This window comes from Mesoplodon mirus, assembly GCF_964341445.2.
Source record: "Mesoplodon mirus genome assembly, chromosome: 15".
Taxonomy (NCBI): domain Eukaryota; kingdom Metazoa; phylum Chordata; class Mammalia; order Artiodactyla; family Ziphiidae; genus Mesoplodon; species Mesoplodon mirus.
In genome coordinates, this window is record NC_138991.1 from 40,418,514 (window position 1) to 40,562,692 (window position 144,179).

General features: G+C 43.6%; 1 protein-coding gene across 1 annotated transcript; it reads left to right on the forward strand.

Annotated features, from left to right (window-relative positions):
* Nucleotides 1-135,138: 135,138 nt before the first annotated feature.
* On the forward strand, nucleotides 135,139-135,948 carry LOC309816521 (vacuolar protein-sorting-associated protein 25; the record flags this gene model as incomplete). The annotated part of the gene is made up of 1 exon (XM_082644119.1): nucleotides 135,139-135,948. One exon carries the CDS (start codon nucleotides 135,139-135,141, stop codon nucleotides 135,667-135,669), a length of 531 nt encoding a protein of 176 aa, XP_082500245.1. The 3' UTR covers nucleotides 135,670-135,948.
* Between the last annotated feature and the right edge of the window lie 8,231 nt (nucleotides 135,949-144,179).

Here is a 144,179-nt window from a genome sequence, read left to right on the forward strand (position 1 = left end):
AAGTTGTATTTCAACTTCATGGAGAAAGGGCAAATCATATGAAAGCGAGCTCTAATAAAAGTTATTCCAGAAAGCCATTTTCAGGAGCTCTCTTAAAGTGCAACTCAATCTCTTTCTTGTTTTACTTCTGCAAATAAAAATTAGCAAGGGACGTTACTGTGGTGTGGTGGGAAGGACATTCCATTCGGAGACCTGAGTTCTGGTCTTCACTGTGCCTTGACACACAATTGTGACCGAAGTTTACCTAACTCAACCCTTCTGCTTCAGTGTCCCCATCTATAAAAACAAAGGGGTAGAGTATGTGGTCTTAAGGCATCTTTCAACATGACGTTCTGCAATTTCAAGATGCCAGGTACAAGGTTAAAAATGATAACCCCTTGGAGAATAGGCTGGTTCTATGGAACAAGAAATATACACGAGGAGCCTGGAGCATCTAATTCCATCAGAAAGCAAAGAAGTGCTAAAAACCAACAAACAAACACAAAACCTATATAATAATGGGGTATGTCAAAGGGACACAGGGTCTAATGAAAAGAGTTCCCAAAGGCCAAAGCTAAAACAATTTGAGCAAGAAAATAAATATTGGATTATAAACCAAGTACAAAATAAATATCTATGGGTCCATACTGATATAAATAAATGATTGAATTTTTAAAATGGGGGTGAAGGGTCATGCAGAAGAATTCCAAATAATGTATGTAGCAGCTCCATACTCAGGGAGGTGGAGCATCACTCCACACTTTATGTGTGGGCTTGATAGTGACTTCCTTCCAAAGAGGACAGTGGAAAGTGAGGGGCAGGGGGTGAGAGTAACTTTCCAGTAGAGAGATTTGACAAACACTTCCTCAGCTAGTGATCAAGGTTCATATCAGCTGTGGTAATTCATGTTGATAGTATATACTCTTGATATGATGTGATGAGAATCACACTTCATCTCTGGGGTCTTTCAAAAAACACATTACACTAGTCAAATCATGAGAAAAATATCAGACAAATCTCAACTGAGGAACATTTGGGAAAAAACTGACCAGTATTCTGCAGAACTTTCAAGGTCATCAAAAACAAGGAAGGTCTGAGACAGTGTCACATCCAAGAAGAGGCTAAGGAGACGTGATGTTTAAATGTAATGTGGTGTCCTGGATGCGAACCTGGGACAGAAAAAGGACATTAGGTGTAAACTAAGGTAATGTGAATAAAGTATGAACTTTAATAATAATATATATTGGTTCCTTAATTGTAACAAATGTACCATACTACAGTAAGAGTTAATAAGAAAGGAAACTGGTTGTGAGAGTATTTGCAAAGTCTCTGTACTATCTTGGCAATTTTTGTTAAATCTAAACTGTTCTAAAATAGATTTTGTTTTTTTAAAAAATTATAGCCTTGAGGGCTGGGAAGCCTTGCAAAAATGATTCAGTCCGGCCAACTGACTGGTGTGTATAGGGAGACAGAACTGACAGAGGATTTCCAATAAAGATGAAAAAAATAGGGTTTAATTAATCAGAAATCTTTTCCTGTGAGCTTTCCAGTAGGTGGAGCAGTCATGGCACGTGTGCAGAAAAGGTTAACCCAGGAGGCCTAGGTTGTCCAAACCCTACATGTTCTAGGTCTTCAAGACTGGCCCTTGACCAGCTCCTGGGAGATGAGCTCTGAGCCATTGGAATATCCAGCCTGATAAGAGTGTCTTTGCATATGCCAAGGGCCTGGGGCCATCTTGGATTGTTGATACTAACCGTGCAATGTATGGTAAATGCTTGCTTCTGCTTACCTGGGGCCCTGGGCCATATTGACTGAGTTTGACGTCTTGCGGGGAAGGGGACTGGAGACTGAATAGCTAAGGTTAGTCATGTGGGTGCTTCATGCCTACATGACCCCCAATAAAACCCCTCAACACCAGGTCTCAAGGGAAGTTTGCTGGTTGGCAATACTTCATACGTGTTGTCACACGTTGTTGCTGGGACCATGAAGGGCTATTCCCTGTGATTCCCCTGGGAGAGGACACTGGAAGCTCATGCTTGGTTTCTCCTGGACTCTGTCCTATGTCCCATATTCCTTTGCTGATTTTAATTTGCATCCTTTCACTGTATAAACTGTAATCAAAGTACAACAGTTTTTCTGAGTTCTATGAGTCCTTCTAGAGCATCGTCAAACCTGAGAGTGGTCTTGGGGACCCCTGACACCACATGGCATACAGACTGGGGTCTCCAACCTTCGACATCCTGGCATATCTAACAAGGGACTAGGCCATATCCATTGGGGGCACCCTTAACTTGGCGATTGTTTGAGAACATAAATTACCTGATCAATTATCCAATTATCCATTTCCCTCCATTAGTCCTCAATCAATACTTCGGAACTTAGAAAAGCACATACTCAATTTCCTCTTCACTCCAGCTCCTGAAAGCCTTCATAATTTGGAGGTGTTTTTGCCCAGTTTTTTTTTTTTTTTTTTTTTTTTTTTTTTGCGGTACGCGGGCCTTTCACTGTTGTGGCCTCTCCCGTTGCGGAGCACAGGCTCTGGACGCGCAGGCTCAGCGGCCATGGCTCACGGGCTCAGCTGCTCCACGGCATGTGGGATCTTCCCGGACCGGGGCACGAACCCGTGTCCCCTGCATTGGCAGGCAGACTCTCAACCACTGCGCCACCAGGGAAGCCCTCGCCCAGTTTTAAAAGACACACACAAAAGAATTCAATCACTTTTCTGCCCGATAATAAATCTCTACTCTCCCTGAGGACAGGAATGCTGCTTGCCCTCATGGCAACACTCCCTGCTCACCACTCACAGCTCTTCCCTGAAGCTGAGACAGCGCTTGGATCAGCAGGGTGCTCTGGGCTTGCCGAGGTCTGGCTCCAGTCTGGGAAGCGGGAGGGGTGGAGAGAGGATTGAAACTCTGAGGACAGAAAACAGCTGCAGAGACTGAGAAAAAAGCCGGGCTGGGAGGACCTGCGGCAGTTGAGACATTCATTGGTGGGCAGGGTCAGTGGTAGATGTTTTGGTCAGTGCCTCGCACGCTTCTGTAACGGGGAAGCTGCTGAGTCGGGCTCAGTTCCAGCTCATAGAGCCCCTAAGTGGCTGGGAAGTGTGGTGTCCTACAAGGAAGCAAAGTTGGGGTGTTGGGAGGAGTGTCTGGGCTGCATCCCCTTCCTCTGGCCAGGGCAACTTCTCCACCCCAGCCCTGGGCCCTTCTCCACCAGCTGGAGGACTTAGCAGATACACATGTTGGCCTGGTGTGGTCCCTGCAGCCAGCTTCAGGGAGAGGCAGCCCCCAGCTCCCAATAGCCAACTGGAGTCTTGTTGGGCTGCACCTCACAGACCTACAAGGCCTGTACCCACCTAGCTTTAAGACAGGAGAAAGAGCCCGGAGTCTGCGACAGAGACATCCACGGTTTAATGGATGGAGAAGTTTACACATCTAGAGCAAGGTCCTGGAGCAACGCTCCACCGTGTGTGCCAGACCACCAGCAGGACATGGTGGCAGCCTTCGCTCCTGGAGGGAAGGAGAGATTGCTAGTTACAGGGGGGAATTGAGGTCAGGTTGGCTCATGGGTTACCAGGGAAAACAGCAGAGGGACACGCCCCTCACTGCTCCTTTGATAAGAGCAATCACTAGCTGGGGCCCGGGGCAAGTATGTAGGAAGGTCAGTCATGGGAGTTGTTGCAGGTGAAGCAGGCACTGGTGAGCAGGGGATGGACAGACAGCAAGAGGACAGCCACCGTGAGTGGCCTGACCATACAAGTCTCTACTTGAAAGGACCTGAGCCTGAAGGCCTGGACATGTCTTGGAGATAAAAACCGGGTGCCAACAGCCATGGTGGCCACTGGTCCATGGGGAGACAGAGAGGGTTTTTTCTATACACAGTACCTCTGAGGCCTTGTTCCTGTAAATTTGGGGGTCACAAGTTGGCTTTCTCTTTGATTTGATCCAGTGGTCCAGAGGTGATTGATGGGCGGAAGTTGATCGGTGAGAAGGGCTCTAGGGCCCAGGACCTTCGGGAAGGAAGACCTTTAGGGCAAGCCCATCAGGTGGTCTTGCTGGAAACTGACTGTCACGGAAACCATGGAGATTTCTGGTTTTTTCTCAGGCCCAAGCCTATAGAAGCTGGGGCTAGTTGAGGATGTCCAATTCCCGTTTCTGCCTTGGGAATGAAGAGGAATGTTTCTAGCTGGGTTTAAACGCATTAATTTCCAAATTGAGTTTGGCTCTCTTGCTATTTAAAAACCCTGTTTGGTAAACACTTCACCGAGCAATGGCTCTGAAAGAGAAAGATTACTTTCCCATTAGCCCGGCTTCGTAGAATGCATTTGATTCAAACGACTGACTGTCAAAGGGGATTTAAGTGGAATGTGGGTTTCAAAGTCCAGGTGAGAACCAGTCTGCAGGGACTTGGGGCTCCCCCACCACTAGGGAAATGAGGGTGCGGTGGGCACCAGCTCCTCTCAGCAGACCTCCTAGGACCCTTCCCACCCTCGAGGCCTGTTGGGTAGCAGAGCAAGCAGGGAATTGACGATGCTAGGAAGCTACGCACAGGCTGCCCACTCCTGCCTTGGGACCAGAACAAGCAGGAAAGACAAACAGGAGGGCAGCAGCCTTTACACACTGACCGCGGCAGGTTGGGACCAGGAGAGGCCGATCCACCAGAGGGTCCTAGCTGTGCTCAGATCCCAGGCCTTGGAGTCCGCTGTGGGGTGTTGTGCCCTTAGCCCATGGGGCCAGCTTGTCCCCCTGCCTCATGTCTAGGACCATTTAAGAATTTTCTGGAGACTTCCCTGGTGGTCCAGTGGCTAAGACCCCACACTCCCAATTCAGGGGGCCTGGGTTCGATCCCTGGTCAGGGAACTAGATCCCACATGCTGCAACTAAGAGCCCGCATGCCGCAACTAAAAGTTCCTGCATGCCACAACGAAGATCCTGCCTGTTGCAACTAAGATCCGACGCAGCCAAATAAATAAATAAATATTTTTAAAAAATCTTCTGGATGACTCAGCTCTGCAACTGCCCCACTGCTGCAACTTCTGAAGAAGTACCCCCGACTGCGCCCTCCCGGGCTCTTGGCCAAATTTGCTGCAGTTAAACTTGGATGGGACCTGAGCTTTCATGTAGAATGGGAGGGGGGTTTCGTTTTGTTCGTGGTGGGGGGATGATGGAAGGTGACAAGAAAAGAGTAGCTAGACACTCTAGTGACAAGTTTTAATATTCCATCTTTTGAAAAACTGAGATTTTTTTACACTGACATAGAGCAAATAGAACGGTGATGTGTTTCATAATTTATGTGGATGATACATCATGGGCTTTTGACAGTTCTAGCATATTTACAATGATTACAGGTTTTTCTGTCTGGGAGAAGCCTCCTTTCTCGCCCGCACCCGAGTGTTGCTGGCTTCTGACCATGAGACGCACCCACGTCTAGCACGTCCCTGGGCTTCAAGGTTGTCCATTTACCCCATCTTCTTCTTGCCCCGCCCTGCTTTGCTCCCAGTACTCTGCTCACCTCTTTTTGGGAACTGTGACCTTGACTGGCAGAAGGGCCCTTCTCTCCCTTCCTTCCCCTTTGATCTTTATTGAGCTTTGGGTTCTGTGCAAATAGGATTTCTGTCCTCAAGGCTCATAGCCTCGCAGAGCTGATGTGATACAAACCCAACATATGGAAACACAAGGAAAAGGAACCAAACCAAACTGGGGGGAGAACGGGTCAGGGAAACCTTTCTTGAAGACATGGCCTCTAACCTGTGTCCTGAATTGAGCTGGGTGAGGGACTGTGTAAGGGTCGGGTGGCAAGGGGAAAGAGAGAGAAAAGGAGGGTATGGTGGACATTGGCCATTGTTCAAGGCCACCCAGCATCTCAACCCCTCTTTCTGAATCTGGGAAGCTCCCCATCTTGCGATTCTTGGTTAGTGGCAAGACCACCACTGTGGAAGCCAAAAATTCAGATAATCTCATTCTTAGCCTCCCTTTCAGCTCATATAGGCATGAGACCCAGGCACTACCTCTCTGCGCACTTGTACCATCTTTGACCTGGGAGCTAGTGATGCAAAGTAGCAGGTCTGTGCAAGGTCCATTCTGCAAGGCAGATAGATGCTTCGTTGTCCAGAGCCAGTAGTGTCACCATTTAATCAGCATTGTCCAGTGTTGTCAGGAACTCGGGCCCATCAGAGGTAGCAGTGATGATTTCACAATGGTTGTTCTGTACCTTGACTTTAGACCTCCTCCTGGCCTTGGAAGCTCCGGGTCTGGTTCCCTAATACTGGACAGCATGTGAGTTCTCCATCATCTTTTATTTTTAATTAGACTTTTTATTTTGGAATAATTATAGATTCACATGCAGTTGTAAAAAAATAATACAGAGAAGCGCAGAGGATTTTTAGGGCAGTGAAAATACTCTGCATGATACCATAATGTTGGATGTATGTCATTATACATTTGTCCAAATCCATAAAATGTGCAACACCAAAAGTGAACTATGGTGTAAGCTGTGGACTTTGGATGGAGATGTATTAATGTAGGCTTATCAATTGTATCAAATGTACTACTCTGGTGGAGGAAGCTGAAAATGGGGGAGGTTATGTATGTGTGAGGCCAAGGGGTATACGGGAAATCTCTCTACTCGCCTATCAATTTTGCTGGGAACCTAAAACTGCTCTAAAAAATAAAGTCTTTAAAAATGTTGTCTCTCCCTCACAAAAAAACAATTAACAATCAGTCTGAACTGAAGATCCCACTTAAGTATATATATATGCACATAAACACACACACACACACACACACACACAATCATCCCTTGAACCCTCATCTGCCTGATGAGCATGGTCCAATGTAGTGTGCTATAGACCTTTGCTACTCCAAGTGTGATCCATCACCTAGAAGCTTGTTAGAAATGCAGAATCTCAGGCCCTTTTCTAGATTTACAGCATCAGAATCTGCATTTTAACCAGATTTCAGGTTTCCTCACATTGAGGACTGTGAAACACTGGTAGAGCTGACAAAAGGCCCAGTTACCAACTTTAGGAGCTCCTGAGTTGACCAAGCAGTACATGGGGAACAGTCTTAACTGGGCCCTGGGCTTGTGACCCACCCACCATTTAAATGTTTCACAAGTGCTCAGTTTGCATGTTTCTTCAGTCCAAATCCTCAAGTAATTAGGAAAGCCTCCCCAGAGCTGCCAGATTGAATGGTTCTCTTTTGAGAAAGATTCAATATTTGCCCATTCAGATTAGCCCAGCTCTCGCCTTCCACTGAGACATCTGTCCAAAGGTAATGCCATCATTACTTTTCTCACTCTAGTTTCAAAATTGACTATAAACAGATCCCTTTTCCCTGGACATCTGAACAGGAGAATTTATCCTTCCTTACCTGAGAAAGTTTTAATTATTTGCATCTGGGATTCCAAGTCTGTCTCAGTAATACAATTAATTTTAATCAGGAGTCTAAGTTTGTCATTCAATCCAATTATTCTCAATTAAGCGATTGTGTATTTCACTTCATTATCCATTGATTGTGATTACTTATTATCAAGTAAACTCAATATATTTATGATGATTTTATTAATCAGACAATGCCTGCTGTTCAAAAAATCCATGGTTTTATTCAGGGGCCCATAATCCGGGCACCGTGAAATTCTGTGAAATCACTGTGAACCCATGATATTTATCAAACTCCTGCAAAGCTAGGCTAGCACTGTACTGGGAAAGTTGGAACAAAGGAAAGTGCAGAAGACAAACACTGCTCTCAAGGCCCTTATGAGGGATGGATGGTGTGTGTGTGTGTGACTGGGGATGATGGTGCAGACAAAAAATTCTGGATGGTGGAGGAGGACTGACTGGTCCAGAAGGTTTTGTGGTAGAAGCCGGGCTGGAGTCTTTGGAAGGTAGAGAGCTCAGAGCCCGTCAGATAAGGCCTCATAACGACTGACATTAGGAACACTTGGGACGCTTGCTAGACAAATGCACCCCAGGGCCCTGCCCCAGACCTACTGAGTCAGGATCTCTTGGGCATGCATCCAACAATCTGATTTTTAATAAGCTGATTAATTCAATAAGGTGACTCATATGCACAGAAAGTATGAGGTCCACTGGCATAGCAGTTAAGAGAAAGGTGTCTGACTCCAATGCCTGATATTACTTCCCACTTTCCACCCTAGCTTTATGACCTTAGAGAAATGACCTGTCTTTCTGAGTCTCAGTTTTCTCATCTTTAAAGTGGGGGGGAAAATGCCTGTTTCATAAGGTGGTTGTAAGAACTGAATCAGATAGTTTAGCAGGGTTCCTGAGCACAGCAGGCCTTCAGAAAAGGTAGCTTAAAGAATACAAAGGAAGGAATAATGCAGAGAAGAACATTCCACATGGGACATGGCGTGAAGTCAGATTAGGAAGCAGAGGAAGTCTCAGAGGGCCAGGACCTGGCCAGGGTGATGGAAGTAGGGTGATCAACTGTCCAGTTTGCCCAGGCCTGGAGGGTTTCCTGGAATGTGGGACTTTCCTGGGCAAACGGGAACAATTACTCACCTTAGTATGGGAGCAGAAAGTGCTCCCACACCAGGAAGGAAAGTGTGAAGGTGGAGGGTGGCTGGAGCCAGGTCGTACAGGGCTGCTCTGCCAGCCCAGCGATCCCACACCTGTTATGTGTGAGACTTGACTTCACGTTTTATCTGCAAACGCAAGCCTGTTCTACTGCAAGCTGATGAGAAGACACTGTTATTTACTTGGAGTGTCTAGCTGTTTCTCAGCCCTGTTCCAGGTGGGGCTTAACTCAAGCTGACATCACATTATCTACTCAACCCAGAGCACTGGGGAAAGGGCAGAAAATGACCATTTCTAATTGTAGTGGTCACTGTTGGTGCCTATCCAACCATCATTCCCAACTCCTCGTCTTACCTGCTTCCCACCATCAAATCTCCTTTGTAGCTAAGGCAGCCACATGCTCCAGATCTGGTCAATGTAACACAACATGAGATTTATCAGCAGGCTTCCAGGTAGGAGCTCTTCTCTCTGATAACAGGAAAGAGACATGTGAGCAAAGCTCTTTCTCTAACCTCTTTAGCTTCTCCCTTTGGATATAGTTATGCAACGATGTGATGCCTGGAGCAGTGGCAGCTATCTTGCAACCAGAGGACGCAGTCTAAAGAATGATAGAGATGATGACCCAATACTCTGACATTGTGAAACCATACAACCAAGACTTCTTATGAGGTAAACAACTTCACTATATAGCTTAAGTCTCTGTTAGTCTTGTATTCTGTTACTTGTGGCTCATGGCATTCCTAACTGATTCATTAACTCACGCATATGGGGCCTGCCCTGCCACAGACTGTTCTAGTCTGCTGTGGTCTGTCTGATCATTCTAAAATGAAGCCTACTATGCCACTGCTCCCATGCCAGCTCAAGCCACTATTATCTTATAGTGGGATATAATGTTGCTATAGATACTCCCGCCCCCAGTTTTTCCTCTAATCCTGTAACCCTTTCCCAGTAACACAGCTAGGCCTCCATTGCCTCAAGGGAAGATTGTCACAGGGATCAGAATTTGGTACAAAACTCTGTGATAGGAGAAGAAAGTGCAGACAACAGTTCGACTCTCACCTCCTTCATTCTGGTGTCTATGCTTCTGTTAATGTAGCCTCAGGTCAATTTTTGCCTTCTTTTATCCTTTTATGGAGCCTTATTCCATATGAAGGAATACATGGAGAACATGAAGGAGATGGAGGAGGAAGAGGAAGAGAAGGCCATGCTATAAAAAGAGGAGATACCAAGGGGGAAGGCATGTCACAAATGCATCCTTTAAAGTGGGCATGAAGCAGGGTTTCTGCACTGTTTCTAGGATCCTGACACATAGCCCTCCACAGATGATACTGTGAATGTTTTCTTCATCTGAGCCCAGATTTCCTAACACATACGGACAGGCTTCCTAATGCCAGCTCATGGCCATGAATTGGGTAACAGGAATTTAACAGCAAGCAGATAGCCCAGACTGAGACTTGATTTCTAGTGACAGACTGAGCATCACTGGAGAGAACCTTTAGAGAGGAAAACAAATTCAGAAAAAAGCTGTTCATCTGTCTTCCAATGAGGTTCCCAGGGATTGGCCAAGCCATCTCATTGCAGGCAGCCTGCCGAGGTCCCTCTCTGCTACTTTCATGCATCTGTACCCTTTTCCCCCTTCCTCAAGCCAATCCACCATCATCCCGCAGTGAGACCTTGGTTTGCAGAAGGTATGCCCTGTTATCCTGTGACCACCTCAGGATGCTAGACAAGAGGTCCCAGAATGAAATAATGCCATGTGCAGGAACATGGATGGACCTAGAGACTATCATACTAAGTGAAGTAAGTCAGAAAGAGAAAGACAAATACCATACGATATCACTTATATGGCAATCTAAAATAGGATGCAAATGAACTTATCCATGAAACAGAAATGACTCACAGACATAGAGGACAGAATTGTGGTTGCCGAGGGGGAGAGGGGGTGGGGGAGGGATGGATGGGTGTTCGGGATTAACAGATGCAAACTATTATATAGAGAATGGATAAAAAACAAGGTCCTACTGTAGAGCACAGGGAACTATACTCAATATCCTGTGATAAAGCATAATGGAAAAGAATATGAAAAAGAATGTATATATGTATAACTGAGTCACTTTACAGCAGAAATTAACACAACATTGTAAATCAACTGTACTCCAATAAAGTAAATTTTTTAAAAAAAGGGCCCCACTGCCCCAGCAGAAGAGAACAAATGAGTTCAGATCTTGGCTTAGGACATACAGGTTTAGAAGAATTACATGAACCTGTTTTCCTCTAGGACGGAAGGAAGCAAAAGAATGAGGGAAGAGAGGGGACTTCCCTGGTGGTGCAGTGGATAAGACTCCATGCTCCCAATGCAGAGGGCCTGGGTTCGATCCCTGGTCAGGGAACTAAATCCCACATACATGCTGCAACTAAGAGTTCGCATGCCACAACTAAGGAGCCCGCCTGCCCCAACTAAGGAGCCCACGTGCTGCAACTAAGGAGCCTGCCTACTGCAACTAAGACCCGGTGCAACCAAATAAATAAATAAATATTAAAAAAAAAGAATGAGTGGAAGAGAGGGGGGCATGACAAAGGGGAAGGTGGGTCCAGAATGAGGAGACAGCATTCAGATGCAGCACCTCACCTGTGGGCAGTTGGCATAACTCTTCTTCCAGCTGGTAAACCATCTCTCTCTGTCCGGTGAGCCTGGAGGCAGGGGCTGAGCCCACAGACATTTAGAAGGATGGTAGGGGATGCATGGATAGGAAAGCAGTTCATCTCAACACAAGATCTTCTCCCTGTTTGGCACAATTAAAACACATCACTCTCTCTTGCCTGCTAGTTCCCTGATTCTAGCTACCTACACACATCCACTGGTTTCATCTCTTTTTTTTCTTTCTTTTTTTTTTACATTTGTATTTATTTATTTTACATAACATACAAATACAACTATCATTAGCTAAGGTCTCAGAGAAAAATACACTTAAGGCAAGATTATTTATTAATAACAATGAGTACAAATTCAGATTTCAAAAATCCTTCTTGATAATTTCTTTTTCTGGAGAAGGAAAATGTTAGATCTGATAAGATCATCAGTAATTTTTTAAACATCTTTATTGGAGTATAATTGCTTTACAATGGTGTGTTAGTTTCTGCTTTATAACAAAGTGAATCAGCTATACATATACATATGTCCCCATATCCCCTCCCTCTTGCGTCTCCCTCCCTCCCACCCTATCCCACCCCTCTAGGTGGTCACAAAGCACCAAACTGATCTCCCTGTGCTATGTGGCTGCTTCCCACTAGCTATCTATTTTACGTTTGGTAGTGTATATATGTCCATGCCACTCTCTCACTTCATCCAGGCTTACCCTTCCCCATCCCTGTGTCCTAATGGTTTCATCTCTTGTTCATCCGTTCACTAGGCTACCACGCGAGTGATCTTTGAAAAGCATGATTCTGATTATATCAAGACCATGCTAAATCTCTTCAGTTGTCTTTACTTCCTGGAGGCCACAGTCCCAACTCCTGGACAGGGCAGAGGAAGGTTTGGCTGCTGCATACTTCTGTAGCCCATGCTCTCAACACTCTCCTGCTTTTCAGCCAGACTCAATGAGAGTTACTTTGACCCTGGCCTCTGGACATTTGCACATGCTTCTCTTGATGCTTGGAGCCAATTATCTATCACTGCATAGCAAACAGCCCAGAGCTAAGTGGCTTACAATAGCAGTCCTTCACTTCGCTTAAGAACCTGTGACTTGGGCAGAGCTCACCTCTGCTCTGTGTGGTGTCCGCTGGCTGGGGAATAATTTTCAAGGTGGCGCACTCACATGGCTGGCTGTCAGTGGGCGCTCAGCCCGGGCCAATGACTGAGGCCTCAGTTCTTCACCAGCTGCTCAGCTTTCCTCACGGCTTGGTGGCTGGGTTCTGAAAGTGATAGTCCCAAGAGCACCAGAACGAAGCTGAATTGTGTTTCATGACCTAGCCTCAGAAGTCACATAGTATCGCTTTAACTATAGTTACAAGCCTACCAGATTCAAGAGTAGGGGACAGAGACCCCCAGCCCCAGAAGAGAGGAGTGCCAAAGCTGCATTGCAAGAAATGCGTGGACCAGTGGGGAGAGGGAAGAGGGGAGGGGCAAGATAGGGTAGAGGATTAACAGGTACAGACTACTATGTATAAAATAAATAAGCTACAAGGATATTCTGTACAACACAGGGAATATAGTCAATATTTTATAATAACTATAAATGGAGTATAACCTTTAAAAATTGTGAATCATGATGTTGTACACCTGAAAGTTACAGAATATTGTCCATCAAATATATCTCAGTTTAAAAAAATAACCTAAAAAAAAAAAAAGAAATGCTTGGGATGGGAGATAATGTCACCATCTTCGGAAAATAAAATCTCCTATCCGCTCACTCTATTCTGTTACTTACACTTGCCCTTAGACTTCAGTTTAAACATCTGTTTCTCAAGAAGCCCTTTGATTACCTAAGCTGGGTTGGGTCACCTTTTTACCTGCTATCTCAACACCCTGTACTTCCCCTGTAGAGATACTCATCACACACTTGGAATGATTGTTTCCCACTAGACTGTCCGTACGTGCTGGCTCCATTCTCTCTCCATCCTGGCTCCATTCTCTCTCCATCCCCTCGTTGTTTGAAGAAGGAAACGCATTAGTCAGAAATCTGTACATGCCAAGCCTTGTGTATTATTGAATGCGCTATTTCTAATTCTTGGAACAACGCTGCAAGGTATTAATTATTTCCTTTATTTTATACATGAGCAGAGATTCAGAAAGTTTAAGAATAACTGTCCAAGGATAAACAGCTAGTAAATTGGCAGAGCGAGAGTTCAAATCCAGGTTATCTAGTTGTGAAGGCCTGTGACGTTTCCACTATATCTTCTTGCCTCTCTTGAGGTTTATTGTACATCTTTGGAGAGATTACTAACTGAGGTTGAATATTTTCCCTTTTTTTTTTAAACGTTTAATTTTTAAAAAAAATTTATTTATTTTTGGCTGTATTGGGTCTTCGTTGCTGTGTGCGAGCTTCCTCTAGTTGCGGTGAGCAGGGGCTGCTCGTCAGTGCGGTGCACGGGCTTCTCATTGCGGTGGCTTCTCTAGTTGCAGAGCATGGGCTCCAGGTGCGCGGGTTGCAGTAGTTGTGGCGCGCAGGCTCAGCAGCTGTGGCTCACGGGCTTAGTTGCTCCGTGGCAGGTAGGATCTTCCCAGACCAGTGCTTGAACCCCTGGCCCCTGCATTGGCAGGCAGATTCTTAACCACTGCACCACCAGGGAAGTCCATCCCATATGGTTTTAGACAATTATATTTCCTTTTATATGAATTCTTGGCTTATGTTTCTTTTTAATCCACATAGCTTTTTCCGATTGATCGGTAAGAGTTCCATATAGAGTAAATAATTTTCACTGTTGTATTTACCTTTTGATTTTACTCCGTTTTAGACATGTGAAATTTTATATTTTCATGTGGTCTAACCCAGATCTCCCCTTTTATGCTTTCTTTCATAACTTCTCAAGTATTTTTTTCTTTTCTCATGATAAAAGTGATACATACTTATCATAGAAGATTCAAAAAATGCAGAAAAGTATAATGATGAAAATACAATCACCCATACACTTTTCACTCACCCAGAGACCACTCTCAAAATGGTGTATTTCCTTCCTTCCTTTTTTGAAAAACAATATCGTATATAAAAGAGTATGTATGAAAGGTATGCATAGTTTAAAGAATCTTTACAAAACCAGCACCCATGCATTATAAACAATGCTGCTAGCTTTCTTATAGACATTGCCTGATGCAAGCGTATAAAAGTATCCCTTAGGTGTATATATGCTTCACCCAGGTTAAGAACTAGAACATTAACAACACCTTAGAAGCCCCAGCTATGAATATCTGCTCTTCCAGAGAAATAAAGTTAGTTTCTATTTTATGTTAAAATTTTTTTATTATTATTCCCTTCTCTAATAACACCTCTCGTCCCTACCCCTTTTTTCTAGAGGCAACCATGAGTCTACATTTGTGTTAATCATTCCCTTGGTTTTCTTTATAGTTTAGCCATTTAGCTATTAAACAATATATTGCTTAAGCTTTAGCTATATTTGAATTTTATCTCTGACATTTGCTTCTTTGACATTTTATTTATTTATTTATTTATTTTTTTTTTTTTTTCTTTTTGCGGTATGCGGGCCCCTCACTGTTGTGGCCTCCCCCGTTGCGGAGCACAGGCTCCGGATGCGCAGGCCCAGCGGCCATGGCTCACGGGCCCAGCCGCTCCGCGGCATATGGGATCCTCCCAGACCGGGGCACGAACCCGTATCCCCTGCATCGGCAGGCGGACTCTCAACCACTTGCGCCACCAGGGAGGCCCTGACATTTTATTTTTGAGATTGGCTTGTGTACTCTAAGAAAGAGAGGGCAGTTCACTCATTTCAGTGTTGTAGAGCATTGCAGTGCATGACTACTCCATTGTTTATCCTCTTTTTTTTTGGCCATGCTTCATGGCATGTGGGATCTAAGTTCCTCAAACAGGGATCGAACCCACCCCCCCTGCAGTGGAAGCATGGAGTCTTAACCCCTGGACCGCCAGGGAAGCCCCATGGTTTATCCATTTTATGGCTGATGGGCGTTTGGGTTGCTTCAAAACCTTGGCTGTTACGAAGAGTGCTGCTATGAACTCTTACACACGTCTCCTGACGCACACGTATGGAAGTGCCTTTAAGGTGTGTCTATCTAGGAGTGGCACTGCTGGGTCAGCCAGAGTACGTGCACACTCAGCCTCCGAACTAATGCCCAGCTCTTCTCCAAAGTGGTTGTAGCGATTTACACTCCCGCCTAAAGTAAATAATTCACCACCACTGTTCACCATTACCAGAACTTGGTATTGTTCTAGTTAAACTTCTTTTTGGCAGTCTCGTTGGTAAGAAATGTGTTAATCTTGTCAATACGTTAAAATTGTTCACACTTTCTGTGTATTACTGATGTTTTATCAATGACTGACAGAACTGTGTTAAAATATTCCCCTAGGGTAGATATGTCAATTTCTCCTTTTAGAGCTTTTTATTTCCTGAAGTATTTTGAGGTGATTAGGAACATGCAAGTTTAAAATTAAAGTTACCATATCTCTTTGGTGAACTGATCCATTTGTCATGATGTAATAACACTTTCATTTCTATTAATGTATTTTGCTTTAAATCTTGTTTTAAATATTAGTATGGCTACTTTAGCTTTCCTTTGGTTAGCATTTGTCTGATATTATCTTTTCATTTAAACTTTTTGGATCTTCCTCTGTGTCTTTATGTTTTAAGTGTGCTTCTTGTAATCAGAATTGTCATAGCCAACCTCCACTCTCCAATTCACACCCTGGCTATTCCCCTCCCCCATCATCAGTGAGAGAAGACACCTTTATTTCCGCATCCCTCACACCTGACATGCAGTCAGGGCTCGAAGGTGTTTGACGAATGAGTGAGTGAATGTACAATGCCTATTACACACTATAGAAAAACTGCAAGACGGAAAAGTGTTCCCTTTCTGACAAAGGTGTTCTGTGGTAACCAAAGTTATTTTTTTACCAAAGCAGATTGATGTGCAGGATTTTCTTCAAAATATATTGCTATTTATCATACCTCCAGCTTCAAAGAGATGAAACAGGACATCTGCTTTTCTGTGATGGCACCGAATGGCAGATGGGCTCTGGCCCTTATGGGGGCAGTGGTACCCACCCCCACCTCTCCTCCTCTGGCAGCCAGTGTCTGTTCTTAAAAGGGCTCCAACTCTTTTGTCTGCTTGCATTTGAGCTTAGGGAATTTGGTGCATTTGTTGGGCACATTTGAGGCGAAGAGAGCGCACCAGGGCTACTGCAGAGAGTGGCTGCTTGGCGGCGTTTACTTACACCAGCCTCACCAGTCAGCCTGGAGAGCCAGGGAGACCTGGGGATGGCTCAGGCCTCCAGACCCTGACATCCACTCTAGCATCAGCCTTTACCTTTCGCTGTGCCCCGGGGAAAATCACTGACCTTCTCTGGGCCTCTGGCTCATGAGAAGGTGGGACTCGGAACTTTGTACCTTCTGGTTCTGAAAGGCCACGCTTTCTAGGCACTTGTATTTTCAGAGTGAGGCTGGGCTGACAAGCGTAGAGAAAGTATTGCTAGTGCCAGCCTGGCCTCTGCTGATAGTTTCCTACAGCAGAAGTGACGAAGCCTTCTGCAGAGAGGCCTGGCCACCAGCCCACTAGGGCTTCCTCCGTAATCCTGAGTCATCGGCGGCACTGGCCCTGGCTCTTCCTTTCTCCTCTGCCCCCGTGGGAAGGTGGAGGACTCCCGCGACAGCTGGAGTTTTCACAAGAGTTACTTCTTCCAAAGGCCACGGGCTCGGCATCCTCCTGAGGTCCAGTTCAGCTACTGAATGTCATAGACAGAAAGGAAATAGGCCCCCTCTTCTTGGTTTCTCGAATGCTAGAGCACTTTTTATCTTCAATTTTAAAATTAAGCTACCGGAAAAACTCTTGAGGGCCAGCCAAGACAAAATGCTCTTACTTGGCCCCAATTTCCTGTTAAATGCCTTAAGCAGTTTGGCTGCTGAGATCAGAGTATTCCTTGAGCCAAAGACCATCTGGACTTTCTCTTCTTAGGGCGGCACAGCCAGCCGGGGCCGGGTGTCACGCGTGCTCAGTGCAGTCAGGAGGTCCCGCTGTGCTGTTGGACGGACAGCTTGAGTTTCCCTGAAGCACGGAGGTGAGTGGAGGGGAGCTCAAGGAGGGGAGTGGAGGGGAGCTCAAGGAGGGGAGGTAATTGCAAAACCAGCTCAACAGTCGAGCCTCAAATTCCTCTTTCTTTGCTCAGTTGCTAAAAAGTTATAACGAATCCTTGGAGCGAAGTGGATAGGGTAGGTATAGGCTGGGAAGGTTGGGGGCTCTTTCTTCAGTGGCCTTCTGAGGTTTTATTCCCTCCCCACTGAGATGCTGGGTGGATGGGAAGAGGCCAGCAGGAGGTGCAAGTGGGGTGTTTGTTCTCCAGAGGGGGCTGATTGGGTTGCCAACGGCTGCATAGGAGTTTTGCATGGAGAAGCATAGTATCAAACCCCCAAGGACCCCTGAAATCACAACAGAATTGGTGTAAATGAAGATGCCCTCCTCCTGGCTTCCAGCACCCCACACTCTCTTGTTTCCCTTCTCCCTCTGGGGCAGCTCCTCCTCGGACCTGGCTGACAGCTTCTCCTGCAGGAACGGAGCCATCAGTGCTCACACTGGGTGCTCCTGTCCTCCTGTTCTCATCTCTCTCCCCAGTGATTACATCCTTTCCCTGGGCTAAGTACTGTTGACTCCCAAATAGACATTTCTGGGCTGGACCCAGAGCTCTGGGCTTTCCACTTGACATCACCTGGGACAGGCCTCTTAATCTAATATGTGTGGAGATCTCAGCATTCACCCAAACGCACTACCTCTGTCCCCTGCTTATGCTTCTCCGTGGATGGCAATATTTACCTCCCCAGGTGCTCACACCAGAACTCAGTTTCCTTTCTCTTGCTCACCCTGACCATCCATCAGAAATGGAAGCCATTCCTTCTCTGCAAACTCACTACCATCTTCCTCTCTTCCCTGCTCCCTCTGTCCATCTCCCAGCTGGTCTCCCTGGACCTCCTCGTGACTATCTATTCCTGCACAGAAGCCAGGGTGATTTCAAAGTCTACATTAGACCATATGCGGTCCCCTGTTGAACCCCCCGATGGCTTTCCCATTGCAGGCCCATCTGGTGCCAATGGGTTGCCTCCATTTGGAGCAGGGATAAGATGTGGGGACAAAGTCCAGCCCTTTGGGTCCGGGTTCTTCCATGGGCTAATGAGGATACAGTCAAGTGGTCCTAGAGTCACAGCCATGACCACCATTTTAAGAAGGCAATGTTACTGCAGCTCTGGCTTTTCTTTGCCAGCATGTCTTCCTCCATGCTTCCCTAAAGGCAGACCCCACTCCTTGGGGTCTTGTGGTCCATCCCTGATTATAGCAGTAGGCTGTGAGTGAGGCTTGACCGATAAACCCTCTCAGCTACTGGCCATACTGAATTTTCTAAGAGGTGAGTACCGGACCAAGTTTCAGCCACTGGATTCTCTCTCCAGGGAGTCTGAAACTTGAACCGAGACACAAAGTGCTGGAAAGAGGTAGTAGGAGTCATTTTATGGCAGCATCCTAGAGAGAAGGTCTGTGGACTCCCGCTGCTGAGGTTCCCAGAGCTCTGCTTCCTATGTTTGCTGAGAACTTGTCACTGTGCACATCCTTTCATGGTATGTGCTGCCCTGGTATTGTTCCAAAAAAGCTCTATTTTTGCTCAGCTTAGGCAGGGTTGAGTTCTATTGCAACAGGGGCTGCAAAGATGCAAACCTACAGACTGCTCGGGATTGCACTCACACAGCACAGAAAGGCTGGGAGGGAAGAGTACCACCCCCCGGAGTACCCAGTGCTCACTCCTGGAGCACCCAGCAGAGGAGATGCTCGTCTTCCCAGGCACCCTGAATTCTCATCTGGTGCAGCTTATGAGGAGGGGCCAAAGAAAGGAGTAACCCTGTTTCTGTATCAGTTAGGACACCTTCACCCCAAAGTAACAGAGGATTGGACTAATACTGATTAAAGAACAAAGGTATTTGAAATGATCTCACACGACAAAAGTCTGGAAGGAGGCAGTTGTGGTGCCAGGTCATCATCTCAAACAGGTCAGCGTGTTGAATCTGAATCTCTGTGACTCTCATATAGATTTTCATGATGGCATGATGGTGGCTGCAGTTCTGAGCGTCACTTACCAAAGGCAGGAAATAATGGGTGGTCGCCAAGGTGCTAAAAGAAAGAATATTCTCATGAACTTCCACCTTTCTATCAGAGAGGAAGAATCTTCTCCAGAACCCCTCTGGCTTTGTAATTGCATTGGCTAGAATTGTATTTACGTGGCTACCATTAGCTACCAGGGCAGGTGCAGATATTGTATTCCAGTCTGTAGCTTGTCATTGAATTCTCTTAACCATGTCTTTTGCAGAGCAAAAATTTTAAACTTTGATGTGTTTCCAAGTTATCACTTTTTTTCTTACGTGGATCAGACTTTTGGTTATCACGTCTAAGAACTCATTCTCCAACCCCAGATCATGCAAATTCTCTCTTGTGTCTAAAAGTTTTCCATTTTATATTTAGATCTGTGAGCCATTTTGAGTTCATTTCTACATAAGGTGGGAGGTCTCCTCGGTCCCGCCTCTGTGTTACAGAGCAGAAGGCCAGATGGAGGGCAGAGACCTCTGTCAGCTGCAGACACTGGCCACACCTCTCAGAAGACGCACATGTTTTGGGAGGTGGAGGAAGCCCTCCGTCCCCAGGCTCCCCGGGGAAGACGGCACATGCCGGGAGGCTGCCCTGGTCATCGCTGGCCCCTCCTGGCCGCCAAAGCCATTTCGTTGCCCCTTCTGAGAGGGCCAAGACAGCAGCCTTACAAATCACCACGATCCGCCTTGCCCTGCCCAGGGCGGGCTCTGCGCTCAGGCCCATAAATATTTCAGGCCGTGCTGCTTAGTTATTAATGGAGTGAAATGAAAAGGAATTCTTTAGCCTTTTCCCTTCTCCACAGGTTGAAAATGAGAGCCAGTATTTGGGAGGCTGGAGGGACTGGTGTCTGGGGACTTTGGATGCTGGTGGGGGGCTGTGGGTGGACTTTCCCTGTCCTGTCCTTGTTATGAAAAAGGTGACACTGACATCCTCGTTCCTAAAAGCCCCAGAGCTACCTTCTTTCCCCTGCTCCTTTCGGACTCTGCACCCCTGGTGTTGGGGTGCGCGTGCTGTCCAGCGATGTCTGTCTTCACTCCTCTACGGAGCAGACGCTTGGCATGCACGTGGAGAATGGGGTCGCTTCCACGGCGACGCCTGCCTTCTGCGGAGTGAGCCTGGGGAGACCCTGGAGAGCCTCACTTGGGTTGGGGCAGGGGGCCCATCAGATACTCTCAGACGGCATCACTGACCCTGATAGGCCGGCTGCCCTGCAGGCATTTGGCTTCCCACCCTGTCCCCGCTTCCTATCTCAGACCTAAAGAAGAGGCCTTTTTCAGAGTGTTCCAGGGCCATGGCTTCTGCATCATTCCCACCTCCAGTGGGTTGGCAGAAGCCAGGAAGAGCTGGCTTTCTCTGAGAGAGGGAGCAGGGGGCAATGGTTTATCTTGCTGTTCCTTTTCATTTGGAACATAATACACCCTAGAAAGCTTAGACCCCAAGCTGAAGAAACCAATTACACTGCACAGCATTTTTAGTGCTCCGAGTCTCCGAGCAAAGGAAATAGGTGAGACATTGTCGTCATGGTAGCCAGTTGCAAATTGTCTCTTAAAATAGTATCCACACTTCCTAAGAAGGGGCTTAATGCTTCCAGACTGGTAGTAAAGACATGCAATCACCAGGCACGCTCTCACGGGACCCCTGCTCCCCCCAGCTCTGGGAGGACATCCTTTGGGTACTGAGAGGACCAGGAGCCCCCCCACCCCCACCCCAGCCCCCAACTCCAGGCCACCACGACTAAAGGGATTTAGGCTCAGGGATTCCTACTCTTGTCTCTTCAATTCATTAAAAAATCACTGTTGAGCACCTACTATGTGCCAGGTCCTATCCTAAGCACTGGGGTTGCGGTGGTGAACAAGACAACAGGCCACAGACCTCACAGGGCTTATGTTCTTGTGGTGATGACTGATCATCCACGGGATGCAAAGGAATAACTAAAGTGAGTAAAGATGGGAGTAGAGACTGAGTGTGTGTTGGGGGTGAGGGTGGGGAGCATCTCTTTATGGAGTGAAAAGCAAAGGCCTCTCTGAGACCTGAGAAATGAGGATGAGATAAGCTTTTGGAGACAGTGATTCCTGGGGGAGACACTTTCTCCACTCCTGGTGTGGCATCCCACTCCTGCTTTTTCTCTGCCTTTCTTCACCACACCCAGGGCCAGTAGAGGGGCTGATGGGATTAGTAAAGCTGGGAAGAATCAACCAGACATCCCTAGCTCTTCCTCATCTCCCCATCCCTTATTATCCTCTCCTTCTCCATCTGGGGAGCAAGCTGCTCTGGGGTGAAGGGCTTCTCCCCTGTTCCTCCATGCTCCCAGTCTTACCTTGGCAAGACCTGTCTGTGCGGAGAGGTTGGGTCTGAGTGGAGAGATTGTGCTAGTCCTGGGGTCTGCAGGTCATCGTGTTTTTACTTGAAGCTATATCCTCCAACCTGGCCTTTATTAGTCATAAAAGGGACATTTGATCTTCTGTTGTTATTTCTTTATCTTATTTCTCTGTTTGTTCAGGTTCAAATTGGGAAGAGGAGAGCTTTTATTGGGTCCTTTTCCAAATCCCAACTTTGGGAAGGAGGCTCAGGATGAAGAAAAGAGAATGTGCAAAAGTTCTGGGGCAGGAGGGAGCTTGGCACGTTTGGAGACCAGAAGGAGGGTGAGTGGGGCCAGACAGAGTGGTCAACTAGGAGACTGTCAAAGAAGAGTCAGAGAGATGGGGCCACATACACAGCGTCAGAGGCCTTGGGGCAGAGTTTGGGTTTTATTTCAAGCACAATGGGAAGCCAAGGGGAGGATTTTAAGCACAGGGGTGACATGATCTGATTTCTATTAAGCAAAACAATACAAAACAACACAGGAAAAAGAGACCAGTTAGGAGAATGCAACAGTTTTCTAGGTAAAATATGATGGTGGCTTGGGAAAACGTATCTGCCAAGAAGAGTAGTAGTTATATTCTGGAGGTAGAGCTGAGAGGACTTGTTGAAGTGTTAGAAGCATTTGGGAAAGGAAGATTACAGAGGAAAATTAAGCAGCCGAAGTGGGCTACTTACTCTGGCTCAGTAAGGCTGAGTGCCAAAGCTAGGATATCTAATTAAGTGGCCCTGGAGATGCACAGGACTTTGGTGGGGTGGCCACGCTCCAGCAGACAAGGGATGAATAATCAAGAGGAAACGAGCCTAATAGCTCTAGGAAGAGACCAAAGTGTGAACCTTGCTTTACAAGAAGCCACTTGTTAAATGAACACACCCTCCTAACCTTATGCCATCAATGAATTACCATCCTTCTGATCTACCAAGCTAGCCCCTCAGGATCACTATCAACACCATCCTTCTTCCAACCTTCCCTTTCTTTCCACATTCTCAGTCATTCACCACTCTACTGACCTCCCAACCCCCAATGTCTTGGCCATTTTCCTTCCCTGTGCTTAGCGTGAAGTTTCATCTCTTCCCTAGATTCTTACAACAGCTTCACTGCCCTCACTGGTTGCTCTTTTCTATTCTCCCTTCTCATCTTTCCATTCCATCTTTCAAGCTGTCAGAATGGTCTTTCTAAGATATATAGGCTGAATCACATAACTCTCCATACAGAAAATAGTAGTAGCGCTCAGCTTTGTAAAGACTAAAACAAACTCCTTAGCAGGACGTGCACTGTTCTTGATAATTCTTCCAGGTGCTTCCAGTTATTATAATTATATATATTATATATTTTATATATATTATATATTATAATTATATAATATCATAATTATCATAATGGAGCCACCTGCTCCAACACTTAGTGGCTTAAAACAATGGCATTGATCATGTCCATGGATTATGTGAGTCATGAATTCAGAAACAGCTTGGGGTCTCTCATGCTGCAGTCAGAGGTCAGCTGCAGTCAGATGATGTTGGAATCTTCTGAAAGCTTGACCAAGGCTGGAAGATCTCTTTGCAGGGTGTCTTACTCACAAGGCTGGTGAGTTGGTGCTGGCTGTTGTCTAGGGGGCTCGGCTTCTATCCATAGGGCTGCCTGAGTGTCTTCGTGGCATGGCCATGGGCTTCCCCTCGAATGAATGATCCAAGAGACCTTATAGAAGCTTCAATGCCTTTTATGATTTAGCTTTGGAGGCTGCATAGTACTACTTCTGCCAAAATCTACCGGTCAAGGCAGTTCCAAAGTCCACCCAGGTTTAAAAGAGGGAACAAAGATTTTTGTCTCTTGACAGAGGAGTGTCAATGTTGTACTGTGAGAAGAGCAAGTATAGGATGGGATACATATTGGTGCAGCCATCTTTGGAGGATGCAATCTGCCACTCATCCTGGGCTCCATTCACTTGTTCACCCCTGGGCTACATGTTTTCACAACCTTGTTTCTCTCTTATGCTCTTCCATTGATCAGACCCCTTTCCACTTCACCATCCTTCAAGGTCAGCTCAAATAACACTTCCTGGTTGAACTTTCCCTGATCTTCCCAGGCAGAATGAATCCTCCTCCTTGTATGCTCCCACTGCATCCTGCTTATACATCCACTTAGCATGTTTTCCTCTACACTGTATGTGAAATCACTTATTTAAGAGTCTGTCTCTCCCACGAGACTGTTAAGTTCATCTTTCCATCTCCAATTCCTTGCAACGGTCAAGCCCAGAGGAAGTTCTGAATAATAAAAATTGCCAGATGACATGTACGCCTGAGAGATGGCCCAGGTGAGATGGCTGTGGTGCTGAGGAAGGCAGTCAGGCCATGGGTCTGGAAGGGGTGTCAGTTTCTAGATCCATCAGGCTTGCTCCAAGTCAAGGATCTTCCATGGAGGAGATCCCATTCTGCCTACTGATGCCAAAGCTGGGGCTGGTGACCCCTGTCCCAGGATTGAAATGGGGGTGCAGAGCCTTGTCTCTGAAGCAGGATTGCCCTTGGCTGGCTCTGGAGGGCAGCAGCCAAAGGGGAAAGCGTTTGTAGTTACAGCTACACTCACCCAGCCTCTATGACAGCCTGGCACTACATATCCACCATCTCAAAGTTAACACGTCCAGAAGAACTCTTGATTCTTTGTTTCCCCCACCCAGACTCTGTCTCATTCCCTCCCTCCCCTAGTCTCCCCAGCCCCGGAAAGGTCCCCCTTTGCTCAGGCTGAAAAGCCTGCTCCTCAGATCCCTTCTTTTGTTCACTCCCCACTACCTTGGGAATAAACCCTGAATCCGACCACTTCTCATCCTCTGCCACCAGCACTGTGGGCCAAGCCGCCAACATCTCATCTAGACAACTGCAGAGGCTCCTGACTGTTCTGTCTGCTTCCACATTTGCCTTCTCCAGGTGTCCCGGGGCCCATTCTGATGTGGTATCAAAGCGTGGCACGTCCGAGCCAGAAGTCGTCTTAACAGTGGGGTCCTGAGGCTTTAAGCAGATCCTAGAACTTTAAGCGTTGCTCAAAAGGAGTCTTTGGGGACCTAGGGAAAAAAACGGGAGTGATGGGGTTGGCCACCAGCTGACTTACATGGAGTCTTTGTACAAATTATTAAAAGCAGCCCTCTTTGGGCAGGCGCATCCCTCTGGGAACATGCCTGGCATCAGACAGGGTCTTTTTGCAAAGGAAAGGGCACAGGACTTGGCAAATGAACCAAATGATTCCAAACCAACCAAATGAACCAAAAAAGCACAAATGATTTAGCAGGCTGGATTTCTGGTGCCTTTGCGCAGTCGACAACCTGCTCCTGTATGGCCTGTGGTAGGCTGGATGGCGGCCCTCCAAAAAACATCCACCTCTTAATCCCCGGAACCTGTAAATGTTACCTTCCTGGCAAAGGGGACTTGCATATGGGACTAAGTTAAGGATCTTGAGATAGAGAGATGCTCCTGGATTATCTGGGGCGGGGGGAACCTGAATGTAATCCCAGGGGTCCTCATAAGGGGAGGCAGGGAGGTCCAAGGAGGATAGGAAACAAGAGCTTTGGCTGCTTCAAGGAAGAGGTCATGAGCTGAGGGATGCAGGCGGTCACCGGAAGCAGAAGAAGCAAGGAAAGGGGTTCTCCCTCGGGCGTCCAAAGGGGTCAGCCCTGTGACACCTCGACTTTAACCCTAGGAGACTGAGTTTGGACTTCTAACCACCAGAACTATAAAATAATAAATCTGTGTTGTTGTAAGTCCCCAAGTCTGTAATTTGTTACAGAGGCAGCAGGAGATGAAGACACAGCCCCAGCGCTACCTCTTCCAAGTGAGCCTCCTGGTTCCGTCTGCGATGTGCATTGGGCTCCAGGTAAGATTGCACTTGAAGGAGGAATACGGCTGCTGAATATGTTTCAGACACCCAGCGCTGGATGGTAAAGTATTGTTTTCAGTGTTAAATTCACTGGCGTTGATAAGTGCACTGCGATTGTAAGAGAATACCTTTATTCTCAGGAAATACATACAGAAGCATTTAGTATAATGTATGGAACTTATTCTGAAATGATTCAGAAAAAAATGTGTGCATGTGTGTGTGTGTGTGTGTGTGTGTATATATATATATATATATATATATATATATACACACACACACACATATATATGAAAAGAGAGTACATGATAAAGCAAATGGGGAAATATTGATAACAGGCAAATCTCAGTAAAAGTATATATATGTGTTCTTTGTGCTCTTCTTGCAACCTGGCTACAAATTTTGAAATTATTTCCAAAGAATAAGGTTAAAAAAAAACAAAAAACAACTCCACTGTGAACCAACTCCTTTCAGGGTATGAGTAAGAACATGGAGGTGGTTAGGAGCTCACACAAGACCTCAAAAACAGTTTGTAGCTGAGCTGGGTCTAGACTCCCTGGCTCCTGATCTAAATGATGTTTTTTTGAGGCAAATACCCATGGGAAGTCATAGTACATTAAACTAGTTCATGCTGTTCTAAATGACTTCCTGGGCCTATTCTCCTGACCCTGGAATCTTGGTTACTTGAAAGCATTTTGATTCCGTAGGTGGATGCAGAGAATGATCTGGAAACTTGCCAGTTATTCTGTGAGTAGTCTTGTCCTGCAGGCATCCCGTTATGACATTATTTGCCACTATCCTGAGAGTGGAAAGATATACAATTAGCTGGATGTCCTTCTACTAAGTCCTGGGGAAGGCTCTGTTTATTCATTCATTCAATCAGTCAGCAAATATTATTGAATATACACTATGTGCTCAACTTATTATAAGAGCTGGTCACACAGATAACACAGCGTGAACAAGAGAGATGGATCTTGGATGGAGTTTCCCTTCTAGGGGAAAGAGAGAGAGAAACAACAAACAAAAGAAACATTTGTTTAGTGTTAAGTGACAAGAAGACAATAAAATAGGGAGTTAGAGTAGAATAGCAGTTCCCAACTCTTTTTTTTTTTAAAGTTTTTATTTTATCTTTTTGGCTGCACCACGCCACATGTGGGATCTTAGTTCACTGACCAGGGATTGAACCTGTGCCCCCTGTAGTGGAAACGTGGAGTCTTAACCACTGGACCGCCAGAGAAGTCCCCCAACTCTTTTGGTTGTACGTATCTATCAAAATTTTTTGAACACTTGCCATAAACACACATTAGACACATATGTAGTGGTTTATGAATAACACTCATGTGCCACTGTACTAATGCATTATAAAATATACACAAAATAAAAATGTTATAAAAATAGAGTAGGGCTTCCCTGGTGGCGCAGTGGTTAAGAATCCACCTGCCAATGCAGGGGACACAGGTTCAAGCCCTGGTCCGGGAAGATCCCACATGCCGTGGAGCAACTAACCCCATGTGCCACAACTACTGAGCCCGCATTCCACAACTACTGAAGCCTGCATGCCTAGAGCCCGTGCTCTGCAACAAGAGAAGCCACTGCAATGAGAAGCCCACACACCACAACGAAGAGTAGCCCCCACTCACCACAACTAGAGAAAGCCCGCACACAGCAACGAAGACCCAATGCAGCCAAAAATAAATAAATAAATAAAATAGATACAACATTAAAGACATAAAAAATGTTTAAAAATAAAAAAATAAAAATGGAGTAAAAAGTAATAGAAATGGAAGTCTATCACTTTCTTCTTGTACCTCATTGTATCATCTTTGACACCCCAGCATGTGTGTCCTGTTCTAGGGATCACTGAGAGAGAAGAAAAGGGAAGGGGCTTGCTCTAGACAGAATGGTCGAGGAAGCCCTGAGAAGGTACTACCTGCCCTAATACCTGACCAATGAGAAGAAGCTGCCAAGAGACCTGTGGGAGAATCTTCTACGTACAGGAGCCACCAGCTACCAGGCCCAGAGGAGGGAGCAGGCTTGGTGTTTCTGAGGAAGAGACAGATGGTCAGGGTGTCTGGAGCAGAGGGAACGCAGAGCAGAATGGCCAGAGGGAGGTCTGTGAGGAAGACAGAGGCCAGATCCTGGAGGCCTGCAGGCCATGCTGGGAGCGTGGATTTTATTCTAACACCGCAGAGAACAGCTAGAGGGTTTCCAGCAAGATGGTGGTGGGATCACGTGGACATTTTAAACAATTTCACCAGCTGCTCTGTGAGAAGGGATTGTAGGTGCAGGATCAGAATAAATGAGACCAGGTAGGAACTTCTTGCAATAGTCCAGGGAAGAGATGCTGATGACTTGAAGTTGGGAGGTGACTGAGGAGTGAGCAGGAAGTGGATGAATTGGGAGAATGAATGAATGTTTTGGAGGAAGAGCTGACAGGATTGGGTTGGAAGTGGGGAACGGTCTGGTGATGGTAGGAGAAGCATCAAGACTGACTCCTAGGTTTCTGGCCTGAGTCGCCAGGTGAAGAGTGGTGCCATTTACTTGTCTGGGGAAGTCGGGGTGAAGAAGTACTGCTCACTTCTGCTCCAGATGGGGGAGACAATAAGTAGGTGCTTGTGTATACATGTCTGTATATGCACGTGGGGGAGGTCAGGACTGCGGATATCAACTTGGCTGTCACAGTGGACAGAGGTGAGGTGTCTGAGGGCAGCCTGTGGGCAGCAGGGGGCAGCTGGAGAGCCCAAGATAGGGAAGCGCTGCAGACAGGAAGCAGGAAATCATCCAAGAGAAACTGCACCCTTGGTCAAGTTTTGCCCAGATTCAGCCCAAATTGTTTCATATTGTGAAGCAATGCAGTTTGGCTGCAGTCTGGAGCTGCCACCGTGGGCATGCCTGGAGGATCGACAGGTGGGAGGCTCGGAGCCCCTTTGCTGGGGAAGAATGTCAAGTTCAGACCCCTGGCAGCAGGTGGCCGGGTTGAAAGCCTCTCCACCCTGGCCCCTGAGGAAGGCCTGAGAAGACTCACAGCCCCCCCCTAACCACCTCCTTCCACTGCATTGCAGCTGCTTCCAGGGCCTGGAGCTCGTGACATCTTGACAAACGATGCAACTGGCAAAGCAAATCAATGTTCCAGCCATAGACCTGCAGGTTTCCCCTTGGGGGAGGGGGGGTGGGAGCAGGGGGAGGTGAATGCACTTTCCCGAGTTTGCTCACAAAGTGGGTATGAATCCCAGCCACGAATCCCTCCTGTAAGAAATTGCATTTTATTTTCTCATAACTGAATGTAATTTCTATGTCAAGTTCCCATGCCACCCAGTGGCAGAAGACATCACCTCCGTCAAGTATGAGTTTCCCGTTTCCTTGAGGTTGTGTCCAGATGCCAGGGCTCTCAGAGGCCAGAGGTGTCAGCCGGGAGGGGGGTGTCAGGCAGGAGGCCTGTGGCTCTTGGTGTTGTCATCTGCGTGGGCTGGGACATCCTTGTGTCCCTCTGGTCATTGGTCATCCGTCCATCCCCCTCGGGTCCACCAGCTCTCGCTCCCACTCCTCAGCCATCCTTGGATCCATGGGGGACATTCCACTGTGCCCCAGTTTCGGGGCCCTTGGATCATCTGCTTCAGGCTCCTCTCGATATGTGTGTTCATGACACTTTTGTGCTGCAACACGGAATATGGGACCTGCTGCGATCCCATCATGGCCAGTCTGCCCAGTTACACACCTCTGGTCGATTCAGCTTCTGCCCCAACACAGTGGGCCTGGCAGTCCAAAGTTTGGGCCACTTCCTTGGGTTCTGCCCAGGGAACGGGTTAGAGGCTGCTTCTCCTCTTGGAGGCCCGAGCTTATCTAGAAATTTTATTATCCCCTTGGGTGCAGCCCAGGGAATAGGCCGGCGGGGCCCCTTTGCTCTTTGCTTCCCTGATGCTGGTGTTCTAAGAGGCTCAGGACTGCCAGCCTGCCCTGCTCTCACTCGGCACCTGCCCCTGCCTTTTCTCCACAGGTGGCTCTTGACAGAGGCAAATAAGGTAGATGGGGCAGAGATTTACTGATCAAGCAAACGTTGGTAGAGAAGTTGACCCCCCCACCAATGTGTTAGGTCTGCCTTTTCAGTTCAGCTTGGCTTTGGTTAAGACAAAATTCCCCTTCGTTTAACTGGCTGCTTGGGGTTCGATGAAGTAGCTGCGTTGGTGTGGTTCACTTTGCAAGGGGTTGGAATGGAACAATTTAAGTGTGTCTGTAGGCTGGGTCCAATGATGCCTATAGACCCGGTTTCTAGGTAAAAATTGGTCTAACAAGAGGAATTTCTCTTACAACTGTTTGTTTTTATGGCAAATGTATTTTATGCCCACAAAACCAGCAGAGCAGTGACAACTTTAATCCAACATAATAATTCATCATTGTCCTCCCCACGGATACACCAGAAATACAGCTACACGTGGAACAACTCCTACAGAACACCTACTGAACGCTGGCAGAAGACCCCAGACCTCCCAAAAGGCAAGAAACTCCCCACATACCTGGGTAGGGCAAAGCGGAGAGATCCCCACACAGAGGATCGGTGCCGAGCGGCACTCACCAGCCCGAGAGGCTTGTCTGCTCGCGCGCCAAGGCGGGCGGCGCTGGGAGCTGAGGCTCGGGCTTCTGTCAGAGCGCAGAGAGAGGACTGGGGCTGGCGGCGAGAACTCAGCCTGAAGGGGGCTAATGTGCCACAGCTAGCCGGGAGGGAGTCCGGGAAAACTCTGGAGCTGCCGAAGAGGCAAGAGACTTTTTCTTCCCTCTTGGTTTCCTGGTGCGCGAGGAGAGGGGATTAAGAGCGCTGCTTAAAGGGGCTCCAGAGACGGGCGCGAGTCGCGACTGAAAGCGCGGAGCCCAGTGACAGGCATGGGACGCTGGGGCTGCTGCTGCCGCCGCCAAGAAGCCTGTGTGCGAGCGCAGGTCACTGTCCACACCGCCCTTCCGGGAGCCTGTGCAGCCCGCCACTGCCGGGGTCCCGGGATCCAGGGGCGGCTTCCCTGGGAGAACGCACGGCGCGCCTCGGGCTGGTGCAACGTCACGCCGACCTCTGCCGCTGCAGGCTCGCCCCGCACTCCGTGCCCCTCCCTCCCGCCCGGCCTGAGTCAGCCAGAGTCCCCGAAGAGGCTGCTCCTTTAACCCTGTCCTGTCTGAGCGAAGAACAGACGCCCTCCGGCGACCTACACGCAGAGGCGGGGCCAAATCCAAAGCTGAGACCCAGGAGCTGTGAGAACAAAGAAGAGAAAGGGAAACCTCTCCCAGCAGCCTCAGAAGCAGCGGATTAAAGCTCCACGATCAACTTGATGTACCCTGCATCTGTGGAATACATGAATAGACAACACATCATCCCAAATTGAGGAGCCCGGAGTCAGTGCTGTGCCTCTGAGGTGGGAGAGCCAACTTCAGGACACTGGTCCACAAGAGACCTCCCAGCTCCACATAATATCAAACGGCAAAAATCTTCCAGAGATCTCCATCTCAACACCAGCACCCAGCTTCACTCAACGACCAGCAAGCTACAGTGCTGGACACCCTATGCCAAACAACTAGCAAGACAGGAACACAACGCCACCCATTAGCAGAGAGGTGGCCTAAAATCATAAAAAGTCCGCAGACACCCCAAAACACACCACCAGACGTGGACCTGCCCACCAGAAAGAGAAGATCCAGCCTCATCCACCAGAACACAGGCAATAGTCCCCTCCACCCCTCCACTAGTAACCCACTAAACCAACCTTAGCCACTGGGGACAGACACCAAAAACAACGGGAACTACGAACCTGCAGCCTGCAAAAAGGAGACCCCAAACACAGTAACATAAGCAAAATGAGAAGACAGAAAAACACACAGCAGGAGAAGGAGCAAGATAAAAACCCACCAGACCTAACAAATGAAGAGGTAATAGGCAGTCTACCTGAAAAGGAATTCAGAATAATGATGGTAAAGATGATCCAAGATTCTATTTCCCAGATCCAAAATCTTGGAAATAGAATAGACAAAATGCAAGAAACAGTTAACAAGGACCTAGAAGAACTAAAGATGAATCAAGCATCGATTAAAAACACAATACATGAAATAAAAAATACTCTAGATGGGATCAATAGCAGAATAACTGAGGCAGAAGAACGGATAAGTGAGGTGGAAGATAAAATAGTGGAAATAACTGCTGCAGAGCAAAATAAAGAAAAAAGAATGAAAAGAACAGAGGACAGTCTCAGAGACCTCTGGGACAACATTAAACGCACCAACATTCGAATTATAGGGGTTCCAGAAGAAGAAGAGAAAAAGAAAGGGACTGAGAAAATATTTGAAGAGATTATAGTTGAAAACTTCCCTAATATGGGAAAGGAAATAGTTAATCAAGTCCAGGAGGCACAGAGAGTCCCATACAGAATAAACCCAAGGAGAAATACGCCAAGACACATATTAATCAAACTGTCAAAAATTAAACACAAAGAAATCATATTAAAAGCAGCAAGGGAAAAACAACAAATAACACACAAGGGAATCCCCATCAGGATAACAGCTGATCTCTCAGCAGAAACTCTACAAGCCAGAAGGGAGTGGCAGGACATATTTAAAGTGATGAAGGAGAAAAACCTGCAACCAAGATTACTCTAGCCAGCAAGGATCTCATTCAAATTTGATGGAGAAATTAAAATGTTTACAGACAAGCAAAAGCTGAGAGAGTTCAGCACCACCAAACCAGCTTTACAACAAATGCTAAAGGAACTTCTCTAGGCAAGAAACACAACAGAAGTAAAAGACCTACAATAACGAACCCAAAACAATTAAGAAAATGGGAATAGGAACATACATATCGATAATTACCTTAAATGTAAATGGACTAAATGCTCCCACCAAAAGATACAGATTGGCTGAATGGATACAAAAACAAGACCCATATATATGCTGTCTACAAGAGACCCACTTCAGACCTACAGACACATACAGACTGAAAGTAAGGGGATGGAAAAAGATATTCCATGTAAATGGAAACCAAAAGAAAGCTGGAGTAGCAATTCTCATATCAGACAAAATAGACTTTAAAATAAAGACTACTAGAAGAGACAAAGAAGGACACTACATAATGATCAAGGGATCGATCCAAGAAGAAGATATAACAATTATGAATATTTATGCACCAAACATAGGAGCACCTGAATACATAAGGCAAATACTAACAGCCATAAAAGGAGAAATCGACAGTAACACAATCATAGTAGGGGACTTTAACACCCCACTTTCACCAATGGACAGATCATCCAAAATGAAAATAAATAAGGAAACACAAGCTTTAAATGATACATTAAACAAGAGGGACTTAATTGATATTTATAGGACATTCCATCCAAAAACAACAGAATACACATTTTTCTCAAGTGCTCATGGAACATTCTCCAGGATAGATCATATCTTGGGTCACAAATCAAGCCTTGGTAAATTTAAGAAAATTGAAATTGTATCAAGTATCTTTTCCGACCACAATGCTATGAGACTAGATATCAATTACAGGAAAAGAGCTGTAAAAAATACAAACACATGGAGGCTAAACAATACACTACTTCATAACGAAGTGATCACTGAAGAAATCAAAGAGGAAATTAAAAAATACCTAGAAACAAATGACAATGGAGACACGACGACCCAAAACCTATGGGATGCAGCAAAAGCAGTTCTAAGAGGGAAGTTTATAGCAATACAATCCCACCTTAAGAAACAGGAAACATCTCGAATAAACAACCTAACCTTGCACCTAAAGCAATTAGAGAAAGAAGAACAAAAACATCCCAAAGTTAGCAGAAGGAAAGAAATCATAAAAATCAGATCAGAAATAAATGAAAAAGAAATGAAGGAAACGATAGCAAAGATCAATAAAACTAAAAGCTGGTTCTTTGAGAAGATAAGCAAAATTGATAAACCATTAGCCAGACTCATCAAGAAAAAAAGGGAGAAGACTCAAATCAATAGAATTAGAAATGAAAAAGGAGAAGTAACAACTGACACTGCAGAAATACAAAAGATCATGAGAGATTACTATAAGCAACTCTATGCCAATAAAATGGACAACATGGAAGAAATGGACAAATTCTTAGAAATGCACAACCTGCCAAGACTGAATCAGGAAGAAATAGAAAATATGAACAGACCAATCACAAGCACTGAAATTGAAACTGTGATAAAAAATCTTCCAACAAACAAAAGCCCAGGACCAGATGGCTTCACAGGCGAATTCTATCAAACATTTAGAGAAGAGCTAACACCTATCCTTCTGAAACTCTTCCAAAATATAGCAGAGGGAGGAACACTCCCAAACTCATTCTACGAGGCCACCATCACCTTGATACCAAAACCAGACAAGGATGTCACAAAGAAAGAAAACTACAGGCCAATATCACTGATGAACATAGATGCAAAAATCCTCAACAAAATACTAGCAGACAGAATCCAACAGCACATTAAAAGGATCATACACCATGATCAAGTGGGGTTTATTCCAGGAATGCAAGGATTCTTCAATATACGCAAATCAATCAACGTGATACACCATATTAACAAATTGAAGGAGAAAAACCATATGATCATCTCAATAGATGCAGAGAAAGCTTTCGACAAAATTCAACACCCATTTATGATAAAAACCCTGCAGAAAGTAGGCATAGAGGGAACTTTCCTCAACATAATAAAGGCCATATATGACAAACCCACAGCCAGCATCGTCCTCAATGGTGAAAAACTGAAACCATTTCCACTAAGATCAGGAACAAGACAAGGTTGCCCACTCTCACCACTCTTATTCAACCTAGTTTTGGAAGTTTTAGCCACAGCAATCAGAGAAGAAAAGGAAATAAAAGGAATCCAAATTGGAAAAGAAGAAGTAAAGCTGTCACTGTTTGCAGATGACATGATACTATACATAGAGAATCCTAAAGATGCTACCAGAAAACTACTAGAGCTAATCAATGAATTTGGTAAAGTTGCCGGATACAAAATTAATGCACAGAAATCTCTGGCATTCCTATATACTAATGATGAAAAATCTGAAAGTGAAATCAAGGAAACGCTCCCATTTACCATTGCAACAAAAAGAATAAAATATCTAGGAATAAACCTACCTAAGGAGACAAAAGACCTGTATGCAGAAAATTATAAGACACTGATGAAAGAAATTAAAGATGATACAAATAGATGGAGAGATGTACCATGTTCTTGGATTGGAAGAATCAACATTGTGAAAATGACTCTACTACCCAAAGCAATCTACAGATTCAATGCAATCCCTATCAAACTACCACTGGCATTTTTCAGAGAACTAGAACAAAAAATTTCACAATTTGTATGGAAACACAAAAGACCCCGAATAGCCAAAGCAATCTTGAGAACGAAAAATGGAGCTGGATGAATCAGGCTCCCTGACTTCAGACTATACTACAAAGCTACAGTAATCAAGACAGTATGGTACTGGCACAAAAACAGAAAGATAGATCAATGGAACAGGATAGAAAGCCCAGAGTTAAACCCACGGACATATGGTCACCTTATCTTTGATAAAGGAGGCAGGAATGTACAGTGGAGAAAGGACAGTCTCTTCAATAAGTGGTGCTGGGAAAACTGGATAGGGACACGTAAAAGTATGAGATTAGATCACTGCCTAACACCATACACAAAAATAAGCTCAAAATGGATTAAAGACCTAAATGTAAGGCCAGACACTATCAAACTCTTAGAGGAAAACATAGGCAGAACACTCTATGACATAAATCACAGCAAGATCCTTTTTGACCCACCTCCTAGAGAAATGGAAATAAAGACAAAAATAAACACATGGGACCTAATGAAACTTAAAAGCTTTTGCACAGCAAAGGAAACCATGAACAAGACCAAAAGACAACCCTCAGAATGGAAGAAAATATTTGCAAATGAAGCAACTGACAAAGGATTAATCTCCAAAATTTATAAGCAGCTCATGCAGCTCAATAACAAAAAAACAAACAACCCAATCCAAAAATGGGCAGAAGACCTAAATAGACATTTCTCCACAGAAGATATACAGACTGCCAACAAACACATGAAAGGATGCTCAACATCTTTACTCATTAGAGAAATGCAAATCAAAACTACAATGAGATATCATCTCACACCAGTCAGAATGGCCATCATCAAAAAATCTAGAAACAATAAATGCTGGAGAGGGTGTGGAGAAAAGGGAACACTCTTGCACTGCTGGTGGGAATGTGAATTGGTACAGCCGCTATGGAGAACGGTATGGAGGTTCCTTAAAAAACTACAAATAGAACTACCATATGACCCAGCAATCCCACTACTGGGCATATACCCTGAGAAAACCATAATTCAAAAAGAGACATGCACCAAAATGTTCATAGCAGCCCTATTTACAATAGCCCGGAGATGGAAACAACCTAAGTGTCCATCATCGGATGAATGGATAAAGAAGATGTGGCACATATATACAATGGAATATTACTCAGCCATAAAAAGAAATGAAATTGAGCTATTTGTAATGAGGTGGATAGACCTAGAGTCTGTCATACAGAGTGAAGTAAGTCAGAAAGAGAAAGACAAATACTGTATGCTAACACATATATATGGAATTTAAGAAAAAAAATGTCATGAAGAACCTAGGGGTAAGACAGGAATAAAGACACAGACCTACTAGAGAATGGACTTGAGGATATGGGGAGGGGGAAGGGTAAGCTGTGACAAAGTGAAAGAGCGGCATGGACATATATACACTACCAAATGTAAGTTAGATAGCTAGTGGGAAGCAGCCGCATAGCACAGGGAGATCAGCTCAGTGCTTTGTGACCGCCTGGAGGGGTGGGATAGGGAGGGTGGGAGGGAGACGCAAAAAAAAGAGAAAAAAAAATTCATCATTGTACAAAGCCTTATACATTGCAATGTATATTTCTATCTGCATCCTCATCCGGGAGCCATAACACTCCGAGAGACAGGCAGGATGTGTATTAGTTATCCCTGCCTTACCAATAGGGGAAAGTAACGACTGGTCTGGGATCTTGATCTCCCACCTCTGCTCCGGCACCCTTTAAATTTCCTGGTGTTTCAATCTTCCCACTGAATTGCTTGGTTTTGCAATATGCACCCTTGTGGAAGTAGCCATCCTGACCCACTCTGACCAGCTGTAGACACTGCCTGGGATGCATGCTGACCCTCCTATGTTCTGCAGTCATAGGACAAATCCTTGTACTCCTGCCTCCAGTTTGGAGAGATGAGAGAGTGATTCTAGCACTCAAGAATGAAGGTCCATCTCACTGTGCATCAAGATCATCTGGGGACTTTAAAAAACAGTGTGTCTGCTATGGAAAACAGTATGGTGGCTCCTCAGAAAACTAAAAATAGAATTACCATATGATCCACCAATCTCACTCCTGGGCATATATCCAGACAAAACTGTAATTCAAAAAGATACATGCACCCCTATGTTCATAGCAGCATTACTCACAATAGCCAAGACATGGAAACAACCTAAATGTCCATCAACAGATGACTGGATAAAGAAGATGTGGTACAGATATACAATGGAATATTACTCAGTCATAAAAAAGGATGAAATAATGCCATTTGCAGCAACATGGATGGACCTAGAGATTATCACACTAAGTGAAGTAAGACAGAGAAAGACAAATATCATATGATATCACTTATATGTGGAATCTAAAATAGGACAGAAACAAACCTATCTACAAAACAGAAACAGACTCTCAGACATAGAGAACAGACTTGTGGTTGCCAAGGGGGAGGGATGGAGTGGGAGGTTGGGGTGAGCAGATGTAAGCTTTTATATATAAAAAGGATAAACAACAAGGTCCTACTGTATAGCACAGAGAACTATATTCAATATCCTATGATAAACCATAATGGAAAAGAATATTTAAAAAAGAATGTATATATATGTATAACTGAATCACTGTGCTGTACAGCAGAAATTAACACAACATTGTAAATCAACTATACTTCAATAAAACAAAACAAATCAAAGAAAAAAACAGTGTGTCTGGGTCCCACCCCAGAGGTTTGTTTTGATTGGTTGTTTTTGTTGCCATATTTAAGCTCTTCCAGGTGATTGTCATGTGCAGATAGGGTTGAATACCACTGGGCTACAGTAAGACCCATTTTACCTTGGCCCCCTTTCTAGGCATTAGACATTAGGTGCATCATTTCTCCTCAGCAGTGGCATTGGCTGCTTCTTGTACTTAAACATCTCTTTTGTGGGCCTCCTGCAGTGCTCCTGGTCCCCCGTGTATGATACAAGAGAGGGTGCCATTTGCTCTCATCTGAGGAGAACTGAGCATCAGTCTATAGCCAGGATTGGGCCTTAGTTGGGGGAAAGTTTGAGAGGACAAGTTCTACCTGTGTCAAAGCAACAAAGGGAGACTTGGTCGATGGTTGCCACAGAAATGCCGGTAAGCCCCCACTTCCGTGTCCCACCTGAAGTCTCAGGAGTTGGCCTTGTGTGTGGGAGGCTGAAGAGGCAAGCCCAGCACTGCTGACCTCTGCCTGGGAGGGATGACCCACTTCCTGGGCCCACGATGGATTGCTGGCATGGTGGTCTTTGCTGGACCTGGCTCTTGGCCGATCCCTGAAGTGTTGGCCTGGTGTGACGGAGCACAGGGAAGAAGCGGTGCCTGAGGAAGGCTCAGGGAGTCTTCTCTGAGGAAGCAGCATTGGAGGCGGGCCTTGGAGGATGAGCAGGAGATCCCGGAGGTCGAGATGGGAGGAGATGAGAGCCTTCTTGGCCAAGGGCAAACCAATATCACTTCCCACACTTAGGTATCATCAGCTCAGCATAGGGGAAGTGGAGAATGGGCTGATTCGGGTCAATGGAAAGGTTGGGCAAGACTCTGTACCTTCTCAGATGCCCTGTGCAGCTGTGGCTGAGGTTGCCAGGCATGCTGAGCAGCTGCAGACACCACACTTAGGACCGGGGCACCCAAAGGGAGTGGAGGTTGCACCCCGCGCCCTATGGGTTCCTTTGTCCCTCTTCATCATCCTCATTATCACATAATAAGAACATGATGCTGTTCAGCTTTCAGTGGCACCGCTGTCTCACAATCTTGTGAAGCAAACAGGACCGGGATCATTGTCCCCATTTGATAGATGCAGAAACGGAGGCTCAAAGGGGTTAAATGACATGGGTAATGCATACCAGAACAGCACACCCGATTCCAGGCTCTGTATACGAAGGGCTCATGGCTTCCTTTTTAGGCTTCAGGCACACTTGTAACGGAGACTGAAGTAGCATTAGATGACAGCCCCACCAAGACATCCATCCGTACCTGGCCCCGTGCTTCACTGGCAGTAGCATCGTAATCAAATGCTTACTATGAACTGCTCCAAGCATCCTCTCTGTTAATCCATGTAGTCCTCACAATATCTACATTTTACAGATGAGGAAACTGAGGCACAGGTATTAGCTGACCAGTTCAAGGAACAGCCCCAGCTCTCAACCATGAGGCCCCACCACCTTGAAAGGAGGACGACTGGGGAAGGCAGGGACATCCAAATCAGACAAGTGCAAGTGTGGATCTGGGGCTGTGATGACTTCTCCATCTGAGTCTCCTGCCCGTGACCAGGGGAGCGCTTACCCTGCTGGCTTGTCGTAAAGGTGAGATGAAGCTCCCTCTGCGGAGCACCCTGCACTGTGCCAGGGACCCGGTCATATTCACTCTGCACTAGGGATTCTGACTCTGAAACCAATGTTGAGCGTATTGATCAGGTCAGCGGGGACAGGAGGGGAGGCCGGGGGAGGGACTGGCAGACCCAGTGTGGTGATCTTGCTCTCTGGCGGGACTTGCAATGCCCCACACTGAGCTCCACAAAAGCTGCTCCCTTGGTCGAAGCAGAATGTCAAACTAGAACTGGAAATGTGGTATTAAAATATTGCTATGGCGGAACCACCAGCCATTGGGAATCGGGACAGCAATAAATTAAATGATGCTCCTAGCGTATGTGGCTTCCCTGTGGCCTCCCAGGAGCACATTTCTATATAAATAATTTACCAGGTAAAGGGATATTGAACCGGCCACATGGAGCTGCAGGAATAATGATCAATTCTGGTTTTGTGAATCAAAGAGAGGCATCACCTTGTGAAGCAAGGGCCCTGGATCTGGAGTCTGAAGTTCTGGGTCCCTGTCCTCGGTTGGCCCCCAGGACAGCAAACCCACCGGGTGGCTTTGGGCAGACCCCCGCACATCCCTGGGCCTCTGTCCAGAAAATCAGGTGCCTGCTCAGGCCAGAAAATCGTTCAAGTAAATACTTGTATGATTTTTCCTCAACCTTCTCTTGCTTCCTCCTAGCTGCTCTCCAGATAGTGAGCCCTTTGGCTAGTCAGGCCGAAGGAAGTTGTTTGAGAGGCATTTCACACACATGCACACACACCCACACACGACACTGCAGAAAGAAGCAGTCCTTCTCTCAAGCGCTACTGTGAACAGATGAAAAATAATGCAAGTGATTTTTCAATGCAGCGGAAGGCAGAAGGCAAGTGGACAGGAGGGCAAAGTGGAAATGATCATGGCCAGAGCCCGTGGCTGGAAACGTTAACTGTCTCCTTGGGATAGCACAGGAAGGGGAAGTAGCTATTACCCCAGGAAAGGAGCCAGGATGCATCCTTTGTGGTGCCTCTCCCAAACTCCCTCCTTTTGTTTCAGTCCAGGTTGCCTCCTTGGGCCTGGAGGTCCGTTTCTCCTCTTTCATCAGGAGAGCAGCACTGGCTCTGAGCAGGGATGCTCCCGCTGTACCACGTTGCCAGACCCAGCGACCTCTTTCCCGGGCTCACCCTGCCTCTGCTTCCAGCACCGGCTCACGCGTGGGTTGTCTTCTGCTCTGTAGTAGCTATTTTTACTGTCGCCACTTCCCAGAGCTGAGCCTTGGTCAGGAGCTGAGGGTTGGAGCCAACAGAGGCAGCCTGTCTGGTCCATCTCAGCCAGAAAATGAACAAGCAGACACGAGAAGCTATTCAGTTCCAGATTAGAACCCAAAAGTCTTTACATTCTGATTGTACCTTGATGCCCAAAGAGAATATATTCCACAACACACTTTGTGATCAGAAATAGGTACTGGGTGCACAGAAAGTCACCTCAGGACACAAGAATTCTCCCTCTCCTTCTCTCCCTTCTTTCGTCCCTCCTTCCTTATGGAAATATTTCTCAAGCACATATTGTGAGGAAGAAGCTCAGAGAGAGACAAAGGGGGAGGGAGAGAAGACAGAGCCTCTGCTCTCCCGTAGGAGATACAGAAACATTAGGCAACAGTTTCAAAGCAGTGCATTAAGCGCTATAATAAAAGGAACACAGGATGCCAGGGGTGCAAGAAGAAGCCTCTTATTTGATTGTGAAATAAATAAGATTTAGCATCAGTAAAGCTTCTTAGAAGAGGAGATACTGAAACTGAGCAATAACAAGGTGGGGCTCAGAGCAAGTCAAGGTGGGGCTCAGAGCAAGTCACCGTGGGACAGAGTAGCATTCCAGACAGAGCACACACAAAGCAACCAGCCAGAGAGAGCAATGCCTGCAGCTGAGTGCAGCAAGACAGTAAGACCACAGTATTGCAGGCAGCCTGGACTGCATCCAAAATGAGATAGAGGCATGGGCTCGGGCCAGGTCATCGTGGGCCCAGAGTGCCAGGCTAAGAGGTTGGAGCTTTGTCCCAAAGGTTCTCTGGAGCTGCATCAGTCAGGGTCTGGTCAGGAAGACACAAGAATCCCACTAGGTATTTCAAAGGCAGGGATTTAATAGAGGGAATTAAATGCACAGGTGCTGGGGGGCTCAAAGAGAAGAAAGGACCCAAGGGAACCCAAAGATAATTGAAGAAAATGGCTACCACCTGTAGGACTTGGGGACAAAGGGAGGAGGGGATTCATGAGAACCTAGAGATGCAGAGGACAGGGTGCTGTGGAGCTGGTGCCGGGATCTCCAAAGGGGTGTGTTAGGCTGGTCCTGGGAGTATCAAGAGAAACCAGTCTTCACCCACCTGTTGCCCAGGGCACAGGGCACTGCTTGTGTAACTGGGGGCTTTCCCCACCACCAAGCAATTCTCCAATACCAGCTGGGTGTCCTACAACCCAACTCAATTCTGACACTGTACCTGGAAATGCCATCCGGTCCCACAGGTTAAGGGCTCAGTCCCACAAGATGCCCTCACCCCCCCCCCACTCCCCTCAGATGCTGGTCTGAAGTCACCAAACTCGATTTGCGACAACCCCCTCCCTGGGTTCATTTAGTTTGCTAGGGTGGCTCACAGAACGCAGAGGGAAGCATTTTACTTACTGGATTACTGGTTTATTATGAAAGGATATAACTTGGGAACAGCCAGATGGAAGAGACGCAGAGGGCAAGGGATGGGGAAAGGATGGGGAGACTCCATGCCTTCTCTGGGATATCATTCTCCCAGCATCTCCACGTATTCAGCAACCCTCTCTCTGAACGCTGTCTTTTTGGGTTTTTATGGAGGCTTCATTACATAGGCATGACTGATTAAATCATTGGCCATTAGTGATGGATTAAACCTCCAGCCCCTCTGCTCTCGCTGGAGGTCAGGTGGGTGGGCCTGAAAGTTCCAACCCTCTAATCACATGGTTGGTTCTCCAGGCAACCTGCTCACATCCTCAGGTGCCTTCAAAAGCCGCCTCATTAACATGATAAAAGACACTTTATTCTCCCAACTCTCACCATCACAGGAAATTCCAAGGGTTTGAGGAGCTCTGTACCAGAAACAGGGACTAAGATTAAATATATATTTCTTACTATAAGTCACAGTATCACAAAATCACAATGCCACGGCTTGGGTGGAGCTGACCCATGGGAAGGAGCAAGACCCTTTTCCTCATGCAGAACCTGACGGGGACCAGCTGGCCACATGGTTCACGGAACCTCAGTCCAAGCATCACAGAGCAGGGTGTTGAAGGGGGGTGTGGAGCTGAGAGATATGAGCTGAAGAATCCGCATAAAAAGGGACTGATGTGGGTTTGGGTTTTGGAAAGAGCAGTCTGGGTACAGTGTGGAGAAGGAATAGGATAGGCTGGGCAGCCCGTGAGGAGGAAGATGCCTTTCTCCAGGGGGGACATGGTGGGTGGCAGGAGTCAGGCTGGGAAGAAGATTCAGAGATGAGGTGAAGGAACCTGGAGATCAACCACCCAGTGGGTTTGGGGTAGAAGGAGAGATGGAATTCAAGGCTGAACCACAGACCCCTACTTGGGCGAAGGTGTTGGTGGTACTGCTCCCAGCACAAAGCACATGGATGAAGATAAAGGGGGTTGGGGAGTAGAGAGACAGCCATTCTACCTCTGCTTGTCAGCTTCTAAGAACAGGAATGTCCATCCTCGGCTGGACAGCATCCCACTGGTCCCTGTAATTGCTAACATCTCTGCCTTTTCACAGAGGAAACAACTGTCTCCTACAGTCTCCATGCACAGGTCCTAACATCATCCTCCAGAGCTACACAGAACATTCCTCTTCTCCCAGACAAATATTTGAAGACAATTGTTATGGAAAAAAATGAGTAAGAGGTGTGTAAGGGGTTGTAATTCAAACTAAGACTCTCAGAGTGTTTTTTGGCCCAAAGCAGCACTAGCCAAGCATGTGTCAAGGGCAGGCTGGAGCTCGAGGCTGAGAGAAGGTGACGATGCCTTAGCCTCCCGACAGGGGCTTTTCAGTGAGGGCAATGAGCCCCCAGACAGAATAGAAGAAATGCTGCAGGAAGGAAAGTGGGGGATGTGAAGGACGAAGAGCAGGGGATGGCGTTGGCTTGTGCAGCAGAGTCAGATGTCAGCACCTTGGAGGCCATGCTCCAATCCTCATGGAGGTCAGGTGATTCCCAAGTGGTCAGCCTATCAGTGTTGAGAGAGTGAGGATGTGATGGGCACAGGTGTGGTCTTGGCCTTGGAGACTGGTCAAAAATAGTGGCCTGGGGCTTCTCTGGTGGTGCAGTGATTAAGAATCTGCCTGCCAATGCAGGGGACATGGGTTCAAGCCCTGATCCAGGATGATCCCACATGCCACGGAGCAGCTAAGTTCATGCACCACAACTACTGAGCCCGCACGCCTAGAGTCCGTGCACCACAACAAGAGAAGCCACTGCAATGAGAAGCCTGCACACCTCAACCAAGAGTAGCCCCCGCTCACTGCAACTAGAGGAAGACTGCATGCAGCAACGAAGACCCAAGGCAGCCAAAAATAAATAAATAAAATAAATTTAAAATATAATAATAAATAAAGTTTAAAAACAAAACAAAACAAAAAAACAGAGGCCTAATAAGGCTGTAGGGACACACAGCTCCTCACTGTGGAAGTGACAGAGACCAGAGGAGAAATCCCACCTGCTGCCACCACGCAGGGACAGGTGAGGGGGCCACAGGAGACTAGGGAGGAATCTATGGACCTGTGGCCAAAGATGACGCAATAACTGAGACTGTGCAAGGCAACAAGACTGTGGGGGTGATAGTGATAAAAGAGATGTGATTTCTGCTCAATGCCCTATACTACTTTGCTAGGGTTGACATAAAAAATACCACAGATGGGGTGGCTAAGAGAACAGACATTTATTTTCTTACAGTTCTAGAGGCTAGAAGTCTGAGATCAAGGGGGCAGCAGGGTTGGTTTCCTCTGAGGCCTCACTCTTTGGCTTGCAGATGGCTGTCCTCTCCCTGTGTCCTCACATGGTCTTCTCTCCATGTGTCTGTGTCCTAATGTCCTCCTTTTATAAGGACACCAGTCATATTGGATTAGGGCCCACCCTAATGACCTCATGTTAATTACCTACTTAAAGACCCTATCTCCCATTGACAGAGGAATGGATAAAGAAGATGTGGTACACACAGACAATGGAATATTACTCAGTCATAAAAAAGGATGAAATAATGCCATTTGCAGCAACATGGATGGACCTAGAGATTGTCACACTAAGTGAAGTAAGTCAGACAGCAAAGCACAAATATCATATGATATCACTTATATGTGGAATCTAAAAAGATGATACAAATAAACTTATTTACAAAACAGAAAAAAAATAAAGACCCTATCTCAAAATACAACCATATTCTGAGGTACTAGGGGTTAGAACTTCAACTTATGAATTTGGTGATGGGGGGTTTAGCCCATAACTCCCTCTGAAACCAGGGACCATGTCTTATATTTTTAATGCTCTTTTTCTACAGCTCATTCTCAGGTCACAAACATAATTGGCCCATGTTAACTGACTTGAAAACATAGTCTGGGTCCAGCCCTAAAATATCCCTCATTTGCTCGGTTGAATTCTGATCACTTTTTCAGGGCCTCAGTGGAACCCCCAAGGCTCTGCCTAAATATATGGCCTGAGTTGACAACTTTTAGTAAACCACGAAGTATTTGTGAATGAAATCTATCAAAACCCTGCAAATTTTTATTCATGCAATTTCCATGTATAGAATGATACATGTTGGATTTTTTCCTGGAAGCCTAGTGAGGTTTGTTTGTTTGTTTTCCAGTTGGGAGGTAGACATTAATGAGCTTTAGGAGAGAAAGTTAATAATTCAATATGATGCATCATGGGCACATCTGTGCAAACATATATCTGTCAATGTTTCAAGAAATTTAGAGAAGGGAGTGATATGACACATTCTTCTGTCTCTAAGCCCTCTGAAAAGGACAGAGGAAGCCTTATCCATCAAGAAAACTGCTGGAGTTCTTTCTAAACTTTTTTGAAGCATGAATACGCAAAAAGGATATCTTTCTATTTTCCTTGATGGACGTCTCATTTGAAATAGGCAGGAAGACTTGTTTCTCATTTCATTGGATGTATGAAATATGCATTGAAGCTTGCTGTTATACTCAAGCATAAGATACATTTTTTTAATTACGTATGACTTGAAGAACCAAATTCATCAGAAACTTATTAATTCAAACACGCCTTAAAGCTCCTGATTGCCAAGAATTTAAAAAAGATTATAGCTTTGCTCTACATACCTACAGAAGAGCCTTTGTATTATTAATAATAATGGCTAACATCTATAAATTTCTTACTCTGAGCCAGGTGCTCTGCTGTATATTTTACATTGCATCATTTCATTTAATTCTCCCCATAAGTCTATGCGGTAAGGGTGAAAGATACACTAGAAGGAATCAATAGCAGAATAACTAAGGCAGAAGAACGGATAAGTGACCTGGAAGACAGAATGGTGGAATTCACTGTTGTGGAAGAGAATAAAGAAAAAAGAATGAAAAGAAATGAAGACAGCCTAAGAGACCTCTGGGACAACATTAAATTCAACAACATTTGCATTATGGGGATCCCAGAAGGAGAAGAGAGAGAGAAAGGACCCAGGAAAAAGGACCCGGGAAAATATCTGAAGACATTATAGTTGAAAACTTCTCTAACATGGGAAAGGAAATAGCCACCCAAGTGCAGGAAGTGCAGAGAATCCCAGGCAGGATAAAGCCAAGGAGAAACACACCAAGACACACAGTAATCAAATTGGCAAAATTTAAAGACAAAGAAAAATTATTGAAAGCAACAAGGGAAAAACAACAAATAACATACAAGGGAACTCCCATAAGGTTAACAGCTGATTTCTCAGCAGAAACTCTACAAGCCAGAAGGGAGTGGCATGACATATTTAAAGTGATGAAGGAGAAGAACTTACAACCAAGATTACTCTACCCAGCAAGGATCTCATTCAGGTTCAATGGAGAAATCAAAAGCTTTACAGACAAGCAAAAGCTAAGAGAATTCAGCACCACCAAACCAGCTCTACAACAAATGCGAAAGAAACTTCTCTAAGTGGGAAACACAAGAGAAGAAAAGGACCTACAAAAACAAACCCATAACAATTAAGAAAATGGTAATACAAACATATATATCGATAATTACCTTAAACGTGAATGAATTAAATGTTCCAACCAAAAGACACAGGCTTGCTGAATGGATACATAAACAAGACCCATATATATGCTGTCTACAAGAGACCCACTTCAGACCTAGGGACATATACAGACTGAAAGTGAGGGGATGGAAAAAGATATTCCATGCAGATGGAAATCAAAAGAAAGCTGGAGTAGCAATACTCATATCAGATAAAATAGACTTTAAAATAAAGAATGTTACAAGAGACAAGGAAGGACACTACATAATGATCAGGGGAGCAATCCAAGAAGAAGATATAACAACTATAATTATATATGTGCCCAACATAGGAGCACCTCAATCCATAAGGCAAATACTAACAGCTATAAAAGAGGAAATCGACAGTAACACAATAATAGTGGAGGACTTTAACACCTCATTTACACCAATGGACAGATCATCCAAACAGAAAATAAATAAGGAAACACAAGCTTTAAATGACACAATAGACCAGATAGATTTAATTGATATTTATAGGACATTCCATCCAAAAACAGCAGATTACACTTTCTCCTCAAGTGCACATGGAACATTCTCCAGGATAGATCACATCTTGGGTCACAAATCAAGCCGTAGTAAATTTAAGATAATTGAAATCGTATCAAGCATCTTTTCTGACCACAACACTATGAGATTAGAAATCAATTATAGGGAAAAAAAATGTAAGAAACACAGACACATGGAGACTAACCAATACGTTACTAAATAATAAAGAGATCACTGAAGAAATCAAAGAGGAAATAAAAAAATACCTAGAGACAAATGACAATGAAAAAATGACGATCCAAAACCCATGGGTTACAGCAAAAAGCAGTTCTAAGAGGGAGGTTTATAACAACACATGCCTACCTCAAGAAACAAGAAAAATCTCAAATAAACTATCTAACCGTACCCCTAAAGGAACTAGAGAAAGAAGAACAAACAAAACCCAAAGTTAGTAGAAGGAAAGAAATCATAAAGATCAGAGGAAAAATAAATGAAATAGAAACAAAGAAAACAATAGCAAAGATCAATAAAACTAAAAGCTGGTTCTTTGAGAGATAAACAAAATTGATAAACCTTTAGCCAGACTCATCAAGAAAAAGAGGGAGAGGATTCAAATCCATAAAATTAGAAATGAAAAAGGAGAAGTTACAACGGACACTGCAGAAATACAAAGCATCCTAAGAGACTATTACAAGCAACTCCATGCCAATAAAATGGACAACATGGAAGAAATGGACAACGTCTCAGAAAGATATAACCTTCCAAGACTGAACCAGGAAGAAATAGAAAATATGAACAGACCAATCACAGGTAATAAAATTGAAACTGTGATTAAAAATATTCCAATAAACAAAAGTAGAGGACCAGACGGCTTCACAGGTGAATTCTATCAAACATTTAGAGAAGAGCTAACACCTATTCTTCTCAAACTCTTCCAAAAAACTGCAGAGGAAGGAACACTCCCAAACTCATTCTATGAGGCCACCATCACCCTGATACCAAAACTAGACAACGATACTACAAAAAAAGAAAATTACAGGCCAATATCACTGATGAATATAGATGTAAAATTCCCCAGCAAAATACTAGCAAACAGATTCCAACAACATATTAAAAGGATCATACACCATGATCAAGTGGGATTTATCCCAGGGATGCAAGGATTCTTCAATATACACAACTCTATCAATGTGATACACCTTATTAACAAATTGAAGAATAAAAATCATATGATCATCTCAAATTTTGTCAAAAACAAAATTCAACACCCATTTATGATAAAAAACCCTCCAGAATGTGGGCATAGAGGGAACCTACCTCAGCGTAATAAAGGCCATATATGACAAACCCACAGCAAACATCATTCTCAATGGTGAAAAACTGAAAGCATTTCCACTAAGATCAGGAACAAGACAAGGATGCCCATTCTCCCTACTATTATTCAACATAGTTTTGGAAGCCCTAGCCATGGCAATCAAAGAAGAAAAAGAAATAAAAGGAATACAAATTGGAAAAGAAGAAGTAAAACTGTCACTCTTTGCAGATGACATGATACTATACATAGAGAATCCTAAAGATGCCACCAGAAAACTATTAGAGCTAATCAATGAATTTGGTAAAGTTGCAGGATACAAAATTAATGCACAGAAATCTCTTGCATTCCTATACACTAATTATGAAAAATCTGAAAGAGAAATTAAGGAAACTCCCATTTACCATTGCAACAAAAAGAATAAAATACCTAGGATAAATCTAACTAGGGAGACAAAAGACCTGTATGCTGAAAACTATAAGACACTGATGAAAGAAATTAAAGATGATACAAACAGATGGAGAGATATACCATATTCTTGGATTGGAAGAATCAATATTGTGAAAATGACTATACTACCCAAAGCAATCTACAGATTCAATGCAATCCCTAACAAATTACCAATGGCATTTTTTACAGAACTAGAACAAAAAATCTTAAAATTTGTATGGAGACATAAAAGACCCCAAATAGCCAAAGCAGTCTTGAGGGAAAAAAACGGAGCTGGAGGAATCAGACTTCCTGACTTCAGACTATACTACAAAGCTACAGTAATCAAGACAATATGGTACTGGCACAAAAGCAGAAATATAGATCATTGGAACAGGATAGAAAGCCCAGAGATAAACCCACGCACCTATGGTCAACTAACCTATGACAAAGGAGGCAAGGATATTCAATGGAGAAAAGACAGTCCCTTCAATAAGTGATGCTGTGAAAACTGGACAGCTACATGTAAAAGAATGAAATTAGAACACTCCCTAACACCATACACAAAAAGAAACTCAAAATGGATTAGAGACCTAAATGTAAGACCGGACACTGTAAAACTCTTAGAGGAAAACATAAGAAGAACACTCTTTGACATAAATCACAGCAAGATCTTTTTTGATCTACCTCCTAGAGTAATGGAAATAAAAACAAAAATAAACAAATGGGACCTAATGAAACTTAAAAGCTTTTGCAAAGCAAAAGAAAGTACAAACAAGATGAAAAGACAACCCTCTGAATGGGAGAAAATATTTGCAAACGAACCAACGGACAAAGGGTTAATCTCCAAAATATATAAACAGCTCATGCAGCTCAATATTAAAAAAACAAACAGCCCAATCCAAAAATGGGTAAAAGACCTAAATAGACATTTCTTCAAAGAAGAAATACTGATGGCCAAGAAGCACATGAAAAGCTGCTCAACATCACTAATTATTAGAGAAATGCAAATCAAAACTACAATGAGGTATCACCTCACACCAGTCAGAATGGGCATCATCAGAAAGTCTACAAACAACAAATGCTGGAGAGGGTGTGGAGAAAAGGGAACCCTCCTGCACTGTTGGTGGGAATGTAAATTGATACAGCCACTATGGAGAACAGTATGGAGGTTTCTTAAAAAACTAAAAATAGAATTACCATATGACCCAGCAATCCCACTACTGGGCATATACCCAGAGAGAGTCATCATTCAAAAAGACACATGCACCCCAATGTTCATTGCAGCACTCTTTACAATAGCCAGGTCATGGAAGCAACCTAATTGCCCATCGACAGATGAATGGATAAAGAAGATGTGGTACATATATACAATGGAATATTACTCAGGCATAAAAAGGAATGAAATTGTGTCATTTCATTCCGTGGATGGATTTAGAGACTGTCATACAGAGTGAAGTAAGTCAGAAAGAGAAAAACAAATATCGTATATTAATGCATATATGTGGAACCTAGAGAAATGGTATAGATGAACTGGTTTGCAGGGCAGAAATTGAGACACAGATGTAGAGGACAAACGTATGGACACCAAGGGGGGAAAGTGGCGGGGGGTGGTGGTGGCGTGGGGGGATGAATTGGGAGATTGGGAATGACATGTATACACTAAGATGTATAAAATGGATAACTAATAAGAACCTGCTGTATAAAAATATAAATAAAATAAAATTCCAAAAATAAAAATAAAACATAAAAATGGAAGAGAGGGACTTCCCTGGTGGTCCAGTGACTAAGACTCCACACTCCCAGTGCAGTGGGCCCAGGTCTGATCCCTGGTCAGGGAACTAGATCCCACATGCTGCACTTAAAGATTCTGCATGCCACAACTAAAAAAAAAAAAAAGAAGATCCTGCATGCCGCAACTAAGACCCAGCATAGCCAAATAAATAAATAAATTAATTAATTAAAAAAAAAGAAAAAAATGGAAGAGAAACTACCTTCCAGAGACTGACGAGTGGGGGAGTCCAGGCATAGAGGATCCATTTCCTGAGCCCAGAGGGGAAGGCAGCCATGTACAGGGTAAATTGGCCCATAACAGGCCATGGCCGGAAAGGCAGAAAATGTCACATGAGCACAAAGGAACATGCAACTAACACGCAACTAACCCCAGAGGCGTGTAAGAGGAGGTCGCTGACCTTTGCTCTGATTTTACAGGTAGAAGCAGGAACTTACCAGGCAAACAAGAGGCATGAAAGACAGAATGATTATAGTTGTGAAATGGCCTGGCTGGTTTCAGGAGCAGTGAGATGCTCAGCAGGAGAGCTGAAGAATGACGATGGTCCCAGCTTGGGAGGCTCGGTGGATGGCGATGTTCATTGAAATTGGAGACGGAAGAAGACAAGTCTGGTGATGGGGTGTGGAATTCGGGGGGCCTGCGGTACTTTCCAGGGAGAAATCAAGAATAAGAGTAGATGGAGGCTTGGATTTGGGCATTATCGATAGACAAGGGATTGTTGGAGCTGAAGTCACTGATAAGTTCACCCAGGGAGGCATGTAGAACAGAGGATGAAGGCAGCAAAGGCGGAGGCCTGGGGAAGAGCAAAATCGAGGGGAGGGGAGGGATGTTGCAATTGGACCGGAAGCCTGGGAGGACCATTGTCAGAGAGGAAAGGGGGAAACCGGGAAAAACTTTGAGACTGAGGGATGATCAACAGCATTAGATGCCTCATGGAGCATTGAGTGAGAGGCTGGTAAGAGTCCGTTGACCGAGTATTGGTGTCCTAAGTTTCAGCAAATGGTCCAAGTTGAAGAAGGAAGAAAGTGAGTCTGGGGAGACTTGAATGCGCTGGTGAGCTGAGGGGATGCAGGTGGTGAGCACGGAGATGATGTCGTTAAAGCTGAGATGGGTTAACAAGCAGAGCCAGGTGAGGAAGAGGAGGACAGGGCTGAGACCCCGAGCACACATAGGGGAGAAGGTGTCTCTCCAAGACAGGGGAGGAGGATGGGTGAAGTGAAGTCCAAGGAATTCCTGGGTTGTGACTTCTGTTTACCCTGGGAAGCTGGGGGAAGTTCACTTGTGAAGAGTCGGATGAGGGTGGGTCAGGTAGGTTGAAAGGGAAGGTTGATGGCGATAGTGAAGGTGAGTGAAAGCCAATGAGAGTGGTGGGTCAGGGCCTGATAAGCGACCAACAAGTGTGTCTAGGAGCCAACGACACCTCTGTGGTGTCACGACCCGAATATTTCTGTAATTTTCCTTAGTAGCCCGCGGCCCTTTTGGAGGAAGATAAAAGAAAATAGACAGTTAGATAGACCCTGACCTGGGGTATTTGCAGGTGGGAATGGGGGATGATGGGGAGACAAGACACATGCAAGTACTGGCAGCAAAGTCTTCATATTGACCCAGAGGGTCAGGCTGGCTGGGAAAGCCAACAGAGCAAGAAGACGAGAGCTGAAGCTTGGCAAGAGTAAAGGCTAGAATCTTCCATGAGATTAAAAAAAAAAAAAAGGCAGGTGGGAGAACAAAAGGGCTGGAGCTGGCAGGCCACATTCTAAAACTTCTAAGAAAGCGCATTCTGGGTAACGCTGGGGTCCGGGATGGGACCGAGGAGTTGGGGAGTCGAGGCATAGAGCAGCCATTTCCTGAGCTACATCCTTTCCCCGTTCACACACATTTCCCCCAAGTTTGCCTCTGGCCCAGCTTCCAGGCTTCTTTCCCCATGGAAGACAGAGAGGGTGACCAAGAAGGACAAGCAAAGTCTGTGTGGCCTCCTGTCTCTGAAGCATGTGGCCCTGGCCCCCACCCCTACCTGACATGGGCCTCCACGCCTCGGCCCTGGGCTCAGGACACAGAACCAGCCTGATGGACGGCAGCAGCTGCTAAACCCATCCTCTGCCATCCCCAGATTCTTGGGGGTTTCCCTAGGTAAGTGTGAGATAGGTACACTGTGTATTTACTTATTTTTTATTATTAACTAGAACAGGGAAAGAAAGCCAGAGCTGCAGTCTGCTGAGATCGCAGTGATGTGAATCAGCAGGACCTACTGGCCACAGATGGGAAACCAGGTAGAAAGCCTGCCCCTCCCGCCCGCGCTGGGCCAGGCCTGATCACTCAGGAGACCAGCATCCGTGACTCTCGGGGCCACACACCTTGGGGCCTGATGGAACGGGAGCAACCCCAGGAGCACCAGCCTCTGACAGGTGGTCAAAGGCACCTCACCTCCGCCAGGGGCAGCATGATTAGACCCTCTCAGCCCCGCACCTGCCAAGAGCCCGAGACACTCTCCGCAGCTGCAAATGCCCACCGCGTTCGTCTGGAGTTCCTGGAGTGTCTACGACATGACCCTGCAGTCCCAGGCCTGAATGGATGAGGATCACCTACAGGATACTGAGGACAGAGGGTCAGAGGAGACGAAGGAATTACTTGTGCCTGAGCCAAAGCCCCGGCTGGGAGAGTTAGGGGGATTTTTCTTCCCTCTCTCTCTGTGAAAGATACAGAAAACAGACTCTGGAGAAGCGTTCAGTGTCTCTGCTCGATGGGGCGGTTGTCTATGCTCCATCAGAACGGTCTGTGTGGCCAGGACTGATTAAGGGTGGAAACAAATCCCCTCCTCTCCCAGTCCTGAGTCTGTTTTTGTTTGTTTTTTAATTTTTTGGCCGCATCTCGCGGAATGTGGGATCTTAGTTCCCCAACCAGGGATCGAACCCACGCTCCCTGCATTGGAAGCGGAGTCCTAATCACTGGCCCGGTAGGGAAGTCCCTTCCATCCCTAAGTCTGGATCATGGGAAGCCAGGCTGGTTTACACCCGCACTGAGGCGTCCAAGCAACCAGACCAGAACTCTCTGGTTTCTTCCTGCTCTGTGATTCTGTGTCTAAAAGGTAACATCTCAGACTCAACTGAACATGCAGTCCTGGATTTTTTTCCTTCTCTTAGCAAGTGAAAGTGTAATGGAGGTAAAAAGTGCCGTTAGCTTTCTCAACTAGATTTAGCTACAGAAAATGACTTTGCTTCTTGGCAAGAGGTTCCAAAAATAAAGGTGTTAAAAGTGATGCCTTCAGGGACTTTTAGGATGGCAGAGTGTCTCCAGGCTGTGACTATTCTAAACACCATTGCTCTTAAAAAAAAAAAAAAAAAATCACTTACCAAAAAAAGCAAAGGTTCTCATTTTTCTGACTTTTTTTTTTTTTAGTCTCACAAAAAATGCAAGCTTGCCAATGGAAGGGAGTAATAATGTGGCAGGTTGCCAAGGAGGTTTTCTTTCGAGAACAAACAGCCAGTCACTCCCAGTGGCTCTGGCCTCCATCCTGGCCGGTTTGACTCAGCTCAGCTGGGGCTGAGCTACTAGAGTTTTCTCGAGCTTCTGTGTTCCCCATTGCAGATAGAGTGACTGTCTCTTTTGCAAGTGAAGTTCTGTTACTTATGAAGCCTCATCACAAGCTAACCAACCATGCCATACATATACATGTAACCAACACTGGCACTTTTCTCATGCCTCTGAAGACGAACCTTTCCCCAAGTCTGCAACTACAATGAAACATTCAGGCATTTTGTTGTGTCCAAGAAGCAGCAATTATTGGTTCAAAGCAATCTGAAGATCTCTCTAGGTGTTATTATGTCTTCACATAAAAGTGGTCCTTTTACCAGTGTGTGTTTATTGGTAAAACAATATGATAATAACATTAAGGCCATGAAAAACAGAAATAGTCAAATTATCCCTTCATCTGTACACGATTGTTATAAATAATACTGAAAGTACATTTCAGTAATCAATCTTTGTCGACTTTTCTCGTTATTGCCTAAGAATTTATCCCGAGAGGAGGCATTATTGGCTCTAAGAGCATGGGTATTTTTCGAGATTATTGATACATTTTGCCAGACAGCTTTCCAGAAATAGCGTTTTACCACCTCATTGTTATTTAATTTACATTTCTTTGGTTATTAATGAGCTTAGGCAATACTTTATTTGCCATTTATATTTCTTCCTGTGAATTATTTGTTCACTTCCTTTGTCTCTATACCTTTTTGTCAATTTGTATGAACTCTGTTTATTAAGGCTCTCATATTTATTGCCAACATTTCCCCATTTGCCCTTGAATTTTATTAATATTTTGATATATAGAATTTTAATAATTTTATGTGTTCAAATCTGTTCAACTATCCTTTACTATTTCCTGAATAATATATACCATTAATGTAACACCTACTACATGCTAGGCAATCTGTAAGAGGCTTTATGCTTATGTTCTGTTTGATCCTTCTGTCAAGCACAGGACACAGGTGATATTATACCCATTATACAGATGAGAATGTGATCATAATAAAATAAAATAATAACAACAATAATGATGGCTAACTTTGAGCAAGAACCATGCTCCAGGTATTGTTATTAGCACTTTAGATGTATTATTAACTCATTTAATACTCAAAACAACCCTACAAGGTCAGTATGATTATCATTCTCATCTAATAGAGGAGAAAACTGAAGACAAAGAAGTTAAGCACATTGTCTAAGGATGCACATCTGGAAGGTGGCAGAGGTCAGACTAGGGGAGATTTCAGAATTTGTCCCAGGTCACAGAATTATTCAATGACAGCTGCGTGAGTCAACCCTGGGTCTGATCCTGACAGCCAGGGGTCTTTCTTTTACTGTTGAGTCCTTCCTTATTCAACCGTAACATTTGACCTAGTGTCTGTTGTCCTATATTAAAAACCTACATTTATACGACTCTTGTTTTCTTCTTCATGTCTTGTGTTGCATGAATCATGCTTAATTTTTCATTTGTTACATAGATTTGGAAGATAAACATCTTATATCTTATTCTGTGGCATGAAACCTCACAGTATCTGGGTTTTTGCTGCTTAATGCCACACAATATCCCAAACAAAGTGCAATAAAGTGCAATATAAAACCATCAAGACTATTCATTAAAAGGGTATATTAATGTCTCTAATGTGTATTATATTCATGTCTGTTTTATTCTTTTTGTGATGAAGGCCATGGCCATTTCCAAAAGTCATGCTTCTCTGGAATTAATGTAAAATGTTGGAACATTTCAATGTTGGTGATCTTTCTTTAGCAAAAGCCCATGAGACCAGGAAGGAGGAGGAGGGCAGGAGAGCTGCCTATGTGTAAGGGAAGAAGCCATGTATAAATCATGTTCAAAGCAAAGGGCTGCAGAACTTCCCTGGCGGTACAGTGGTTAAGATTCCGTGCTTCCACTGCAGGGGTCGCAGGTTCAATCCCTGGTTGGGGAACTTGCATGCTGTGCAGTGCGGCCAAAAAAAAAAAAAAAAAGTCCCCAAAAACAGAGTAAAGGGCTGACCTTGAGTTAGGGTCTTATGCAGGGAGCAAGGCTGGGTAACGTTTAGCTCACACAAATTCAACTACACACATTTCAGAGTGATCACAGGAGTATGTTTTCCTGCTTCTTGGAATGTCTAGTAATTTTAGATTTTGTTTCCTTCCCTCAAATATTGTGCTGAGCTTCTGGCAGGCAGATAAGCTACTGGTTGATCCCTTTGATCCCTTTGAGCTTTGCTAGGGTGGATCTAGAGCAGCCTCCACTCCAATGATAGTTGAGCCCTACCACTAAAGTGGGGGTCTCTGGGGTCTCTACTGGGTAATCAGTGAGCACTCACCACTCTGCTGATTGGAGCTCAAATGTCTCCCTGTTCTGTGTAAGCTCTGGGAATTGTTCAGCTTAAACATTCAAGGCATTCTTTGTTGGCCTAGTGGAGTTTACTCTACGCGTTATATAGCCAGTGCTCAGCAAACGGTCGAGGGGATCCCTGTGCAGATTTATGAAGCACTTTTCATGCATAGCTCCCTCCTTTCCAGAACTCTGCCCTGAATTTCCAGCTGCCTCAGCCTCCCCAAGCTTCCAGCTCTATCTCCTCAATTCAGAGAGGCCCGGCTGTATTCCCTTCCCTACTCCTGTGTTCTGCAAAGAAAACTGGACAACCAGAGGGTCACCTCAGTTGTTTCTCTTCCCCCAGGGTTCACAGCCCCGTGCCACTTGTGCCCCAAAGTCTGAAAACAGTTGACTCACAGTTCAGTGCCTGGAAACAGAGTGTCCCGTTCTCTAGTTGTTTATGGTGGGAGGTAAAGTTCAATCCTTATTACTCCCAAAGAGTCCAACAAGAGTGAGGACAATTTAAGTACCACGGGCTAATCTGCCTGGGGAGTGAATGCCCCAGCGAGCTGTGTGAAAGGAGACCTGACTCTCCTGTTCTCTTGGTTTGTCTTGGGGTCCTTGGGCTACTCTGGGCTGAGGTTCATCCTGTGTTTAAAGAGATATATTTTTCATACAATATGGCCCCACAGTGCAAGTCAATGGATTCATGTGGTGCTCATTCGAAGAACAAAGATCTGTCCTCGCAGGAGGAAGAAGTGCCCGGTTGGACTTCCTGAGATATAGTATGTTATTCTCCAGTGGAGCAGACTTTCCAAGGGCCATTTTTACTCTAGGCAATTTTTACATTATGGGCTGATGTTAGGACCCAACCTCCTCCTAAGACACACTCCACGGTACTTGGATCCCCTTTTAGAGATTGGGTGAACCTGCCTTTTTGCTTAGGAGTCTTGGGGTGAAGAGTTTTGCTCTATTCCTCCACTGGAGTTCCCAGAATGTTCTGCAACCAACATTGTACTATTCATGACCAAGCAGGGCCTTTAACCCAGGCCCTGCTTCTACCAAATGACATTTTATACCTATTAGCTTTCTTCCATGGAAGCATCCAAGTATTGTAAATCTGGGCAGGCTTGGTATTAAACTTTCACTCTTTCCTCTTCTCACTCTTTCTCACTCTTTCACTCTTTCTCAGTCTTTACAGCTCTGAGCCTTGATCTTCTCATTTGTGAATGACGGTAATGATTCTCACCTTGCAGCGTAGTTGGGGTGATGAAATGAGTTCATGCCTTTCTTTTTCAACTCTCTGGTGTGGCTTCCAAACTCACCTCTTCATGGAAACTGCTCCTATTAAAGTCACCAACACCTATCAGGTGTCAAATCCAAAGACCCTTCTCTGGTCCTCATTTTACCAGATTGCTCAGCAATATTTGATATTGTAATCACTAGCTTTTTCCTGAAACACTTAAAAAATTTCCATGACATCCTATTCTTCTAGTTTTCCCTCTGCCTCTCTGGCCACTCCTTGGCTGGCTCATATTCTTCTATCCCAACGTCCAAATCAGTGGTCTTTCAATTTACATTAATTTTCTTTTGAATCAATCTTAATTAAAAAAATCTCATCCTCCAAAATTGTGTATGTTTTATAATGTACAGAATATTTGAGTACAGTGGCTCATGTACATAATTTTAAGTAAATGTGCCCATTGGGAGTAGAGGCTAAACATCTTTACTGATGGAGGTGAAGGTGGAAATGCTTTGGAGGGTACCACTGCTCTAAATGTTGGAAATGCTCTGTCTGCATCCTCACAGGGCCATCTTCCCTCCCTGTGTCTCTGTCTTCATATGGCATTCTCCTCTCTGTGTCTCTCTCCTTTTCTTATAAGGACATCAGTCATATAGGATTAAGAGTCTACCCTGGGGCTTCCCTGGTGGCGCAGTGGTTAAGAATCTGCCTGCCAATGCAGGGGACATGGGTTCTATCCTTTGTCCAGGAAGGTTCCACATGCCACGGAGCAACTAAGCCCGTGCACCACAACTACTGAGCCTGTGCTCTAGAGCCCGTGAGCCACAATGACTGAGCCTGTGTACCATAACTACTGAAGCCCGCATGCCTAGAGCCCATGCTCTGCCACAAGAGAAGCCACTGCAGTAAGAAGCCCACACACCACAAGGAAGAGTAGCCCCTGCTCGCTGCAACTAGAGAAAGCCCACGAGCAGCAATGAAGACCCAACACAGACAAAAATAAGTAAAGTAAAATAAATAAAACATTAAAAAAAAAGAATAAAGAGATTTCACTTGCATTAAAAAAAAAAAAAAAAAAAAGAGAGTCTACCCTGCTCCAGTATGACCCATCTGAACTCAGCTAATTACATTTACAACTACATTTTTTCCAAACAAGTTTCTTTCTGAAGTACTGGGGGTTAGGATTTCGACATACCTTTTTTTGCAAGGGGACACAGTTCAACCCGTAGCAGCACCTATTTTTCTTTGGTAGCAATTTTACTGTTTACAGTTAATTTTTTTTGTGTGAGGTTGCTAGTTTAAAGCTTGTCTCCTCTATTAGTCCATGAGGGTAAAAACTGTGCCTGGTTTATCACCACCATCTACCCAGAGCCCAGCAGAGACCCTGGCATAACTATAGTGTCAATATAGAGTACCTACCTGATAACTGGCACGTCAAAGAATCCAGCAAATGACAACTCCTTTTGATTCTTTAGGGAATTGTTGGAATATTTTCCATTGTAAGTATCTCACCAGAATCTATTGTATTCTGTACACGTCCAAGGACAGGGAATGAGGGTGGAGCTAAAATACCCAAGGGACATGTGTGTTCATCTTTAAATATTAAGAGTCATGCATGACTGAGGAATGGAATGGCCCTGCTTGGCCCCAGGTGTCTCTGAGGGGACCATGAGCTGCCATGTAAGAATGAGGCCCCTGCTGTGATGCCGCGGTGTACAGGCAGCCTCCAACTGTCTGGAATAGCGTCTGCAACCCTGCCAGTGTTCATTCTTTACCTCTGTCATCCATTTGCCACTGGCAGGGCTTTCTCTGTCTGGCTCAGGGGGAGAATATGAATCAGGCTGCCCCTGGTATTCAGAATTAATAATTTCTCATTCAAATTGATTGTGTACTCCCAGAGCACTGAGCTGAGCCAGAAGTTCTGGAATCTGCTTTCTAAAAAGATTTTCCAACTTGGCAAAAATGTTTCTGCTGGTGGAGGGGGAAAAGGTGAGTTTGTTAGGGAGGAGATTGTTAAAGCTTTGTAATAAGGGAAATGATTGTGGAGAGTTGAGATCTGACTGCCAGCCAATAGGAGGATGATCAGGCAGTAGTGGGAGGGGTGGGGGAGACCAGTCAGGATCGGGAATTCGCAGTGGCATCTTTCTGGGGGTGGTGGGGGTGGTCTAACTTTCTCTAGCACCTCAGTCAGCTGAGAACCAGAATGAGGACTTCTTTGGTAGGGGGTGCAAGAGATGGGGGCGGGGGCAAGGGATTTTAGTCTGGAATAGAAAGAACTGAAGAAAGTAAGAGCATTAGAAGGAGAAATGAAGGGGTCGAGGAGAAATGGAGCAAAGGAACGGGTATAGTGGTGAGACAGGCTGGGGCCCGGGACCCTGTGCTGAGTGCTTGCACCTGGACAAACATCTCCTCAAGGAACAGAATACAAGAAACTTTTATGAGAATAAAAATAGCCGTGTGCATGCACAGTTGGGGCAAATTATGCACTACAAGATACAAAAAAAACAAACACCCAACTGCCACTTCTGAAGAGCCAGGAGCAAAAGCAGGGTACTACCCATGGCCCCTGCACACAGCAGCACCAAGGGGGTGGGCAGACCACCTAAGCCACCCTCCAGCCTGACCCCTGGACACACCCCTACCCTCCCCCCATGTAAGGAACCAGCCTGCCCCCACTTGAGGAGCGAGCAACAGAACCTGTTACAGTAAGTCCCTTACATACAAACGAGTTCCATTCCCATCATAAGTCCAACTTGTTTGTGAGTCCAACAAAGTAAGTTTGTAAGTCAAAGCTGAAATTTCACTCACGCCTGATGTTGAAGCAACGCACATTCACATCTTTGAAGGTTCTCAACTTGAAGGTTTGTATGTAGGGGACTTACTGTACTTGTTTTCGCTCCCTCCTGCTGCAGCAGGAACCCCTATAAAGCATTGCCTGAATTTTTTTGTCTGGCCCCTTATCAACTTCTATTGATTAAGGAAGGCCAAGAACCCAGGTCAGTAACAGTGAGATAAAGAGGGGGAGTGCTGAAAGGACTGAGGTTATAACACTTGAGTTTAAGATTTGAGAAGTGCAGGTATTCAGAGTGAAGGGGAGAGAAGACCCATTAGTGCGTGGCTGAAATGGAGTGGCAGTGGACGTGACTGGAGTTGAAGAGGGAAGGACAGCAGTGGTACAGCTAAATCTCCCAGCCAGTCCAGGCAGGCTTTGAGCCCACCACTCAGTGGCAACTGCTCTCATCAAGGTCCACAATGACCTCTTGTTGCCATGTGACTCATCACACTCTACCTGTTGGCAGCCTTTGACAAGTTGACCACTCCCTCTTCCTTGAAATGTTTTCTTAACTGGTGCTCGACCCCCCAAGCTCTTGGTGTCCATCTCTCCTGGCCACCCCTTATTTCCTTTACTGGCTCTTCTTTCTGACCTCCTAATGTGGACGTGCCCAGACTCTGCCCTCAGACTTCTCCTCTGCACTCTTGCTCTAGATGTTCCCTTCCATACTTCCACTTAAGTACCATGGCTTAAATGCTATCCATACCCTCATGCCTTCCAATTTGCATGCCTAGTCTCTACTTTGCTTCTGAACTCCAGGTATCTGGATCCAAAAGCTTCCTTGACATTTCCACTTAGGTGCCTCATTGGCACCTCAGCTTTAACCTGTCAAAAATAGAAGTCATGATTTCCCTTGCCTAAATGTCCATCCCTCCTGGTCCTCATCTTAGGAACTGGTGACTCCATCTTTCCGGCTCCTCAGATTTAGTTCAAATGCTAAGCTTCTTTGTGTTTCCATTTTCTCATCTATAAAACAGAGTGAATGTTGGTGCTTACTATATAGGGATCCTGTAAGGATTAAATCATTGCATTTAAAGTACTTAACATTGTGTCCCAACTCATAGAAAATACTCCTAGTGTTGTCTATTATTACTATTAATATATATATGCAAAATCCTGACTCTACATTGCCTGCAGCTAACTGATAATGAGCTCCTGATAATGTAACTGGTTTAAAATGGAGTTGTTCTTGCTTAAAAACCATGAAGTCTGGCTTAATAAGAAAGAGTTCAAGATCAGTGCAGGTATTTAGTATTGGGGGAGGTAAGAAATTCCTTATGCTGTTTTAAATTTTGTTTTGGTAGCCAAAACATCTGGATAAAAATGAACATTTCATCTGGACAAAAAAATGAGCATTTCTACTTTCAGACATTCTGAGCCTATGAGGCCAAATGTCTGTTTTTTGGCAACTTTGGGGAAACCCATTCCCCAGGCAGCCTGTGCTGGGGCCCCAGCAAGGTCTTGTGGCCAAAGGCCCAGGCTACAGGGTAAGAGTGGGCAGTGGCTGAGCTTTATTCCAAGGTCTGGAATTTAAACAAATCCTGTTTTCAATTATCTAAATATTTTCTAGCAAACAGATGTTTAACATCACATAGCTGTTATATGAGAATAATCAGCTAAAATTCCCAAGCAGCCAGGAGGGAAGTGGAAAAGAAGCATCCCTCTTCTGGAGGGTGGCTACAAAAATTTTGCTGCTGGTATTCTGCACCTTCTTTTTCCCCTTCTATGAACCCTTAGGCATATTGTTCAGCTGTGAGAGGAGATGCTATTTCAGAGCTCCTAACAGTTTCTCTTTCACTGTTGCCATCTTGGTCATCCCACTCCTCTTGTACATGGGTCTGAAGTTGGGGGAAGTAGTCTTCTTACCGCCATACCTGGAGAATGTCCTTCTTGGGTGGGAAGGCCATCCTCTTCCACCAAGATGCAGCACTGCATGGGACGCCTTTAAAGGATTAAGGAGAACTGTGAACTGCCCTTCCAGACAATCCAGTCAGCCTCATCCCTAAGGGTAGATGGGATGATGGAGGTCCCAGCCAGGTCCCCTTGCCTCCAGGATGATATTTATAGGAATTCTAAGGATTAGGCTTTAAATTTTAAAAAAGAAATCAATAAACCAAGATTTGCTAAATTTAAACTGCTCAGAGGAAATCAAACATAGAATCTTGGGAGAAAATAAAAACAAATAAATGAAGAGATGAAGACTCTGAGGTTGGAGACTCTGTAGTTGATTTCTCTGTGTCTTAAGTGACAGGTTTTGTAGTCCTGAGTATTCCTGCCCCCAAAGCCCTTTGTCATCAAAGTGGAAGGGGCATATACAGGGCTGGAGAAAATGAAGGGGAAGGAGGCTGTGGAGATGCATGTGCCTATGAATCCCCGCCATGAAATGAACCACGCCGTAAGCATGCGGGTATTTTGTGTACATTGCCTCTGAGAACAGATCCATTTCACCTTCAACTTACCACTAAATCTGTGATTAAGTACTTGGTGTTTATGCCCACAACCTGAAAGAGGACTGGGGCTTCAGTGCCTTTATTTTCCGTTAATCCAGCCAAGACTTAGTGAAGTAGAGGGAGGGGTTGTCTACTGTAGAATCTGCCACAAGTCCTATCACTGGATCCTGCTGACCAGCAGAAGATACAGGGAGATTCTGTTAAGAAAACTTAGAATAAAAAAAGAAAGAACAAAGAGAGGAAGAAGAAAGGAGAAAGGCGAGAAGGAATACCACATCCCCCAAAGAATAAAAGTAGTACACGGTAGGCAAGGGGCTTCTGTGCCTGATGTCAGTGAAAGGCTTGAGAAATAGGAGTGAACGTGCACATTCAATAAAGAATTACCCCCCTTTCAGGGCTTCCTTGGTGGTGCAGTGGTTGAGAGTCCACCTGCCGATGCAGGGGACACGGGTTTGTGCCCCAGTCTGGGAAGATCCCACATGCCGCGGAGCGGCTGGGCCCGTGAGCCATGGCCGCTGAGCCTGCGCGTCCGGAGCCTGTGCTCCGCAACAGAGGCCACAACAGTGAGAGGACTGCGTACCGCAAAAAAAAAAAAAAAAAATTACCCCCTTTCAGAGTAGTCCCCTTGAAAGTGAAGTTGTTGCATCCTTTTTTTTTTTTTTAATTGGGGTATAGTTGTTTTACAATGTGTTGCACCCTTTTCTTGGAAATATTCTGGCAGTCTTTATCATGAACCCCAAAAGTGTTCATACAATTTGAACAGTCATCCTTTTATTAGGAAGCAAGTTTAATAATCTGAAATAAGAAATTGTTTTGTAGGCAAAGATGTGCATCTAAAACAGTGTTTCTCAACGCTTTTCATCCTCTAGAATTACCTGGTGAGTTTTTAAAATAGGACAGGTGTCCAGGCCTCAACCCAAACCCTAGGGTGGAGCCAAAGTACAGCTAGTGATGTTTGCTGTTGTGGTTGTTTGTTTTTAAGCTCCCTGGGTGACTTCTCCACTGACGGAGATTTTTGCTTGACTGAAGCCCTCACACTGGTCATGACTAATTCAAATTCCATTCCCTTCGAAAGGTTGCCTTGACCCTCTGTCCAATCCCACACTCCATCCCAGATACTCTATTTTCCTGTTTCACTTTCTTCAAGGTTTATCATCTATTTCTTTCTCCCTGTCTTGCTTTTCCCTAAGATCTTATATATCATTATTTTTATTTGGTCTCTAATTCTGAGGACCTGTACTTATGGTAGATGTATGGTAGATTGGGGGCAGGCGATGTGGTGATGGGTAGTTGGTTGCCAGTTATTTAAACTCTAGCCTGGAAAGGCCATAAGGAAAGTTCTGGTCACTTCTCCGGCCTCCCCGATTTCCTGCAGCAGCAGTCAGAGACTCCTACTCTCTAGGCCAATGGTGTTTCCATGACTCCTCCTAGGGTGGCCTCTTCAGCCCCTCAGGTCATCCATTTAGGGGATGCTGTGAGAATCCCCCAGGCTTTGTTGATTCACAACTCACCTTCTCTGTGGGTTAGAAGCCACATCAGAATTCTGCTCACCAGAGTCTTCCACCAGCTACCAATTTTCAAAGGGTAAGCCAGGAAGTTGTGCCCTACTTTGTTCCTGGGGAATTTGAGGACTGTTTTTCCCATTTCAGTTTTTTCTATTTTCCTTGGCTCATTTTGTTAGCTTGGGGAAGAGGAAGAATTATAAAGCCCATTTGACTCATCACTGTTATCAGGAAGTCAGCAAAAAGTTTTTGGTAATGTAATAAAATGCTGATATTATAGTGTTCAACCCCCAAACCAGGCTATAGAGATAGTGACTATTTTTAATATAAAAAGTGTGGGCAGAAATACAACAAAATGATAACAGCAATGGAATTTTTATGAAGGAATTTTGAAAGAGGTTAGTTTAAAACTTTGTAGTACTTCTCAAGTTTTCCACAACATTCTTATTTTGCTTTTATAGTGATAAAAGTTACTGTAAAAAAACAAAAGCACAAAGCAGTCCTCTTTGGAGGCTAAACCCTTTATCTCATAATTCTGTCGTTGCTCAGATAGATAACCCTCCTCTTTCAGAATTGTCTAGATTCTGTGGTCTCTTCTTACAACTGCTGTAACTGAGGGTCCTCTTCACCCAAAGCCTTGGGACAGGTTTGGTGAATCAGTGAGTGATCTGGCTGGGAAATCCCATTTAACCCCACTGATGGTTAGGGAGCGTGGCTAAGTGGTTGGCTTTGAGGTGCCCTCCCAGGGAAGAGCCCCAAGCTGCTTTGCAAACTGACAACAGCTAAAGTTTCTCAAGTGCATACCCTGTTCCAGGCAATATCCCGAGGACTTTACGTGTTCGAGTGTACTTAATACACAAGACAACCCCATGCATTTGGAATTATTTCAATCCCAATTTTGTAGATGAGAAAACCGAGGGTAAGTTACTTGTTCAAGATCCTGGAGCAAGTGGCAGAGCTTGAATCTAAACTCCTGAGCCCACACTCTCAACCACTGCTCTGTACTGACCCTTGTAGCAAGACGATGGCATCATTGGAAAGATCCAATGTTCCAAAGAGATACATTAAAGAGGGCGGGCATGACAGACCTGTCCTGACCTATTATTGTTTCAAGCTGATTGGTTATCTGCAGAGTGATGGAGTATGAGTGAGTAGGGGATGCAGTGGTGGAGTGTTATCCATATTGGGTACCGATCTGTCCCCAAGCACATGGACCGCCGACTTGTGCCAGTACCCAGCAAGGCCAATCCCTACAGCTGAAGGCACTTCAGGAGTAACTCAGTATCTTCGTAAAGACCCTCATCTGCTATTCTGCCTTGAGAGGGGAAGATGGTTAGACAGGGCAGCATGTGGGTCATGGTGTCATTTGGTCCCCCAGGACTTGTTATCTCACAAGCATCCACCTGCACACACACCCTCTCCCCTGAGCACTTAGCACTTGGCATATTTTAGAAGCAAGCATAGGGCTCCAGTGCTTCACCTAAGGACTGCTGTGTGTGGAATGGTTCTTATTTCTTTCACTTCCCTCCCTTCTCTGTCTCTGTCTTCTTCCCCCTTCCCTTATCCTCTCTGACACTCCTTCATTTCCCCTCTTTCTTCACTCACCTGCCTTTAGACTGTGCTTCCTAATCTTTTACGAGGTCACAGATGCCTTTGAGAGTCTATGAAAGCCACTGAACTTCTCTCCCGCTAAATGCACGGATACACACACACACACACACAAATTCACATACATATGTGCATGTGCGTGTGAAGCTTTTCCATGGACCAATCATGCGCCTCTCTGTGCCTTCAGAAACCCCTGATCTCTGGGTGGAATCCTCCCTTCATCCTTTCCAGTCCCCTGATGACGAGAGCACGCACTTGGCTTCTAACATCCTCTTCGTGGACCAGAGAGTGTGGGTGGTCGCCCCGCCCCCTTCTCTCAGGCCCTTCCCACAGCGAAGTGATTGAAGGCATGGACCCTGAGGATGGATCATCTGGGTAAAAATTCTGGTTCTTTCCTTCAGTTATGTGCTCTTGAGCAAGTTTCTTCACCAACAAATTGAGAATAACTGTACCTTCCCTATAGGGATTTAGCATAATTCCTTGCATCAATAAATATAAAAGCCCTTAGAACAATGGCTGGCAGGGAGTAGATATCAGTATTTGCCATTTTTATCATTTGAGGGCTCAGTGAAAGAGGGAGCAGAATGTGCCTTTGTTTTTGTTTTTGTTTTTGTTTTTTTTTTTTTTTTTGCGGTATGCGGGCCTCTCACTGTTGTGGCCTCCCCCGTTGCGGAGCACAGGCTCCGGACGCGCAGGCCCAGCGGCCATGGCTCACGGGCCCAGCCGCTCCGCGGCATATGGGATCCTCCCAGACCGGGGCACGAACCCGTATCCCCTGCATCGGCAGGCGGACTCTCAACCACTGCGCCACCAGGGAGGCCCAGTGCCTTTGTTTTGAGAGCTCATGGTAGCTTCTTCCCCTCCATCCTTGTTTCAGGAGGTAGTAGAACCGAGTAAGAACAGCCCGAATAAGTTAAATATCTAGGAAACACTGAAGGCCTCTGGGGATGATTGAGACACACTTATGATCATTAAGGAGCTTAACACTTAGCCCCAGAAATAAAATAACCAAAACAACTTTAATGCAAGGCAGAATCTGACAAATGTTTCAAGAGAGGAATAAATCCAGGGCTGAGAAGGAGATCCTGTCCAGCTTTAGGGGGGTGGAGGGTGGGGTTTGGGAGGGTGGCCACGAAGAATGTGCAGGGCAGGCTGGGGTGAAGAGCAGGGAATTTTGCAGCAGGAGCAGTGTGGAGAGGTTCTGAGGCTGTCAGCGTCGGAGGGGTCAGGGAAACAGCAGAGCCTGGAGAAGACTGTCCTGGGAAGCGTCAGAAGAAATGTTAAAGAAGACTTTAACCACACGTGTCTTAGAGATAATTTGGTTGCAAGAGCAGAAACCCGCTCAAGCGAGCTTACACAAGTAGCGATTTATTTTAAGATATTGTAGGGCTTCCCTGGTGGTGCAGTGGTTGAGAGTCCACCTGCCAATGCAGGGGACGCGGGTTCGTGCCCCAGTCCGGGAAGATCCCACATGCCGCGGAGCGGCTGGGCCCGTGGGCCATGGCCACTGAGCCTGCGCGTCCGGAGCCTGTGCTCCACAACGGGAGAGGCCACGACAGTGAGAGGCCCGCGTACCGCAAAAAAAAAAAAAAAAAAAAAAAGATATTGTAGTTTCTCACAAGCTCATGGAGATGAAGTAGAGTTGAGTCCTTCAAGAGACTTGAACTGGGAACCAGGAGGAGTACCCACCTGGGTGTCCTTCACACTCTTTCCTCATCCATCCATTGCCCCACCTCTCTACCCTGCTGTGTCTTCATTGCTTTTGAGTCTGTCTCCCACATGTCTCTTCTATTCTCTCTGCTTCCTCTCTAGCATTCGGGATCTCGAAATGGCGGCCCTAAACCCACATCCAAGTGATTTCTGGGGTTTACGTACCCACCGACCGACTCCATCTTCTCAGCAGGGTTGCTGTGGATGGTTGGGCACTTTGTTCCCTGTACAAAGTTTCTTTGCCAAGGGGGTGAGTGACAGCTGAAACCCAGTGAAACTCCCTCACTGATGTATGTTGGCCAAAGCAAAGCCCATGAACAAATTTCAAAGTGAATGGGGATATCTATTTCTATCATGGGTCCATAAGGACTTCACGGGTTCAGACATATTTGGGAGGAACTCTAAAGTGGATCACATTGTAAAAAAAGTTTAAACTGTACAAAATAGTATTCAATGAAAATAATTTTCCACATCAGCACATTCCTTTTTTTTTTTTTTTGCGGTACGCAGGCCTCTCACTGTTGCAGCCTCTCCTGTCGCAGAGCACAGGCTCTGGACGGCCAGGCCCAGCGGCCATGGCTCACGGGCCCAGCCGCTCCGCGGCATGTGGGATCTTCCCGGACCGGGGCACAAACCTGTGTCCCTTGCATCGGCAGGGGTACTCCCAACTACTGCGCCACCAGGGAAGCCCAGCACATTCCTTTTAACTGCTGAACATCGCATTCCTATTACAATATGATGCATAATATTCCATTCTGTGGCTGTATCATGCTTTGTTTATGTTTCCTTTTTAAGGGACATTTATGCTGTTTTCAGGCTTTCTTTATACTACAGATAATAAGGCAACACATTTCCTTGTATATATATAGAGAGAGATTTTTTTTTTGAGAACATATATCTCTAGGATATGAAGAGAACACACACAAAAAAAGATCATCCCCCACTGTTACAAAAAGATTAAAGCTGACCCAGTATCACATTAATGACTTTTTGTGAACCTATCAGAGAATTGAAGTCACAGGACAAACAGCCATCCTGAAGAGAGACAGGTACCTGTAGGGAGACACAGGACCTGAGAATTTGCTTATCTGGGCACAGAAGCCACTGAATACCACATAAACTGGTAGAAGCATTTTTTAAAATTAATTTATTTTATTTTATTTATTCTTGGCTGCGTTGGGTATTCGTTGCTATGCGCGGGTTTTTCTCTAGTTGCGGCAAGCGGGGGCCACTCCTGGCCACAGTGCGCAGGCCCCCCACTGTGGTGGCTTCCCCTATTGCGGAGCAACTTGGGGGCCTCAGCAGTCGTGGCTCGCGAGCTTCAGAGCGCAGGCTCAGCAGCTGTGGCTCATGGGCTCAGCTGCTCTGCAGCATGTGGGATCCTCCCAGACCAGGTCCAGAATCAGTGTCCCCTGCATTGGCAGGTGGATTCCCAACTACTGCACCACCAGGGAAGCCCCTGGTAGAAGCATTAAACTAGAAGTTTTAGTGATTTGCTGGAGGCCAGATATGGACTAATATGAGAGTATGGGGCTGTAATCATGGGGGGCAGAGATTCCCAGCCTTTTGGGGTTTTTTTCTCCAGGGTTTTTTCCCACCAGGCTCTCACAGGAAGGATGGGGAAAATTTAGAGACATTGGCTTCACAAAGGGAATGGCAGGCACAGTTGAAACTCCACAGAGGCCTTTCTTCCTCACAGAACAAAGGGTTTAAACTGCAGGGGGGTGTATATTGCCAGAGGCCACTCTACCCAGCTCCAGCCTCCAGGTCTCACTTAGGGGAAAAAAACTCAAACTTAATCTGCAGGAATGTTCTCTTCAATGATTGAAGATACTGGAGGCTATTCGCTGCTGCAAGGGAAAGGAATAGGGGTAGAGGGATAAAATAGGGGAGGAGGGACAGAAGCCATTGCTAAGGCCACATCCCAAGATACAGCATGCTCTGCATACTCCAAAGACTGAGACTTCAGCAGAAAATTAGAGAAGGCTCCCTGTCCTCCACACTCTACCACCATGCTAACAAGCATCTGGTAATAATGATAGTAAGTAAATAATCGTCAGCATACAGAAGGGGGAGCTCCAGAGGCAGAAAACCAAAGACAAAGGCTTGAAAACAGCTGCAGAGGGAGAGAAAACAAACAAACAAACAAACAAAAACCTTAGTTACAGAGGAACAAGGATATTGCCATTTTCTCTTCAGAAACCATGCAAGCAAGAAGACAAGGGAGGAACACCTTTAAAGTACTGAAAGAAAAAAAACCTGTCAACCTAGAATTCTATATCCAGTGAAAATATGCTACAAAAGTGAAGGAGAAATGGAGACTTTCTCAAACAAAAACAGGGAGTTCACTGCCAGCAGGCCACTATACAAAATAGGGCAAAAGAAGTTCTTCAGGCAGAAGGAATATTATTAAGGTGAGAAATGTATATCTACCCAAGGAAATGAAGAGTATTGGAAATGGGATAAAGGTAAACTATAATATTGTTCTTATTTGTAGTTGCTTGAAAAAAATAACTGTGTAAAGCAATAACAGCAATGATATATTGATGTTTATGTCACATGTAAATGGGAACATATGTCCACAGTGACACAAAGGAGGAAGGAATGGGGAGTATTCTGTTATAAGGTTCTTTCACTATACGTGAAGTGATACTAGAGTATTAAGATAAAGTATTGTACAGTGATAAAATATGGACTCAAATTATCTAAAAATGTATATTGTAAGCCCTAAGGAAACCACTAGAAAAGTTAGAGAGAAGTACAAATAATAAGTGAATAGAGAAGATAAAATGGAATCATAAAAGTGTTTAATTAAAACCAGAGAAGGCAAAAAAAGGAGGAAATAAGAAACAAAGAATATAAAAAAAATAAAACAGACAGCAAAAATGATAGATTTTAATCCAAATATATCAATAATCACTTTAAATCCAAATAGTATAAACACACCAGTTAAAAGACTTTATCAGATTGGATTTTAAAAAAATCAAGTTTCAACTATATGCTGTCTAAAATAAACACACTTGAAATATAAAAACATGAATAGGTTAAAACATAAGAGATGGAGAAAAATATACCAGGAAAATATTAATTAAAAGAAAACATGAGTAGTTATATTAATTTTGGATAAAGTGGACTTTTTGTTTTTGTTGTTGTTGTTTTTTTTTATGGTTTACGGGCCTCTCACTGTTGTGGCCTCTCCCGTTGCGGAGCACAGGCTCCGGATGCGCAGGCTCAGCGGCCATGGCTCACGGGCCCAGCCCCCTGCATCAGCAGGCAGACTCTCAACCACTGCGCCACCACGGTAGCCCCTAAAGTGGACTTTAAAGAAGATTATCAGGGATAGAGAGGGATACTATATAATAATAAAGAGGTCAGTTCTCTAAAAAGATATAACATTCCTAAACCTGTATGAACCTAACAATATAGATTCAAAATACATAAAGCAAAAACTGATAGATCTGAAAGGAGAAGCAAATCTATATAGCTGGAGACCTTAACACTCCTCTCTCAAAGATTGCTAGGATCAGATGACATGAAGAACATTATCAATCAACTTGACCTAACTGACATTTGTAGAACACTTTATTCAAAACACACATTCAGGGCTTCCCTGGTGGCGCAGTGGTTGAGAGTCCGCCTGCCGATGCAGGGGACACGGGTTCGTGCCCCAGTCCGGGAAGATCCCACATGCCGCAGAGCAGCTAGGCCCGTGAGCCATGGCCGCTGAGCCTGCGCGTCCGGAGCCTGTGCTCCACAACGGGAGAGGCCACAACAGTGAGAGGCCCGCGTACCGCAAAAAAAACAAAACAAAACAAAACAAAAACAAACAAACAAACAAAAAACACACATTCATCTCAAGTGCACATGGACCATTCATCAAGAGAGACCATATTCTGGGCATGAACTATGCCTTCACAAATTTAAAAGAATAGAAATCATACAGTATATATTCTTGTATCACATCAAAATTAAACTAGAAATCAATAACAGAAAGATACTGGGAAAAGCCCAAATAATTTGGGAATTAAACAATACACTTCTAAATAGCCCATGGGTCAAAAAAGGAAGTCTCAAGGGAAATTAAAAAATACTTTGAAGTAAGTGAAAATGAAAATACAACTTAGCAAAATTTGTAGGATGCAGCAAAATTTGTAGGATCTGTAAAAAAAAATGGACTGTAAAAAAAAGTGTACATCCTGTTTTATCATCTGCATTTTCCAACTCACAATATAGTATTTTTCTACGTGCATATTTTCAGTTGAGTTCTGGGTTGAAAACATGATTGTGAGGGTTGAGGAGTGAGAGGAAGGTGAAGGGTTGGACGTGTTTGGACTAAACCTCTACCAAGCTCAGTGGTAACAGGAAGGAGAAACATGGGGCAGCAGCCTGAGGATCGGCTGGGTTGAGGAATCATATTTTAAGGATGGATGAAACCATCCTCTTATAGACCAAGAAACAACTGGGAAAGCAAGAGGGGACTCACGGGAGGAGGTAGGATGGAGGCAGAGGGGGAGGGGTGCTTTTCCAGGAGATGAGAGAAAAGGAGGGAAGTGTGGGTGAGGACACAGAAAAACTGATGCAGAGGGGATGGAATTCAGAGAAGTTTACTTTGTGTGATTCCAGTCTCCCTGAAGCAGATGAGGTCATCAGCTGAGCGCAGTTCAGACTGATGTGTGTTTGGGGCCTCCAGGAAGTGGAAAACATTTGGACCAGAGGCTCTGGGAAATGCAGCAGGGAGTCAGCAAGAGCAGCAGCGAGAAGCCAAGTAGGTGAAGAGTCAGAGCATCCACACGGCTCTCTCCAGGACCACTCAGGACTCCAAGAGTGGTAAAGATGGCAAGGAGGCTTGGGCATGGCCAGGGTGCAGACAGCAGGGAGAGATGGGTACAGCAGAGTCCTCTGGCCAGGAGGAAGCACAGTGGGGTGTCCAGAACCAGAGGACAAAAGCAGGGGGAAGTTGGCTTTCATGAGCACCGAGCTCTGCCATCTGCTCAGATAACCTGCCTTCTGCTTTCTTACTTCAGGGTTTCCATTTATGGCCTCCCCCCAATCTGTTTGGCCCTGCCTGGCTACCAGCCTCATCATCTCCTCCTCCTCGCACCTGGGGCCTGCTGGTTCTCCAGGTGCAGACCCTCCTCATCCCCAGATGCCAGGGAGCAAGGGAAATCAAGCAGTGATCCCCCTGCATCCTTGAACTCCTCAGTAAGGCACATGGGTTCCCCACTGACCCTGCCCAAGAATGTTCAGATGGCTTCCCATCACCCCATGTCCCACCTGCATGACTGTTCACATCGACAATGTCTTGAGCATCCTGGTGTCAGGCCCTTTGCTGGGCACGAGGGGTGCAGAAATGGATCAGCTCAAGCTGCTGCCTGAGGAAGTTGAGTTCAGAGCAGAGACAGTAGGAGTAACATCTACCTCATCCAAGCAAATGATGCCAACACAGCACATTCCAACATGACAGAGGTCTGCAAAGGGCAGCGCTAGAGGTGAGCCCCATAGCAGAGTAGGAGGGAATAGGATGAACCCCAGGAGCAAAGGCTCAGAGTCCAGACGAGCCTGCAATGTGGCGTCACCAAGATCAGAGCAACCAGAGCCCTTGGCACGGCGGGCCCTGACCCCCGACAGCGCAGGCTTGCATGTGCTTTGCTGTGGGCTGGGACCTTGTCCTGCTAAGGTGTAACCCAGTGAGGTTTCCACAGGGTCTGGACGCTGGCTGGGCTCTTGGGGCTGCTCAGCCACGCAGGTCCTAAGCCTTCAGAGTGGGCGTCTTGCTCTACGTCCCCTCGCTTGGATTCCTGCCTGTGGAAACGTCTCTCCTCCTTCTCCCAATGCTGTCATTCCTGCTAAGGCCTACTGAACGTAGTGGGGACACTGGCGCCCCTTGATCTGTGATTAATGGAGTGCACTTCCCAGCCGAGTCGCTCCCTCTCCCTGGGTGTCAGTTTCTTCACCCTCGCAGATGGGGGTGCCCGGAAGACAACTAAGACCTCCTCCAGTGCCCCAGTCCAGGTGCCTGCACCCCCAGTTTGCCCTGCCTCGCCTTTCCCCGCTTCCTTCTGCTGAAGCTGCGCTGTACCCTAATCCTCGCCAGCAGGACACATTGTGTACCGTTCATCCTATGCTAATAATGTAATTATGTGCTTATAGGATCAGGTCAGCAGAATACCAGCCAGGACAGGAAATAAATCAAAGCTGGGCGTTGCAGGGAGAAGGTCCAAAATGTCTCTTCAGCAAGCCCCCACTGGGCTCCCAGCCCAGGGCGTGAGGCCTCCTAGCTGGACCAGGGAAGGAATTTGATGCAGCTGCCCGGCTGTTAATTCAAGGGCAAGTGCGGACAGGCCCAGCCCTCCCAGACCAGCTGCCTCTGGGCCTGGTCACCAACTAGCGTGGAAAAATGGGGTCCGCCACTAAGGGGCACTTCACAGGTTTCTGGGGCTTCCTCCTGTCCAAAGGAAGCCTGGATCTTAGTCTGGTGTTGTTCCCATACCCATGTTAAAGAGCAGAGAAGCACCAAGGAGTTCATGACCTTGCTAGTTAGGCATGCTAACTAGCTCCTTAGTGCTTGACTAAGAGACTAGAACTGGTCTTCTGACCCCGGAGAGAAGTGATTTTTCACTCCACTCAATGCCTCCTCCAGTAATTGCCCCTCACTCTGGTTCCTTCGGAGCTGAGGGATCAGGGCGGTGGGTGGAGGCATGGATGCTCGCGCTGGGGCGAGCACAGGTCACTCCCTTAGATGGTGCTTTTGATACGGCAAGTAATTTAATTCCCACGACAACCCTTTTCAGTAGATATCATTCTTCCGATCTCTTACTCATGAGCAAACGGAAGCCTGTGTAAGTAATACAGTTGAATAAGCAATAGTTGGCCCCCTACATGGGGCACTGATCTTGCGTTCTACCTGCTGGAGCCCACTTCCCATCCATCCTGGTATCTCTCAAATTGCAGTGGCCTGAACAGATCCGTCTCCACACTGCCAGCGAGGGAAGGCTCTGGTAGGAGTGGGTGGGTTATTGCAGGAGGATGGTATTCACTTCTGCCCTTTGCTTTCTGCCTCTGGCTTTCACAGATGCGCGGGGAACTCCTCTCCCCCAGCTGTGGGAAACATTTGCTTATGGAAAAAAGTACCTTTCCCAAAGTGACGGGCTGGCTTTGAAGGGAAGTGTTCACTGGGGGATGGCTTAGGACTGCGAAAGCTGGCTCTGAGGAAAAAGGAGAAAGAATTCTAAGTATTAAGGAGAAACAAGGATGTGGTTTGGGAAGGCCCCCCAACCTCACCCTCATGGGGGCAGCTGGGCCACTAAGAGCCACTTTTCTCAGGCCCCAGTGACTCTGAGGGTTCTACTCTGGGGGCCGCTCTGGAGGGGTGTCAAGTCATCGATTTTTAACCACTAACTCTTGGGTTGAAAGGGGAAGAAATAGGATGAAAAGAAGGGAGAAGGAAGATGGGGGAAGGCAAGAGGGAGGAAGCAGACCCACGTGAAACAGGCCAGGGCTGCGGAGAGCTGAGTGACAGTCATACCCCACTGACTGGGGCCCATCACATTTCCATCTCTACTGGCAGGATGGGCTTTCCAAGGGGGAGACCATGAGCAAAGGATTTGTTCATGGAAATCCCAAGGAAGAGTTAATGAGGCTGCCCAGAGGCCCCCTCTCATCTCTTTCTGGAAGCTCTCACTGCCAGGGGCCCGTTCCCCTCCAAGAACCTCCCAGGACCTGGATTCCATTAAATACCAGGAGGTAAAATACTTTTTAACCATCTGCAAGGTGTGAACTGTTAAAGGTCCACGTCAGTGGTTCTCAAAATGCAGCCCCTGGATTGGCACCATCGGCAGCACTTGGGAGCGTGTTAGAGCACCGCAGAGGCAGCTAAATTCAGTAACAGTGGATTGGAAAGCATCTCTCCTGCAGCAGTTATCCTCTGTCTGCTGATGCTCAGCTAAAGTGCCCTTGTCCTGGAGAAGCAAGGACAGACCAACATTTACCAAGCACATGGCAAGTGCCAGGTACAGCGGCAAACACCTCACAAGACACCTCTGTTTTGCAGGGGGAGAAACTGAAGATCAGAGAACTTCAATGACTTACTTGCCCAAGACTGCACCACTACAAGGTAACGGGGCTGGCATATTTGAACCCAGGTCTGACTGCTTCTCTTCTGACTCAGAGTTTCTCTGGAGAAGCCGTCTTCCTTGGGAGATCTGCCCCGCTGGGAAACTGAGTCCAGGAGGCCGGTCAGCAGAGGCAGTGTTCTAAAGCCCTTAAGTTCCTTTGAGTAGAGCAGCAGTTTTCACGTCTTTTGATCTAGGAGTGTCTTTGCATTCTGAAAAATTATCGTGAGCCTCAAAAAGCTTTTGTTTCTCTGTGTGTGTGATATCCAGTGATATTTGCCATGTTAGAAGGTAGAGCTGAGAAATTTTTAAAATACTAATTAATTCATTTTAAACAACAATAAACCCATTACACATTAACATAAATAATGTGCTTGGGGAAAAAGAAAGCAACCCAGATTGTTTTTTAAGTAGTGAGAAAAAGGCATTGTTTTACATTTTTGCAAAGCTCTGTAATATCTGGCTTCACAGAAGACAGCTGGATTCTCATAGCTGCGTTTAATCTGTTGCGATACCCCATGTCATGTAGTTTCTGGAAAACTCCACTGTAGACTTGTGAGAGAATGAGAGTGCAAACATGTTCGTATTATTTTCAAGTAGTTTTGATCTTGCAGATGCCTTGAAATGTCCTCGGGGACCCCAGGGGTCCCTGGACCTCACTTTGAGAAGGGCTGGGTATTTGTAGGTGCTCAGTTTTAGAATCCATCTTTCATAAGTAAATACTGGATCATCACATCATCACATTTAATTCTTACAACAACCCCATTTTTACAGCTTTGGAAACTGAGGCATGAAGTGGCTACAAGACTCACCTCAGATTCCATGTCAGCTCAAGAGGTGGAGCTGGAGTTTGATTCCATGTCTGGTCCTAAAGCCTTTTTTTAAATTGAAGTAGAGTTGATTGACAGTATTGTGTTAGTTTCAGGTGTGCAGCAAAATGATTCAGCTATAACTATAGTGTTTTCCAGATTCTTTTCCATTATAAGTTGTTATAAGATAGTGAATACTGTTCCCTGTACTATATAGTAAATCATTGCGACTTACCTATTTTATATATAAGAGTGTGTATCTATTAATTCCATACTCCTAATTTATCTCTCCCCCTCTCCTTTTCCCTTTAGGTAACCATAAGTTTGTTTTCTATATCGGTGAGTCTGTTTCTGTTTTGTAAATAAATTCATGTGTATCATAAGTGATATCTAAAGCCCTGCTTTGAATGACCGTGATAGACACCCCTCCTTCAGAGCCCAAAGAGCAAAGTCAACTCCTGGGGTGCCATGTGCCATGGGGACCTTGGGACTGTTTAAGACTTTCACACCACAGTAGCCTCATCATTCGCGGTCCTCCAGCAAGCAGACACCAAGACAGGAATTAGACATGCAGAGTATGCAAAAAGCCCACGAGGGAAGATAGGAAGGAAGCAGGCACAGGCTGGGGAAGGCATGAGACAGTAATGCAAGCCTGACCCCATGAAGGAGAGAGAAAAGGAAGGAAGGTCTGGGGCTGTGTGCGGTGCTCTGACGAGGCCCAGCCAGGGCGCCAAGTTTCCCAGGAGCGGGCCTGCCTGAGTGTCCCCGGAGCGCTCAGGTGGCTGGGAAGCACGGCCTCAGTGTAAAGGTAGTGATCATCTATCTCAGGGTGCACCAGCTGGGGCCCAGAAGGAGCTCTGGAGGTGCACTTCCGTGGCTGCCACATAGCAATGCCTTCACTGGTTAGAACCAAAGACCTCCAGGGTTTGACTCACGAGGATGGCAAAACAATCATGCCGACACACATGGGCAGACACAGTGACCCACCCAGGAAATGCCGTTGGGCTCCTTGGCTTTCAAGCTTCAGCTGGACTCTCTCCACGGGCTCCACAGAAACATGCCCTCTGAAGCTGCTCACAAGAGAAGTGCAGTCCTTCTGGGGAGGATGCTAGGAGCTGTCACACGGCCAACTGGCAGGCGAGAAGGAGAGAGATGGATGCAGGGCCAGCCACAGACATGGAGAGAAGACACAAGTCATCAGGGAAAAGAAGGGAGCACCCTACCCAGAAGGCTGGGCCACGAGCAGGTAGGAAGAAGGCCCAGGGATATGGATAAGCTGAGCCTCCAGGAGGAGGATTCAATGGCCTGCAACTGGTTGGACCATAACAGGGCTGAGATGCCAGGACAAAGCAGGAGTGAGAGGCAAAGTTGGGCTCAGCAGAGAGACACACCAGGATGCCCAAGACTGGCCACTGAATGCTGTCCAAGCACATACACTAGAGAAAAACTGTGGTATGAGGCCCAATATTCAGGTGTTTCCTCAACATCTGGGAAAAGCAGAAGGGCCTCCAATGGTCTAATTGCAAGTTCCCCTCCACACTCTGCTCCTGTGGATAAGATACGCCAGCCAAACCACGCTCCTTATCAAACTGACCAGGCACAGTTCCTGCTTTTCCTGAGTAGTGGGTCTCCGTTCCCTCCAGCTCATGGAATTATTCAAACAAGCCAATCACATCTTCCTGTGGGAACCAGGGTTCACCCCACCCTCTTGAAACTACAAAGCCTGCCTTGCACAGCCCCTCCTTGTTCATTCGGCTGCCCAGTGCAACCCCGTGTGGTCTCGTATGGTGTGCAATGTCCTCTTCCACCCAGGCTATGAGTACATGTGATTGAGAAACAGCTGTTGATCTCATCTGCCCAGTGTTGTGTGTTTGGCCATCTCCCTAGCCCTAGGGCAGGAATCCCTCCCTCACCAATGGGATGAATAAGAGGTGACTGAAACAAGAACAGACTTCATCCATGCCCTCAAGGAGTCCAGCTGGGAAGACAAGATGTGAAAGATAACAAAATGTTAAGTGAGCTGCACAGACCAGACAAGAAATCAGTCATACAACAAATAGGAAGTGAGCCCCCACTCTGTGCCAAGCACTGCTCTAGGCCCTGGAAACACAAGTCTGAAGAAAACAGACAAACTCCCTGCCTCCATAGAGCTTATATTCTGGGAGCTCTAAGTGGTAGGGAGACAGACAACGTGGGTTAGGAAGAAATAGAAGCAGAGTACAAGAGATGAAGGACCAGGGTAGAGGCGGGGTTGCTATCTGGTTTACACAGGATGCTCATGGAAGATCTCTCTAGTGCGGAGATATGCAAACTGGAACTTAAAGAACGTGAGGCAGCAAACCACATGAGAAACTGAGGGAAAAGCATTCCCAGCAGAGGGAACAGCCAGGGCAAGCGCTGTGAGCTGGAGGAGAGGTTGAGGGCTTGCTGTGCACTAGGAATTTCCGGAAGAGGAAGACTTGAGTAAACTTGGAGAATGGGCAAGTTTTGACCAAAGGAACTTGTGAGATCCTATGTGGACCTCTTCCATCAGCCTCTTATGGTGTGCCCAGGAGCTCAAGAGATGTGTAAAGGGGGTGTGGCAATACCTGGACTTAGACTGCAGACTGGAATCTGAGAAGTCTCTGCAGATCCCCATTCCTACCTCTACTTTACAGGACTTGGACCTTAACAACTTATACCAGCTCTAGACCTGATTCCAGATTTCTCCAGCAATAGGACAGATTAGGGCTCATGTTAGGGGCACAGATGTTTGCCTCTATGTCCCCACCCACTTCTGTTGAGAACCAACAGCCTCCTTCCCACCGGCAGCGTGGGGTTGCCCCCCTTCCACGAAGGAGCTCACCACATCCCTCCTCTCTCCAAGAGCAAGGCAGTGTGCTTAACACCATGAGAAACTCTCTGAGCCCCCTCCAAACTGCGGGGTTCTTCAGAGCCATCCTCTTCCACAGTCAACTATTCATTTAACAATTATTGAGGTCTTACTCTGGGCAACTCTGCTGGGTACTGGGCAGACAGAAATGAAAAGACTGACTTGGAGCTCATGCGTGATTTATCCAGCCCACCAAGATCCCTTGCAATCCCAAGGCTTACAGCTCTTCAGGGTTGCCAGAGGTCACTGTGCTCATTTAAATGCCCAGCTCCTGACTTCCCTGGTGGTCCAGTGGTTAAGACTCCTTAACCAATGCAGCTTCCAATGCAGGGGGTACGGGTTCAATCCCTGTTTAGGGAAGTTCTGCATGCCACATGGTACGGTCAAAACAAACAAACAAAAATAGTAATAAATGCCCAGCTCCATCACTGGGAGCCATGACTATGACCCCCCAGCTAAGCCAATGGGATAGCTACTCCTCCACCCCGAAGCAGACATCCTGCTGTGGACACATGGCCTGCACACACACGTGCATGCACATGTGCATGTGCACCCACACACACGCACACACACACAGATCCCTTCCCCTGCATAGGATTTCTGCCTTCCAAGCTAGTTCCATTACCTCCTTCATACTTTTACTGTGATTAAATTAATTTAATATATTACATATATGTATGTTGGTATAATACATATATTATACATGTATAAAACATGCATAAGATGTATCTGTACACACTGAGGCATTTGTGGATCAAGTGATGTAATGCCTGGAATTGGTTTTAAAGTGCCTAATGCTCCCCCAAATTGGGAGGCATGCATATGTGACACTAAAATAGCAAAAGCAGACAATTGTTGAAGCTGGGGTTTATCATACTATTGTCTCTACTTTGGAGAATGTTTTAAATTTCCAAAATTAAAAGTTAAACAGAAGTAAGTAAAGCAAATTGGCAAAGAATTATGAAGCAAATGCCCAGGTAACTACCATGTAGGTCAAGAAATAGAAAATTGCCGGCCCCCCAAATCCTCCGTCCCCTCACCACACAGAAGCATTATTCTAGCTTCTGTGATAATCATTTCCTAAGTTGCTTTATAGTTTCACTACCTAAACAATATAATCTAGTGTTGCCTGTAATTGAGCCCTGCAAATGGAACCACGTAGTAGGTGTTCTTTTGTGACAAGAGGGAGAAAGTTGTGAAGATATGGGGAAAGAGCATGGCTGAATTGGGAAGGGTTTGTATGAATTGGGAAACTGAAGCCCAGAGAGGTGGAATTCTCACCCCTGGTCCCACAAGATGAAGAGGCTGGAGGCCAGGTCTCCTGACATCAGGGCAGAGCTATTCTGCTTATCTAACAGTTTTGTTCACGGTCGTATATTCAGCAGTAGGACTGGGAAGAGGGCCATCATAACAGCTTGAATGAACTTCATGAGGACTTCTGGCCACCCGGTGGATCTGCACACGAAGCAGGTTGCTCAAGGTGGATTTAGCTCAAGGAGGTATAGTTTGTAAAGGACCAAGGTACTTTCATACAGAAGTGACAGAGAACACAACTCCTAGGGAGTAACTTTAAGGACAGTATCATAGGAAGGGGAGCCAGTGCTTTACTTCACAGAAATGTATGCAGTATGTGACCTACGAGGTAGGTAGGCTGAATAATGGCCCCCAACAGGTCCATATGCTAATACCTAGAATCTGTGGATTTTACCTTACATAGCAAAGCCTTTTCAGATGTCATTAAATTAAGGATCTTGAGATGGGGAGATTATCCTGGATTACACGGTGGTCCCTAAATGCAAGCACAAGTGTCCTTATAAGAGGGAGGAAGAGGGAGATGACAGATAGAAGAGGAGAAGGGAATGTGATCACAGAGGTAAAGATTGGAGTGATGCAGCCACAAGCCAAGGAACAACAGCGCCCACCAACATAATAAGAAGCAAGGAACGAATTCTTCCTTAGAGACTGCAGGGAGAGCACAGCCCTGCCAACATCTTGATTTTGGCTCAGTGAAATTGATTTCAGACTTCTGGTCTCCAGAACTGGTGAGAGAAATCTGTATCATTCTAAGCTACCAAATTTGTGGTAATTTGTTACAGCGGCTGTAGGAAAATAATACAGCAGTATGTATTGACTATCTACAGTTCTAGGTACTTGTGATAAAAGAATCAATTAGACATAGCACCTGATGTCAAGTTTTCTAAATAGTCTGATGGAAGGAGAGATGTGTGAAGGAAGGCTTCCTTGGAGGAGGTGATGCTTGAGCCCAATCTAAAAACAATGAGCATTCTTTTTATTTCTTTTTCATCTCTGATTGCTGTGGCTAAAACTTCCAAAACTATGTTGAATAATAGTGGTGAGAGTGGGCAACCTCATCTTGTTCCTGATCTTAGTGGAAATGGTTTCAGTTTTTCACCATTAAGAACAATGTTGGCTGTGGGTTTGTCATATATGGCCTTTATTATGTTGAGGAAAGTTCCCTCTATGCCTACTTTCAGGAGAGGATTTACCATAAATAGGTGTTGAATTTTGCTGAAAGCTTTTTCTGCATCTTTTGAGATGATCATATGGTTTTTTATCCTTCCGTTTGTTAGTATGGTGTATCACATTGATTGATGTGTGTATATTGAAGAATCCTTGCATTCCTGGGATAAACCCCACTTGATCATGGTTTATGATCCTTTTAATGTGCTCTGGATTCTGTTTACTAGTATTTTGTTGAGGATTTTTGCATCTATGTTCATCAGTGATACTGGCCTATAGTTTTCTTTTTTTGTAACATCTTTCTCTGGTTTTGGTATCAGGGTGATGGTGGCCTCATAGAATGAGTTTGGGAGTGTTCTTCCCTCTGCTATATTTTGGAAGAGTTTGAGAAGGATAGGTGTTAGCTCTTCTCTAAATGTTTGATAGAATTCACCTGAGAAGTCATCTGGTCCTGGGCTTTTGTTTATTGGAAGACTTTTAATCACAGTCTCAATTTCAGTGCTTGTGATTGGTCTGTTCATATTTTCTATTTCTTCCTGATTCAGTCTCGGAAGGTTGTGCTTTTCTAAGCATTTGTCCATTTCTTCCATGTTGTCCATTTTATTGGCATGTAGTTGCTTGTAGTAATCTCTCATGATCCTTTGTATTTCTGCAGTATCAGTTGTTACTTCTCCTTTTGCATTTCTAATTCTGTTGATTTGAGTCTTTTCTCTTTTTTTTGATGAGTCTGGCTAATGGTTAATCAATTTTGTTTATCTTCTCAAAGAATGAGCTTTTAGTTTTATTGATCTTTGCTATTGTTTCCTTCATTTCTTTTTCATTTATTTCTTATCTGATGTTTACGATTTCTTTCCTTCTGCTAACTTTGGGGGTTTTTTGTTTTTCTTTCTCTAATTGCTATAGGTGTAAGGTTAGGTTGTTATTTGAAATTTTTCTTGTTTCTTGAGGTAGGATTGTATTGCTATAAACTTCTCTCTTAGAACTGCTTTTGCTGCATCCCATAGGCTTTGGGCTGTTGTGTTTTCATTGTCATTTTTTCTAGGTATTTTTTTGATTTCCTCTTTGATTTCTTCAGTGATCTCTTGGACATTTAGTAGCATATTGTTTAACCTCCATGTGTTTGTATTTTTTTACAGTTTTTTTCCTGTAATTGATATCTAGTCTCATAGTGTTGTTGTTGGAAAAGATACCTGATACAGTTTCAATTTTCTTAAATTTACCAAGGCTTGATTTGTGACCCAAGGTATGATCTATCCTGGAGAATGTTCCATGAACACTTGAGAAGAAAGTGTGTTCTGTTGTTTTTGGATGGAATGTCCTATAAATATCAATTAAGTCCATCTTGTTTAATGTATCATTTAAAGCTTGTGTTTCCTTACTTATTTTCATTTTGGTTGATCTGTCCATTGGTGAAAGTGGGGTGTTAAAGTCCCCTACTATTACTGTGTTACTGTTGATTCCCCCTTTTATAGCTGTTAGTCTTTGCCTTATGTGTTGAGGTGCTCCTATGTTGGGTGCATAAATATTTACAATTGTTATATCTTCTTCTTGGATTGATCCCTTGATCATTATGTAGTGTCCTTCTTTGTCTCTTGTAATAGTCTTTATTTTAAAGTCTATTTTGTCTGATAAGAGAATTGCTACTCCAGGTTTCCTTTGATTTCCATTTGCATGGAATATCATTTTCCATCCCCTCACTTCCAGTCTGCATGTGTCCCTAGGTGTGAAGTGGGTCTCTTGTAGACAGCATATATATGGGTCTTCTTTTTGTATCCATCCAGCCAATCTGTGTCTTTTGGTTGGAGCATTTAATCCATTTACATTTAAGGTAACTATAGATATGTATGTTCCTATTACCATTTTCTTAATTGTTTTGGGTTTGTTATTGTACACCTTTTCCTTCTCTTGTGTTGCCTACCTAGAGAAGTTCCTTTAGCACTTGTTGTAAAGCTGGTTTGCTGGTACTGAATTCTCTTAGCTTTTGCTTGTCTGTAAAGTTTTCAATTTCTCCATCCAATCTGAATGAGATCCTTTCTGGGTAATCTTTTTTTTTTTTTAACATCTTTATTGGAGTATAACTGCTTTACAATGGTAAGTTAGTTTCCGCTTTAAAAAAAAATTTGGAACGCTTCACAATTTGCATGTCATCATTGCGCAGGGACCATGCTAATCTTCTCTGTATCGTTCCAATTTCAGTATATGTGCTGCCGAAGCACACACGCTGGGTCGAGTAATCTTGATTGTAGGTTTTTCCCTTTCATCACTTTAAATATGTCCTGCCACTCCCTTCTGGCTTGCAGAGTTTCTGCTGAAAGATCAGCTGTTAACCTTATGGGGATTCCCCTGTATGTTACTGGCTCCTTTTCCCTTGCTGCTTTTAATATTTTTTCCTTGTATTTAATTTTTGATAGTGTGATTAATACGTGTCTTGGCATGTTTCTCCTTGGATTTATCCTGTATGGGATTCTCTGCGTTTCCTGAACTTGATTCCAAATCAGAAAAGCAGAAGTAAAATTGTCACTGTTTGCAGATGACATGATACTATACATAGAGAATCCTAAAGATGCTACCAGAAAACTACTAGAGCTAATCAATGAATTTGGTAAAGTAGCAGGATACAAAATTAAAGCACAGAAATCTCTTGCATTCCTATACACTAATGATGAAAAATCTGAAAGAGAAGTTAAGGAAACACTCCCATTTACCACTGCAACAAAAAGAATAAAATACCTAGGACTAAACCTACCTAAGGAGACAAAAGACCTATATGCAGAAAACTATAAGACACTGATAAAAGAAATCAAAGATGATACAAACAGATGGAGAGATATGTCATGTTCTTGGAATGGAAGAATCAACATTGTGAAAATGACTATACTACCCAAAGCAACCTACAAATCCAATGCAATCCCTATCAAACTATCAATGGCTTTTTTCACAGAACGAGAACAAAAAATTTCACAATTTGTATGGAAACACAAAAGACCTCGAATAGGCAAAGCAATCTTGAGAAAGAAAAACGGAGCTAGAGGAATCAGGCTCCCTGACTTCAGACTATACCACAAAGCTACAGTAATCAAGACAGTATGGTACTGGCAGAAAAACAGAAATATAGATCAATGGAACAGGATAGAAAGCCCAGAGATAAACCCACACACATATGGTCACCTTATTTTTGACAAAGGAGGCAAGAATATACAATGGAGAAAAGAGACAGCCTCTTCAATAAGTGGTGCTAGGAAAACTGGACAGCTACATGTAAAAGAATGGAATTAGAACACTCCCTAACACCATACACAAAAATAAACTCAAAATGGATTAAAGACCTAAATGTAAGGCCAGACAATATCAAACTCTTAGAGGAAAACATAGGCAGAACACTTTATGACATAAATCACAGGAAGGTCCTTTTTGACCCACCTCCTAGAGAAATGGAAATAAAAACAAAAATCAACAAATGGGACCTAATGAAACTTAAAAGCTTTTGCACAGCAAAGGAAACCATAAACAAGACCAAAAGACAACCTTCAGAATGGGAGAAAATATTTGCAAATGAAGCAACTGACAAAGGATTAATCTCCAAAATATACAAGCAGCTTATGCAGCTCAATATCAAAAAAACAAACAACCCAATCCAAAAATGGGCAGAAGACCTATAAAGACATTTCTCCAAAGAAGACATACAGATGGCCGACAAACACATGAAAGGACGCTCAACGTCACTAATCATTAGAGAAATGCAAATCAAAACTACAATGAGATATCATCTCACACCAGTCAGAATGGCCATCATCAAAAATTCTACAAACAGTAATTGCTGGAGAGGGTGTGGAGAAAAGGGAACCCTCTTGCACTGTTGGTGGGAATGTAAATTAATACAGTCACTATGGTGAACAGTATGGAGATTCCTTAAAAAACTAAAAGTAGAACTACCATATGACCCAGCAATCCCACTACTGGGCATATACCCTGAGAAAACCATAATTCAAAAAGAGTCATGTACCACAAAATTCATTGCAGCTCTATTTACAATAGCCAGGATATGGAAGCAACCTAAGTGTCCATCAACAGATGAATGGATAAAGATGATGTAGCCCATGTATACATTGTAATATTACTCAGCCATATAAAGAAATGAAATTGAGTTATTGGCAGTGAGGTGGATGGACCTAGAGTCTGTCATACAGAGTGAAGTAAGTCAGAAAGAGATAAACAAATACCATATGCTAACACATATATATGGAATCTAAAAAAAAAAAAAAAAAGGTTCTGAATGACCTAGGGCGAGGACAGGAATAAAGACGCAGACTTAGAGAATGGACTTGAGGACACAGGGAGGGGGAAGGGTAAGCTGGGACAAAGTGAGAGAGTGGCATGGACATATATACACTACCAAATGTAAAATAGCTAGCTAGTGGGAAGCAGCCGCATAGCACAAGGAGATCAGCTCAGTGTTTTGTGACCACCTAGAGGGGTGGGTTAGGGAGGGTGGGAGGGAGATGCAAGTGGGAGGGGATATGGGGATATATGTATATGTATAGCTGATTCACTTTGTTATACAGCAGCAACTATCACACAATTGTAAAGCAATTATACTCCAATAAAGATGTGAAAAAAATAAAACATAAAAAGAGTGAGCAGGAGTTAGCCGGGTGAAGAGAAAGAAGTATATGCCAAGAAGAACAGGAGCATCAGTGATACAACGAGGACTCCCAGAAGCCCAATAAGGCCTGAGAATCATACCCAGAGGGCATGTAAACAGGAATGATGTTCAAGGCTGCACTGCAGCGTGGCTCCATGGAGACAGGGCTGCCACTGTGAGATTCTTTTCCTACCCCTCCACTGGGGACTGCATGAGAATTGACCCTATGACTCAGGAATCAGGATTCAAAATGTAGCTGCCACACCAGCTGCAAAATGACCCCAGGTATCCCCTGCTTCTTCACATTTCTAACTTCCGACTTGGAGTCCGGGCAGGGGCATGTGATCAGCTGAACCAGGTGGTGGGTCCATGCCAAGCTTCAAGGGAGGCTGGGAAAGTGAGTGTCTTGGACTTTCAGCTTCCCAGTTGAAGGTGGGCTATATCAAGAGGGCTCAGAAGTTAGGCAGCCAGAAGAAGGACAATTATCACTAGGAATGGAAATGAAGGGATGGATTTAAATGGCTTTGCAGATTTCCTCAAAGTGTCTCAACTACTGAAGGAAATTAAGGAACTCTTGGCCATTAGGATTTTATTAACTCCTAAAGCGAGCCCTCCACTGCCTAAGTGGACACTCTGGTCTTGCAAATTGAATGCCGCTCTCTGAAGTTGCATGATGTTTTATGATCGGTGTACGCAGATGCTCTCCTTTACAAACCACCAGCCATTAAGGAAACAGCATGTGTTTCCATCACTGCTTCTCTGATCAGCCCAGTCTGACATTTCAAGTATTTTCTATTTCAACCCAGAAGGCCATTGTTCATGTCTTTATTCTGAGCATCTCAGAAGGCTGAGGAGACGATTCTGGGGGCTACATCTTGCCTAACAGGGACGTGGGAGCCCCTGGGGGCATCTTGGGTTACTCAGTCTTTGTTAGGAGGTCCTGCTTCTCCTTAGAGAGATGCTCTCCCTGGAGTTGAATCTTTTCTTGCTTCTTCTTCTGCAGGGATATCCTCAAATCCAGACATTTTGGAAAGATTTCCATTTTTCCAGAAAACTTGAAGTCACGCATCATTGTCATCATAACCAACTTTCATGGCTCAGCAAGGACCATAGAGTCCCTTCACTTAATGCCACAACAACCTTTTGAAGACATATAGATTGTAATTCACATTTATTTTTTGGCCATGCTGCGTGCCTTGCGGGATCTTAATTTCAGGGATCGAACCTGGGCCCCAGCAGTGAAAGCGCCGAGTCCTAACCACTGGACCACCAGGGAACTCCCTGTAATTCACATTTCTTAGGTGGGGAAGCTGAGACAATGAGAGATTAAGTGATTTAGGTAGTGAGGGTGCCAGGATGTGGATCAAGGCCAGAGGGAATGTGTTCCTCTCTCTCTCTACATATTTAATCTTAGTTCTGGTCACTCACAAGGATGTAGTAGGGCTTCACACTCAGGTCCTGCTACAGTGACATAAAGAAAAAGCCTCTGGGAAGGTGTGAAGAAATGCAAGGGTTTGCAGCAACTGAAGATTCCACTTAGACCCCAAAGATCCAGCTGAGAAATACGGACATTTGCTGTGTGGTGGGAAAATCAAGCAAAAGCCAGTACCATGCTCAAGACTCGGAACAGAGTGACAATGCTCCCTAGGTCCTGAGTGGCAGAAGTGGCTGTGGCCCTGAGAAGCCAGCTCCTGGGCAGTGGGGGTTGGTCAGCAGAGGTAGGAAGGGGGCACGGTCAAGGGCGGCGGCAGCAGCGCCAACAGCACCAGGAGCATGTGGCGGCTCCTACCAGCTGTGAGGACTCCGCTTACAGCCAAGCTGGGGGGGGTTCAGTGCCGTGGCCCGCAGGAGGAGGGCACCGGTGACCCCTCTTGTACCCACAAGCTGGCGGAGGCTGGGGTGTATGGCGGTCACATCTGTGCTCCGCTCCCCACTCGGTCTGTGCTGACTCGGCTGCCTTTCTGCTGCGTCGCTCGCATTTATCTTGGCCGCTCTCCCTCCGTGGTGCTTACCGCTTGACCCCTCTCGGACATAAACATTAATGTTGCGGGGAGTAGTTATCAATAGCTCAGAGTTGTCACATGGCTAATTTAGGGGAGATAAACGGCTTTGCAGCTTTCATCTTCCCCAAATGAGAGAGGAAGGGGAAAAAATTGCGGGTACCAAAATAGATATTTTTGGGTAGCAGCTTCTAACATGAGAATGGTGCTGAGATTTCCCATTTATTTTATGTGCTATGAAGTCAAATCATTTATAGGCAAAAACAAACACATTACTGAATTTTAAAAAAACAGATTATTTAAAAATTCTAACTCTTTATATGTATCTGGTAAAACTAGTTGAACAGAAAGAACGTGGAGGGGAAAACATGATAACTTCTGCATTTCAGAGGAGACTGGGCCTGAGGTAGATGGGCTCCCTGGGGTCTGGAATGTGCCCATCCGATCTACATCTTTCCCAAGCTTAGTCTTTTCCCTGGCCAGTCAACTCATCACTGCTGCAAGCTGGGTACCAAAGAACACAGCAGGATACAAATTTTGGCATGGAAAAGGGATCCTGATCTATTGCTTGCTGGTGCTCTAGGCTTGGCCTTTGAGCCTCATGTGCCTTAATTGCCAGTGGAGAGAATATTTCCCTCATGGAAATAAATCAACACACAGTTGCTACATAAACCCAGAAGTGACCCACATGAGTTCCCTATGTCTCTTTAGAGTGGTGGCCTTCCTGTTCTTCTTGTTCACAGCTTGCTGCTGTAACCACTGCAGACCACCTAACACACCTGCTCCCATTTGCTTGCCTAGGAAAAAAAAATTACTCATCAAAATGAGAGAAAGTGTTGCTACGGCTGGTGAGACACCAATAGGAAGCAAACAGTGTTGAATTGTTGATTCATTTCTGAAAGTAAATATGCACATAGCCAAGTGCAAAACACAAGCCGTGTTGCTGGGTCAGGAAACAGAAATGATAGCTGTCCCATTATTCTGAGCTTTTTCTGTATGAGCATGATGTGTTTCCGGGGACCCAATTTAGAGATCAGCCAGAGGAGCCTCTGCGAGACTTCTGTGGACATCCGGGTTCTGTGGACATCCTGTGATCTGTGCAGTGTGCAAAGGCCATTAACAGTCTACACAGCTGTGGGCTTAGTAATCACTTCTCTAGGGTCTTAGCTGAAAGTCTTGAGATGTGAGCCCCTGTTTCAGACATGCCCACTACGGGAGCCAATTCCGCCAGAGCAGATTAAAGGCATGTGTGGTAGGACAAATCTCTTCCTCCATTAAAGCCATCTTATCCTTGCCTTTTGAAGATGACACTTCTTCTTTTGAAGAAGCCACAGTCACCAGCATGTAAACGAGGAGCTCTTTTCCCAGGATTGGAGATTTATCCAGTTCTATCCACATGTTCTGGCCTGCTGCTTCTGCAAGAATTGTCAGGTACTGGCCAAGGTCAAGAGACCTGTCTGTGCCCCAGAGACTGGGATTCAGCAAACTGGCAGAGGAAGTGACGCTGTGATCCCTTGAGTCAGCCAGGCTCATCAGACCCCAGAGGTGGAGGCAAAGATGGGGAGAGGGAAGAACGCTTAGAGGAAAAACAGTCGACATTTCAACAATGCAGGGGTTGGGGAGCCGACCCCCTGTGCAGTCAAAAATCTGCATATTATTTTTGACTCCCCCAAACTTAGCTACTAATAGCCTCTTGCTGACTGGAAGTCTTACTGATAAATGGTCAATTAGCACACATTTTGTATGTTATATACATATCCATATATATTTTATGCATTCGTGACATACCTTTTTCTTTCTTTTTTTTTATATTTCTAGGCTACATAGTTCATCATGAGCTTTTCCAAATTTTTGCAAATTTCCAAATTTTCAATGTATTTATAGAAAAAAATCCATGTATAAGTGGACCTGTGCAGTTCAAACCCGTGTTGTTCAAGGGCCAACTGTACCCAGATTTGTTTCATTGTGAAACTCTCAAAATCATTCATTTTAATCACAGCCTTCTCCATGAAGCTTTCAATCAGTGGCTCCATCCTTCCATTTAATAACGTCCTTAGCACTTTTTTTGGTGAGAATGTTAAAGGGATTGAGGAATAAAGAGACACCATGATGCTGTTGAAACAGTCAACATTTGAGAAATTTTAATAGATAAACAAATAAACAAATTAACATGTAACTCTTACACTCCCACACCATGTTTCATTCTACAGAGGCTCTGAGGTAGCTTACAAGAATATAAATAATATGATAAATAAGAGTTGAAATTTTAAATTATAGCATAGGGAAATATAGACATAATAAAGAGATATGTCTGGTAGAAACCCAAGAGTTATATATGGTTCAATAAGGCAAAAGGGTAACTATTAAAACTGAGGAGAGTTTCCTGTCCACCAAAATAAATCAGAAATATAATTTATTACAAATATCATTGTTTTGATTCCTTTCCCTTGAATTATATTAATTCTTCAGGCTAAACGAAAATTTTCTGGTCAGTGGGTCTAAAATTTTTTTTCACATGGAGCATCATAGAAGAGACAAAGCAACAGCTTCAACATCATGTCTGCAGTAATGCAGAAGTAGATTTGTGCAGTAGTTTCTTATAGAATTCCTCAGTGTGAGCAGAGGGGCCATTTAAGAAAGACTCTTTTACAAATCAGTGAGCTGGAAGCCAGAGTGGCAGAAATCACTGCCACGGAACAAAATAAAGAAAAAATAACAAAAAGAAATGAGGATAGCTTGAGAGACCTCTGGGACAACATCAAACACACCAACATTCTCATTATAGGGGTCCCAGAAGGAGAGGAGGGAGAGAAAAGGCCTGGGAAAATATTTGAAGAGATAAGAGCTAAAAAATTCTCCAACATGGAAAGGGAAACAGTCACCCAAGTCCAGGAAGTGCAGAGAGTCCCATAGAGGATTAACCCAAGGAGGAACACACTGAGACACATAGTAATCAAACTGACAAAAATTAAAGAGAAAGAGAAAATATTAAAAGCAACAAGGAGAAAGCAACAAATAACATACAAGGGAATCCCCATAAGACTATCAGTTGATTTTTCAGCAGAAACCCTACGGGCCAGAAGGGAGTGGCACGATATATTTAAAGTGATGAAAGGGAAAAACCTACAACCAAGAATACTCTACTCAGCAAGGCTCTCATTCAGATTTGACAGGGAAATCAAAAGCTTTACAGACAAAAGCTAAAATAATTCAGGAAATGCTCTTTTGCTGCAGGAACTAAGTAATATGTAGTTCTCCAATGGTTGGGTCTAATGTCCTCAAGTACATTTGGTGTACTCGGTGTACATCAGAATTATTTGCTAATTTGTTTAAAAATATAGAGATACTTAGATTCAGTATCTTGCCATAGATTCAGACTCAGTGAATTGAAGTGGACATCTGTATTTTTAATAATCTCCCCAGGTGCCCCTTATAACTGCCAAAGACTGAAAACCATCGGTCTGTTCTGGTCCTAGAACTTCTCTGGTTCCACCAGCTAGGGTCCTTCTCTGGGTCTTCTTTTTAGATTTGCTTAACATATTGAGACACTTTAGGTAATCACTTCAAAAGATACCTCACTGGACCTCCCCAAGTAAACAACCAAATCAATAATCTCAAGACATTTAAAGCTTTACTTTTATATACCAGATCTGCAAGTGCAAGGAAACTTCCCCCGTGTGTTGTATTCTAGCAGATTTAAGTTGTATAGCATGCATTAAAGTTGTATTCATTAAACACCAGGAAGGTAATTATGTTTGGGAATATATAAGTGCTTTCCCTCATGGGTAGGAAGAAAGGCATATTAGAATCTCTACTGGATTCATTTCCCTTTCTCCTGATAACTTTTCCCTTTCCAGGATGTTTTCTTTGTGTCTACATGGGGCTCCCAGTTCAGCAATTTGGCTGAAATAGTCAGCTGAATATGAGGCAGTTTGGTTAACAAAAAGTTAATTAAATTGGTTGCTTATTAATTAAATAACTAGCACATACATTTAACAAAAACTGGCCTCAAAAACCTACAAAAGTATTACATGTGCACAAAAATTTTTCAATGAATCGTTAAATATATTAGCAAAATATACACATTTAAACATCCATGAAAGAAGGTGGTTAATTAAATTATGTTGCATTCACAGGATGAACTAATATGTAGTCATTAAAAAGTAATCCATTCACCATAAAAAGGAACAAAGTACTAATATTTTGTGAATGAACCTCAAAAATATGATGCTAAGAGAGGGGAGTGATGTCAACAAAATGGCATGAGAGGATGTCCCCAGCTCATAACGACACACACAAATAACAATCCTGCAGCCATTCATGGACAAAAGTGCCTTTGTGGGAGCTTTGAGAACCAGATGGAAGGCTGAAAAAACCTAGTGAAGCCCAAGATCAAAGAGACCTACTTTGAGAAGGCATGTCCATGTCCTGGTGGAAGGCTTGTTGAATGTGGTCACAGCCGCAGACTGAAAGGGGTCCCATTCCCTTGTGGACTCAGCTCTAGCTTCTCTTGGCCATTGTCCTGCAACCAGTCCCAACTGCCACCCACCCATGTCCCTGGTAAGAGGCATGTTGGCCTTGGTTCCAACTGAAGACTCTGAATCAGGCTCCAACTCCACCATGGTCCAGAGTCAGCCCTACCTGCCCTGGGACCCAACAATGCCAGTCTGTACCCCTGGTATCAGGCCCAGTGACCTCAGTCCTGACTCTGGACTCTGAAGTATCCCTGTGGCCAGCTCTAGCACTGCTGTGCTGAAGTCTCAGACTCAGTTCTGCCTGCCCAGGGGTGGACCTATGGACTTGGGGGGAGAGCACATTCAGGGACCTGACAGGAGCCACACTCATCTGTGACACTGGGAACAGGCTTGCCAGCCATGTACTCACCCATGGACCCAGCATCAGCTACAGGATGAAGCTCCAGTCCCACTAAACTATGATCTCAGAAGCAGTCTCAGTAGGAGAAAGCCTTACCTGCTAAAACCAGTCTGTAAAGAGGTGTTTTCTTCTTCAAATGCACAGACATCAATGTAAGGTTACATGGATCATGAAAAAATCAGGCAAAGATGACACCACCAAAGCAAACTAATAAAGCTCTGATAACTGACCCCAAAGAAATATAGATCTATGAACTGCCTAACAAGGATTTCAAGATAATTGTCTTAAGGAAGTTCCGTGAACAGCAAGAAAGCAGAGATGAGTCAACAAAATCAGGAAAACAATACATAAACAAAATGAGAACTTCCTCAAAGTGATAAAAATAACCAAAGTATGGAACTAAAGAATACAATGAATGAAATGGAAAAAAATGCAATTGAGCTTCAACAGCACAGAAGAAAGAATGTGTGAAGAAAGTAGAAGAAAATATCAGTGAACTTGAAGACAGCCCAGTTGAAGTTATCTAGTCAGAGAAGAAAAAAGAAAAAATGAATTTAAAAATTGAAGAAATCACGCAGGATTTATGAGAATCATAAAGTAAATCAGTTTAGGCATTATAGGATTGTCAGAAGGAGAAGAGCAAGATAAAGGGGCAGAAAATTGATTTAAAGAAATAATGGCTGAAAACCCTAAATCTTGGGAGGAATATGGACATCCAGGTTAATGAAAGTCAAAACTCCCCAAACAGGATCAATGCAAAGGAGATTACACCAAGCCGTATTACAATTAAAAAGTATCAAAAGTCAAGGACAAAGAGAATTTTGAAAGCATCAGGAGAAAAGTGACTTGTCACATACAAGGGAACCCTGTAAGTCTACCAACAAATTTATCAGCAGAAACCTTGCTGCCAGGAGAGAGTGGGATCATAGATTCAAGTCCTAAAAGACAAAATTGCCAACCAGGAATATTACTCCCAGAAAAGCTATCCTTCAGAAATGAAGGAGAGATAAAGACTTTCTCAGATGAGCAAAAGCTGAGGGAGTTCATTATCACCAGACCTGCCTTACAAAAATGTTAAAGGGATTTCTTCCAGTTGAAACAAAGGGGTATTAATTAATAACATGAAAGTGTATGAAAATATAAAACTCACTGGTAAAGGTAAGCATATATCCAAGTTCAGAATACTCTAATAGGGTATTGGTGGTGTGTAAAACACTTATAACTCTAGTATAAAAGTTAAAATTTGAAAACATTAAAGATATAGGTTCAATAATTTGTTCATGGATATACAATATAAAAAGACCTAAGTTGTGACATCAATAATACAAATTGGGGGGGGGGGGAGAAAAGTATAGAGTTTTGTACATTATTCAAGTTATCAGATTAAAATAGACTGTTATAGCCTATTACGTTATTTTATGTATGCCTCATGGTAACCACAAAGAAAAAAGTCTCTAGCAGATACACAAAGATAAAGAAATCAAAACATACCACTACAAAAAAATTATCAAATCACGAAGATGGCTAGAGAGGAACAAAAGAACTACAAAACATTCAGAAAACAACTAACAAAATGGCAATAGTAAGTCCTTATCTACCATTAATTGCTTTAAGGATATAATGGATTAAATTCTCCAATCAAAAGACATACAGTGACTGATTGGGAAAAGAAAAACCCACTAGATCCAACTATATGCTTTCTACAAGAGACTCCCTTTTTTTTTTTTTTTTTTTTTTTTTGCGGTATGCGGGCCTCTCACTGTTGTGGCCACTCCCGTTGCAGAGCACAGGCTCCGTATGCGCAGGCTCAGCGGCCATGGCTCACGGGTCCAGCCACTCCGCGGCATGTGGGATCTTCCCAGACCGGGGCACGAACCCGTATCCCCTGCATCGGCAGGCGGACTCTCAACCACTGCGCCACCAGGGAAGCCCCCAAGAGACTCACTTTTGCTTTAAAGAAAAACATCAGCTGAATGTCAAGGGATGGAAAAAGATATTCCATGTAAATGGTAACCAAAAGGGAGCAATAGTGGCTATACTTACATCAGACAAAATAGCCTTTAAGTCAAAAACTGTCACAAGAGACAAAGAAGGTCATTATATAATGATAAAAGGGTCAATTCAACAGGAAGATACAAAATTATAAATATATATGCAACCAGCATCAAAGTACCTAAATGTATGAAAGCATTCTTTAAAGGTAACCTGGACTTAGAAAAATACATAAGGAACTGAACTCAGTACCAAGGAAAGAACACCACATGGTGAGTCAGGGGGCCTGGGGTCTGGCTCCGTGGGTTGACACTGGAAAGACCTTTAGCCCCTCTAGGCTTTGGTTGCTGTATCATTCAGGCTTCTCCAGAGAAACAGAATCAACAGGAGATATATATTACATGTATAATATATACATACATATATATAAAATAATCATATACATATGAAATCATATAGGAATGGCTCATGAGATTATGGAGGCTGAAAAGTCCCATGACCTGCCATCCGCAAGCTGGAGAACCAGGAAAGCCAATGGTGTAATTCAGTCCAAGTCCAAAGGCATGAGAACCAGGAGCACTGGGGTCTCATGGCAGGAGAAGGATGACCCAGCTCAAGACATGAAAACATTTGCCCTTCCTCTGCCTTTCTGTTCTTTTTAGGCCCTCGATAGATTGGATGATGCCCGTCTTCATTGGTGAGGGTGATCTGCTTTACTCAGTCTACTGATTGAAATGCTAATCTTTTCCAGAAACATCTTCACAGACACACCCAGAAATAATGTTTTACCAGCTATCTGGGCATGCCTTAGCCCAATGAAGTTGACATAAAATTAACCATCACAGTCTCCTTTCTTGTAAAATGATAAAGTTGAAATTAAATGATCTATAAAATTTGCTCTTTCTGGAGCCAACATTCATTCTAACTCCACTGCCCATTCTACTTCTAACTGCTGCTGGCCCGATCCTGACTCTTCCTCCCTTGTACCTCTCCTGTGTCCACTGTAGTTGAGAGCCTTGCACATCTGTGACAGCAGTTGCCATGCTGTTGCCTGAGCCTGCTACATCTGCTCACTCCTCTGGGCATGCTGACTTCTGTTTGTTTGTTTGTTTTTATTTTTGGCTGCGTTGGGTCTTCGTTGCTGTGTGCAGGCTTTCTCTAGTTGTAGCGAGCGGGGGCTACTCTTTGTTGCAGTGCGCAGACTTCTCATTGTCGTGGCTTCTCCTGTTGCAGAGCACGGGTTCTAGGCACGCGGGCTTCAGTAGTTGTGGCACACGGGCTCAGTAGTTGTGGCTTGCGGGCTCCAGAGCGCAGGCTCAGTAGTTGTGACACATAGGCTTAGTTGCTCCGCGGCATGTGGGATCTTCCCGGACCAGGGCTCGAATCCATGTCCCCTGCACTGGCAGGCGGATTCTTAACCACTGCACCACCAGGGAAGCCCCGTGCTGACTTTTTGTTCTTTACAGGTATCTGTGAGAGGAGACAGGCCCATGGATTGATCAGGCAGCCCTTGCTCTGCCGACTCAAAGCCTGCTGCTTGGAAAAATCACAGGTAAAGCCTCTGACAGCATCATTAGTGTGAGTCAGCGTGCTGTTGTTCAGGCCCAGTATAACGGGGGGAGTGAAGGGTGTAATTTGCTTGAACACATACATTCTCCTGCAGAGTAATTACTTTGCAGCCCACACACTTTTAGGGGGCCAGAATTCCTCATGAACCAAGCACAGTCTTCCTTGTCATATTCTGTCTGAAGAAACACAGCTTCTCCATGGTCTGAGATGGAAGGTTGAGAAACAAATGGAAAAACAAATAATGCAGAGAGGAGGATGTTTTTTTCTATCATGTGCTGCTCAAAGGCTTTCTTTGCCATTGAGCGAAGTAGACACCCACATACTTCATTGTTTTGGACTTTGGTACAAGCCCAAACAGGAGACCTGTCTAGCTTCCAAGCAAGTCAGTTTACCCAAAGCACAGTGCTCCTGATGGCATATGAGACTCTCACCTGTACATGTGTCTCCCAACCTTTGGAACCATGCCCAAGGTTCCTCCCCAACCCTGGTCTGTTATCACCTCTGCTCTATGTTATGAATCTTGACTTGGAAAAACATATAAGGAGCTGAACTCACCATAGAGGAGCGAGCACTACATTACATGGGGAGTCAGGGTGCCTGGGTCTTGGTCTGTGAGTTGAACTTGGAAAAGCAGTTAGCCACCCCAGGCCCTGGTTTCCTCTCTTGCAAAATGATAAGGTTGGAATAAACAATCTGTAAAATTTTCTCTTTCTAGAGCCAACATCCTGTGGTTCTATTGCTACCTCCATTGACCCAGGTGTCCTGCTGACCTTGACTCTCCCCCCCGTCCCTTTCCTATGTCCACTTATTTGAGAGGGCTGGATATTTGAAGACACTGAAGACATACCACCATGGTTTCAGTGATTTAACATAATTCAAGATGCAAGTACAAAAAATACCAGCCCAGGGCTTCCCTGGTGGTGCAGTGGTTAAGAATCCTCCTGCCAATGCAGGGGACACAGGTTTGAGCCCTGGTCCGGGAAGAGCCTACCTGCCATGGAGCAACTAAGCCCATGCACCACAACTACTGAGCCTGCGCTCTAGAGCCCGTGTGCCACAACTACTGAGCCCACCTGACACAACTACTGAAGCCCACGTGCCTAGAGCCCGTGCTCCGCAACAAGAGAAGTCACCCAATGAGGAGTCCGCACACTGCAGCGAAGAGTAGCCCCCGCTCGCCGCAACTAGAGAAAGCCCACGCACAGCAACGAAGACCCAACGCAGCCAAAAATAAATAAATAATTCAAACAAACAAACAAAAAACCCAAAAAATATCAGCCCAGTGAAATTATTACCATTACGCTTCCTTTACTGTTCATATAGTAATGAATATTGGGTTTCTGCTTTGGGACTAGCTTGGCACTGGGCTCTCTGAGGTATATCTAAGGAGAATGCGATGTGGCCTGTTATACAGAATCTAAGGTTCCCTTGAAGATATTCAACCCTCATGATCTGCGCATTAATATGTGGGCTGTCACATGAGAATAAAAGAAGCTCAAAGATGCACTGGACAGAGGTGGAGAGAAGTATTTGGGAAGCAAGTATTTGGGGTTGAGGTTGGAGCTTCAAGGATGGGTGGGGTCTGGATGGGCAGAAAGAACCACAGAAAGAGGGGGAGGAGCAGAAGTCACTGGCGTGGAGGGGCGGTGAAGACCCTGTGCTATTTGGAGCAGAAATTACATGTTGGAAATGAGGTAAAGTAAGAGAGAGGTGGTTATAATCATGCACATAAAGCAGTTGACTCATTAAAGAATTCTTTGTCTGGGTTATCTCGTTTAATGCTTATAACATCCTCTGAGGGATCTTGTTATCTCTTTCTTATAGGTGAAGAAACTGTGACTCAGAGAAGTTACATAACTTGTCAACAGTCACAGAGCTAATGCAAGAGGCGAGGCAGAAGCCCATGGCTTCCGAATTTAAGTCCAAGTTCCTTTTCTTCTGCAATGCTTTGAGAGCCAGATTATAGTGGGCCTTAACTGATGGGCCAGATATCAGGAGGAAAGGCCTGAGATTCTAGACTCACAAAGGTTATCATCATAACTTCTATTTTCTCAGGTTGTCCCAACAATTTTTACCTGTTTGCCTGACTCAGCATAGAGCCATGGCCTTCTGAGAGGAACAGTTGGAGGGCAGACAGGGCAGAGCACATGTCCAAAGTGAGGGACTGGTCTGGCTAGGAATTTTGAGGTAGACTGGAGCAACAGTGGAGGAGAAAAACTCAGCTGGAGGAAGTTAATTCATGGAGAACTTACCACTTCAAGATTCTTTTCACATATGAAATATTTTATTGAGTACCTACTATGTGCTAGGCACTATGCCAGGTACTACTTTTTCTTCTTCAATGTTGCCATTCCAACAATGCCTCACCATCTTACAACAGTTTCCCTCTGTGTCCTTCCACTGTTCTGACCTTCAGTTATAAATTCATTTGCTGATCACCTATAACATAACAATCCCTGTGTTAGGCTTAGAGGAAACATACACACTAAAGACAGGCTTCCCACTTCTGGTACAGGAATGAAAAAATTAAATAATGGGATAGAGTTAAAAACAGAAGGCTCTGAAATAGACACAAAATGAATATTGAAATTTGATACATAATTGGAATGGCATTTAAAATCATTGGATAGTGCTGAGATAACACACAATTTGGAAGGCCTTGAACTTGGATCCCTACCTGTACAATAAATAGATTCTGGATGGACTAAAGAGTTAAATATAAAGAAGAAAAACCATAAGAAGAAATTGGAAAACCATGTTTCTCTCCTCCTTGGATGGGAGAGATTTTTCTAAGCATAAAAGCAAGAGAAGAAATCATATAAAAATATCAATAGATCTAACTTCACATTTTATAAAAAAAGGTACACACAAAGAAAAATACTATAAACAATACTGATGGAGGTCTTCCAGGGCAATTTGATGCTATGAGTTCATGGTTGAATGATGTTCTTTGCTAGGAACTCAGCAATGATGGATAAAAACAAAAGGGAAAACTAAAAGATAGATTGGGGCTCAAGTACAAGATAAATGTCTTCGTAGATTGGACACAGCAGAAAAACAAGCTGAAGCCATGGGCTTGCTGGACCCTGGGTCCAGAATCAGGCTGAGAGTGGGATATCTAAGCTAAAATCACTGCTCTGTTTGAAAACAGTCACTGAAGAGAGGCTTGTGAACATCATAAAAGGAGGCTGAAAGCAAAATGCTACAAAAATGCTGCTGAAGGAAAATATCTCAGATCATACATCTGATAAGGGGCTTCTATCTAGATTACATAAAGAACTCTTACAACTCAACAGTAAAAAGACAAATAACACAATTACACATGGAGAAAGGATTTGAATAGGCATTTCTCCAAACAAGATACTCAAGTGGCCAATAAACACATGAAGAGGTACTCAACGTCCCTCATTAGTCATTTGAGACATGCAAATCAAAACCACGATGAGATACACTTCACACCCGTTAGGATGGCTCTAATAAAAGAGACGGGGATAATAACAAGTGCTGACAAGGATGTGGAGGAAATGGAATCCTTGTACATTGCTTGAGGGAAAGTCAAATGGTACAGCTGCTATGAAAAACAGGTTGGCAGTTCCCCAAAAAGCTAAACCTAAAATTAGCATATGACCAAGTAATTCCACCCCTAGGTATATACCCAAGGTATAAATGCCCATGTAAAAACTTGCACTGAAGTGATCATAGCAGGTGCTATGGACTGCATTGTGTTCCCCCCCACCCAAATTCATATGATAGAAGCCCTAATCCCCAGTGGGATGGAATTTGGAGGTGAGGTTTTTGGAGATAATTAGATTTAGATAGGATCATGAGGGTAGGGCCTCTCTGATGGGATTAGTACCCTCATAAGAGACACCAGGAGAGCTTGCCCGTGAGCTCTCTCCCCCAGCCCCCTCCCCAGCCCCACTCTCTCTCTCTGCGCCATGTGAGGAAACAGCAGGAAGGTGGCCATCTGCAAGCCAGGAGGGCAGTTTTCACCAGAACCCAACCATGCACACACCCTGATCTCAGAATTCCAGCCTTCAGAACCATGAAAAAGAAATTTCTTGCTTTAGCCACTTAGTCCAGAGTATTCTGTTATGGCAGCCTGAGCTAAGACAGATTTTAATAACAGACAGATGTGTCTTCTGAGCTAAGACAGATTGTAGTACAAAGAAGTGGGAGTGCTACTGTAACAAACAGCTAAACACATGGAAGCCACTTTGGATCTGGGTAATGGGTAAAGGCTAGAAGAGTTCTGAGGTCCATGCTAGAAATGTGGATGTTATGATTCTGACACTCATTCCAATGTGTGGGTTTTTTTTTTTTTACCCACACCAAGCAATTCTCTGACCCAGCAGGGTGTCCCACAATTTAACTCAATGCTGATACTATCTACCTGGAAATAGAATCAGATCTCACAGGTTAAGGGCTCAGTTCCACAAGACTGCTCACAATTCAGATACCAATCACAGGTCCAGATTGTTACCTGCGCTTCTAACCAACTGGCTGTAAATCAGAGGTTCCCATGACCCCCTCCTTGGGTTTGATTAATTTGCTGAAGTCAACCACAGAATTCAGGAAACCAGTTCATGCACTAGATTACCAGTTTATTACAAAAGATATTAAAGGAGACTAATCAACAGCCAGATGAAGAGATACATAGGGTGAGATCCTGAACAAAGGAGCTTCTGTCCTCATGGAGATTGGGGCCTGGCATGGTGGCACATAGATGCATTCTGGTTTATCAACCTGGAAGCTCTCTGAACTCCATCCTTGTGGGTTTTTATGGAGGCTTCATTACATGGGCATAATTGATTAAATCATTGGCCATTGGCAATTGAGCTAGATCTCCAGTCCCTCTTCCCTCCCTGATGTCCAGGGATGGGAATGAAGTTCTAATCCTCTAATCACATGGTTGGTTCTCTGTTGGCTGGCCTCCATCCTTTGGTTACCTAAGAGCTTTCCAAAAGTCACCTAGTTAACATAAAAAAGACACCTTTATAGCTCTCATCACTCAGGACATTCCAAGGGTTTTAGGAACTCTGTTCCAGGAACAGGGATGAGGACAAAATATGTATTTCTTATTACAAATCACAGTATCACAGATGTTAATGGTGATTCTGGTGAGGACTGATAGAAATGCAGAACATGCTATTGAAACTGGAGGAAAGGCAATCCTTGCTTTAAAGTGGTAAAGAACTTGCTGAACTATGTTCTAGAGTTTTGTGGAAGGTAGAATTTGTGAGTGATGAAATTGGAGATTTAGCTGAGGAGACCATTCTAAGCAAAGAATGGAAGGAGCAGCTTTGTTCTTCCTGATTCCTTACAGGAAAATACAAAAGGAGACAGATACATTGAAGAAGGAATTGTTAAGCCAAAAGGATCCAGAACTTGAAGATTTGGGGAAGTCTCAACCTATACGTATTGCAAAACACGAGAAAACTTTGTTCTGTAGAGAACACTAATGGTATGATGGAACAAGCATTTGATACAGAGATCAGGGGTGCACTCATGAATATAATCAGCTATCTCAGGAGAGGCAAAATAAATAAATAAATAAATAGAGATGGTACTATCCCAGCAAAGACACTGCCAGTCTGAACTAACGGGCACAGAGAAAGTGGGATGGAATGAAGGAAGGCTGTCATACTTCTTGGATTCTACAGAACTAGACCATTGACATATTTAACGATGAACATGCACTATTCTTCATAAAAAAGAAAGAATGACCTTAAAGGCAATTCAGAGATCATCAGGACTGCCTCCTTGGTTTCAGAGTGAGGTCTCTGCCTCAATTTCAACTGGCTGGACAGCCTCCACTAGGTGGAGGGTGGGACTGCCCAGAACCTTGGAGCCAGGACCTCTGCCTACAGAGCTGAGGAGGCATGATTGCCACCTGAATGTATCATAAAGGCAGGAAGATGGGCTACCAGGCCAAAGAGGATCATTCATAAGCCTAAAGATGAAATTCGCCTTGCTAGGTTTTGGACTTGCTTGGGACCTGTCACCCCTTCAGTCTTTCCTATTTCACCCTTTTAGAGTGTGGATGCCTATCCGGTCCCACAATTATATTGCACATAATTTGTTCGGTTTCACAGGTGGAAAGGAAGTTTCCTTGAATGTGATGATATTTAGATAAGTCTTCAGACTTTAGACTTTAGAGTTAATGCTGGAATGAATTAAAGATTGGGGGCCTGTTTAAGGTGAAATTAATGTATTTTGCATGTGAGAAAATGGTTGAGCAGCAGCATTAAGACGTAACTTGCAAGAAGAGGAATACTAACGACTTAGGAACTTATGAAAGCAAGTTCAACATCACTGCAAAAATGAAGATTGAAGCAGCAATGAAGTACACTTTTTTTTACTACCAAATTCTAGGAATTTACCCTTAGGAAGTGGCCAGGAATTCTATAAAGCTTTATTTTCAGGACTATTTTTCATGGTTCACTAGAGTGGTGAAAAATATACAGCAATAAAGTGCATGCATCTGTCCAAGCCAGCTATCAATATCTAGGAGAAATATTTGATTCATTTTATCCCTTTACTCCCCATCACCAAATATGGATAGTTCTGCTTACTAAATGCAGTGTCACACATTTCTGCTTCACATTTTAGCATCTGTGAAATTGGGATGTGTCTTACAGTCACTGCTGGCCAGGGGGCAGTCATGATGCAACTGTCATTGTCTAAACTTGTTCATCAAAACTCGTGAAATAAATAGGTGTCACACTCTTCTCATAAACGTTGTAAATGCTATATAAACTTTATATGAGCAAACAAACTCAGAACTGCACATTCATCTCAAAAGTACCATCTTAGTACAAGTTAGAGCAAATTAAGATGAATCTAAGCAGGTTAAGTGAAACCAATGTCAAAATCACACATTTATATCTAAGGTAACTTCCTAGGTTCTAAGGTGATACAGAACAAATCTAAGTGAAACTAAGCAGACTGTTTGAAACAAGCAAGAAATGACACATTCGATTCAAATGAAATACGAGTTAGGGTGAGTTCAGACAAAACTAAGCAGTTTGTGTCAAACAAGCTCAGAATCTATCATTCTTCTTTTTCTTTTTAAATTAAAAAAAATTATTTTATTTATTTATTTTTGGCCGCATTGGGTCTTCATTACTTTGCATGGGCTTTCTCTAGTTGCAGCGAGCAGGGGCTACTCTTCGTTGCAGTGTGCAGGCTTCTCATTGCGGTGGCTTCTCTTGCTGCAGGGCATAGGCTCTAGGCGCGCAGGCTTCAGTAGTTGTGGCACGTGGGCTCTAGAGCACAGGCTCAGTAGTTGTGGCGCACAGGCTTAGTTGCTCTGCAGCATGTGGGATCTTCCCGGACTAGGGCTTGAACCCGTGTTCCCTGCGTAGGCAGGCAGGTTCTTAACCACTGTACCACCAGGGAAGCCCTATCATTCTTCTTAAAACCAGTTCCTCATGAGGCTTTAGAGCAAGTTCTAGTTGATACTACACAGTTTATATGAAACCAAGCTCAAAATCACTTGTTCACATCCAACAAAAGTTCTTCCTGCTCATTAGAACTAATTAATATGCAACTAAAGAGTTTATATTAAATCAAGTGCAGACTCAAACATTCTTCTCAAAAGTAACATCTTAGGATAAGTTAGAGTGTATGTAAGTTGAAAATAAGCTGTATACGTGAAACAAAGCTTAAAGTTCCTAATTCATTTCAAGCAAAACTCCTAAGCTTCATAAACTTTTTTTAAACATCTTTATTGGAGTATAATTGCTTTACAATGGTGCATTAGTTTCTGCTTTATAACAAAGTGAATCAGTTATACATATACATATGTTCCCATATCTCTTGCCTCCTGCGTCTCCCTCCCCCCCACCCTCCCTATCCCACCCCTCTAGGTGGTCACAAACCACCGAGCTGATCTCCCTGTGCTATGGAGCTGCTTCCCACTAGCTATCTATTTTACGTTTGGTAGTGTATACATGTCCATGTCACTCTCTCACGTTGTCACAGCTTACCCTTCCCCCTCTCCATATCCTCAAGTCCATTCTCTCGTAGGTCTGTGTCTTTATTCCCGTCTTATCCCTAGGTTCTTGATGATCTTTTTTTTTTCCCTTAAATTCCATATATATGTGTTAGCATACGGTATTTGTTTTTCTCTTTCTGACTTACTTCACTCTGTATGACAGACTCTCGGTCGATCCACCTCACTACAGATAACTCAGTTTCATTTCTTTTTATGGCTGAGTAATATTCCATTGTATATATGTGCCACATCTTCTTTATCCATTCATCTGTTGATGGACACTTAGGTTGCTTCCATGTCCTGGCTATTGTAAATAGAGCTGCAGTGAACATTTTGGTACATGACTCTTTTTAAATTATGGTTTTCTCAGGGTATATGGCCAGTAGTGGGATTGCTGGGTCGTACGGTAATTCTATTTTTAGTTTTTTAAGGAACCTCCATACTGTTCTCCATAGTGGCTGTATCAATTTACATTCCCACCAACAGTGCAAGAGTGTTCCCTTTTCTCCACACCCTCTCCAGCATTTATTGTTTCTAGATTTTTTGATGATGGCCATTCTGACTGGTGTGAGATGATATCTCATTGTAGTTTTGATTTGCATTTCTCTAATGATTAATGATGTTGAGTATTCTTTCATGTGTTTGTTGGCAGTCTGTATATCTTCTTTGGAAAAATGTCTATTTAGATCTTCTACCCATTTTTGGATTCGGTTGTTTTTTTGTTATTTATTTTTTTTTGATATCACTTTTTTTTCTGCTTTATAACAAATTTAATCAGTCATACATATACATATGTTCCCATATCCCCTCCCTTTTGCGTCTCCCTCCCACCCCTCCAGGCGGTCACAAAGCACCTAGCTGATCTCCCTGTGCTATGCGGCTGCTTCCCACTAGCTATCTACCTTATGTTTGGTAGTGTATATATGTCCATGCCGCTCTTTCACTTTGTCACAGCTTACCCTTCCCCCTCCCCATATCCTCAAGTCCATTCTCTAGTAGGTCTGTGTCTTTATTCCTGTCTTACCCCTAGGTTCTTCATGACATTTTTTTTCTTAAATTCCATATATATGTGTCAGCATACAGTATTTGTCTTTCTCTTTCTGACTTACTTCACTCTGTATGACAGACTCTAGGTCCATCCACCTCATTACAAATAGCTCAATTTCATTTCTTTTTATGGCTGAGTAATATTCCATTGTATATATGTGCCACATCTTCTTTAGCCATTCATCCGATGATGGACACTTAGGTTGCTTCCATCTCCGGGCTATTGTAAATAGGGCTGCTATGAACATTTTGGTGCATGTCTCTTTTTGAATTATGGTTTTCTCAGGGTATATGCCCAGTAGTGGGATTGCTGGGTCATATGGTAGTTCTATTTGTAGTTTTTTAAGGAACCTCCATACCGTTCTCCATAGTGGCTGTACCAATTCACATTCCCACCAGCAGTGCAAGAGTGTTCCCTTTTCTCCACACCCTCTCCAGCATTTATTGTTTGTAGATTTTTTGATGATGGCCATTCTGACTGGTGTGAGATGATATCTCATTGTAGTTTTGATTTGCATTTCTCTAATGAGTAAAGATGTTGAGCATCCTTTCATGTGTTTGTTGGCAGTCTGTATATCTTCTGTGGAGAAATGTCTATTTAGGTCTTCTGCCCATTTTTGGATTGGGTTGTTTGTTTTTTTGTTATTGAGCTGCATGAGCTGCTTATAAATTTTGGAGATTAATCCTTTGTCAGTTGCTTCATTTGCAAATATTTTCTCCCATTCTGAGGGTTGTCTTTTGGTCTTGTTTATGGTTTCCTTTGCTGTGCAAAAGCTTTTAAGTTTCATTAGGTCCCATGTGTTTATTTTTGTCTTTATTTCCATTTCTCTAGGAGGTGGGTCAAAAAGGATCTTGCTGTGATTTATGTCATAGAGTGTTCTGCCTATGTTTTCCTCTAAGAGTTTGATAGTGTCTGGCCTTACATTTAGGTCTTTAATCCATTTTGAGCTTATTTTTGTGTATGGTGTTAGGGAGTGATCTAATCTCATACTTTTACATGTCCCTGTCCAGTTTTCCCAGCACCACTTATTGAAGAGACTGTCCTTTCTCCACTGTACATTCCTGCCTCCTTTATCAAAGATAAGGTGACCATATGTCCGTGGGTTTATCTCTGAGCTTTCTATCCTGTTCCATTGATCTATCTTTCTGTTTTTGTGCCAGTACCATACTGTCTTGATTACTGTAGCTTTGTAGTATAGTCTGAAGTCAGGGAGCCTGATTCCTCCAGCTCCATTTTTCGTTCTCAAGATTGCTTTGGCTATTCGGGGTCTTTTGTTTTTTGCCATGATCTTTTGTATTTCTTCAGTGTCAGTTGTTACTTCTCCTTTCTCATTTCTAAACCTATTGATTTGAGTCTTCTCCCTTTTTTTCTTGATGTGTCTGGCTAATGGTTTATCAATTTTGTTTATCTTCTCAAAGAACCAGCTTTTAGTTTTATTGCTCTTTGCTATTGTTCCTTCACTTCTTTTTCATTTATTTCTGATCTGATCTTTATGATTTCTTTCCTTCTGCTAACTTTTGGGTTTTTTGGTTCTTCTTTCTCTAACTGCTTTAGGTGCAAGTTTAGGTTGCTTATTCGAGATGTTTCCTGTTTCTTAAGGTAGGATTGTATTGCTATAAACTTCCCTCTTAGAACTGCTTTTGCTGCATCCCATAGGATTTGGGTCATCGTGTCTCTATTGTCATTTGTTTCCAGGTATTTTTTGATTTCCTCTTTGATTTCTTCAGTGATCACTTCGTTATTAAGTTGTGTATTGTTTCGCCTCCATGTGTTTGTGTTTTTTTACAGATCTTTTCCTGTAATTGATATCTAGTCTCATAGCATTGTGCTTGGAAAAGATACTTGATACAATTTCAGTTTTCCTTAATTTATGAAGGCTTGATTTGTGACCCAAGATATGATCTATCCTGGAGAATGTTCCATAAGCACTTGAGAAAAATGTGTATTCTGTTGTTTTTGGATGGAATGTCCTATAAATATCAATTAAGTCCATCTTGTTTAATGTATCATTTAAAGCTTGTGTTTCCTTATTTATTTTCATTTTGGTTGATCTGTCCATTGGTGAAAGTGGGGTGTTAAAGTCCCCTACTATTACTGTGTTACTGCTGATTTCCCCTTTTATAGCTGTTAGTCTTTGCCTTATGTGTTGAGGTGCTCCTGTGTTGGATGCATAAATATTTACAATTGTTATATCTTCTTCTTGGATCGATCCCTTGATCATGATGTAGTGTCCTTCTTTATCTGTTGTAATAGTCTTTATTTTAAAGTCTAGTTTGTCTGATATGAAAATTGCTACTCCAGCTTTCTTTTGATTTCCATTTGCATGGAATATCTTTTTCCATCCCCTCACTTTCACTCTGTATGTGTCCCTAGGTCTGAAGTGGGTCTCTTGTAGACAGCATATATATGGGTCTTATTTTTGTATCCATTCAGCGAGCCTATGTCTTTGGTGGGAGCATTTAATCCATTTACATTTAAGGTAATTATCGATATGTATGTTCGTACTCCCATTTTCTTAATTATTTTGGATTTGTTATTGTAGGTGTTTTCCTTCTCTTCTGTTTCTTGCCTAGAGAAGTTCCTTTAGCATTTGTTGTAAAGCTAGTTTGGTGGTGCTGAACTCTCTCAGCTTTTGCTTGTCTGTAAAGGTTTTAATTTCTCCATCAAATCTGAATGAGATCCTTGCTGGGTAGAGTAATCTTGGTTGTAGGTTTTTCTCCTTCATCACTTTAAATATGTCCTGCCAGTCCCTTCTGGCTTGCAGAGTTTCTGCTGAAAGATCAGCTGTTAACCTGATGGGGATTCCCTTGTGTGTTATTTTTCCCTTGCTGCTTTTAATATGTTTTCTTTGTATTTAATGTTTGACAGTTTGATTAATATGTGTCTTGGTGTGTTTCTCCTTAGATTTATCCTGTATGGGACTCTCTGTGCTTCCTGGACTTGACAAACTATTTCCTTTCCCATATTAGGGAAGTTTTCAACTATAATCTCTTCAAATATTTTCTCAGTCCCTTTCTTTTTCTCTTCTTCTTCTGGGACCCCTATAATTCCAATGTTGGTGTGTTTAATGTTGACCCAGAGATCTCTGAGACTGTCCTCAGTTCTTTTCATTCTTTTTTCTTTATTCTATTCTGCAGTAGTTATTTTCACTATTTTATCTTCCAGGTCACTTATCCGTTCTTCTGCCTCAGTTATTCTGCTATTGATCCCTTCTAGAGTATTTTTAATTTCACTTATTGTGTTGTTCATCATTGCTTGTTTCCTCTTTAGTTCTTCAAGGTCCTTGTTAAATGTTTCTTGCATCTTCTCTATTCTATTTCCAAGATTTTGGATCATCTTTACTATCATTATTCTGAATTCTTTTTCAGGTAGACTGCCTATTTCCTCTTTATTTGTTAGGTCTGGTGGGTTTTTACCTTGCTCCTTCATCTGCTGTGTGTTTTTCTGTCTTCTCATTTTGCTTATCTTACTGGGTTTGGGGTCTTCTTTTCGCAGGTTCATAGTTTCCATTGTTTTTGGTGTCTGTGCCCAGTGGCTAGGATTGGTTCAGTGGGTTGTGTAGGCTTCCTGGTGGAGGGGACTAGTGCCTGTGTTCTGGTGGATGAGGCTGGCTCTTGTCTTTCTGGTGGGCAGGTCCACATCTGGTGGTGTGTTTTGGGTTGTCTGTGGCCTTATTATGATTTTAGGCACCCTCTCTGCTAATGGATGGGGCTGTGTTTCTGTCTTGCTAGTTGTTTGGCATAGGGTGTCCAGCACTGTAGCTTGCTGGTTGTTGAGTGAAGCTGGTGTTGGTGTTGAGATGGAGATTTCTGGGAGATTCTCACCATTTGATATTGCGTGGAGCTGGGAGGCATCTTGTGGACCAGTGTCCTGAACTTGGCTCTTCCACCTCAGTGGCACAGCACTGACTCCTGGCTGGAACACCAAGAGCCTTTCATCCACACGGCTCAGAATAAAAGGGAGAAAAAATAGAAAGAAAGAAAGAAGGATGATAAAATAAAATAAAGATAAAATAAAGTTATTAAAATAAATAACAATTATTATGAAAAAATTTTAAAAAGTAAAAAAAAAAAAAGAAAAAGAATGGACGGACAGAATTCTAGGACAAATGGTGAAAGCAAAGCTATACAGACAAAATCTCACACAGAAGCATACACATACACAGTCAGAAAAAGAGGAAAATGGGAAAAAATAATATATCTTGCTCCCAAAGTCCACCTCCTCAATTTGGGATGATTCGTTGTCTATTCAGGTATTCCTCAGATGCAGGGTACATCAAGTTGATTGTGGAGATTTAATCCGCAGCTCCTGAGGCTGCTGGGAGAGATTTCCCTTTCTCTTCTTTGTTCGCACAGCTCCCGGGATTCAGCTTTGGATTGGGCCCCGCCTCTGTGTGCAGGTCCCCTGAGGGCGTCTGTTCTTCGCTCAGACAGGACGGGGTTAAAGGAGCAGCTGATTCGGGGGCTCTGGCTCACTCAGGCCTGGGGGAGGGAGGGGTATGGATGCCGGGTGAGCCTGCGGCAGCAGAGGCCGGCATGACGTTGCACCAGCCTGAGGCACGCCATGCGTTCTCCCGGGGAAGTTGTCCCTGTATCCCGGGATCCTGGCAGTGGTGGGCTGCACAGGCTCCCAGGAGGGGAAGTGTGGAGAGTGACCTGTGCTTGCACACAGGCTTCTTGGTGGCGGCAGCAGCGGCCTTAGCGTCTCATGCCCGGCTCTGGGGTCCGCGTTGATAGCCGCAGCTCGCGCCCGTTTCTGGAGCTCCTTTAAGTGGCTCTCTGAATCTCCTCTCCTCGTGCACCAGGAAACAAAGAGGCAAGAAAAAGTCTCTTGCCTCTTCGTCAGCTCCAGACTTTTCCCCGGACTTCCTCCCGGCCAGCTGTGGCACACTAGCCCCCTTCAGGCTGTGTTCACACCGCCAACCCCAGTCCTCTCCCTGGGATCTGACCTCTGAAGCCCGAGCCTCAGCTCCCAGCCCCCGCCCGCCCCGGCTGGTGAGCAGACAAGCCTCGAGCTGGTGAGCGCTGGTCGGCACCGATCCTCTGTGCGGGAATCTCTCCGCTTTGCCCTCCGCACCCCTGTGGCTGTGCTCTCCTCCGCAGCTCCGAAGCTTCCCCCCTCCGCCACCCGCAGTCTCCGCCCATGAAGGGGCTTCCTAGTGTGTGGAAACCTTTCCTCCTTCATGGCTCCCTCCCACTGGTGCAGGTCCCATCCCTATTCTTTTGTCTCTGTGTTTTCTTTTTTCTTTTGCCCTACCCAGGTACATGGGGAGCTTCTTGCCTTTTGGGAGGTCTGAGGTCATCTGCCAGCGTTCAGTAGGTGTTCTATAGGAGTTGTTCCACGTGTAGATGTATTTCTGATGTATCTGTGGTGAGGAAGGTGATCTCTGTGTTACTCTTCCGCCATCTTCTCCTCTCTCTCCATAAATTTCTTATGTGCAAATAAGACAGAAGAAATGTTCCTTGCCCTGGTTATCAAGGGGTCATTGGATTCAGTGACCATTTGCTGCCCATCCCTTGAAAGTCAGATTTGGGTTGTTTTGGATGAAAAGGATAATCTTAGCAGCTCCTTGGGGAAAGCATTTTAGGGACACATTAAGGAGGATTTGAAGGTGCTCTAAAGTAATGTACAAACAGTGATGGGACAAAAAGTTAATACCCTCATTGTGTAAAGGGCTAATGAAAATCTGTAAGAAAAAACTGTAAGTCTCCAATAGAGGAATGGGCCAAGAACAGACAGCTCACAAAGGGGGTAATACAGACAGCCAAGAAATATTTGAAACATCTATAACCTCGAAGGAAATCAGAAAATGCAACTAGGACAAGAAACTAATTTTGCCTCTCTGGATTTCCAAGATTCAAATGATAAACTCTCCATTGTTGCTTAGGTTACAGTAAAACAGGAACTGTTATGTCCTCCTCCTGGGAGGGTTCATGGAAGCAGCCTTTCTGGAAAGCCATTTGCCAGCATGTGAAAGGAGCCTTAGACACATCCACACCTTGCTTATTTATGCAAAAATAAAAAATATGGGAAGGATAAACCAAAAAGTAAACAAATCGGTTATCTATGGAGGAGGGAGAAGTATAAAGAAGGGGAAAGAGGAAGGAAATCTTAGAGACAGGGATCAAATGACCCTTCTGATATACATACCTTTTATATAGCTCTGAATTTTAGAAACCTTGTAATGCTTTACATACCCCCAAATTAATGAATAATTAAAAATCAGCCAGGAAGTAGAGAGACCCCAAACAGAATACAGATAGCAACAAATGAACCTAATTACATTACAAATGATTAACCACACTGAACATAGTGGGGAAGAGAGGAATTAACCTTAGTAACTTCGGAAAATAGGATTTTGACTAGATATTGCAAGACTAAAGACCCAAAGAGCAGTAAACATACTGTGCTCAAATTGGTAAGTGTGTTCTTCTTAGGGGTGTAGGCTAATAATTCTGAAACCACTTTATGTGTATACTAGGATGGAATAAATAAATAAATACGTTGTAGATTGTATCTGCAGGGCTTCTCACTGTCAGCGAAAGAGGTTGCAAATAAGGAAAGGGGGAAGGTAGAATTAACCCTGTGGTTTGGGATTGCAGTTAGAGGTATCAGTATGAACTCATAGTTATCAGACAGAAAAATGCAGAAATAAGCATAAAGGTATTTGTATGTGTGGATTAGTATAGCTTCACAGACTGTCTAGCTATGTCCACTGAGAAGGCCTAGAGGCAATGACAACCTAGTAGCAATGAGGATACTTAGCAACAAGATCTTCATTTCTAAATACCCAATGAGAGGAACCAGGATTTGTTGGAGAATTGGATGATTCCAGAGCCGGGGCAGGGAAAAATGCAAGATGAACCTGGAGCATCTTGTGTTGCCAGAAATTAAGGAAGTACTCAAAAAGAAAGAAGACACTGAAGGAGCCCCTAATATCCAAAGCTCGAACAAGTGAAGCAGCAAAATAAATAACTATATTGTTGGATTTTAACCCATAGAGTGAAAAACAAAGGAAAAACAAAAAGAAAAACCTTGAGTCTATATTGAAACAAACAAAAATTGAATAAATAAATTAATAGGAGTAAAGGGATAACTCTTTATAGAATTTCAATTCATAAATGTAAAAGGAATGAAGAGAATTTTAAAAAAATTATTAGGCAAACACCACAGTAATAATTGTAAGCAAGTTCTATCAACAGATGTCAAAAATTAGTAGGAAAAAATGGACATTATTTGTGTTTCCATACACTAACAATGAACAATCTGAAAAGGAAATTTTTTAAAAATTCAATTTATAATAGCATCAAAAAAGAATAAAATGCTGGACTTCCCTGGTGGTGCAGTGGTTAAGAATCCACCTGCCAATGCGGGGGACATGGGTTCGATCTCTGGTCTGGGAAGATCCCACATGCCGCAGAGCAACTAAGCCTGTGCGCCACAACTATTGAGCCTGTACTCTAGAGCCCGCATGCCGCAACTACTGAGCCCATGTGCTGCAACTTCTGAAGCCCACGTGCCTAGAGCCCATGCTCTGCAGCAAGAGAAGCCACTGCAATGAGAAGCCCGCACACTGCAACCAAGAGTAGCCCCCGTTCGTCACAACTAGAGCAAGCGCATGTGCAGCAACAAAGACCCAATGCAAACAAAAATAAAATTTAAAAATAAATAAATAAAATGCTTTGCAGTAAATCTAACCAAGGAGGTAAAAGACTTGTACACTGAAAACTATTAAAACGCTGCTAAAAGAAATTAAAGAAGACACAAATAAATGGAAAGATATCCATGTTTGTGAATTGGAAGACTTAACATTGTTGAGATGTCCCTACAACCCAAAGCAATCTACAGATTGAATGCAATCCCTATCAAAACTCCAATGGCATTTTTTTTCAGAAATAGAAAAATTTATCCCAAAATTCATATGGAATCTCAAAGGACCCAGAATAGCCAAAATCATTTTGAAAAAGAAGAATAAATTTGGTGGACCCACACTTCCTGATTTCAAAACATTACAAAGCGACACTAATCAAAACAGTGTGGTTCTGGCATAAAGACAGACATATAGACCAATGGAATAGAATAGAGAGTCTAGTAATAAATCCTTGTGTATGTGGTCAGATGATCTTTGATAAGAGTATCAAGACCAGTCAACAAGGAAAGAACAATCTCTTCAACATATGATGTTGGGGAAACTGGATGCAAAAGAATGAAGTTGGGCCCTTATACACTGTATAAAAGTTGACTAAAAATGAGTTAAAGACCTAAATGCAAGATTTAAAACTATAAAACTCTAAAGGAAAACCTTCATAACATTGGACTTGGTAATGATTTCTTAGATATGACACCAAAATCACAGTCTACAAAAGCAACAATAGACAAATGGGACTATATCAAACTTAAAAATTTTGTGCAAAAGACACAGTCAATAGAGTGAAAAGGCAACCTACAGAATGGGAGAAAATATTCATCAATCGTATATCTGATAATGGGCTAATACACAGAATATATAAAGCACTACAACTCAACAAACAACAACAACAACAAAAATCAAATAAACCAGTTAAAAAATGGGCAAAAGACTTGAATAGACATTCCTCCAAAGATGATATATGAATGATCACAACACAGATGGCTATTATTAAAAAACAAACAAAAAAACTGGAAAATAACAAGTGTTGACAAGAATGTGGAGAAATTGGAACCCTTGTGTACTGTTTGTGGGATTGCAAAATGGTGTGACTGCTATGGAAAACAGTACTGGATGTTCCTCAAAAAATTAAAAACAGAACTACCACATGATCCTGCAATCCACTTCTGTGTATATGGATCCAAACAAATTGAAATCAGGGTCCTGGAGAGATATGCGCACACCCATGTTCATAGCAGCATTATTCACAATAGCCAAGAGGTGGAAGCAATCCAAATGTCCATCAACAGATGAATGTATAAACAAAATGTGGTATATACAAATAATGGAATATTATTCAGTCTTAAAAAGGAAGGAAATCCTGTCACATGCTACAACATTGGTGAAACTTGAGGACCTTATGCTAAGTGAAATAAGCCAGTCACAAGACAAGTACTGTATGATTCCACTTACATGAAATATCTAAAATAGTCAAATTCATAGAAACAGTGAGTAGAATGTGGTTACCAGGAGCTGGGGGAAGCAGGAAGAGGGGAATTTTTACTTGATGGGTACAGAGTTTCCGATTTGCAAGGAAAAAAAGTTCTAGGGCTTCCCTGGTGGCGCAGTGGTTGAGAGTCCGCCTGCCGAAGCAGGGGACATGGGTTCGTGCCCTGGTCCGGGAAGATCCCACATGCCATGGAGCGGCTGGGCCCGTGAGCCATGGCCGCTGAGCCTGCGCATCCAGAGCCTGTGCTCTGCAACAGGAGAGGCCACAACAGTGAGAGGCCCGCGTACCGCAAAAAAAAAAAAAAAAAGTTTTGGAGTTCTGTTTCACAACAATGTGAATATACTTTACTAAACTGCACACTTGAAAGTGTTTAAGATGGTAACTTTCATGTTGTATGTCTTTTACCACAATAAAAATAAATAAAATTTTGAGAAGAAACAGGATATTTGCATAGACTTAAAGAATCTCCTCTCACCTGAATACTTATTAATTACAAAGGGAAAAATAGTAACTTTACAGTGGGGAAAACCAGCAGACACCAGACATCACCTTAACCAAGTGATGATCAAAGTTAACATCACCAAAAATGACTTACCACCCTCATGAACCTGCTCATTTAATGAACTGAGAAGGGCACAACATCATTTCTGTAGTTTTCTTGCCATAAATGCACAACTTCAATCTAATCATGAGAAACCATCAGACAAACTCACATTTAGGGACATTCTACAAAATACCTGACCAGTGCTCTTCAAAAGCCTGAAGTTCATGAAAGACAAAGTAAGGCTGAGGAACTGTCACAGACTGGAGGCAACAGAAAATGATAACTAGATACAGTGTATAACCCTGGACTGGATCCTGGACCAGAAGAAATGTTTTCACATTAGTGAAGAAACTGGTGAAGTTGGAATAGAGTCTATAATTTAGTTAATAGTATTCTTCCAGTTTCTAAATTTTGATAACTGTCCTATGACTACACAAGATATTAACATTAGGGCAAGCTGGATGAAAGGCTTATAGGAACGCTCTGTATTATTTCTGCAACTTCGCTGTAAGTCTAAAATTATCTCAAATTACAATTTTAAAAATATCCATACAGTGCTTCCCTGGTGGCACAGTGGTTGAGAGTCCGCCTGCCGATGCAGGGGACATGGGTTCATGCCACGGTCTGGGAAGATTCCACATGCCGTGGAGCGGCTGGGCCCGTGAGCCATGGCCGCTGAGCCTGCGCATCCGGAGCCTGTGCTCTGCAACGGAAGAGGCCACAACAGTGAGAGGCCCGCGTACCGCAAACAAACAAACAAACAAACAACAACAACAAATATATATATATATCCATACATTGGGGGAAAAACGAGGAGTTCCTTTCCCAACAATCTTTCCTGAATAAATAATCTGAAATATAAAAGTGTTTATTTAAAAAGATGTTTATCATAGCATTATTCATAATGATTTTAAAAATCAGAAACAATCTGTCTGTTCATAAACATGGTGATGGTTGGTAAATTATCATCTCCTCTGGCGTCTCAACTTTAAATACAACCGGTATGTTGACAATACCCAGATGTATGTCTCTGCTCACAGAGTGGACTGCTGGCTTTGCATCTCCACTTAGAAGAAGGTCTAAGAGGCATATCAAGTTAGTACGGCTGATAGAGTATTCTCAACTCCTTCCCAAGCCCAACCCTTGTCTTCCTTGTGGCTTAGGGGAAAACATACCAGGCATCCTGGATTCCTTTCATTTCCTTGTCTTCCATACTTTCTGCATAAGCACGTCACTTTGCTCTCCCTCCAAAACACACCACTGGTCCATTTACTTCTCTCCAGCACCACAGCTCCTCCGGATGCAAACCATCATTGATGTCCCTGTGCTCCGGGGAGCACAGGCTCCCAATGGATCTCCCTGTTTTCTCTCTTGCCCTCTCTCATCATTCTCCATGCAGCTGTCTGAATGATGCTAAAAGACATCCATCAACCTGTTCTTTCTCTGTCTAAAGCCCTCCAATGATTCCCCACTGCACTTAAAGCCCAACTTCCTTACCATCTTCTGCCAGGTCCTATAGGAGCCTGCCAGGCTTTCATCTCAGAGTAATAACCTCTCCACTCCTTTCTCCTGTGCTCTGGCCACAGTGGCCTCATTTAGTTTCTTGAACAGCAAGCTCCTTTCCTCCTCCAGGCCTCTACTCTTCCCTCCATCCAGAAGGCTCTGTGCCTAAAGCTTCTCATAGCTGTTCCTTCCTGTCATTCAGGGCTTGAACCAGAAGCCGTCACCTCTCTGAGAGGCCTGCTTTGACCACGTGACACAAAGCAGTCCCCACCTATCCCACCGTCACTCCCTATGCTCACGATGTCTTTTAATGACTTCTGAAAACTAGTAATAATAATCTAAGATGATTTTATTCATGGATTTACACAGCATTCTGCCTCCCTTCTCTAAAATGTAATCATCATGAGAGTAGTTGAGTTGTATTTTGAAAAAGTTCGGATCTACAGAGAAGTGGAAAGAATAGCACATACACCTACGTTTCACCAAATGTTAACATCACATCACATTATCTCGATCTCTTTCTCTTTACACACACATGCACACATGCATTTTTTTTCCTTAACCATTTGAAATAAGTTGCAGACATCATGGCTCTTCATCCCTGCATGATTCCTCATGCAACCTAACAATGGCATTTCTCTGCACTCTATCGATATCATCATCACACTCAAGAAAATTAATAATTCTATAACATCATCTTATATACAGCCTCAATTTGTCCAACTGTCCTAAAGATGTCTTTTATGTCAATTTTATTTTTTTCCCCCTGGTTCAGGATCAAATCTAGTGCCAAGCACTGTATTTGGTTATGTCTGTTTAGTCTCTTCCACTCACCCTGCCTCTTACTTTTTCACGACGTTGATTTAAAAAAATAATAAATTTATTTATTTCTATTTTTGGCTGTGTTGGGTCTTTGTTACTGCGTGCGGGCTTTTTCTAGTTGCGGCGAGCGGGGGCTACTCTTCATTGAGGTGCGCGGGCTTCTCATTGCAGTGACTTCTCTTGTTGCAGAGCAGAGACTCTAGGCACGCGGGCTTCAGTAGTTGTGGTACGCAGGCTCAGTAGCTGTGGCTTGCGGGCTCTAGAGCGCAGGCTCAGTAGTTGTGGTGCACGGGCTTAGTTGCTCTGTGGCATGTGGGATCTTCCCGGACCAGGACTCGAACCCATGTCCCCTGCATTGGCAGGCAGATTCTTAACCACTGCGCCACCAGGGAAGCCCCATGACATTGACCTTTTTGAAGAGCCTGTGCTCTTCAAAGAGCCCCCAGAGCCTGTCTGTTTGACAGTATGCACTGTACTCTGAAATTGTCAGATTACTGCCTTATGGTGTCAACTGACTATATCTTCCATTTTCTTTCAGCTAGAGGTTAACTCCAGAGCCCCACTGTACAATATGGTGGCTACTGGCCACATGTAGCTATTGGGCCCTTGCAATGTGTCTAGGGTGACCAAGGAACTGAATTTTTATTTTTATTCAGTTTTAATTAATTTATATTTAAATTAAAAAAAAATGGATACTCCTTACATTCATTGGGAACTTTCAAAGTAACATCACATAGCCACAATCACATAACTCGCATATGTGGATCTATTTTTTTCACTGTATGCTATGAACTCTGATTTGAGATCTGCTTCAGGTGTAAAATACAAACTGAATTTTGAGGACTTGGAAATGAAAAGGAATCCAGCCAGCCAGCCAGCCACAAAATCTGAATTCAAGTCGTGGTTAAGAAATGTAGTAACACACACATACAAACACAATTTAAAAAGTCAGAGCGGCACAGGAAGGCAAGGGCAGGCTGAAAAATGACTCACCGGGTGGGAATCCTGTATCCCTTACTCACCAATGTATCTGTACTGTCTACACAATACCTGACACGGAGTGGGTGGGTAATGGATATTTGTGGAATGAATGAGAGTGAGGAAGGGAGGGAGTGACCAAATGGTCAGACCTTCGAGGAAGGAAGAATGGCTTTCTTTGCTCAGAGAGCGAAGGGGGCCCTTCCCAGTGGACCAGCCAACACAGAGAGGCAAACAATGATGCTCTAATATTAAAAAAAAGGGACTCAAGTGAACAGAGGCAGGGAGGGCTGGGAAGACCTGGCAAAAACCCAGGATAGCATTCCAAGTTCCTGGCACTGGCTCTGCCGATGCAGCACGGCTGCCAGGGGAGCAAAGAAAGTGACGGAATGAAACGGCATCTGGACATTCTTAGTGTGGCTAAAACACCCCCTGAGGGGGGCAGCTCACTGGGGTCTGCACTTGGGACATGGCTCCTGGCAAGCAGGAATGCAGGGTGACACCCACGTTGGCGAGTGACCTGGCCCAGGTATGAGCCCTGGCAGCTGCATCTGGCCTCCCTGTGCCCTGAACAGGCACACACACAGGGACAGCAGCAGAGACCCTCCTGTCTCTCCCGGGCACAGCATTTGTCTTTCTTTTCTAGTAGAGGAATTGGCAAGTTGGGAACTAACATATGCATATTTTATCACATGAGTTTATTGTGCAAAACACTTAAGTACGTTCCAGATATTATTCTAATCCTGATGCACACTTTACAAGGTAGATATCCTTATCCTCAGTTTAGACAGGAAGACATCTGGTTTCAGAGGGGTTGAATAATTTACCTAAGGTCACAAAACTAGTCAGTGTCTGTGCCGGCTTCTGAGAGTAGCTATTCCCCAAGTTGACACTCTTTTTTCACTTCTCTACCTTTCTCCAAGGGAGAATAAGACTACGTAATTCCAATTCCTGTCTGGGTTGTCTTTGCACAGCTCTGGTATCTGAGCCCTACAATAACTCTCTCTTATTAAGTTGTGCTTCCCTAGAGGTATATATGCCATTGTCTGCATTTATATATAAACATAAATATCGTTTATGTGTATATTACATATATATTGCATTTTTTCTAATTATATTATAGGAAGGAAGTCTTACCATCCAAATTTCTGGACCATATTATTAAAAGCTTGAGGGAAAAACTATTAAATCATAACTCAACTGGCACCAAGCTATTCCTCATAAAAATGTTTTTCCACATTTGAATCGAATCCGATCCCTAGAACGGCATGGGAACTGTCTTATTGTAAGATCAGCGCTTCCAATCAGTGTCAGACCTTATTGTTTACTACAGAATTGTAGCCTCGGCTCAAGATGACAAATCCTGGGAATGCAACCCTATGCCTGTCTAAGTGCTTTTATCTAAACATTCTTCCACTGAAAGGTTGAGTGTTTCCATTTGAGAGGGCTTTAGCTTTATAGTGATCAGAAAGCTGGGGGGGGGGCACTGATGCTCTGGCTCCCCCACTGAAGAGCATTATCTGTGGAGAGCATTTAAGAAATACTGAACAAGATCCACTTTAGAACCACAAATAAACTTCATTGTGATGCGGTCTGGGAAAACCAAGTTGTACAGAGCTCTTGAAGACTCCTACGTTAAAATGTGGATTGAATATGTACACTTATTTTCACTTCCTTCCTAAATCCCGCTGAGACTATAGAAAGGAGATTTGAAAATAAATATGTAAACACAAATGTATGGGGAAAACAAGAGATGAGAAGATAGCAAAAATTCTGGGGAGATGGATGGAAGCATATATTTGGTAACTGACTTAGGAAATCCAATAAAGCTACATCCTAAGCCACTGGTGGGCAGAGCTGCAAACCATTCTGATACATCCTGCAAAATCCTGAAGAGCTGCAGGAACTGGTACCTCTGAATTTAGGGGAAAGGCAATGGCTAGAGTGAGAGAACTGGATAAAAACCTAAAAGATCTAAAGCGAGGGAAGTGGAGGGGATGTAGCTCTGGGACCTACATCCTTAAGTGTGTAAGATCCAAAGCCATCTTGAGAAGGCTAAGCTAGGCAAAGCCTTCTGTGTGCTTCTCTTCACATCGGCCTAACATGAAACACATCAAGTAAAATTTGTTAAAATAAATGTCAAAAAGCAACTTTTAAAAAGGCAACTGCTTGAGGTTTTAAACAGAGTGAGAATTTGTAGATTAATGGTACGTATATAAGAATTAGTGTGTTTTTGCCCCATCGGACTAAATCCTCTCCCTCCCTTTGTGTACCTCTGATGGTAGGTGGTGGGAAGTTTCTAAAATATAGGGCTCTGGGGAATGACTCAAATTTCTTAGAGCTAAAAGAATCTCCACCTAAAGGCCCACACAGCTGCTGATAGAAAAACTGTCAGCTTCCTAGAATTTCTTTCTTGCCACCAACTGCTATAAACACCTTTGAGTTACACATTTCTGAAATTCATGAAGAATTACCTTCTAGAAATATACTGAGAGGTCTTTGTCTGGGCTTGGCGGTTTGATTTTCCAGCTATCCGAATTTAGCTCTCGGTCAGATGTAGTAACCTGCCATGGCATCAGAACCAACGGTATTATAAAACGGCCTAGAAATAATTTTTGTGACAGGTTTGAGTAGTAAATAGAGAGACAGCTTAATGTAGCATAGCATTTTTCAATTTTAATTAAAGTATCTCCTTGAAAGGGAGGTAAAAAGAACAACAACAACAAAACCTTTCACATACCTCAAGCATTGACTCAAATAATTTTCTGTTACTGAAACATATACGAACACTAAACAAGACATATATATTCCTTACGTTTATAGCTCTTAAGCTATATATATAAAGCCAAAAAAGGTCTTCCCTGGTGGCGCTGTGGTTGAGAGTCTGCCTGCTAATGCAGGGGACACGGGTTAGAGCCCTGGTCTGGGAAGATCCCACATGCTGCGGAGCAACTAGGCCCGTGAGCCACAACGACTGAGCCTGCGCATCTGGAGCCTGTGCTCCGCAACAAGAGAGGCCGCAATAGTGAGAGGCCCGCGAGCCGCGATGAAGAGTGGCCCCCGCTTGCCACAACTAGAGAAAGCCCTCGCACAGAAACAAAGACCCAACACAGCCAACAATAAATAAATAAATAAATAAATAAATAAATAAATAAGAAGACCCCAAGATCAAAAAAAAAAAGCCAAAACAGATACTCAAATTTAAACAAAATAGAGCAAACAAAACAAAACAAAACAACAACAACAAAAAAACAGTACTTTTAAATTGATTGAGTTCCCTATAGTTTGGATATAGAAGGTCACGGCAGATTATTGCTCTTGTCAAAATGATGAGGAAATAACTGGATAAAGGGAAACTTCACATTTTAAAGATACCAGAGAGCTGTGGGTGCAAATAAATTTAAAGGAATAAATTCCAGGGAGGAGAGAGCCCTTCTTAGGTGAGCAGAGATCATCAAGCTTCCTTCCTAAAGGAATTTGCCAAATTTGGGCAGAAGCAGAGGTTCAGGCTTAGCATAGGCAGATAACTCAGTAAAGGTCATGTGATGGAAAACTGGCAGGTGGGAAAAACCATCTTCCACTTCTTCATGACAATCCACAAGGTCATTAAAAATTACAGTGGCTTCTCTTTTCCTCATAGAGTTTACAAGGGTTGTGATTAAGCCTAGGGCTTGGCTAGAAAGGCAGAGAAAGGGTCCCTACAACCTTCTGGTTCTTGGGAAGGATAATCTCTGGAGGGGGGACCCTGAAATAAACATAAGACAGGTATCACCCTCGATATAGTTGAAAGCAAAGGATAATTAAAACTAACTTCACCTGAAACACAGCCCCAATGCAGCTCAGTTCCTTGACAGAGAAAACAGCATGTTTTGTCTGGGGAAAATAGCATTGGTCTCAGTCTCTATGGCTCTACTATACACAATATCTGTCAGACAATAAAGAATTAAGTGATTTGCAAGGAAAACAGTAAAATATGATTCATACTCAAGAGAAATAACATTCTACTGAAACAGACCTACAGAGAACCCATGTTTTAAAATTAGCAGAGGACCTTAAAATCATCATTATAGATATGTTTTTTTAATAAAAGAAAATCTAGACAAAAATGGACGAAAAGATAGAGAATTTCAAAAAATAAACAGAATCTATATCAAGAACAAAATGCCATCCTGGAACTTAAAAATACAACATTTGGAAGGAAGAATGGGGTGTGGCAGGCAGGGAACAGGACTTCCTAATTGGTGGAGTGAAAAGAATCAGCAAATCCTCTCCCCAGAAGCAGCTCTAAAACTGGGCACAACTGTTAAGAATAACTACTATAGGCTCCTTGCCTTGTCAAAATTTCTTCTTTTGATTCTTAAGCCTAGATTTCATGCCAAAACTAGTTCAAGTTGGATTTCTATATTTGGCAACCAAAGAGGTTCTGACTGATGTAGTAATTTTCACCATAAGGAAGAAATATGGAAAGGAATGGTTTAGATCACATCATCATCACAACTGGAAAAATAATTTAAGTGCTCAAATACTAGTGGCATGTTAGTGATATCATCTTTAAGTATGGTGAACAATTTATATATATATACACATATATATGTGTATGTGTGTGTATATATATATATATATATATATATATATATATATATATATATATATCTCCTCTGAAGCACAGTACTTGCTGAGCCAAACACAAAAGTGGTCCTTCTTGCCAATAAACAATTATAATTCAAAAAAAAAAAAAAAAAACTATAGGACTCTGGAAATTGGCCAAAGGCATACAAAAAACTGAGTAGCATTTTATTTGAGAAAAATGACTGGACTTCGGATGAGAACAGTGGGAATCTATGGTATTTTAGCCTGGAGCTGCTTCTATTCGCCATGTTCCCTCCCCAGCTCTGCTGAGGCAAATAAAGAAATCCTTCAGCTTTACTGTTGAAAGGGACTGACTTGATTTGTTGCCAAATACAGAAAAATCCATATTCAGGGCATTGTTGAAAACTGTAGTGATCTTGGTAGCAAAACCATCAGAAAAAGCCAATGTCTTAACTAGCCTATTATTGCAGGGAGCAACAGATCAGGCACATTTGCCAGAAATTTAAGAGATCCAGGGAATGAGATAGACATAAAGGGCTTTGATGAACTCTGGTAATTTGTATTGAAATTTGTATGCATGCTCAAGGTTGCTCAGAAATTCAGGAGAGACTGGAGAGGACACTAATGATCTCCTCTACATGTATAGAAGGCCCAGTAGAAAGTATAAACTAGGGCCAGGACCTATAATTTGCAGAGCCTGTTGCAAAGTGAAAATGCAGGAGTCCTGGTTAAAAAAAATTATAATGAATTTCAAGATGGCAATAACATAGCATTAAACAAAAGATGAGACCCTCCTAAGCAAGGGACCCCATGTGACTACACAGGTCACACACTCATGAAACTGGCCCTGGCTGGAGCTGACTTTTAAACAGTCTGAACTCTGAATGTGTTTCCCAAACTACACACAGATTGGTAAAGAGTAGAAGATTTACTGGCTAAAGGTATTTAAGGCCAACTTTTGACCAACCATTGGCTGATCACTAAGCTATGCTGACTCAGGGTCAAACCTCAAGAAGGCAGGCTTAAACATAAATACAAATAAACAAATAAAAAACATTAAAAACTGAGCAAACACACTAGTAGCTACACACTGTGGGGGAGACAGAGTCTAAAGAATTAATATAGGCAGGTCACTGAGCAAAAAAACAAAATCAGCAACAATAATGATCCCAGAAGGAGAGAATCAGAATTCAGACTTGCTACAATATATTACCTAAAATATTTAGTTTTCAACAACAACATAAAAACTGTGAGACATGCAAAGAAACAAGAAAGTGTGACCCATACCCAGTAAACAAAGGAGTCAATAGAAACTGTCTCTGCTATGTTCAGTTGCTGGTATTAACAGCAGAGACTTGAAAGAATTTATAAATACGTTCAAAGAATGAAAGGAAACCATGTTTAATAATTAAAGTGTAATGATAATTTCTCAAAGAAAATATCAATAAAAAGACATAAAATAAATAAAACATAAAATGTAAATAAATAAGAAGAAAATGAAAACTCTGGAATTGAATAGTCCTTAAATGAAAAAATTCATTAGAGGAGTTGAAAAGCAGATATGATATGAGCTGGCAGAAGACAGACTCAGTGAACTTGAAGACAGACAAATAGAAATGATCTAATCTGAAGAACAGAAAGAAAAAAACTATGAAGAAAAGTGAACAGTGGCTCAGAGACCTGTGGGAAACCATCGAATACACCAATATGGAGTTCCAGGAGCAGATAAAAGAGGGAAAGGGACAGAAAAAATACTCAATAATGGATGAAACTTTCTCAAATTTCATGAAAAACATTAATCAACACATCCAAGAACCTCAATGAACTCTATTATAAATACAAAGAGATTCACATCTAGATACACCATAGTGAGAGAAATTAAAGATCTAAATAAAGAGACAGTCCATGTTCATGCATTGGATACTCAATATTGTTAAGATTGCAGTTCTCCCAAGTTGTGCAATAAATTCAATGCAATCCCTATCAACGCAAGCAGGACTTTTTCTGGGGAGAAACTAATAAGCTAATACTAAAATTTACATGGAAGTTAAAAAAAAGACTTAAAATAGCCAAAACAATTTTGAACAAGAAGAACAAAGTTTGGGGACTTCCAGTAGCTGATCTCAAAACTTTTTATAATCAAAGAAAGTGTGGTGTTAGCATAAGTATAGATACATATAGTAATGGAACTAAATAGAATGTCCAGAAATAAATCCTTACATTTATGGTTAATTGATTTTTGGTAAAGGTTTCAAGGCAGTTCAATGGGGAAAAGATAGTATTTTCAATAAATGGTGCTGAAAAAATTGGATATCCATATTTTAGAAAAGGAACTTAGACCTTTGTTTCAAACCACATACAAAAATTAAATCAAGGGCTTCCCTGGTGGCGCAGTGGTTGAGAGTCCGCCTGCCGATGCAGGGGACACGGGTTCGTGCCCCAATCCGGGAGGATCCCACATGCCGCGGAGCGGTTGGGCCCGTGAGCCATGGCCGCTGAGCCTGCATGTCCGGAGCCTGTGCTCCGCAACGGGGGAGGCCACAACAGCGAGAGGCCTGCGTACAGCAAAAAAAAAAAAAAAAAAAAAAAAAAAAAAAAATTAAATCAAAATGGATCATAGACCTAAATGTAAGAGCTAAAATTATAAAACTTCTTGAGGAAAATCTAAGAGAAATCTTTTTAACCTTGAGTTAAGTAAAGATTTCTTAGATATAATCCTCCAAACACAATTTTTAAGAAAAGAATTAATAAACTGAATTTCTTTAAAATTAAAGACTTTTGCTCATCATAAGATATCCTTAAGAAAATAAAAGATAAGCCACTGACTGACTGAGAGAAAATATTTGCGAGTCATATACCTGATAAAGGACCTGAATCCAGAATACATAAAGAACTCTCAAAACTTAAAAATAAGAAGATAATCCAATTTTAAAATAGCCAAAAGATATGCAATAGACATTTTACCAAAGAAGATATATATACAAATGGCTATTAAGCACATGAAAAGATGCTCAATGTCTTTAGTCATTAGGGAAATGCAAATCAAAAACCACAATGTGGTACCACTTCACACGCACTGGAATGACTATAATCAAAAATATTGACATTACCAAGTTCTGGTGAGCATGTAGAGAAACTGGAAACCTCATATATTGCTAGAGGGAATGTAAAATGGCACAGTTACTTTGGAAAACAATTTGGCTGTTTCTTAAATAGTTCAGCCTGTGCTTATGATATGACCCAATAATCTCACTTTTGGTGATTTATGAAGAGAAATGAAAATATATTTCCATGTGAAGACATGTATGTGCATGTTCATAGCAGCATTATCTATAATATCATCAAACTGGAAACTCAGACATGCATCAACTGGTGAATAGATGAACGAAATGTAAAGTTTGCATGTACTTGAATGTTATTCAGCAGTAAAAAGGAGCTATTAATACGTTACAACATGATTGGACCTCAAAAGTGTTATGCCAAGGAAAGAAGCCAGACACGAAAAAACTACATGCTTTGTAAACCTGTATTTATGTGAAATCATAGGAAAGTCTAGTCTCTAGACACAGGAAGTTGACCACCCTAGTGATTATCTGGGGCTGGAAGTGGGAGTAAATACTGACTGCCAAGGGACATAACAGAACTTTCTGGGGTAATAAAAGTGTTCTGAAACTGTTTGGTGGTGATGGTTGAACAACTGTATAAGCTTACTAAAAATCACTGGACTGCACACCTAAAAAGGGTGAATTTTATGGTATGTAAGTTATATATCAATTCCCCTGTTCAATAAATCTGACAAGGAGTTGGGGTAAGGAAAAATTACAGCCTCATTTTACTCAGGATCACAGACGGAGAAATCCTACCAGAACGTTAACAAACTGAACCCATGAATATATACAAAAAAGGATGCAATGGCATCATGAGATTGTGTTATCCCAGGAATGTAAGGTTGGTTGAACATTCAAAATTGAACATTGAAAATACTCAGTGGAAATGATGAGACCAATGTCCCATCAGCTTTTGTTGGGCCAGTGGGGAGGGTTCTGCCACCCAGCCCAGTGCGTGTGCGCTCGGCTTAATTAGTTGCCTGTCTCCCCTGGTGGTTTGGGGATCCAGCCCTCTGACTCAAGGGAAGCCTTGTTGGGATTGGGCTGTTGGGATTGGGCCCATGGATTGGGCTGCTGCCTGTGCCTAGATCACGAGGCACATTCTGTACTTTTGTCTCAGTCAGATGGAGCAGGACTTTGGCTGTGGCTCTAGGCAGATGGGCTTCCCCACAGTTACCTTTCCAGGAAAGCCAGGATAATCTTCCAACTCACGTATTTACTGGCCATTACTATGGTTGGGCTGATGTAGGTAACCAAGTTGTTCATAAGATGGTAGTGGGCCTAGGAAGGAACGTACACTACAGTAGTACTAGAAAGTCTATGGAAACTCATTATACGTAATACATAAAGAGGGTTCTATGGAGGAATCCTCAGTGTGGCCACTTTTTTTGTGGTGTTAGAGAATATTTAATCCTACAGAGGAAATGAGATATATTAAGTATACATAATGAGCAATCCATTAGCTTGTGATATACAACCAGAATTCCTAAGGAATTTAAGTTTAGAGAGCAATTAAGCAGGTAACCTGAAAGACATTTCCTCTGAAAAAAAAAGATGCAACACTCAAGAACGTTATTTATGGGTAGAAAGGGACGGGAGTAAGTACATACCATGCCGCCACTAGTATGACAGCTATGCTATCCCCAAATTGATTATTCATTGGTAACCCCCATTTCTGGCCCACATCTACTCTGCCCAAGAAATGCAGATAAAATTCACAGGTGTTCATCGCCCTAATTGGCTCCTCAGCTGTAGGTAGGCATACCTGTCCCTGATCCTGTCTCATAGAGCAAATGTGCTTTAGTGACCCCAGGTGACTCCATCCCTTTGCGTCCTTGTATGAACTGAACTGTGGTCATTGCAACTACATCATGTACCAGGAAGGTTGATGCAGGAGAGAGAGACAGAGACAGAGAGAGAAGGGGAGAAAACATATGAATGAAACCACATTTCAGGTTGTATACTTCTAGTCCATCTCCATCTCTTCTTCCTGGCTTCTTTCTATGTGTTTTCAGCATCTTATTCTGGTCTCTGGGCCTTTCTGTTCTGTGACCTCCAGGAGATGCTGCCAGGTAATGCACTTGAGTATCATTTCATCAAGGTAATTTCCCACATGACACCATTATTGGCTACCTCAAACCAGAAACGATTTGTGATTCTTCAGACTCACTTATTTTAGCAACTCAAGATAATGGGAAACTAAGATAGATTTACCAAACCACGAATGGATTTGCTGAATGTTTGAAACATAAAAAAAGACAATTTCTTCCTGGTTCTCAAATGCAAAAGAATGAATCGCCACTACTGAAAAATCATCTTATTTATTTGTTCACTGTTATCATGTGTTTCACTGCTCTCTCTACAGTCTAATTCTTGGTTATATTTTTAAAATGAAACAATTTCCTATGGTTGGAATTCATTTAAATTGTATAGTGTAGCTACCATTTTATATTTCAAATGTCATATTAAGCCCATATTGTAAGAGTACTAAGATCAGTTTAAAATTCAAGATGCTTTGTTTTTCTTTCCCCCTCTCCTTTCCTTTCCTTCCCCTTCCCTTCTTTTCTTTTCCTTTCTCTTTCCTCCCCTTCCTAACTCTTTTTTCCTTTCCCAACTCTTTTTTCCTTTCCCTTTTTTGCTTTCCCAAACAATTCAGTCCTGAGGCTGTTAGATAGAACACAGCAATAGAGGTATCCATGGTGGGAGACATGATGGTCCAGAGTGGGGTGAGGAGGGTGTCCGTACTGGTATGGCCAGAGTGGGATATAAGAGCTATAACAGGGTCATACATAAAATTCATTTTCAGGTTGATCATAAAATTAAATGTGAGAGGCAAAAAAAAAAAAAAAAAAGCTTCTAGAAAATAATACAATTGAATACTGTATAACTCTGGAGTATGGAAATGTTTCTTAAGCAGCGCCATAAAAATCACTAACATAAAAGAGATTGAACATTAAAAACAAGAACTTTGGGGCTTCCCTGGTGGTGCAGTGGTTGAGAGTCTGCCTGCCAATTCAGGGGACACGGGTTCGTGCCCTGGTCTGGGAAAATCCCACATGCCGCGGAGCGGCTGGGCCCGTGAGCCATGGCCGCTGAGCCTGCACGTCTGGAGCCTGTGCTCCGCAACGGGAGAGGCCACAACAGTGAGAGGCCTGCGTACTGCAAAAACAAAAACAAAAACTTTGTTCAAGAAAAAGCACCATTAAGAGAACAAAAAGACAATCAACAGAGCAGGAGAAATTTGCAATACATGTAACCAACAAAAGGGCTTGTGAAAGAATATATAAATAACTTCTACAAATCAATAAGAAAAAGACAGGGAACAGAAAATAAAAATGGATGTGGGCCTTGAACAACTACTTCAAAAAAGAGCATAGGGCCTCCCTGGTGGCGCAGTGGTTGAGAGTCCGCCTGCCGATGCAGGGGATACGGGTTCGTGCCCCGGTCTGGGAGGATCCCATATGCCGCGGAGCGGCTGGGCCCGTGAGCCATGGCCGCTGGGCCTGCGCGTCCGGAGCCTGTGCTCCGCAACGGGAGAGGCCACAACAGTGAGAGGCCCGCATACCGCAAAAAAAAAAAAAAAAAAAGAAAAGAAAAAAAAAAAAAGAGCATAAACATCCAATAATCATATGAAAAGGTATTAAATGTCATTAATCACCATGAAAATGCCAATCAAACCACAAAGTTATACCACTACACACCCACGAGCCTGGCTAACATTTAAAAGTCTGATGATAACACATTTGTTGACAAAGATGTTAAGCAAGGGGAGTTCTCATATAGTACTTGTGTTAGTGTAAACTGTTAAAACCACGTTGGAAAACAGATTTCTTTTAATATATTAAATTTAAAGACACACAGGGCCCATGACCAAAAAACTTCACTCCTAAAAATTCCAACCAGTATGAATGCATCCTTATGTGTGCTACAAGACACGAATAAGAACGTTCTTGAAAGCATTACTCATACAATATGTTACTAATAAAGAATCTGTAATTAAACTATATATAAATTCTTACACATTAATAAAATAATCAACAGGATTATGTATGCATATAAACCATCACTTTACAAAATAAGATATCCAAGTGGCAAATAAGCATTTGATAAGATGTTAACCTCATTGACCATCAGAAGAGTACAAATTAAAACCACTCTTCAGTAACACTAGATGCCCACATCATTAGGGAAAAGCAAACACACAAATCTGAACAGTTCGACATTCAAACCATCTGAATGGTTAGAGCTCTCCTATATTGTTGGTGGGAGTTTAAGCTTTTGCAACACTGTCTGTTTGAACTGAAGTTAAACATAAGGCTGTGTATCTCCCATGACCCTATGAAATAGTAATTCTTCCACTTTTAGGTACAGACTTAAACGAAATGGACACATGGGCCAAAAGACATTTATAGCAGCCTCGTCTGTAATACTAAGATGAGACAACCCAAGTCCATGGATGAGTCAGTTGTGATACATTGGTTCAGTGGAACACTCGACAGCAACAGAAGTGGATGAACAAGCTCTATACTCGATCACCCAACTGGACCTCATAATTGTAATGCTCAAAGTTGCGGGCACAAAGAATGCATAGTATATGAAGTCACACAAATAGGAAAAAGGCCAGATGGCTTCACAGACGAAGTCTATCAAACATTTAGAGAAGAGTTAACACCTATCCTTCTCAAACTATTCCAAAAAATTGCAGAGGAAGGAACACTCCCAAGCTCATTCTACGCGGTCACCATCACCCTGACACCAAAACCAAAGATATCACAAAAAAGAAAATTACAGGCCAATATCACTGATGAACATTGACGCAAAAATCCTCAGCAAAATACTAGCAAACCGAGTCCAACAACACATTAAAAGGATCATACACCATGATCAAGTGGGATTTATCCCAGGGATGCAAGGATTCTTCAATATATGCAAATCAATCAATGTGATACACCATATTAACAAACTGAAGAATAAAAACCATATTATCATCTCAATAGATGCAGGAAAAAGGGAAATGACACAGTTAGGGATGTGTGGTTAGGTGGTAAAACTATAAGAAAAAACAAGGAAGTCCTTACTATCGACAAAGATTGCCGTTTTGCCCAAGCTCTAGCCATGTTCCTCAGAGCGTCTTTTTGACGAGGTCTCAACCTTGGCTTATAACAAGTACAGACTCTCACCGCGTGTCCTCTCACATTCAAAGGCTTAAATAATACTAACACAGTTTCTAGCAGCAAAGGGCCCATCCCTAGGGTGACCTAAGTCCCCTTAAAGTGCCTGCCTGAGAAACTGCAAGGCTGCCAAGAGGATTTACTGTTTGTTCTAGCCAGCCCCGTTCTTAGAGCAGGAGCTAAAAATCCTTCCTCTGTCCCTTTGAGATGTATGTGTATCTCCTACAGCTCAGGGCTGACTTTCTTAAGCACCTGAAAGCCATTCCTTTAAAATGTAATCATCTGGAAGGGCAGGAGCCCTGTCTCCCAGGGTCCTGGGAGGAAAGAATCCTAAGGATAATTGCCAGTGAACAGAAAGCCCTAATCAGCACTGATACTAACCAATCCTGTGTAATGTTTCACTCACCTGATTCTAATGAGCCCCTATTCTCCCCTCTTTCTACTCACTCATCCTTCCTTTAAGACACCCAGTCACCTCTGTACAAATCAAAGTTAAATTCAAGTTGGGCCCTCTTCCAATAGTATATATTACTAACTAAAATCTGTCCTTAGCACTTTAACTAGTGTCTGGCTTTATCTTTGACATAAAAATGGGGGTGGGGGAGGACGATATAGATGGCAGGGATGCAAAGAGGGCCCCTGGGTGCTGAAGTTCTAGTTCTTGATTAGGGTATTTGTTACACAGGGGCTGCTTGCTGTTGGTTCCTTGAGCTGCCCTTTTTTGATCTGTAACCATTTCTGTAGGTGTGTTATATTTCACCATTTTTAAAAAGGGTTAAAAAAAAGTACAACTTGCTCTGCTGCTCGCTGGAGGCTGGTACTCAACCACTTTCTAAGAATGTAAACACAAATGCTCCTCCTTTGTGTTCAGGAGAAAAACTGCACGGACTTGGGTACTGCTGATATGATTTATTGTAGGAAGAATATAGATTTTTATGTCTTTGTAGCTTTTTGAGAAGCCACTTAGATTAGATTTTAAACTTTTGATATTGAATCCTCCCACATGCTTAATCGTTTCTTCACATTTCTTGAAGTGTGTATTACAGCGTAGGAAACTCCTAGGGACTATAGCATCCTGGTAAATCTTGGACTTTGAAGGAAGTTGCAGCTTGCTGTTATTCTCTGGTTTTTCTCTAATTAATTACCTCCTCTCACGAGCACACCAAAACCACAACTATCTGCAGAACAACCATCAATGAAAAAGACCGAAATCTACCAGAAAAGATCTTCTACAACTAAAGACATAAAGACACCGGTAGGAGGGGTGGAATCATGATATAATCAAGTCCCATACCCATGCCCACCTCCCGTTGGGTGACCCACAAACTGGAGAATAATTATAGTTTAGAGCTTCCCCCCAGGAAGCAAGAGTTCTGAGTCCCACCTTGGGCTCTCCAGCCTGGGGGTCCGGCACTGGGAAGACGAGCCCCTGGAGCACTTGGCTTCATAGGCCACTGGGGCTTAATTTTGGGAGCCCCATGGGACTGGGGGAAATAGAGACACTCTTAAAGGGTGCATACAAAATCTCACATGCGCCGGGACCAGAGACAGAAGTAGTAACTTGATAGGAGCCTGAGTCAAACTTACCTGCTGGCCTTGGAGAGTCTCCTGGAGAGGCATGGGCACAGACAGCGGTGGCAGCCATATTCGGGAGCTCGTGCAGAGGATGATAGGGGTAGGTCTCATGATGGGGCCCGCCCTCTGGCTCATTAGCACCAAGACCTCCCCCGCCCAACAGCCTGCAGGTGTCAGTGCTCAGAGCCTTGGGCCAAACATCTAAATGGGCCAAGACACAGCCCCACCCATCAGCAGATAGCTGCCTAAAGACTTCCTGAGCCCCCAGCTGCCTCTAGATATGCATCTAGAGGCAGCCCTGCCCACCAGTGGACCAAAACCCAGTTCCAGACACCAGTGGGCAAGCACTGGCCCTGCCCTCCGGGAAGCTGGCTCTAGCCTCTAGACCAGCCTCATCCACCAGTGGGCAGACACCAGATGCAAGAAAATCATAATCCCACTGCCTGTGGACCAAAGCTGCCCACAGTAGGCTAGACCCTGCCCCGGGACCAGCTGGGCCCTGGCTCTAACCACTGGCAGAGCAACACAAGCAGCAGGATACCCTGTACCCATCAGTGTCAGGAAGCACCCCCGCTCCTCCTCAGCAATCTGACACCAGCTCTGGGATCCCCGAGCCCTGCAGCCAGACTCCAGGTCCTGGCTCTTCCTGCCAGTGGTCCTGCACTAACCCCAGGACCCGGCTTCATTCACCAGCGTGGGGGCAGGGGGCAGAGCCCCAGAGGCTTCCGGACCCTGAATCCACCCACCAGTGAGCCCGCACTAAGCCCCGGGGCTCCCCGGGGTGCTGCAGTCAGCCGCCTCATGACCAGACCCCACTGACCAGCAGCCAGCAGCACCCACACAAGGCAGGGCCTGGCAACACACCAGGCCAGGGGCCAAGGAAGCCTACCAGATGTATTCACATTATAGAGGTCCCAGAGGGAGAAGAGAGAGAGAGAAGGGGGCTGAGAACATATTTGAAAAGATAATAGCTGAAAAATTCCCTACCCTGGGAAAGGAAACAGTCACCCAAGTCCAGGAAGTGAAGAGAGTCCCATACAAGATGAACCCAAAGAGGAACACACCAAGACACATTGTAATTAACATGACAAAAATTAAAGATAAAGAGAGAATACTAAAAGCAGCAAGGGAAAAGCAGCAAATAACATACAGGTGAACTCTCATAAGGCTGTCAGCTGATTTTTCAGCAGAAACTCTACAGGCCTGGCACAATACAGTCAAAGTGATGGAAGGGAAAAACCTACAACCAAGAATACCCAGCAAAGCTCTCCTTCAGATTTGATGGAGAAATCAAAAGCTTTACAGACAAGCAAAACCTAAAAGGGTTTAGCAACACCAAACCAGCTTTACAGCACATAAAAGAACTTCTAGGCAAAAAAAGAAAAGGTCATAAGGAGAAATAAGAAAATTACAAAATAAAAAGCTCATTGGTAAAGGCAAACATATAGTAAAGGCAGGAAATTGTCCACACACAAAGCTAGTAGGGAAGTTAAAAGATAAAAGCAGTAAAATCATCTATATCTACAGTAAGCAATTAAGGGATACACAAAACAATTAGATGTAAAATATGATATCAAAAACAGTAATCACGAGGGGAGGAGAGTACAACTGTAGGGTTTCTAAAATGCATTTAAAATTAAGAGTTCTGACTACGATGGCGATGAGTTTCGAGTGGCCGTGGCAGTATCGCTTCCCGCCCTTCTTTACGTTGCAGCCGAACGTGGACACTCGGCAGAAGCAGCTGGCCGCCTGGTGCTCGCTAGTCCTGTCCTTCTGTCGCCTGCACAAACAGTCCAGCATGACGGTGATGGAAGCTCAGGAGAGCCCGCTCTTCAACAACGTGAAGCTACAGCGGAAGCTGCCCGTGGAATCAATCCAGGTTGTATTAGAGGAGCTGAGGAAGAAAGGGAACCTCGAGTGGTTGGATAAGAACAAGTCTAGCTTCCTGATCATGTGGCGGAGGCCAGAAGAATGGGGGAAGCTCATCTATCAGTGGGTTTCCAGGAGTGGCCAGAACAACTCCGTGTTCACCTTGTACGAACTGACCAATGGGGAAGACACAGAGGATGAGGAGTTCCACGGGCTGGATGAGGCAACGCTACTGCGGGCTCTGCAGGCCCTACAGCAGGAGCACAAGGCCGAGATCATCACTGTCAGCGATGGCCGAGGCGTCAAGTTCTTCTAGCAGAAACCTGTCTCCCTTTACTTCTTACCTCCCACCCTTCCAGGGCTTTCAAAGGGAGACAGACCAAGTGTCCCCACAGACTGGATCCGTGACTCCACCAGACTCCAAAGGGCTGCAGTCCAGGGGTGGGTTTCCCACTTATCCCATGTGTCTGTCCCTGGGATAGGGTGAGGCTGAGGTGCCAGGGAGAAAAGATGTGCTGCTCCCTGCCTCACCTCCTCTCGTGAGCTGGGGCCTGTAAACCTAAACACGAACTTCTTTTGTGTCACACATGTAAGTGCACACACACATGCCCCGGCACAGGCTTCTGTTTCTTTCCCCTCCCACCCCTTTAGCTGCTTTCCTAGGGGGCGGGCGAAGCCCTGGCTGCAGGCAGCCTTTCAGGCAGTGTGGAGATAGGGGGCCCAGGAAGGGGCCTGGCAATGAGAGGTGGGGCCGGACACCGATTTATGATATTAAAACGCTTAACCCTAAAAAAATAAATAAATAAATAAATAAATAAATTAATTAATTAAATTAAATAAAATTAAGAGTTCAGCAAGTTAAAACAATCACGTATATATATAGACTGCTATCCAAAAACCTCATGGTAATCATAAAACAAAAATCTATAATAGATATACACATAAAAAAAGGAATCCAAACATAACACGAAAGATAGTCATCAAATCACAAAGAAGAGAACAAAAGAAGAAGAAAGGGGAAGAAAAGACCTACAAAAGCAGATCCAAAACAATTAACAATGTGGCAATAAGAATGTATATATTGATAATTACCTTAAATGTAAATGAACTAAATGCTCCAACCAGAAGACATGGACTGGCTGAATGGATACAGAAACAAGACCCCTGTGAATGCTTCCTACAAGAGACTCACTTCAGATCTAGAGACATATATAAACTGAAAGTGAGGGAATGGAAAAATGTATCTCATGCAAATAGAAATCAAAAGAAAGCCAGAGTAGCAATACTTAGACAAAATAGGCTTTAAAATAAAGACTGTTACACCCAATGTTCATAGCAGCTTTATTACAATTGCCAAGGTATGGAAACAACCTGTGTCCATCAACAGATGAATGGATAAAGAAGATGATGTTTTATACACACCCACACACACAATGGAACCCTACTCGGCCATAAAAAAGAATGAAATTTTGCCATATGCTGCAACATGGATGGACTTGGAGGGCATTATGCTAAGTGAAATAAGTCAGAGGAAGACAAATACCATATGATATCACTTATATGTGGAATCTAAAAAATACAGGAAACTGGTGAATAAAGCAAAAAAGAAGCAAGCTCACAGATGTAGAGAACAAACTAGTGGTTACCAGTGGGGACAGGGAAGGGGGAGGGGCAATATAGGGGTAGGGAAAAAAGAGGGGGTTATTACGGGATTATATGAAATCATGTGTGTGAAACTTTTGAAAATTGTAAAGCACTATAAAATTTAAAGAATCTTTCATTCAATAAAATAAAACACATTTCTGAGTTAATGGCTACATCATTCCTGCTTTAACCTCTGTGGACACATGATCAACAGTCATTACTTGACTACTTCCATCAGTCTGCCCTCAAGTTTAACTAATAATGTAAATTGAATCCATTGTAAGAAGTCTTGGGTACTCCAGCCCTTTCCAAACTTCTAGCTAGCATTCATTTCCCTCTTTTTTTTTCCAAGGCCAGTCTTAGTCCCCAGCCCCAAACAACAAATAAACTTGGGAGGAAGTTTCTAAAAACAGCCGTGGAATTTCCTTCTGGGGTATAGTATGCCTCAGGGCCATTGCAAGAGAGGCCTTGTCAAGATTTGTTCTGCAAAAACAAAGGAAGAAGGACTATTTGACTTTCAAAACCTCTGTTCCAACTGTGAGATTCTGCAGTTTCCTGATTAGACAGAATGAAGGATGGAACCCTGGAATTTACCCATTAAAGCAATGAGGAGAAGGTCTAATTTGTGGTATCTCTAACTGATAGTTTGCATTTTAAGGTTAAGATATTTTATTGCTTCCAGATGGTCAGCTAACTTCCAGCCAGAGGAAAGTTACTGCAGAGTTTAAGAATAGCTATGATACAAAGAGAGATTTTAATTATCATGTAAAGGATCTAATTAAAAAGACATACAGTAGTTGGCTTTTCACATGCTCAAGCCTATAAAAATCAGTAGTTTAAAAAATTACCTTAAGGAGGAAATTGGAAAATTATTCAATTTGAAACAGAGACACGAGGAATTTCTCAATTCAGGGCACTAGAATTAGGCTAACTGCTTGTTTCTAGATGCCTTGATCTCCACGTTGTTCCTTCTATTCTGTTTTATGCAACAAGCTCATGAAGGTTCTTTGAGTCTTTTTGCTTCTTTGTTAGTTTATTTCCAGAATAAGGCAGAGTCTCTTCAATCAATCAAGCAAGCAAGAAAGCGATTGATCAATTTCTGCATCTCTGAACTTGACACCTGTATTCAGATCCAGATCCTGCTGCTGATTGGGTGACCTTGGGCAAAGCACATAACCTCTCTGAGCCCCAGCTTCCTGGTTTGTAAAATGATAAGCCCTCTCCTTAGGGTTTCTGGAGCGTATCATGAGACAGTAAAAGTTAGCCATTGTTATCTGCAGAGGTTTAGAATGTGCAACTATTCACAGATGAGGCCAAAGACTGTGGAAGTGGGTGGAATTCTACAGGCAATATTCTACAAGGCACTGTCTTCTCTGTGACTTCCTCTCCCTGGCTCCTGAGCTCTGCAGCACAGAAATATTTTGCAAGAGAAACAGTGATCGCTGTTTGTAGGAGGGATGGGCAGCGTCCTATTGGAGGCCAACTGAGCTCTTTGGACTTAATGATTTGGAACCAGAAAGCTACTGAATTGTAACACAATGACCTTGAATAAGCACTGTCTCCTCACTTCCCTGCATGATACATCAAGACCTCCTGACCCACCCGTCCCATTTTTTCTGTTTGGCACCTTGGCACAGTGCTGGAACAAAAAGCTGAAAATGGCCAGCAAACTCAATTTAAAATAAGCCCCATCCATACTGTTTAACTTTGTGGCCTCCAGGTGTCTTTTTTTTTTTTCCTTTTGTAAAAATTGAAATATAGTTGATTTACAATGTCGTATTAGTTTCAGGTATATAGCAAGGTGATTCGGTTATACATATATTTGTGTGTATCTATCTATCTACCTATATATATATATATATTGTTTTTCAGATTCTTTTCCCTTACAGTTTATTATAAGATAGTGAATAAAGTTCCCTGTGCTATACAGTAAGTAGGTCCTGTTGTTTATCTATTTTATGTATAGTAGTGTATATCTATCTGTTAACCCCAAACTCCTAATTTATCCCTCCCCACCTTTCCCCTTTGGTAACCATAAGTTTGTTTTCTGTGTCTGTGAGTCTGTTTCTGGTTTGTAAATAAGTTTATTTGTATCAGGCCTCCTGTTGTCTAAAAGTCACTCTGGCCTCCCCACACTTTCCTTCTCCCTTAACACTGGAACTTGACCCAGGGAATTCATTTAACCTGAATAAACCTGAAGACTCCAAACATGTCAATCCCATCTTGGAGGCTGCTGTTTCCATAGCCCAGTCTCCTCCATAGCTCTGCCGTAGGCTTGGCCAGATGCTATGAAAGAAAAACAACATCCCTTCTCCTATTGCTCTGTGTTGGAAACCCTAATTTATTTGGTACCAAGCCTTCCTCTTGATAAGCATAGGCAACCCAACAGCTGACCCACCACCTGTGGAATCTTCACATTTCTGAAGGGGAGGTGATTGAAAGCTGGGGGGATCATTGTGTAGTGTAGAGATCTAATGGACAGCATGGTGACTACAGTTAGTAATACTGTACTGAATACTGGAAATTTGCTAAAAGAGTAGATTTTAGTTACCCTCAACACAGGAAAAAAAAAAGTATGTGAGATGTGTTAATTACCTTGATTGTAGTAATCATTTCACTCTGTGTATGTATATCAAATCATTGTGTTGTACAACTTAAATATATAGAATTTTATTTAAGAATAAAATTAGATGAATATATAACCAAAACTTTTTAATCTTGAAAGTGGTAGTTATTACGAATGCATATATTGGTTAAAATTCATTGAAATATATGCTTAAAACAGGTATGTTTTATTACATGTAATTTACACCTCAATAAAATTGGTTTTAAAAAAGAATGGGAAAGCCCAACTCTGAACCCAAATGAATAAACACAAACCAAAAATATTGCTAAGACTTCCGAGTGAGCTGAGGAATTACCATGGGGGTAAAGTAACCAAAACTCACAGCAGGAAGGCAAATCAGCTGTGCCAAATCAGAAATATTTCATGTTTCTTCAGGAAGAATTTTTTTCTTCCAGGGGAATTTTCCCCTCCATAGTAGTTTGCACAGACCTGTCTTTCTCCAACTATGACAGTGGTCTGGCTGGTTAAGTTTGAAGGACAGATAGTGGTTAGGTGGTTCTCTATAAAATCACATCTATCAAGCTAAGAGTAAAACCAAGTTACTTGTAAGTGGCAGACGATAAAGGGAAATCAGGGGTTTCTGAACTCAGAAAATGTCAGCTAACATCCTTTTATAGGTCTGCATTGAGACATGAATAAGCTTAGGGATACTCTTGTGGGTCTGGGAGGCACAGGGCAGATGCTCTGATGTTGGCTTTATAGTTACCCATAAAGAAATTCTCCCGTGAATTGGACACAAATAAGCTTTTACCACCTACCAGATTCAAAAATTTCCTTCATTCTTTTTTATAGGAATAAAAGCCTGTAGGTACAACATCAAACACAAATCAACTTCCAGTGGAGATGCTCCATATTTCAGCTGAAGAATGAAAACAAGGGCCACTGTGGGTTAGCTTTATGACCCATTCAGACTAGAGGCTGTTCATTTATTTATTAAGTTCATTAATTCATTTACTTCTTCAGCCAATATGCATTGTGAAGCTATTGCATGCCAACTGTCGAAGACATAGGACATGATTCTGACTTTAAATCTCTCACAGTCTGTTTGGTGACAGCAATGTGAACAAATAATCACAATGCAATACGATCATCGAGGTGAGCATTCACAGAGCTGTGGGAATACAGACAAAGGAGTAACTAACACAATCCAGGGAATTAGGAAAATTTTTTGCACACAGACACACAGACACACACACACACACAGACAGACACACACACACACGTACTCATCTGACAGAGATGCCAAGGCCAGTTTGGTGAGAGATCTCTGACCTTCAACATTCCCTTAAACAATCCACAGTAAGTATTGTAACCGAGCAGGACCCTAGGAGGTCTTCCCAGAACAGACCACCCCCTATGTCCTCCACCTGCCTTTTGTCTGCAGAAAAACTTTAGTCAAAGAATAAATTTAATCAGAGAAGTGAGAAAATGCAGAAAGAAAAACAGTCAAGCAAGACAAAATAATAATGCTTTAGTCATTAAACAAAGTCAAGGGCCTTTAGTTCTTCCTCAAGGACTAGATAATATTCTGAGCCACGTCCTTTGAGCTGTTTTGCAGATGCTGAAAATCCCATCAGGTGGAAGAAGTTAACTGTACGCTGCCCATAAACACATAGACCCCAGACTGGTTGGAACCAGAAGGTTGATGATGTTGCCTCCCAATTACCTCACCACCAACCAATCAGAAGAATGTCCACGAGCTGAACACGCCCTGCTCCTTGAGCACTATAAGACTCCTCACTACCCCCTCCAGGGTGGGACACACAGTCTTGAGGGCATGAGCCTGCTGTGGCCCCCTTTGCCTGGTAAAGCAACAAAGCTATTTCTTTCTACTTCACCCAAAACTCTGTCTCTGAGATTTAGTCCAGCACCAGTGTACAGAGGCCAAATTTCGGCAACAGTATATCATCGGCTGATTTCTCTAAACCCATCTAAGGCTAAAAATAACAGAAAAATGAATAAAGTTGCTTTGAGTGTCTCCAATTCTGGGATGAAGAGGATGGGCAATCTTATTTCCATCATCCTATTAAAGCATAAACCATCTTCTGGGTATGAAGAAAATAGCACTTTGGTATAATTTATTCATTCATCTTATTTATTAATGTGTGTGGATGAACATATTGATTGCCATTATGCAATTATACAGATACATTTCCCCCAAATCCACAAGATGCTTGGATTTGGTTACATCACTCTCAACTTCCAGTCTTCGTTCTGGCTTTCCTTTTCTTCCTTTGAGAAACCTTCAACTTACTTGTCCTTCTAGGCAAACAGATCGACAAAGAAAAGAGTTACCTGCAAATTTTGCAATGACATTCTGAAAATGCAGGTTAATGATAGAGGACTCTGGAGCTGACTGTGTGATGGAGGAGGGAGGGAACTGCTCTGCCCACTGGTTTCTCCGACAGAGCCCCTCTCCTCCCAGTTATAGATGCTTGATGTCTACCCAAAGGTTCCACCCCTTTCCACGATCTGGGAGCTGTCATTGGGAGGCCAGGACATAGGGAGATCATATGGAATAACACTCAGGGACTCTGCGTATCTGGTGGGCCACGCTGCCCATCCAGATCCCCAGGTCAAAGTCTCTCCTTGCCCCCTGGTTCCCTCTCTGATCCCTGCCTGGTAGCCATTAGCTCTGGTGTCCTTCTTTTTCCTGGTCAGTCTTCTCTCCCAGGGAAGTAGTCAGACCCCTGATCCCCCAACCTTTGGCCAGGAATCTAAGACCTGATGACAGACCCATATGGTATGGATCAGATCCTTGCATATTTCGTGCCCCAATGTGATCTGGGACTCAGTTACCTGTTACTGGACCTATCATGGTTCGTTGGGCGCCATGTTTCATCAGCTGCCCGGACTTCCTCCATCACCTGCCATTGGTTCTGCCCACTCCCTCAATGCCTGCAGCCACTCCCCTCTTGCCCCCGCCCAAACCCTGTGCACAGCATCCTGTGAATGACGCCCAGCCCCACCTCCACCACAAAGGCTGCCCTTAGTCTATCTCATCCCCCTGGAGTTGGGTCCCCTGTGTATAGTAAAGATGAAAAAGAGTCATTTGCAAGGCTTTCTTCAGTTTGTTCAGGGCCGTGTTTGCTAAAGTGTGATACCCATATCCCTAATGGAATCTGAGAAAAATAAGGTGGTCTGTGGGTAGGCCATATTTTGTAAAAAAGTTGATCATTTAATGTGCATTTTGAGCAAATATAGTTTTCAAAACAAACCCATGAGAAAAGGCAGCAGCCTATAATGGTTCAGAGCATGAAGTCTAAGGTTAAACTACCTGGTTCAAATTCTGGCTTTTCCACGTACCAGCTGAGGGACCTTGGTAGTTACTAAATGTCTCTGTGACTCAGTGTCCCCATGTGTTAAATAGGCACGATAATAATAGTATCTGTGTTATAGGGCTCTTACGAGGATTAAAATGAGTTAATGCATGTAAAACATTAAATAAGTTAAAACATGTATATTAAAAGCATGACATGACACACTGTAATCACTTAATAAAATTTGATTTTTTATTTTGTGGCTATTATTGCCTAAAATGTAGCTAACTGAAAAGAGAAGTGAGTTTGTTTAGTTAAAAAATTATGTACATAGGGCTTCCCTGGTGGCACAGTAGTTGAGAGTCCACCTGCCGATGCATGGGACACGGGTTCGTGCCCCGGTCCGGGAAGATCCCATATGCTGCGGAGCGGCTAGGCCCGTGAGCCATGGCCGCTGACCCTGCACGTCTGGAGCCTGCGTGCCTGGAGCCTGTGCTCCACAACGGGAGAGGCCACAACAGTGAGAGGCCCGCATACGGCAAAAAAAAAAAAAAAAAAAAAAAAAAAAAAAATTATGCCTCCCTGGGTATTTCCTCCAAACGAGTTGTTGCATTCAGCAAAATAACCCAGGAAGCTGTAGTTTCCAGGGTTACCTCTGGAAGCTTCATGAAAGCACCCAGCAGAGCTAGTCTTGAGGTCAAGCCACTACCCATTGGAGAGAGGTTCTTGTACCTTATCGACCAGCAGATACGTGTCGACTGAAAAAAAATGCACAATGTGAGAGTTGTGAGTTAAGTTTTATTTGGGGCAAAATGAGGACTATAGCCCAGGAGATGGCATTTCAGATAGCTCTGAGAAACCGCTCCAAAGAGATGGGGGAAAGGTCAGTATCTATGTGATTTTGGTGAAGGGGGAGTACATGCAATCAAGCTCATATCTTTTTTGCAGAAGGTCTCTGCGAGTCATGAGGAGCAGACGTCACCATGGAGGATTTTAGTGCTTTACTAGATACGAGGAGAATTGCAAGAATTGGGCTCATAAAACCTTCTCCTGAAAATATCTATCTGAAGACCTGTTCTGCCAGTTTTTCCCAGAGCACAGAGTGCCTCATTTCTGATCTCCACCTTGAACTCCTTTCAGGGGGTGTTGAAGGTCAGCAGCTGCGGTGGCTCAGAATTTAATCCTTGTAGAGTTAGATGGCAAGTGCCATTCTGTAGTTGGCATATGTACCAAGAAAGGCAGCGCGGAGTGTGTGAATACACATTTAATACGGCTCTGGTGTGGAGGTCAGTTTGT